Here is a 144,179-nt window from a genome sequence, read left to right as displayed (position 1 = left end):
AAAAAAGAGAGAGAGACAAACCAAGAAACAGTTGCTTAACTATAGAAAACAGACCGATGATTATCAGAGGGGAGAGGGGAGGAGGAATGGGTGAAATAGTTCATGGGGGTTAAGGAGTACACTTGTCATGATGAGCACAGTGTGATGTATTTAAGTGTTGAATCATTACATTGTGTACCTGAAACTAATATTACACTGTATGTTAAGTAACTGGAATTTGAATAAAATCTTAAAAAAGGAAATAAAGAACTTACGACCCAATAAAAAAAGATGAAAACATGCCCCCAAACAGGACATTATCTACAAAACCAGCACATTAGTAGTCAGTTCATGATCATGTGCTGAGTGTAGTATGTACCCAGCTCATTGGTAGCAATGGTGAAGAAGTACAGGGACAATTTCTGCATTTAAGAAGTTCAGTTTCTTGTGTAAGAGATGAGAATAATCTGAGAAGATATTGTGTCATCTTACAATATATTTTAAGCTTGGGCTGTATGTTAATTTGTATGGCACAACCCTACATTTAAAAGAGTTTAGGAGATGGAGAAAGAAACAGAGTAAGAGCCAATAGCTTTATTAGGAAGGGAATGCGATGACTTGAGCTTTGAAAGATGGCTAGAATTTGAATAGATTACAGAGCAGTGAGTACATTTCCTGAAATTAGGTAAATTTGTTATTTTGCAGCTCTTCTTAAGAGAGATTGCATATATAGTAGATCTGGATTCAATTCTGTTTGAATAGATAGATGGCTTCTTTCTGACAAGCTGATGCCAAGTTTGTGTGTCCTGTGGTAATTGTGTTTGTATTTTATTTTCCTTCTAATCGTAATAGATGATGCTAATTGCCTGTTTGAACCTTGTGATAAGGGTATTTCTAAAATGTAAGGCTTACTTGTATTGTTGAACTCAGCCTGAGAGAAATCATTGACTATAATAGACACGGGTCCTTTTTCTCATATGTAAATATTAAAACTTTTTAAGTTAAAAGAAAACTTAAGATAATTTGTTTTGCTATTTTTTATTATTATTATTATTATTATTATTGTCATCACCATCATCATTATAACCTTAAAATGTATTTTCTGAGCTTAGGTAAGGGGAGATTTGGGACTCTAAATAGTCTTTAACTAGGTATTTAGTTGGTCCTTCTGTTTTTATCTTTACCTTCATACCCGTTTTCAGAAATACTACCAATTCTTAAATGTTTAGCGTCTTCTCTAGGATAACTAGGCTGCTTCTTATCTAGTTCTTGTAGATAATAACAATTTTCCTCAGAATTTATCTTTTTTCTTAAAAATTTTGTTTATTTGAGAAAGTGAAACAGAGAGAACAAGAGAAAGCATGAGCAGGGTAGAGAGGGAGAAGCAGGCACTCGGATGAGCAAGGAGCCCAATGCAGAGCTCAATCCCAGGACCTAGGATCATGACATGAGCCGAAGGCAGATGCCTAACTGAGTTCAGGCATGCTAGAACTCATCTTTCATATGCAATGCAAGCAACCCCAAGTCTGTAGCTCCACCCACCTTCTTATCAAATGCTCACACACCAAGACCAGTATTTGCCTGGCCCAAAATCAACCCAGGGCCTCTGAGAAAGTAGGAAAGGTTAAATGAAGCCACAATGGTAGAGACCTGATCCAGTAGAATTTGTGTCCTTATAAGAAGAAACCTCAGAGTGTTTAATCCCTCTCTCTCCATGCACAAGAATGAAGCAAGCCATGTGAGAATATGGAACGCAGTTGTCTGTGCAAACCCGGGAAGAGATCTCCTACCAGGAAGTGTACTGGCTGATATCTTTGCAGCCTCATAATTGTGAGAAATAAATTCCTAATCTTTAAGCTAAAAAAAAGAAAGTATTTTCAGTAAAATTTGACTGCAAGACTTAGGCACTATGAATAGAAATTAATGAATATTTTCAACAATATCTGAAAAACAAATGCCTTTATTCAATTTCAAAAGCATGGAATACCTTCTTGTGCTCACAGCACCCCAGGAGATGCTCTTTGAGAGAAAGTGGGATTGGGGTCACTGAAACCATAGATGATAAAGCTACTGACTCATGACTAAACTAACATTTCATTCCTAAGAAATTCTCCGATCCTGGGAAGTATTTGGTTTTCTAGCACAAGGGAGTGAAAAAAAAAAAAAATACATTACATTTGGATATCCTGTAACATATCCTGAGGCACCTCTGATTTCATTCGTTCTAGGGCAAAATGGACATATTTCATGACCAGGGTTAAAATTACTTGTGCTAGATTAAACATTATGGAAAGAAATTATGACATTTACCTCCAACCCTGGTAGGGCTGGGGCAGGGGGCCAGGGTGTGAGGTGGCTGGGTTTATGAATGATGGTGAAAGGCTGTTTCTCTCTCCAGCACCACTTGATTGGCTAGGAGTGCTGGACAATGACTGAATGTCTTTCTGACTTGGACTTGAAAAGTGCTATGATCCTTTGTTCTCCCAGCGGTTGACAAACTGCTAAATATTATGGGGCACTGATAAAATGTTGTATAAATACCCATACCATTACTTTAAATATAGTCAGTCACAAAGCCTCCAGGAAGCTTCATATTCTATTTATGGATATATTTAGGATCCATAATTGAAAAAAAATGACAGGCTTTGGGATTGGAATGATCAAGAGCCAAACTCCCAATTCAGCACTTTTGATCTTGAGTTGGTGGTTTAGCGTCTCTTAGTCTGAAACTTCTGGACCATTAGTTGATATGAATAAGCCTCATCTCAATAGGCTTGTTTAGAGAATTATATCAGATAACCAATGTGATAGTCCATCTACCTTGGTGAATGCTGAAGTAATTATTAGTTCCCTTCCCTTACTCAACAAAGTATAGGCCATCAAAAATTGGGGTTGTCACCAGAAACCAGAGGTTACTGCCAACAAAATCTAGGCTAAGAATATTATATAATAAGAATGACATGTGAAAGAGATTGTATTTAACTACTTTTGCCACTCGTTTTGATAAATCACACACTTCCACCAAAACCTTTCGATACCTCAATGGAAGGTGAAATGTTGTAATTAAATGGGAGGAGTTGTACTTGTGGAATTAAGCATGGGTAAGCCTGTGAGAGCACAGATGGATAAGTGTTAGGAAGCCTATTTTGAAAGTGGCTCACGACGTGAGCTTTGGGGAGACAGCTCTTTCATAATTTTAAACAGTTTGTGATTTCCCCTTCAAAGCAGGATCTTCAAGGGGAACTGAATATAACCTCTGTCTAATTCTACTCTGTATTTCATTTCTCTTTTGTTTGCAAGGTATTAATTATTAAATGTGGCTCATATTGATAATTATACCACATCTTATTTATTAATGACTCACTATTAAGCTTAAACTTAATATCTCCAGAGGTTCTCAGGTCTCTATTTTTGCAGGTCATTGCTCTTTTTCTCTTTGCAGGACTGAGTACTGGGAAGGTTTCAAGCTTTGGGGTTTAAGGTAAATGGGTCTTGATGGTGTGATTACCCACGACACAGTTCATTACCACTAATAGAGTCACCCATGCAGCCAAAGAGAGAAAAGAGGGCCTGCAAAATAGTGAACTAATAGGCAATAAATTATTACACCAGGGGAAGGCAATCATACGTAAGGGCAATAAGTAACCAGAGCCCAGTAAAAGGGTACTTGCTTTCTATTTTGCTTGAAGCATGTGTCTCCCTGAAAAAGAACCTTCTTTTTCAGGACAGACCTCATTTTCAAACCAAAAAAATTATTTTCATTTCTTCTTTGATCAGGGTAGATATGGCAAGAGATGCAAGATAATCAAGGCAAAAATTGAATTTACTCTTTGTAAATTTACTCCTTTACTGCCTCCCATTGTCTTTGTGGGGCTTCTTTTAAGTTGAGGATTATACTTGATTTCTTACATTCAAGATTTCAATGACACAGATTGAAATTTACATTATGAGATGATGCGAATTTCCAGGCTTGTTCCACATGAGAAAAAATATATATCCTAACTTGCATATCTTCTTAATATGGGTTTGAGAGAGCAATCTAATTAGTAACAATAAATCCCCATAAACTATAATGTGTTGGAGACCTTGGTCTCTCTCAATCAGGAATCTCTCCCTCAGAGCACTCAGAGCCACATTCCCTTGAGCAGACAAGATTTTCTGCCCCTAGATCCGGAGAGCTCTCTAGCAATTGTCTTCTGGGTCCCAGAGCTACCCCCTTTTGGATTCTATTCCCAACAACTCCAAAGTAACCCCTTCTTGATTTTTACCTCAAGTAAAATAATTCTTAATGGCCTTTTTCTGATTCATAAGAAGAGAGCTTCCCTATTGCTCCAGAGCTAAGCTGAGAGGCTGAGGCTCCTATCCATCCCTGAAATTAGATAAACCAGTATCTTTCATCCAGGTAATTATATTTTCCAACTTCTCACTTACGTTCAGCCAAGAGTCATCTGCACTCATCCAAAGCAAACCACAATTCATGATGGTTCCAGTTTGAATATCTTGGGCTACATACATATCACTTTGTTGTTGTTGTTGGGGGATAGTAAATGGCTTGGTCAGGAATGGAAGTATATATGTCTTTTTGCATTTTTGTTTGAGATTTTGAATATATATATATATTTTAAAACTTTTTACTTTAGAATACTTTCAGAGTTACAGAAAAGTTGTAAAAATGGTACAGAGAGTTCCTATTTATCTCTTCCCCAGTTTTCCCAACTGTTAACATTTTACATTGCTGTGGCACATTTGTCACAGCTAAGGGGCCAATATTAATGTATTATTGTTATTAACTCAACTCCACACTTTATTTGAATTTGACCACTTTTCCCCTAATGTTTGTTTTCTGTTTCAGGAGGCACTTTATACTTAGTTGTCATGCCTCCCTAGCGTTCTGTGATAGTTTCTCTGACTTTCTCTGCTTGTGAGGACCCTGGACATTTTTGAGGAGTACTTTTCCAATATTCTGTATATGCTCTTTCAATTTAGATTTGTCTGCGGTTTGTCTTATGATTAGATGAAGGTTGTATGTTTTGGGAGGAAGACTGCAGAGGTGAAGTGGCATTATCATCTCATCATATCAAGTATACATGCTATCAGCATGCCTTAGTGGTGGTGTTCACATTGATCACCTCGCTGAGAAAGTGTTGCCAGGTTTCTCCCCTGTAAGGTTACTCTTCCTCCTCTCTGCCTTTTCTATATTCTTTGGAAGAAAGTAAGTGTAGCCCATCTTCAAGGTTAGGGACTTAAGCTCTACATAAGTTATTCAGACTTCTGTAAGAAAGATTTTTCACACCCCCTCCCATTTATTTATTTACTCAATAATTTATTGTTATCAGCATCATTATGTTTTATTCACTCTCGAGTGTCTACGTAATGTCTGCATATAGTGACAGTTCAATTAATATATCTTTTTTTCCTCTTCCTTTTTCCAAGTTTTTATTTAAATTCCAGCTAGGTAACAGTGAAATATTTGTTTCAGGTGTACAATTTAGTGATTCATCACTTACATATAATACCCAGTGCTCATCACAGCAACACAGGGTGGGTAGGAACCCAAATGTTCTCTGACAGCTTCAACATTAAATCAGTGCAAAAATCCTAGTCCCTCTATTTTTTGTTTTGTTTTGTTTGTTTGTTTTTACATCTATAAAAGTGGGAAAGAAAAGTTTACCCTGTGAAACTGTAGGATAGTGGTTAGTGCAAATGAAGGTCTTGAAACATAGAAAATGTTCTGGAAAAAGTGGTTAATCTTATCCTGCAGATATGTTTATTATCACCTTCAGAAGTTAATCTATAAGAACAAAACTCTCAACCACCATTGTGGGCTCCATGTATAATTTAGATGCCATTCTTTTTAAGAAACTGGGAATCAGATTGTTTTTCAGAGAAACAATCTGAGGGTTTTGAAGGGGCAGGGGGTGGGAGGTTGGGGTACCAGGTGGTGGGTATTATAGAGGGCACGGATTTCATGGAGCACTGGGTGTGGTGCAAAAATAATGAATACTGTTATGCTGAAAATAAAAAAACAAATTTAAAAAAAAGAAAATTAAAAAAGAAACTGGGAATCAAACTATAAATTGATGTTCAATTTATACTTGTAAAATACTTGAAGTTTTCTCTAATGGAAAAATAAATTCACTCTTTATAAGGTTCTGTTGATTCATTTAATTTTTCCACTTTATAAAGATTTGACCCATAGAATTTTTTTGTTCTCCTATAGTTTGAATGCTAAAAAGAGCAAAATTGTAAGTAGCTTTCTTTTGGTGATATTTGTAAAGATTCAATAAAAACATTGTGCATAGTATTTACTGTTTAGACTCAAGGTTTTTTGTTTGTTTGCAGGAATTCTAGTTGTAGTTTTACAATGAATTAATGTTGAAGCTATCGGAGAATATTTGGGTTCCTTCTGACCCTATGGTTTTTTCATTTGTTGAAAACTTATTAATTAAGCTATCACTAACACGCGGACATTGTTTTAGGTGCTCAGGATATAACAGTGAGTAAAAGAGATAATGATCCTGTTCTCATGACAATAAACAGAAAATAAAAATGTTAAAACTATGTATATCCCATATTAGGTAATGGTAAGGGCTATGGAGGAAGGCTAAGGGAAGCAAGAAATGTTGGGTAGAGGAGAGGAATGCGATTTGTTCTCTTGTATTGGAAGGGTATGGTCACAGGGTGATATTTAAGCAAAAGCTTGAAAGCAGTGAGGCGCCGAGCCATCCTGATCTCAGGGAGAAAAGCATTCCATATAGAAGAAGCAAATGCAAAGGCTCTGACGTGGAAGAGATAATGAAATATTTCAGGAACAGCCAGAAATCTAGTATACCTTAGAGCAGACCTTTGGCTATGGATATTTAGTATTCATGACCAAACTAAGACAGAGTTAAATTTAAAAACTCATGGTTTAAAAATAAGTCATAGTTAAAAAGAAAATTGAAGTAGACATAGGTCATCCAGTTACTTTAACCTTTAAGACCTTTACTTATTCTGTAAATATGCCTCCTTTCCTAATAATATAGGTGTACTGGAATATTTGAGTTCCCTGTGAGAAGGCATTCTCATTGCCTTTGCTTAGGAATGAGATTTTGTCTAATGTTGCTGCTAAGATTTGATAACAGTCTTAAAGCTTTATGAAGGGTTTATAAGGGCTTTTTCTTTCCTATATTTTATTTATGTGGTATCATTGGCCATGACCTTCTTCCAATATGGCACACAGATCGCCTTACCTTAATCGGATTAACTGAGACCAGGTCAGTTCTCAATATCAGAAACAATTATATGAGTACTGATATGCACTCAAGAAATAGATTCTTCAGTATTTAGGAAAATAATTAAAAAAGACTGAGAGTCATGACTTCTACTTGGAATAAATTTAATGCTTCAAGTATTCTGGTTTAAAAAAATCTTATTTTTTTTCTCAAAACATTCACATACAAAAAGTGTAAGAATCTTAGATAAAATCAGACATGTTATCCTTTATCTCCAATTCAGTATTCACAGACGCCTATGTTTTCATTGGAACAGGCAGTCAGATTTCAACTGTGAGGGAATATTATTTTGTACTTTGTGGAATCTACAGGGAAACAATGTTTAGATGGGTTATGCCTGCTGGGAGCCCTGCTGTTTTCCCTGAGGATTTCAGACACCCAGAGGGGGTCTTCTTTGTGGGATAATCACCTTGTTTGGATTGGAACAGTATGGCCCATGTCAGAATGTGTGTGTGTGTGTGTGTGTGTGTGTGTGTGTGTGTGTGTGTAATTGAATTTTAATTTAGGTCAATAGCTTTTGTTGGCTTTAGGGTAAGACAACTTCTCATGTCTCTGGAAATATTGACAATCAAATAATTTAAAATGACATTGGGTTGTTGAGGGTAGGTGAGAACTAGGTCAATTTGTTTTTTATCTAAAATATTGCTTTTCAAGATAATTCTGTCTCATCAATAGAGTTTCATATGTTTTTCAAATAATTTCTAAAAATGGAAACATAAAAAGCTAATAACTTTTGAAAAAGAGAAACCATTGTCCTAAATCAAATATGTTTTAGTAAAAAAGAGTTTTTACCTTTTCCTAAAATGCAAAAATTCTACTATAGCATGTTTTTGTATGTGCTTTGCAGGCAAATTGGCTCTTTGGGAGAACAAAAATCTCTGACTTGCAGCATTTACTGATTTCCATGCTGGAGATACTCCTACTATGGCCAGTTTCAAACTACCAACAATATAACAACTGGCTCATAAAATTCCTGAAAATTTAAAATTGGCTTTAGGGAATCCATAAGGGTAGGTAGGTTCCAGCACACACATAAAATACTTGTTCTTTCTCCCTGGAAAAATGAATATGGGACCTACCTTGGTTAATTTTAGAACTGCTCAAATTTTCTTCTTTTAACTTGTATGTATTACTTTTTGGTCTTGGTCAGTTTTTGTTAATATAGCAAGGAAGGGCAATATTCTTCTGACTGGGAACTGAATGAAGGAGTGAAACAGTTGTGACCTTTGGATTGTCTAATAACTTGTTAAATTAATTGCCGTAGGCCTAAGTGCACAGGTGATAGCATCTTGACTTTTCCTCTAATTCTTCTCTTGACTTCCAAGAAATTTCTTCTTTCACTAGGCTGAGGTTCATAGCATCAGGAGAGAATAGTTTCAATTAAACAGAAAAAACAAACATTAACCCAATTTGGAACTCAGATACAGTATGTTTTCATTCCTAATATGTCTTCATTTGCAAAAAGCATCTTTGAATTATTAATATTTTTTGTGGAAAATAAACTACATTAAATATACCTATCATTTATAAAATGCATAATCTCTCAGGGGTGGGTGTGTGTGTGTGTGAAAGAGAAAGAGAGAGAGAATTAAAAGTGTGTATCTTGGAATTAAGGAACTGTGGGTGACAATGTTTTATGAATACTTTTGAAAGCTTTGGTGTGGTGTGAATGGAACTATCCATGGACTATGCTTTTTTAATTGGAGGAGATAGACTTTCATGGAAACTCTTATGTCACATTTGGGAGTAACATGTGGACTCTACACTTTTCTGCTATCTCCTGTAGGAAAATGAGCTTTGCAGCAACTTTTCTGTTCTTACCTGTCTTTAAAAATGTCTTGTACTGTTTCGGTTTAAATCACTAAACAAAGCTGATGCTCTAACTTAGAAGCTTATGAAAGCACTGACACCACCTTGATTATATTATCATCTGAACCAGAACCACACAATTATATGCCAGGAATAGGCATTATTACCTTTAAGGTAAAACGGCAGATGAAGAATTTACACTGGAAAATCTGTATTCCTCTCCCTCTTTTTTTGTGGTAATTGGGTTTTTGTGTGACATGTTTTACATTTCAAGGTTTTTTTGTTTGTTTTTTTACTAACTGTCTCAACCTTTATCTTTTAATATCTATCTCTATTGATTGAACAATTCATCAGTTGATCTATTATAATATGTAAGGTTAATGAAAGAACAAAATTATAAACTGAAAGTCCAAGCCTAGAAACAATATTCTCTTTTTTATGTGTGCTGCTTTTATTAATAGCTTGTCCATTAATGACATAGTAAGCAATTACTTATATGGTATTCTTCTTCTTCTTCTTTTTTCTTTTGTTACTGCTGAGAGCCTTATATGGTCATTCTCTAAGTCTCCGTTTATTGGGTGGGAGGAGGAATGTATTAGATATATGTAATACTCACGTAGTGAGGATTTATTTAAAGGAAAACAAGGTAAAAATTAAACTATTTTTATTGATAAAATTCAAATTTATGAAGATACAAGATAGATATTACTTGGTGAACACATCACTAATTAATGCAGTAAGCATGCCAGACCTGGGGTTAGAGAGAGCAATAGGAGGAGAAACTTTCCTCTAAGATCTTAATGTGTTGTGGGAAATGTACTATAAATATAGATTTCATAACTCTACTTAGACCAAGAATATCAGAATCTCCAGAGGGTTAACCTGAGCATATTTTTCAATAAACCCACACTTTTTTTTTTTTGTGATTTTATTGTACAGTCGTGTTTAGAACTCTCTGGTGCATACCATATATAATCCACAGAATAAGTCAAATTAGCATTAGGGCTATCTATCTTCTCTTTATCCAAAAGACAAATGTATTCCCTTCTTTAAAGTATTTTTTCCCCCAGATAGAGGTTTTGCCACAAAAAAAGTTCTTTCCATCCTGAACTCCATTCACAACTACTCTGAACATCCATTCCATAACACACTTCCCATCCTTCCCCAGTCCCAACTGCGGGAAAACTGTTTTCAGTTGGAGAAACACAACTAGACAAAAGTAATATATTTAGCCCTCAGCCAATTCTATATTGCTTCTTATGGTGAAACAAAGATCTTCATTTTTATTCAGTCTTCCTGCTGCTCTGAAATTCTTTTTTTCCTTAATTTAATGAGCCCCTGCTCTACAATACAGTACGCGTAGTATAGGAGAAATATAAAGATGAATGCATGTGCCTACATTCCACTGGGGGAGACCAGTGTGATTTACATAAGTGTGACACGAGGCAAAAATCGGATTTGTCATAAGCTGAATGTTCCCAAATCCCCAAGGCTTCTTAGGTGCCTTTTCTTTTATGTCCAAATAAAAAAATTCAAGACCCTGCCCACACATGATGAGGAGGTCAGTGTCATTTCTAGTGTTTCTAAGGACTCCTGCCTGCTGGCACCTGTACTCTTCTATCTTCTGGCTAATGCCCTCCTGCATCTTCAACAACTCTAATTAGGATCACTTTTGCCTGTTTCTTCCTTATTCTCAGGGCTTTTCTCTAAGAGTGGATATTTTTCCTTTGTTCTTCAAAAGAATTTCTAACATAAGGTTGTTGTGTTGGGTGGCGGAAAATCTAGAAACAGTGGAAGCTCATTATAGTACAAACAGGAGTCTATCTAAAACTGAATACTAGATGTGATTCCAAAATCATTTACTTTGGTCAGACATTTCTGGTGTATGGATATTACTCCCTCATTAGGTATTTCTTTGCCTCCCGACTTCCCACACACTGCTGGATTCACCCTCATACTAACCAAAATCCAACGTCTATCTCTATTTCCTAAACATTAAGGGTTTCCAAGTCACCAGGTAGAATCAGAAGCTGATGATATTTAGTTATAGAGAACAAATTTGCCCCTTTTAATTTCAACCTCTCTCCTCCACATCATCCTGAGAGCCATCCTGGGTACAGCCAATAAGCTCAGAGAAATGTTTTACAAATCAAGCCGTCTTCCTTCAACATCACTTGTGACAGTAGTGACCTTCCTTCCATTTCCACTTTATTATAGAAATATAAACTAAAGATGAAACTAGAGATGTGTAGCTCTTGGAATGATACCTAAAACGTATGTGTGTGTGTGTGTATGTGTGTGTGAGAGAGAAGGGGGGGAGGGAAAGGGAGAAAGGGAGAGAGAAAGCTTTTTGGTGGTTCCTCATCATCTTTGTTCACTATATTCTTAAATGCAAACATACTTCTGGCCCCAAATTGTCATTTGTTATATGCTCATAGAATGAATAGATAATCGAATGATAAAAAATGTGTCTTGTTCTTCCAGACATGAAATGGAATGCCAAATCATTTTTGAAGTCTAGGAGACATGGAACACCTGTGTGGGCTGAGAAAGGATATGTGGTGGGGTGTGGTCATCTACTTAAGTAGGCAATTAATTTTTCAACACAATTAGTTATTTAATTGACCATTCACGCAGTGTTAATGTACTTGAATTCCTAATTAATCTTCATTTTAGTTAAAGCATTTTATATCTGGGCGCCTGGGTGGCTCAGTGGTTAAGCCGCTGCCTTCGGCTCAGGTCATGATCTCAGGGTCCTGGGATCGAGTCCCACATCAGGCTCTCTACTCAGCAGGGAGCCTGCTTCCTCCTCTCTCTCTCTCTCTGCCTGCCTCTCTGCCTACTTGTGATTTCTCTCTGTCAAATAAATAAATAAAATCTTTAAAAAAAAAAAAAAAAAAAAAAAAAAAAAGCATTTTATATCTATACCCCCAGTTCTAATATAACAATAAGTGGTCTTTAATTTTGAAGTGTATTTGCCACTAAACACACACACACACACACACACACACACACGCTCTTACATGAAGGACTAGGGAAATTAGACAAGTGAAGTCAGCCCTGCTGCCTTTTTAGAATACTTAAAAAAAAAATAGGTGGATCTCATTCCACAGCAATTTCTTAAAAAACACGGATTATTCAAATTTTTAACTTCTTTTTCTAGATCAAGGGTCACCAAACTTTTTCTGTAAAGGACCAGAAAGAAATTAATTTATTCTCTGTAGTCCTTACTGTCTCTGTTCCAACAGCTTGATATGTAAATTAAGGGACGATGCTGTGTTCCACTAACAATGTACTTAAGAAAAGTAGGCAGTGGGATAAATTTGTCCTATGGGCTGTAGTTTGCCAGCCCCAGCGCTTGGCCCATTTATATGATTTATATTTGTCTGTTGTCAAATCTTGAGGGCTCTTGCTTTTAACTTTGCCTTCCTGTATGCACATGTTCTTTTCTTCCGTTTTTAAATATGTGTGGTCTTTTGATCTTGAAAGACAATTTTTGTGTTTCTTTTTGGTTTTTTTTTGTTTGTTTTCGTTTTGATTGAGAAAATGTTATTCGAACTAAGAGATCATCTTGCCTATCTCCTTCCATATCTGAAACTTTCCTCTTCTTCCAAAATCTGTCATTCCCTCATTATTTCAGATGTTAGTTACCTAGAATCCACTGGAAGCCAGCAGCCTTGTTTTTTTGTTTTGCTTTTTTTTTTTTTTTTTTTAAGATTTATTTACTTATTTGAGAGAGAGAGTGTGTGTATAAGCAGGGAGGGGGCATAGGAAGAGGGAAAGAGAGAATCTCAAGCAGACTCCCTGCTGAGCACGGAGCCTAATATAGGGCTCAATCCTAGGACCTTGATATCGTGACCTGAGCTGAAACCAAGAATTGGAGGGTTAACCATCTGAGCCACCCAGGAGTCCCAACACCATTGTTTTTATATTCCTCTTGTATCTAACATAATACAAATTCTCATACTTCTTTCTTTAAGTAGATTTTTAAAGTTAATTTTTAAACTGAGGTATAATATACATATAGAAATATGTACAAATCATAAATACACAGCTTGAAGAACTTGCACAGAATTTTTTTGTTTGTTTTTAAGTTTTTGTTTTCCAAATATTCTAGAAGTAGTCATAGTGGTTAGGAGCACAGACTTGGGAGCCAGATAGTTGGGTTCAAAACCCAGACCTGACTACCATTCACTAAGTTGAGGACCTGTGGCAATTTATTTGATCTCTCGGGCGCCTGGATGGCTCCGTGGGTGGAGCCGCTGCCTTCCACTCGGGTCATGATCTTGGGGTCCCGGAATCGAGCCCCGCATCGGGCTCTCTGCTCAGTGGGGAGCCTGCTTCCCCCTCCCTCTCTGCCTGCCTCTCTGCCTGCTTGTGATCTCTCTCTGTCAAATAAATAAATAAATAATCTTAAAAAAAATTATTTGATCTCTCTGTTCCTTGTTTTTCTCATTTGTGTTATCTATTTCAGATGGTTCCCGCCAGCTTTATTGAGATGTAATTGACATATGACATTGTATAAATGTTAGGTGCACAACATGTTGATTTGATACTCCTTTATTGCCAAATGATTATCAGAGTAGCATTAAGTTAATGCATCCATCACCTCACATAATTACCATTTTTATGGTGGGTGTGGTGAGAGTATTTAAGATCTACTCTTTTAACAACTTTCAAACATATTATACAGTATAATTAACTATAGACGCCATGTTGTGTATTAGATCCCCAGAACTTATTTGTCTTATAACTGCAAGTTTTTACCTTTTGATCAACATCTCTTCATTTCCTCTACACCCAAAGCCCCTGGAAAACACCCTTCTACTCTCCGTTTCTAGGAGTTTGGCTTTTTCAGGTTCCACATATAAGTGAGACCACACAATATTTGTCTTTCTCTGTCTGGCTTCTTTCACTTAGCATAATGCCTCCAGGTGTATCAATGTTGTTGAAATGGCAAAATTACCTTTTTTGTCTTGGCTGAATTATATTCCATTGTGTATGTATGTATATATACATACATATATCTACATATACCATATCTTCTTCATCCATCATTCATAGAAGGATACATTGGTTGTTTCTATATCTTGGTTATTATGAATGATACTGTGAAGAACACGGGTATTCAGATATCTCTTTGAGATACTTATTTTATAACATTTGGAATATAGACCCAGAAGTAGAAATGCTGGATTATATGATAGCCCTGTTTTTAATCTTTGGAGGAATCTTAATACTGTTTTCCATCATGGCTGTGCCAGTTCACTTGCTCATCAGCAGTTCAAAAGTAATCCTTTTTTCCCACACCCTTATCAACTTGTTATCTCTTTTATTTATATTACCCATTCTAATAGGTGTGAGGTGATATCTCATTGTAGTTTCAATGTATGTTTCCCTGATAATTAGTAAATTTGAGCACCTTCTCATGTGCCTATTGATCAATTGTGTATTATCTTTAGAAAAACGTCTATTCAGTTCCTCCCCCCTTTTTTTCCCCTTCTGTACCCATTTTTAAAATCAGATTGTTTGGCTTTTTGCTATTGAGTTGTATGAGTTCCTTATATGATTTGGACATTAACCACTTATCAGATAAGTGATTTGAAAATATATTCTACCAGTCTGTTGATTTTCTTTTCATTTTGTTGATTGTTTCTTTTGCTGTGCAAAAGTAGTTTTTCTTTTCTCTTCTCTTTCTTTCTTTCTTTCTTTCTTTCTTTCTTTCCTTTTTTTTAGTTTGATGTAACCCATATACTTACTTTTGTTTTTGTTGCTTATACTTTTGGTATAATATCCAATAATTTATTTCCAAGACTAATGTTAAGGAGTTTTCCTCCTATGTTTTCTCCTAGAAGTTTTATAATTTCAGGTCTTATGTTTAAGTTTTTAATTAATTTCAAGTTAATTTTTTAAAGTAATGTAAGTTAGGGGTCAATTTCATTCTTCTACATGTTATTATCTAGTTTTCCTAACACCATTTATTAAAGACAGCTTTTCCTCAGTGAGTGTTCTTGGCTCCCTTGTCAAATACAAGTTTATCTATATGCGTGGGTTACTCTCTGGGCTCTAAGTTCTGTTCAGTTGGTCTAGGTGCCTATTTTTATGCCAGTACCATATTATTTTGATATATAGGTTTAAAATATAGTTTGAAATCAGGGAAGCATGATGCTTCCATTGTTGTTCTTCTTTTTCAAGATTACTTTGGGTATTTGGGTTTTCTGTGTTCCATACAAAATGTCATTGGAATTTGAATAAGGATTGTATTGAATTTGTAGATTGCTTTGGGTCGTAAGGACATTTTAACAATGTTAATTCTTCAAATCCATGAGTATGGAATATCTTTCCGTTTATTTGTTCTTCAATTTCCTTCATCAAAATCTTCTAGTTTTCAGTATGCACAACTTCCACCTCATTGATTAAATTTATTCCTAATTATTTTATTTTATTTTTCTATGCTATTATATGTGGGTTTGTTTTCTTTATTTCTTTTCCAGATATTTCACTGTTAGTGTATATAAATAAAACTGTTTTTTTTTTGTATGTTGATTTTGTTTCCAGCAACTTTACTGAATTTGTTGCTTAGTTCCAATAGGTTAAGTGGAATCTGTGGGATTTTTCTGAATATGTAATCATATCATCTGCAATCAGAGATAATTTTACTTCCTTCTTTCTAATTTGGGATGCTTATTATTTATTTTTCTTGTCTACTGGCTCTGGCTAAGACGTAAGGTACTATGTTGAATAGAAGTGGTGAAAGTGGACATTCTTGTCTCATTACTGAGCCTAGAGAAAAAGCGTTCAGTCTTTCACTGTTGAGTATGTTGTTAGCTGTGGCCTTGTCATGAAATCACTTTTATTATGTTGAGGTACATTTCTTCTATACCCAATTTGTTGAAAGTTTTTACCATGAAAGGATGTTATATTTTGTCAACTGCTTCTTCTGCATATATTGAGATAATCATGATCACTATCTTCATTCTGTTAAATGTGGCATATCACGATTACTGACTTGCCTATGTTGAAACATCCTTGCATCCTAGGGATAAATTCCACTTGACCTTTTCCATTTGTTGTTTAATGTGGTTGCTAATATTTTGTTGGGAATTTTTGAATCTATATTTTTCAAGAATATTGTCCTGTGGTTGTCTTTTCTTGTAGTGAGTTTATCTTCAAGTATCAGGGTAATGCTGTCGTCTTAAAATGAGTTGGGAGTGTTCCTTCCTCTCCAGCCTTTGGAAGAGTTTAATTGGATTGGTCCTGAGCTTTTCTTTGTTAGGATTTTTTTTTTTTTTTTTAGACAGAGTGTGAGCATGGGGAGTGAGTGTGGGGAGGGGCAGAAGGAGAGGGAGAGAGAGACTCTTAAGCAGATCCCATGGCCAGTATGGAGCTTAATGCAGCTCTTGATTTCATGACCCTGTGATCATGACCTAAGCAGAAATCAAGAGGTGGATGCTTAACTGACTAAGCCACCCAGGCACACTCTTTGTTAGGAAAGTTTTAATATCTGTATCTGTAACAGTCTCTTTTATGCTAATGTCAACCTAAATTTGATCACATATAAAAACTCTACACTTTGACTCCTTCCTTTCTTTTCTTTTCTTTCTTCTTTCTTGAATTATTGCCTTAGTTTTAATTTTCTATTTTTTTGAAATATAATTAACATACAATGGGTTATGTTTTTGATATCACAATTTACTTCTTTTAATATTATGTATTCATTAACAAATTATTGTAGCTGTAGTTACAATAGCTTGTCCTTTTATTCTTATACTGTAGTTAGCTGATTAATGTATTACCACATTGTGGTGTTAGAGTATTCAGAATTTGACAATATATTTACTTTTATCATGTATGTTTCATATTTTATTTTTTAAAGTTTGTTTTCTTTATGTTTCATATATTTTTTTTAAATATTCTATTTATTTGACAGACAGAGCTCACAAGTAGGCAGAGGGGCAGGCAGAGAGAGAGGAGGAAGCAGGCTCCCTGCTGAGCAGAGAGCCCAATGTGGGGCTCGATCCCAGGACCCTGGGATCATGACCTGAGCCGAAGGCTGAGGCTTTAACCCACTGAGCCACCCAGGTGCCCCTATGTTTCATATTTTAATATATAATTTATTCACTTACCTTCTCTTTTTGAAGGCACTCATTGCCTGAATGACTATGCTCACATGACCATACTAAGCTGTAAGGGAGGCAGAAAAATGTCTCTTTATTGAGTGGTAAATGCACAACTAAAAAATTGGATTTTTATTCATTAAACAGAGTTAATGAATTTTGAGAAGCAGATAGCAGTCTCTGTCAATAGGCTTTATTTCTCTGCTCCCTATTTTATTTTCTTTAAAAATTTTTTGGATTAATAAGTAATTATAATTATTATTATTTTTATTTAAATTCAGTTAACCAACATATAGTATGTCATTAGTTTCAGATATAGAGTTCAATAATTCATCAGTTGTTTATAACACCCAGTACTCATCACATCACATGCCCTCCTTAATGTCTATCACTCAATTACCCCTCCCCCAATCTACCTTCCCTCCAGTAACCCTCAATTTGTTTCCTATAGTTAAGAGATTCCCATGGTTTTTCTCCTTCTCTGATGATTTCCCACTCAGTTTTCCCTCATGATCCTCTCCACTGTTTCTTATATTCCACATATGAGTGAAACCATGTGATAATTGTCTTCTCTGATTGACTTATTTCGCTCAACATAATACCTTCCACTTCCAACCACTTCAATGTAAATGGTAAGTGTTCATCCTTTCTGATGTCTGAGTTAATATTCCATTGTATAAATATATACCACATCTTCTTTATCCATTCATCTGTTGATGGACATCTCAGCTCTTTCCACAGTTTTGTTATTGTGGACATTGCTGCTATAAATTTTGGTGAGCAGCTGCCCCTTTTTATCAAGACACTTGTACCTTTGGAAAATACCTAGTAGTGCAATTGGGTTGTAGGGTAGCTCAATTTTAACTCTGCTTTTTATTTTAAAAAACACAATGGGACACTAGTGTTAATTTTTCTTATTATAATTTTTGGGGGGAGATTTTAGAAATAAGACTACTTTTTGAGGCTCAGTTTAGTACAAGTGTTTATTGAGTATCATATTGTAGACATGATATTGTCTCCTACCTATGGGGTGCACTGGGGGAATAAATAAATTTACAGTTTTAGGATGATGTGTTAAATGCAATGTTAAATGCAACAAATAGATCTCTATGTACCTGCTGATTCATGGATTGACTTATACAAAAAATTTTCAGTAACCTACATTTAAATTTTGTTACTCTTTTGTAAGTTGACCTCTTAAAAGGATAAAGCTACATGAAGTTTGAAAAAGGATGCAGAGGTATATAGATTAGTTCTTGTAACATTTCTCTTGACATTTCAACATTTGTTTATTACTGAAGTTGATAGCTATTGCTTTTCTTACACTTAATTGAAGAAATGTCTTTTCACATGTCTCTTGGCAAGTCTCAGAGTAATTCATGTTTTAGATTACCAACAGTAATCATTGTAAATGATTAAGTTTCCTCTACCTAGGAATTTGTGAAACAATGAAATGACCTCTCAATTTTAGCATTAACACCTAATAATGAGAAGATTTCTCACATTTGTTTTCTGTTTGGCATATTGATTGATGTTTTCTTGTTAAAATCACTAAATAGTTTCAACTATTGATGATTATATATACTTTCTTCAAGTCTCATTAAAATATGATTTAAGGTCACAGATTTCATCAGAAAAATTTTTCTACGGCAGTGATTCTGTATCAAGTAAGCAATCAAGATTTGCTTGGTCAACTTAATCAGATAATTTAACAAGGACACCTCTTCTTACTTGCTGTCTTAGATCCAAACCAGAATGGATATTATGCCCAGCAAGTTCTTTGTGCATATCTTACTTGGTATATAGAAGAAAGTCATGATTCTGAAGAAAGAAAGACATTTACATGCAGCTTTCAGTATTAACATATTCTATGTGACCATTATGGAAGTCAGAAAAATGACAAACACAGGAAAAATTATATAAGTACCATTATAAGGTTTCTTTTTGCTAGAATGAGATGTACTATACCTTTTTTTCATCATAGGAGCACTAAATTACAGAAACTGTGGAATAATCTATACTCTTATTAGTCATATTTAAAATGTAAATATTAAAATGTAATTCTTAATTTAAGAGCCATATTAAAATAGTACAATTCTTTCTGTTTTTGGAATTAATAGTTTTCTCCACCATTATAGCACATTATAATTATTAATTTGTTTTATTTTAAAACTTTTATATGAAACATTACAATTATATACTAGTATAGTATATATAATTTATTAAAGTGAATATGCCTGGATAATCAGCACCAAGTCCAAGAAATAGAACATGGTCAGCTTTCAGAAGCCTGCCTTATGACCCCTTGATCAGTATTCTCGCCCTCTGCCCAAAAGTTATCCTGACTTCTGACATTGTAATAAAATTTTGTCTGTTTTTGAACTTTATATGTATAAATAATATCTGTTTGGTTTCTTCAGCTTAATATTATGTGTATAAGATTAATCTATACTGTTCTGGTGTAACGGGAAGTCATACATTTTTATTGTTTTATAGTATCCCAATACATCACTGTAACAACTGGAGACTGTAGAAATGTATGACTGTAACAATTCTTAGCTATTATCTTTTCAAATATTACCTCTGCCCCATTACCTCTCTCTTCTCCAATTACACATATAATAGACCATATAGCTTTTGACCATGTCTCTTTTGTCTTTTATATTCTCTTCTACGTATTCCATTATTTTATCTTTCCATGCTTTCTGATGCTTATTTTCTTTTTTACTTGCCTTGTAGATCACTAATTCTTTCTTCAGTTGTGTCTAATTTACTGCTAAATCTATCCAGTGACTTCTACATTTTGGTTATTATACTCTTCAGTTAGAGGTTCTACTGGTTTTTTTTTTTTATTCTTCCTAGTTTTCTGCCAAAATTCTTAGTCATATAATTAAGTTTCTCAAAGTTAAGCAACATATTTATTTTATTTTATTTTGTTATTTATTTTTAATTTATTTTTGTAACATATTTGTTTTAAAAGTCTCTTGCTTATCTGGATCTCTGAAGATCTGTTTCTACTGTTTATTGTTTGTTTATTTGTTTGTTTTTTATCAGTTTAATCCATCTCTTCCTGTGCTTATTTGTTATTGAGAGTTGGACATTGGCATGAAAATTGATAAAAATTATTTGATGCTTAAGATACAGTAATCTTTACTCAGAGGTGATTTACTTTGTCTTCTGTCAGGTAGATAAGAATTCTATTAATACTAGATTATTTTAACATATTTATTTCATTTGAAGGTAAAGTGCAGCCCCTACAAGGGCTGGTGTATTTCCTATTTACTCTTCTAAACTATAGCATTTAGGTTCCCAATCTAAAGCTTGAGAAATTTACCAGGATCTTTAATACTAAAACTTTCCCCCTTTGCCTCACATAGATGTCAAAAGCTCTGCTCAGCTTCTAGACCCGACAAATACTAATTCTGAAATCGGTGGATTTTCCTGGGAGAAAAAAGAATTTGAATGACATGTTGACCTTTCACATTCTATTCAACTGAGTGAGATACAATGGTATAGTGGTTTTACAGAATGATGCTAATTCCAAATCTGTCATATAAGGGTGTTCACATATAGCCAGACTAGGTTTTATTTCCATCTCCCCACAAGATATTAACCCTGAAATCTATGACTGCTTTATGAAAATCTTTGGGATCTTGAAAGAGATATTTTTTAAGTTTAGCCTAAATTTTCTAGCTGTTTTTAGCAGAAGAGTTGATCCAAGTTGATCTGATTTTACTGGAATCAGAACCTATAAATACATTTTTGTAATATGTAATGAGTAATGGTAGTTTTAATTGGATAACAATAATATCTTCAAATGAAACAGATGTTTTAATACCGAGAAAAATACTCTAATAGATTGATGCTATAGCTATTAAATTAAGCACTGGTTATTTTTTGGAAAAGGTTAATATTTTCACTTTTGTCTATATACCCACATGAGACACACTATAGCAAAATATTGAAGAGTATAAAGTCTAGATCCATATTTCCTAGATTTAAATCCCACATCCACAACAGGGTAGTTTTGTGATCTCAGCATGTAATTTAACCTCGTGAGGGCTCAGTTCTTCCATCTGTAGAATGAGGACAATAAATGTCCTTCAAGCCTTGTGAAGGGTAAATGAAATAATTCATTCAAAGTATAAAAATGGTTTCTCCTCCATAGTATACATGAAGCATTGGCTATTATGATTTTGACAAGAGGTAATTTTGTAATCCATTGTTTTCTTATTGGCTCTTCTGTATAATTATTATTAATTAAGGAACAGGTAGTAGTTATAAGTAGAGAAAAACTGGATACTCAATGGTGATGTTCAATCGAGTAGGACAGAATGGTGTAATTGTTTTTGGCAATTACAGCATTTTTATATCTCTTATGTAAGCCATTCAAATCTTCAAAAACTCCCTTAGCCACTTGATTAAATCAGAGTGGTTTGTAACTGCATGTGTCCTATACCTGCTGTATGTCAAAATTTGACAATCTTTAGGGATTTGCTGTCAATTTGCTTGTAAAGTTTTCTCCTTATAAATAATGAGGGTCTTCTTGTGAGATTTAATTTTACAGTCATTTTGGATTTTCATGTAGAAAAAATGTTTTCTTTATTTATTATTAAAGATAATTATTATTAAATTAATAATATTATTAATTTAATAATATTATTAAAAATGTTTTCTTTATTTATTATTACCATAAAAGAGGAAGATAGATTTAGGAAGATTCAAATAAAAATATGGCAAAATTTTACACTGAACTGAATTTTTCTCACATATGAAATTACAGGTGGTATTATATAACCCTGCCATCCCAGCTAGTAATTTATGTCTACACTTATTCAGTTGTTTGTAGACAAACACATGGACACATTTATTTATTTCCTCTTAATTTCCAGGTGCAACATTCCAGGTACACTTGTCTCCAGGTGCAACAGAATATTACAAATATTCTAGGAGCAATTTAGGCAGTGACGTTGCTATTACATTACCACATATCAATGACCAACAATCAAATAAAAATATATTTTCTAAATTCAAATTCTATAGATGCATATAATTCAAAAAGTTATTTAGAGATGTTTAAACAGAACTACTTTATTTTGAAAATAATATTCAGTAAACTATAATGTTAGAGAATTTGCTACTTAAGCAAGTTTCATGATAGCTTTTTAAAGATTTTACTTATTTATTCAACAGAGAAAGAGAGAGAGAGAGAGCACAAGCAGGGGGAGAAGCAGGCAGAGCAGGTAGAGGGAGAAACAGACTCCCTGCTGAGCCTGATGCAGGACTTGATCACAAGACTCTGAGATCATGACCTGAACCAAAGGCAGACACTTAACCGACTGAGCCACCCAGGTATCCCTCAGGATATGGAGATCTATATATCTATATACCTATCTTTAAATACCTATATATGTATTTAAAGATTTTATTTATTTATTTGACAGAGAGAGGCAAAGCAAGAGGGAACACAAGAAGGGGGAATGAGAGAGGGAGAAGCAGGCTTCCCGCTTAGCAGGGAGCCCGGGATCATGACCTGAGCCAAATGCAGACACTTAACAACTGAGCTACCCAAGCACCCCCTCACGATATTTTTAATACTTAGTGAGTTAAGAAAGGAATGGAAAACTAGTAGGACAAATGCAGAGTGTTTAATCAGTACTTTCCTCTCGATAAAAAATTACAGTGGTACCTCAGAAATAGAAAATGACAAATTTGAGTATCCCCAAAGTAAAATTTTCTACATGGCAAATGACACCATAAAACATTAAAATATAAAAATTATTTGTGAGAAAATATTTGCAACACATATTGTAGAATAAATATAAATATCTCTAAATATCAAAATCTCCTGCCAATTAAATAGGAAATAAAAGAAAAAGCTACTCAGTATGAAAACTAGAACAAAAGACGAAAACAGACCTCCACATAAAAAGAAATGCAAATAGAAAACAAATGTATGAAAAGATGCTTAATCTGAGTGAAATTCAATGAAAAGATCACTGATATTTATTTTCAACTGTGAGTTTGTTGAAAATCAGAAGACTGAAAAATCCAGTTATTCAGAGAGTTAAAAAAAAATGTGTTTTCATGTATTGCTCTGTGAGTTAAATTGCCCCAACTTTTGGAAAGGAATCTGACAATATCTATTAAAATCAAGAGTATACATTTCGTTTAACATAGCAGTGTACTTTTGGGAATCTATCTTAAGAATGTAGGCCATAAATATGTAAGGGTACATACGAAAAAATATGTGAATCATCACTTTGTTCTGTGATAAAAACTGAAAACAATCTAAATTAATTCACTAATAGAGAAATGTTGAAAAAATAATGCTGTAGTTTCTGTCCAAACTGCAGAATATTACATAACTCATCATAATACTGGTATCTATGAGATATTAGTAAGAAGAAAATAGACTCAAGAAAAAGGTTAATTTGTAGAACTAAAGTTCATACTTTCATAAAAACAACAATAACACATTCTAATATTTAGGAATCCACTTTTATTAGTTTGTGTTAACATAGAAAGAAGTTCGGAAGAACATAGCCAACCTATCCAAGCTATTGATATTGGAATCTTAATGGAGACAGTGATAAGAGAAGACAAGATATGTCATTTTTTTCTTTACTTGTATTTGTTATTCTCTATTTAAAATAAACACGTGCTGCTTTTGTGGCTGGAAAATAAATTCTAATAAAGCATAGTCATGATATACACAACATATGTGAAGGCTCAAATTCCCCAGTAATCAGAGATTTTGTAATATGTAGTGAGTAGTGATGTTAGTAAAAGACTATTCAAATAGAGCCACATTTGTTTATTAATAATGATTGACATTCATTAGTTTATAATACAAGTGTGTATGAAACTATTTTTCTAAATTTAAGTTCTTATATTTGTATCACATGTCTGAAGGAGCTCTTGTTGTATTTCTGGTTTTTGAAAAGTTTGCAAATATATCAGCTAAACTTAATACAATTCCTTAAAGTCTTGGATAAAAATTTCTCTTTGTTAACATTTCCATGACTACTTATTAGAATATTCTCAGATCACTCCAGATTTACTTATGCAATTCCTACTTTTTATTATACCATTCTTTTTATGATAAAAAATAAAAACTAGTCTCTTAACATAAACAGTAATCTGAGAAGAGCTGGGCAGATAGAACACAACAAATACTGAGTGATTGATTAGAATACTTTATTAAAATGGTACAGATTTCTTTTATTTTTAAATTTATAATGGATGATGCAGAAGTTTAGAAAGAATAATCATTCTGAAGATAGAGAATGTGGTTAGTGTAAAATAACATTAAATGAGTTGTGTATTCTGTGCATACAACACTGTTTCCTTTCATGTTCTTTAGGAAGCTCCATTTGTTAATTTCTTTTTAGAAAGGGTAGCGTGAAATTGTGGAGAAGTTAATTTCCAAATTCAATTATTTTTCTTAACTCTAATTTATTTAGTATTGTTTGCAAACCTGGATGATTTTATATTTTCCTGTCATGTATATGAGTTTTCTCTGACTGCTGTTGACAAATTACCATACTTTCTAGCTTGAAACAATACAAATCTATCATCCTACCATCTAATTGTTTGGACTTGTGGAGGTCAAAAGTCCAACATAGGTCTCCCTGGGCTAAAACCAAGATGAGGTCAGGGTTGCATTCCTTTCTGGAGGCTCTAGGACAGAATGTATTTTCTTGCCTTCTCCAACTTCTAAAGGTTGCCCCACATCACTTGGCTCAGGCCCGCTTCCCTCTCAAAGCTGGCAATGGCTATTCAAGTCTTTTTCACATTGTGTAATTCTGACACTGCCTCTTCTGCCTCCTTCTTTAAGGACCCCTGTGATTAAATGGGCCCATCTGGATAATCCAGGATAATCTCTCTATTTTAAAGTCAGCTGATCAACAAGCTTCATTCCATCTGCACAGTTAATTCCCCTTTGCCATGTAAAGCAATACATTCACAGGTTCTGAGGGTTAGGATGTAGACCTCTCTTGGGGACCCATTATTCTGCTTACCACATCATTTTGTTGGAACCATAGACTTACACGGAATAGAGAGAATCAGAGAGATGATCAAATTTTTAAAAGATCACACTCTAAATTGTCAGTTCTTATATTATTTGTTTAAATTTTGCTTTCAAGGGAGAAAACTATGTTCCTGATTACGAAATAAAAACAATTAAAATAAAAACAAGAGCTGGTTATTTATAAAGATACTAAATATTCTTTGAGATATACAATTTATAAAATTTACTTTGAGATGTTGACATCAGAAATATGCATAATCCCAAACTCTATAATTATTCATATTGGTGATTATCCCTGAATTATTGCCCCCTTTTAACCAACTTATATTTTAGAGATTTCTTTTACTATATATACTTAAAAAGTAGATATATTTGCCCTTCAGATAAAAGGGTGATTTAATGCAAAATGAATAATTACTTTCTCTGAAGTACATTCTGTTGGCAAAGAATTGTTACAAACCCGTCCAGAGTCTTACTTATCTTCTCCTCTCATCACTGGTTACTTCTGCTGCGGATACACTGAGATAGCTATAGTACACTCCCTTAGGCAACATCTACACAGTTCAGTGTACTCTCAAAAAAAAAAAAAAAAAAAAAAAGATGTTAAGCACCCCCTGCCCCAGTTTTTCTGTTGCAAGAAATAAATGGATGAAATGGAAGGCTGTGCTTGGACACCATTTGTGCTCCTCAGAGGTCTCAGGAGTCTTGTTTATACTACTCTTGGGAGCAGGAAGAACTAAGGGAAGAGTGCACAAAACTTGTGGTGCTTGCACCTGTTATAGATGTCCTTAAATCACCTACTTCATCTCTGTTTCATTTTCCTAATTTGAAAAATAGAGAGATTGATGGCCTGTACTTCAAGTTATCTTCCAGTTCTAAAATCCTATTATTTAAAGATTTTTTTTTTTTGAAGACTAAATTCTACTTAGTCTAGAAATTGACAGTTATGGTCATAGTTATATAAATTCTTCTCACTATGACTATTAATTCTTCTCACTATGACTATATCATCCTTACTAATTGTCAGTGGGAAGGACTACTGTCTTCTCAAAAGCGAGTGCTCTAGGAGGTATTTTTTTCCAGGTAAGAAAATCCCAAGCATACAGAGTATCCCTTAACAGGTTTTGAACAATGGTTTTCTTGCAATTTCGTAGACACTATTCCATGCCTTTGCTTCCCTAAGCTGGCCCCTACCTCTGTCAGCCTAGGGAGCGACAACACCTACCACTCATAGAAGGATCTCTGCCCTGCAGGTCTTTAAGGACAAAATCTCTCAGTGAAGCTTACTGCCTGTGTGTGCTTTTCCAAAAAGGAAAGCTAGCACGTCCTGCCTTGAGGGTAATACCAGTCTCTGTGTGAGAAGATAAACAAGGAAAAGTTTTCAGCTTGTTTTTGGAGTTATTTGGTCAGTGTCAATAAATACATTTATCTCACTACACACACAAAACACAAAAACCAAAACAGAAAAAAAAACTTTCCATTATTCATGGGAAGAGACAAGGGGGCTTTTCTATATACTGGTGCTTTCCCAGTGTGGGAGCCATGGGTGTGTGGGGGGTGGGGAATCTCTGTTCATCAGCTTTCTGGGAACCTAGGGAGAAGTAGGTCTTTGTTACTTCTCACATTCATGTTGCCTTTCTCCAAGATTTTAAATTCTTTCCTTTCTGCATGTTCCAGGGATTCATTTTGCTTTTCCTTCCTGTCAGGAAAACAGCCACTACTCACTTTGTACTTAGAGGATTCCTTTCTTCACAAATTTGACTGATACTTGGAATGCAAATATCCTTTATAGTAAACACACATTTATTCACTCATTTATTCATTTGCTTGTTCAGCTTATAACTTAACTCCCTAACTCCTTTGAGCCATTTGCTCTCTCACTACATTTTCCCTAAATGGATTTCTATTCATACCTCAAATATGCCAAGCTCCTTTTCACCTCGAATCATATCTTGTGCTATTTCAACTGTCTGGATTGCTCTTCCCTTTTGCTGTTTGCAAGGCTGACTTCTTATCCTAAATGCTACATTCTTGGGAAGGGCTTCTCTGACAACCTTGCACAGTACAATTTATCTTTATCCCTACAAGTTAGGCCTTCTATATTATCTTTCACTTTCAGGTAGAATCCTATCGATTTATAAGATCTACCAGGTTGGCATCTCATACCTGAACACTCACTCAAGGAAGCAGGGTCGGCCTGTCTGATTTACCGAGTCTCAAGCCTTTGAAATCATCACTGAATAATGTTCCGAGAAGTACTCATCTGTTCCACTTAAAGCCCGGCCAGGGATTTGTGTGACCGTAAACTCTCTTATTTTTTCCCTCTTTCCATCTTCAGTGGCTTTGACCTCCTTCTCCTCTTTCCAGATTAGCTTCATTAATTTCAGGAATATAGTGGGGTTGCATCTCAACAAACTGTTCTAACTAGGGCTCCAAAATTTCTTCCTCTGGGACAAGTTCAGAATTACCTATAATTTTATGTCTTCCTGGTTTTCACAAAAGACTGGACAGCACACTCTTCTGACCCTTCTACGAGACAAGCCTGTTTTTCTGGTGGTGTGCCCTTAACACTTTAAGGAGTTTTGCCAGGCTGTAAGAGGTAGACCATTCTTACAGTTTTTCCTTTCTTTCTTTCTTTTTTTTAATATTTTATTTATTTATTTGACAGACAAAGATCACGAATAGGCAGAGAGGCAGGCAGAGAGAGAGGAGGAATCAGGTTCCTTGCTGAGCAGAGAGCCCAATGCGGGGCTCGATCCCAGGACCCTGGGATCATGACCTGAGCCGAAGGCAGAGGCTTTAACCCACTGAGCCACCCAGGCGCCCCAGTTTTTCCTTTCTTTAAGAAGAGGTTCAGTCTTTAAGAAAAAAAACAAAAAACAAAAAAACAAAAAACAAAAAAAACAGAAAAAAAAACCCTGAGTGTCTGAGGTGGTGTTTAAAAATCACTTTCTATACATTCTTCTTTACAAGAGCTCCTTGGAGACTACAGAGGTATCAGGATGGTCAGAAGCTCTATCATAACTGTGTTCATGTTATTCCCACTTGATCCTCTAGTCAAGTGCTTTATGTCTGCATAACAGCTTAAAGAAGAGACTGGAAAGTCCCCATATTCGTCACCATCTCAACTGTCTGGTATTTCCCAAGCTTGGACTAATGTTTGAGAACCTATGTCACAACTCTTGTCTCTGTTCTCAAAGAATGGCATAGCCATTATTTCAAAAACTCATTGTAGCTATTTCTAGAGATGTCAGTCATTAGTCCCTGTGTAGATAGATATGCTTCACATTAGAATTAAGGACTGCTCAGGGTTGAATTTGGACGTTTTATCAAGCTCTGGGATTTAATTGTCTTGTTCAACAAACCTGAAATTGATGGGGCACAAAAACATGAATATGTTTTACTTTTTCTCTTTATCACCATTTAAAGAGATTTATGTAGACTCTAGAACTTTCCCAATTTGATAGAAAGGTCTAGTCTGATCTAGAAGAGTTTAGCATTTTAATCTCCTTTCTCATCTAACGCACTCTTTTCTCCTCCCCTTACTGATCAGCCTAAAACAATGGTATGTGAGGGTAGGGCTGGGGAAAGCTCTAATCAGAGACACTATCTCCTTCCTATTAGGTTGGGATGACAGAGTTACCAAAAACAAAACTAAAATAAACTAAAAAAAAGCAAAACATCTAGTAAGATTTGAGTTTAGTACTTCCTAGTACATAGTTACGCTAATTGTTTTGTTACTGTTGATCCGAAATTCAAATTTAACTGAGTATTTTGTGTTTTATCTGGTGACCCTACTTTTATAACCTCTGGATCCTCCAGAGTATTGGCGCTTGGAAAAATGGAAAGAAAGAGAAAAATATCTTTTGTGTAATTGAGCATATGTTAGGCGATTTCTTCTTGATAGGTTCCTTAGTTTCTTCTTTGCTTACCTGAGTGGCAGAAGCTCAATATCGAGGTCCTTTCATGGGGCGCATGCAGAGTCTTGGAGGCTCTGCAGGTGATGTCCCATTGTTCAGTTCCTTGACCCAGGGAGTGAGTTCTTGTTTGACACCTACTGAGTTCCCTCAGGTCCATCCTCTGACAGGAGACCCCACAGCATAGAGAGAAGACAGAAAGTCCACTGAAAAATCAGAAGTCCAAAGTTGTTCAGAAACCCATTTCCCCTATTGACTAAATCTAATCTCTTTGAGTGGTTTTCTTAAAGTCCCCCTCACATGGTTTTTGGTAGACATTAGTTTAAGTGACAATAAGAAATAGATATCACATTCAAAATGGTCAAATGAGCAGAAGTTTACAAAATTTAAAAAGGGACAAAATAACTATTTACTTTATATTTAAGGTTGATGATATTCCATTGTGTGTGTGTGTGTGTGTGTGTTTGTATATACATATATATATATATATATATATATATAACATTTCATAGTATTTAGCTGTGATGGGCATGGGTTATTTCTATGTTTGTCTTAGCTATTATAAACAATGTATTAGAAACATGGGTATACGAATATTTCTTTGAGGCCTTGTTTTCAATTCTTGTGGGTGTATACTTAGAATTAGAATGGGTAGATCATATAGTAATTGTATTTTTGTTTTTTTAGGAACTGTCATATGTTTTCCACAATGGCTGCATCATTTTAGATTTCTACCAATAGTGCACAGCATTCCAATTTCTTCACATCTTCACCTGTACTTTTTTTCTTTTTTTTTTTTAATAGCCATTTTAATGGGTTGTAAGGTGATATCTCATTGTGGCTTTTCATGTGTGTGTTTCCTTATTTGTATATGTTCTTGGGAGAAATGTCTATATAAGCCTTTTGCTTTTTTTTTTAATTGAATTGTCTGTATTTTTGGTAGTGAGTTTTTATAGTTCTACATATATTCTGGATATTAATTCCTTATCAGATATATGATTTATAAATATTTTATCCCACCCCATGATTGCTTTTTTAAAAAAATTTATTTATTTGACAGAGACCACAAGTAGGCAGAGAGGCAGGCAGAGGCAAAGGAAAGGAAGCAGGCTCGCCTCTGAGGATAGAGCCGGCTGTGGAACTTGATCCCAGGACCCTGGAATCAAGACTCCAGCTGAAGGCAGAGGCTTTAACTCACTGAGCCATCCAGGCGCCCCCTATGATTGCTTTTTTAGAGACAGGAAGTAAACTGGTGGTTGCCAGGGTGGGTGGGAGGAGGGAAAAGGGACAGTTATTGTTTAATGTATAGAGGGTTTCAGTTTTGCCAGATTTTATGTAAAGAATTCTGGAACTGTATGATGGTGATGGTTGCACAATGATACAAATGTATTTGAAACCACTGAAATGTACACCTAAAAGTGATTAAGATAGCCAAGGCTGTGCATTTTATCACTCACAAAAAATTAGAAAACAAAAACTTTCCTGGGAAAACCTAAGGATGAGAAAGTAAAAATTTAACTTGTTATAAAATGATCAAAGTAAAATAATAAATTTCATTTACTCATTTAAACATGACTATTTAAAAAAATGTGAAAGGGACATGAGAAAATCAAAAAGAAAAATTCAGTACCTTTAAATTCTTACAGTCACTATCCCTGAGACTAAAATACTACGGGGAAAGTGTTTGCTGAAGCTGGTCATCCAACATGAGCTGTGTCCTTCACCTGCTAGGTACAGTCAGCTTTTGGTAACACAATACTTGCTCTTGTCAGTTTCAAGCTCTTTGTTCTCAAGACTGGCACCCACAATAGTCAGAGGGCATGAGAACCCGTTAATATAGTCCACACTGGTCAACCTCTCCAGGGTAGGGGTTCTGGGTGGAGAGGAGGGGCTTGGTGATTTGGGGGTAGGGTGAAGAAGGGTTGGAAGGTGGACCTGCTGGGGAGGAGAAAAGCACATTATATTCTCTCCTTAGGCAAATGAGTCTTGATTCTTACTCATTCTGTTTGAATTTTTTAGTCTGCTTTTATGTAAGGCTGTACGGGTGTGTAATGTTTGGAAAAGCAGACAGAACCTTTAGTGGGCACATGGAGATGTGTATGTGGGCAGTCTCTACAACATGTGATCTTAGTACTGATAGTCCTCAGCTTTGGGACATTAGCAGAAATCTCAAACTATTGGAAGATCCTTATTCAGGTAAGTAATTAGGTAAATCATCCTGATTCAGGTAAAAATTAAAAAAATATATATTATTAATATACCACTTGGAGCAAGATAGTTTTGTGGAGCCTGAAGTTTATCTAATTTTGTAGAAACTCTTTATGATAAGGTTATAAAAGTGTGAATACAAATGTAGCTATGAAAGAAACTACTGATACAGAATTCAAAAACCACAACACATTTTAAATAGCTGACTGATGCTGAGGACATCACAAAATCCCCACACCACTGAGGTCTTGTTTTCTATCCCTTTGGGATGAATACTCTGAACACTTTTTTATTTAAGAAATATTATATAGTATTTTCTATAAAATACAGAAAGATAATTCAGCCCTTCCTCTGAGATGGTTGATTAAAATTTGTTTTATTGATATTTCACCACTTACCATTGATACTATCATGCCAGTTTTTAGAATTTAAGAAAACCACTATATTGTATTTATAATTGTATGCACTTACCCATCAAGCATATTCTTGACATAAGACAATTCTTTTTGACTAGATTCAGTCCTTCCTCTGAGATAGTTGATTAAAATTTGTTTTATTGATATTTCACCACTTACCATTGATACTATCATGCCAGTTTTTAGAATTTAAGAAAACCACTATATTGTATTTATAATTGTATCCACTTACCCATCAAGCATATGCTTGATGTAAGTCAATTATTTTTGACTAGATGTCAAAGTGAATTAAATTCTTTGCCTACAATTTTAACTTATGATTAGAAAATATTCCCACAGTCCACCTTCTGGTTGTGTATACTTCACATCTTGCTTCTTTTCTGCTCAAATACTCTGGTTCCAGGTGCTATAGAACTTGCTCACATTGTGATTTGACTTTTGGACCTGTATGTTTGTGTTATGAAACTAGGTGTGTCTATATAATAGTGTGTTCCTAAAGGCCTCTCCCAGCTGTCAATAACCTAATCACACACATGAATGACTGAGAACCACAGAAATATATCTCATTAAACTCAATGTACCTGACTCAACTTCTACTTCATTGTATCTTAAACATGCCTGTAGCCACCCCAACTCCAGAGAAGGCTGGGATGTAAGGAAGTGGTAGTCTATAGTTGTTGAGGTTAAATATCTTATTTGTATTAAATTTCCCAAAATTCATGACATGTGAACACTTCTTTAGACTCTTTCAGCATATTGAGGGCCCTTGAAACTTAAATCTCATTTGCTTCATGGTAAACCCATCTCTGTTTCCCAACCTTTTCATCTTGGAGCACGCAATTGCTTCCTGTATGGTTGAATGTGGTGAGTTCTCCTGCCAGGCTCAGGTCATCTTATTAAATCCAGCATCCTTTGGTGTCTTCTTCAGCCTTTATAAAGTCAGCTCTCTCAGGGAAATAGCATCTGTGAATATTGGGTCCCTTGGCTCCCCTGCTCCCAGCCCCATAGTCTTTAGAAGTTATTTAGAAGGACAAAGTTGTAAGTTTCATTTATCCTCCAGAAGGCTTCAGCTCTCAGGTAAACCTACAGGCATAACTTGATACTTGGGGGTGAAGTCACCTGTGTAATGCAGAGATTTGAGTCCCAGTCTTCTGTTGGCCAGGAAACCCAGACACACGATTGACATAGGAAACCTCAGGATGACTGGGATGAGGATGCCTCAGACTGTCTATCTGCTCAGGTGACAACCATCAGGAGGGCTCTTAGAATAATATTGGCCAATATTGCTTATATATTGCACATCTTTATATTAATCTCATTTTTAGTCATCTGGATGAAGACTTAAATCTTGAAATCGCTTTGGACTACTGATGATTTTACTGTTAAGTCGTTTGAATGATCTGATAATGTTTGTAATTTTAAGAGAGACCAGCATCTAAGGAATCTCAGATTAGAATTGTTGTTTCTTTATTCTGCCAAATTATGGGAAGAATATCAAAGTCCAGAAGTCTTTGATTCTGAAAATAATATGTTCCTCATCATATGAAAATCTGCTGTTGCTTATTTTGCACTTTTAAATTTGTGATTTAAATCATGATGTCATACAAATATGCAGATGTGTGCTGCATATATGACATGCATATAAAGGATTTCTGTTTTTTCAGCCTTTTAAACAAAACCAATATTATGTTCTTACTAGCAGTGAATGGTCTTCCCATACAACTAGCCATACTAGTGTTCAGATGTTTAAGATAGAGATTAAGGTGAGACCACTAATACTTCAACTATAACTTGAGACACATATACATATAAAGTGAATTCTTTATGACTTCCCTACCAGATTAAGTTCAGACTTTTTTCTTTCATTGTCCAGAGAAAAGAACAAGCAAAACGCTAGATGATAGCAAAAAGAAAAATTAGAATACAGGGGATGCTTAAGATGTATAATAATTACTAGCTTACCTATAATATATGGGTGTTGTGACAGTCTAATAAGGTAGAGTACATTAAAACATTTTGGAAAATGTTAAAATGCTATAGCCAAACATAATTATGCTTGCGTTTTACAATTATGTCTCACTCTATATAAATATAAATATTGACCCAATAATCTGTGCATAGCAGGAGTTCTTGTTTTAAAAATTCACAAAGATTTAAATGGATTAAAAAAAATTTCTTGGAAACCTCATGGTTCTAACTATTCCCATTAAGTTGAATGTGGTTTTCTAAAAATACTTCACTTTAGAACTATGCAGATTTTAGCAAATATTATGTTTGAAGATCGTTTTTACTGGGAAAAAAATTAAGACCAATAAAGACATACTTTTGAACAGGCTTGAATAAATCCAATGGAATAAAATGCAAGGTAAAGATTTACTTCAATACAGTGTTAGCTTATGTTTTACCTTTTCCCCCATTCTTATCTGCCTGCTTGTTAACAATATTGACAGTGTTAATTTCCCATAAATTTTATCAAAACATTCTTCTCTGTAATGGAAGACAGTGATCACAGATGTTGATAGCTCCTGGTTATATTTTTCCCCAAACTTTATTTTGATATTCTGAATGAATTCCACAGGATTAATATCCAGAAAAAATAAAAAAGAAAAAACTCCAATTCTGATCATTGTATATGCCTATATGTGGTTCATATGTCTAAAAACTGTCGAACTTTGGATTTAGCTTACAAATTGTATAATATACACACTATTGTTAACTTTAAGTGTGCAACATAATTAATATATATTTAAATGTGGATGGAGATATATATATATGTATAAACAATAAATGTCTACCTATATTTGTGTAAATAAATTTGTAAACATTGGACCATAAAGGACGAGACCTCTATTTTGCTATCTTAGGATGATGTCCCAGTATTAAGAGTAAAGTATACTTTATAAATAAAGCATTTTATTTATCAGATAACTTGAACTGTGGAAAAAAATAATCGCTTTGCTTAAAAATTATTGAGGTCTGACACCTGTAAATACTTTTTAAACCATAAATATAACAGAGTTGCTCTCACAGCTGAAGATCAAGGGAATGTATCAAACTAAAAAACAGACATCACATCTGATTTTTAATTCTAGCAAGACGCAGTCCGTATTTTGGTTTACGTCTATTCTGATTGATCCAGCAGGCCTGACGCCGAGCAGCATATAATATCACCAGTTTGATGAGGTGTGACCTGTCCTAAGGTCACTGAATAACTAAAGAAAACCTCTGCACATACTTTCTCAAGTCTTGGGCTTCAAAATTGGATGGTATTATTTGAAAATATATTAAAAAATGATGTTGCCAATTGCTATGCACTTTTAAGGTTTCCTTTGCTAAAAAGAATATTCTTTGGAGTAAATAGCAATATTAGAGATGGAACCAGGGAACATTCATAATAGGAAATATTGAATTACTGTAGGCAGCAATGATTTTTGCATTTCATTAATGAAACAAAAATTCCTTTGCTCTAAAATAGACAGTTGAGTTAGAGAATTATGTCATTTTCTTTCTAGCTCTTAAAGTCTATAAGTAAACAATAAAGATCAATACTGTAGAAAGAAAAGCAGCAGAGCCCAATGGAGACTTCCTTCTCATACATTGTAACTTGGATCTTTGTTCTAGTTTTCCCTTTCAAATCATGTTTTCTGTCAGTGTATTAAGTCCTAAATAAGAATCATCAAGCTTAAATCAAGCAAAAACGTGGTAATGAGATAAACCAGGAGATATTCAGGAAGGTAGCTGATGTGTTTATAGTCATATCATTTTTGTTCATTCTCCTTTGAAAATGGAGTTATTTGTATGTCACTAGCAAAATCCTTAGCAAAATAACCTCCGAATCTGTTTTAAAGTGTTGAAAGGGAAAAGCAAAAAATGATTTGATTTCCACTCTCTCTGATATTTTCCCTTCCATTAAAAAAATCCATTAAAAAATGTTTAAAAGCTCTTGTTTTTGACAGCATTGCCAAGGCAGGTCCTACAGCTGCACTCGCACAACTGTTAGAGAACAGGACCCGGGAGCATCTGGTTAATAAATCTCCAGAATGATCTAAGATGATTATTTGCAACAAGTCATTTTTCCACCCTAGCATCCTGGTCTGTAGTGTAGAATGACTTTCCTTTCTGAAGATGTTTTCTAAAATCATTGATAAGCAGAGGTGATGTGGGCAGAGATCATTATAAAAGAAGCATCTTTTATAATCTTCATAAAACTGTGCTAATATCCATGCTTGGAAATGGATACGATTTACTCTGATATACTTGTGTTTGCTCTCTGGTATGTCTCTCAGTTTATGCAACATTTCTAAGTTGAGTATAGAAAATAGAGCCCTAGAAGCAAAGGAGAGGAGAATTGGTAGGAAAATTTGCATCCTAATAATAGAATAAAACACTCCTGCCTCTCTGAAATATATTTAAGCTTTGTAACCACTTCTAAGAAATAGTTAATTTAAAAAATGCCCAGTAGAAAGTTATGTGCAACATTCGCACATTATCAGTTTCTTCCCTAAAGTTTTCTTAATAGAGAGATTATTTTTCTATAAGGATCAAGGAAATTTGTATTATAAAAACATTTCAAGCTGGATAAATTATAAAACTGCTTAGAGTAGCATAGCCTAAAATATAATTTTATCAAGAGCATAGCACTGTAGCACTAATTTTCAATTATGAAAGTTTCAGTTATGAACATCATAGATATTAAATATACAATCTGGTCACTAAATTAAGTCATCCTTAGGAATATTATTTTACCAATCTTTTGAAAATTATACAGAATATTTAGGGATTTTTGATAGGGTTTAGAAACGAGTCGGGATTGTGTCAACCCACCCACTTTGTAGATAGAAAATTGAGATGGTGACAAGATAAATCATCTGCCTCATATCCTAACAGGACTTGTTGTAGAATGGGCAACAAGACCGTTGTTCATGGATTACACTCACTCTCTACAGCAGGAATCCTTCTAGGATGTAAGACTGACATAGTAATATGTATCAAATGTAAATCCAGTGCCAGGAAATTTTTACCTAACTTCATATTGAAAACGCGTGTAATGTTTCACAGTCACTCTGATGTAACATAAGTAAAATATTTTATGATTCTAATGAGGGTTTTGATTCATAGCACAATACTTTCTAAATACTGAGGTGATTTGTTATTTGAACGTTGCACACTCCTCATGTCATCGCACATTCTATTTCAGTTATCAGATGCACAGCTCAAATGTGTTAGCGGATAGAAGGTATGCTTTTGCTTTTGAACTTACATCTCTTCAATGGAGAGAAAAGAAATGATTTCACAGTTATACAATATTTAGTATATTTAGGAATTCAAATATTGTAATCAAATTTTTAAAAATCGTTTTGTTTGGTAAGAGTATCATTTTGGGGACATGTTGGCCAAATTGTAGCTTCCTGATGCAGGTGTCCTCAGAAACTTACAATCTATTATAAATTGGAGCGTTGCAGAGAACAACTGAGATTTCAGATACAGTAGCTACTTCCTAAAAATCCAATAGGGAGAATAACAGGCATGTTTCCAAGCATACTTCTCTATCCAAAGGGGGGAAAAATGAAGAATATTAAGAGGTCAGGGATTATCCAGGTAGGTTAGATATTGAAAAGAGGTGAAGTAATCTTCAGAAAGCTTCAGAAAATGGGTGGATGTTGAAACACACAATTAGACATAAGATGGGACATGCATTCCTGGAAGTTGTTCTAGAAGTAAGGAAGAGCTTGTGAATGGACTCAAAGGTGTTAGAAGCAAGAAAACATACTGTCAGAGAGGATATGAAATGGAGGTTAGTGAGAAAAAGTATCATGGGAATAGAACAGTATGGGAAGGGAATTGGATGTTAGAGAGATGGGCGTCCTCTCTTATGCTCATGATTTCTAATTTCATACAGTTTACACTAAACACAGAATTATGGACAAGAGCAGATTCTGGGAACTTCATAACTTAAGTGCTCTCTCTAACTTTAGAATGTGGAGAATAATTCCACTTACCAAATAGTACTTTTTGAAATCTTATTATGAACCAAGATATAAACACTTTTCATATATCAACTTGTTAGACCTCAGGATAACTGCCCGAGGAAACTTCTAATGCTCTTGTTATGAAGATTAAAGGGACAATTAAATTTCCTGCATTTAAGTGAACTTAAAAAATTGCCAAAAGGTTAGCAGTTAGGGTCATCTTAGTGAGATGATCTTGAAATTATAAAAGACATACATTTAATCCAAATCTAGTAAGTCATTGTTAGTCGTGATATTGCCAATGTCAAGAAAGTAAATGAACAGTTACAGCTAGAATTATTTGTGAAAGTTTTCAATTAGCAATAATCGCGCCTCGGATAAACCTCATTGGCTACGATACTGCCACTGCGCAAAGCTTAGAATTATTTGTGAATTTGAACTTCATTATAGTATCTGAAGATCAAAATAAATCATCCCATCAATGTGGTGATGCTTCACATTTGTAGGTCAACTATTTTTATTTGTTCCTCGTTTTTCAGGAAGTGTCTATTTTTACTGTACACAGATATGCCTTGAGGATAGGTTTTCTAATGAATACATTTTTGTTCTTGGCTAGTTGGTTCTGTTTAAAATAAAAGTAATTTGTAATAAAATGTGTTAATCTTATGGTGGAATTTAGTTGATTCCTTAAGGATTTACACTCTTTGTCCACAGTTGTTTTGATGATCTTTTCTCACTGTGTCAAGGCCTATCAGAAAATCTCAATCTTCATACCAGAACTTTGCGAAATAATTTGGGCCAACATTCTCCAACATGTTGGAACAGGTGCTGATTCTAAGGGACTGAAAGTTAATGAGTTTAGATGAAGCTGAGATTTGTTTCCACATCTCCCTGGTCTGTGACATAGAGCAGCTAGGGTTAAGTAAGGTAAATATACTAATCTACTATAACATACATGAACTGGTGCCTATATCAATTGCAAATGAAGAAAAAGGCAAAGGTAAATTCCTCCTGAAGAATTACCTTAGATAAGAAAGAAATAGATTTGGGCGCCTGGGTGGCTCAGTGGGTTAAAGCCTCTGCTTTCGGCTCAGGTCATGATCCCAGGGTCCTGGTATCGAGCCCCACATCGGGCTCTCTGCTCAGCAGGAAGCCTGCTTCCTCCTCTCTCTCTGTCTGCCTCTCTGCCTACTTGTGATCTCTGTCTGTCAAATAAATAAATAAATCTTTAAAAAAAAAAAAGAAAGAAAGAAATAGATTTGTCTTTCATATTAGATTTTGTGGTTTTTTTGATTGAGGTGTAATTGTCACTTTAAAATCTTTAGCTTTTTTTTTGTTTTGAGATATTGGTATATTATAATTTAGTCAGCTGAATAGCTATTAATCAGTAAATGCAATATGAAGTACAAGATAAAGTGATTTGCCTATTTGCCAATAGGCACATGATTACTCTCTTGGAAAGAACTATAATTGTGCAAATATTAGGGATTTATTTTATTTTATTTTATTTTATTTTATTTTAGAAGAATGTACCTTTTTTTATTTAGTTGAGAGAGAGCACTAGAGAGAGAGCCAGCATGAGTTGGGTACAAAGGGAAAGGGAGAAGCAGACTCCCTGCTGAGCAAGGGAGCCCAACACGGGGCTCCATCCCTGGATCCTGAGATCATGACCTAAGCTAAAGGCAGACACTTAACTGACTGAGCCCCCCAGGCAACACAAGTATATATTTTAGATTCCTTTTCTAAGTAGGGGAATAGTATGAATCCCTGGCTACAAAATATCCTTGAAGACTGTTGGGGGTTAATTTATACAATAGGTTCAACACAACATGACAGTCTATTTCTGTTATGATTACGTTGCAACTTTTGGGGGCTTAACTATTAGAGATAATATGCTAACCTGAAGAACATATTATAAAAGAGGAGAAATTAAGCTTTGATACTTTTCAGAAACCCAAAAAATGTAGAAGAGGAAATAAATTTTGAAAGATGTTTGGCTGAAATAATGATCTGAGTAAAAATACAGGAATAAAATATAGGTTGTGCTCCTATAAACTAGTTACCTCCTTGGCTGGGCTTCAAGTAATGCTCTTTCTGATTGAGCATTTTTTCTTTAACAAGATGTAATATACATGTTGACTTGTCGGACTAATAAATCCCTCTAGAATCCATTGATGCTGATTCAACTCTTAACTCTGAGAGCATTATATGAGATCTGATATGCTCATCCTGAAGGCTTCTTTTTCATACAGAGGATGTTATCTCCATTCTTATTTTAATTTCTTTCTTGGAACAGAGAATCAATTTTGACTCAAGTGGGTTTTTTTCTAGCCTTCTTTTCAGTGTGATCTATATTCTTTTGAGAGTGGCTCTTTCAGTTGTTGACTCACTAACTTAGTCAACTTTATAAGTCAGTTTCTACTTGGAGCCAACTTGAATTTTAAGTGGATATACTGATGATTTTTATGCCATCCCTTTAACAGCAGAACGGATGACCGCCTTCTCCAGTGATACAGAGAATGTTTTGCTGCAAAGCTATATTTGAAGTTTGTACATTTTATAAGAAACAAAAACAAAACCTTTGTCTTTATGAGCAATTGTACAGAATAACAATACTTTCACACATATTTCAAATACTAATTTGTCTCTAAGGATTTAAGAAATAATGCGGTTCTAGACTTCAAGATTCTTTGAAAATAATGTTCAGTCTTCTACAGTTGAAGAGGCCATATAGCAGAGTACCGAGAATAGACCCTGGAGAGAGCTCAAAGTTCAAATCGCTCCTAATGAGGCTTTCTAACCGTCTGTCAGGATCCTTAAGCTCTCTGAGACTCTACTTCCTCGTCTGTAAAACAGGGATTGTAGTATATCTCCCAAAAAGTCATTGGGAGCATCATATGGGATATGTGTGATTAAGCAGAATAAAACATTATAATGACAAGATATGACAGTTCTGAGAGAGAAGAAAAATTTATCAAATTACAATGACAAGTTTGCAGCTTTTTTCATTATAAAAGATATTCCATTCATACTTGGTCTTGCTCTGTGAGAATTGAGAAGTAAAGTATATAATCTAGCTATGTGTAAACATATGTGGAAGGCCCACAAACTACCTGTTTCTGCTTGTGGAGTATAGTAGAGGGGAGCATTCTGTTCATATGGCTGTAGAAGTTTGTAATGAATGACTGGGCCCTGGTGTGGCTCTCAACAGAACAAAAGTGAAAACATCAATTTAAATAGGGTACCTGAATACCTTTGACATTGTTCTAGGCAAAGGGATAGAGCAATGAATAAAAGAGACAAAATTTCCTGATTTCTCAGAATTTATATACAGATGAAGAGGACAGACAGGAGATATGATAAATAGGTAATTTTAAATTTATAATAGAAATGGAAGAAGTTCTTTGAAGAAAAAACTGAAGGTGGTAAGGAATGCTCATTGGGTAAAGAGGGAAGGCCTTTTGCTTAAGATGTGAAAGAGGGAAGGCACTGGCAAACCTCTGGGGCTAAGTGTTCCAGACAGAAGAGCACAGGTAAATGCTCTGAGGCATGAAGGAACTGGCATTCCCATCAATAGCAGGAAGAGCAACAGGGGATGAGGAGTAAATGCCCTCAGAGAGACTGCAGAACTTCTAGGCCATTGTAAGGACTTCTGCTTTCACTTGGCATGAGTTAGAAACCAGAGGAGAGACCTGATAGGACTTAACATTTTAACTTAACCACACACTCTAGCTTCTGTGTTTCAGATTCTCAGTGATCTACGAAGATGATAGGGAAAATGATTTATTCAAAATCTTAAAATTTGTGTGGCGCCTGGGTGGCTCAGTCGATTAAACATCTGACTCATGGTTTTGGCTCTGGTCATGATTTCAGGGTCATGAGATCGAGCACTGAATTGAACTATATGCTCATTGCAGAGTCTGTTTGAGATCCTCTCCCTCTCCCTCTGCCCCTTCACCTACTCACACACTCTCTCTCTCTCAAATAGATAAATAAAATAAATCTTAAAAATCTTAAAATTTAAACCTGAAGATTAAATGATAAAAGTAAAAAAAAATGATGAAAGTAGTAGCATATATTTTTTGAAAGATTTTCCCTATGGTTAAATCTTGCATAGATTTCATGTTACATAAACTCATTTAATCCTCACTAATGTAAGAGGTGGTGCCTATATTAACCCCATTTCACAGATGGGAAAATGAGTTTATAACTCATTACAGCTAAGATCATAGTGCTAATGAGTCACATGGAGAAGATTTGATTCTAGAGTCAGGACTTGAATATGCCTCTCTTTGTAGGACATTAGGTGAGATTTTGAAATCTTATGTGTGTATACAGATTTATGTGTATATGTATTTAAATTTTTTCTTTTTTTTTTAAGGTTTTATTTATTTATATGACAGAGATCACAAGTAAGCAAAGAGGCAGGCAAAGAGAGAGGGGGAAGCAGGCTCCCTCCTGAGCAGAAAGCCTGATTCAGGGCTACATCTTAGGACCTTGACATAATGACCTGAGCTGAAGGCAGAGGCTTAACCCACTGAGCCACCCAGGTGCCCCTATATTTTTTTAAAAAATTCTATCTTCTTTCTTCTATGAGGTCTAGTTATTAGTTTTTAATAAAATACATTGTCTTTCATATTGATAACCATGAGTACATGAAAATATTTTCACATTTCCACCTCCTATCTTTTGTCACAAGGACTGAAGGTTAGCATTTTTCTGTAAATCATATGAGATATTACTTAAATTAACATACAAATGCTAAACAACAGGAAGATATGTAAAACATTGATTCATAAATGTATGCTCTTTATGTCTTGACAGTTGTTAGCTAGTATAGGTGAAACAGACATGCTGGGTTTTGATGTAAAATGTATTCCTTTTTCATTTTGACACACAATTTGGCATCCTAATTAAGCTTTTGCAGGAAAACAGCAGATTTTGAAATGGCTTGAAGTGAATAGATATTTGCCTTTAATCTAAACCTCGTCTCATCTTTCAAATGTCTTCTGCCCAGGTTCTAGTGTTACAGTTAAATTCCAAAGTGCAGTAATTGTTTTTCAAAACACGAAAGGTTTTTTGAGAGCCCTGAGGAAGTGGTTTAGTTTATGTCCTAGTGAAATTATGAACATAATAATCCATCATAGCTTTAAGCAAGTGGAAGGTGTATCTTACTTTGGCCTTCATACAAAAAAGTTACTCTTTGCGTGCTCCATGTGGTAGGCTGAATAATACCCACCCCCCCACCCCCAAAGATGTCCAAATCCTAGTCTGAACTTTGTAAATATGTTACCTTACACTGCAAAAAGGACTTTGAAGATGTGGCTGAGGATTTTAAGATGGGAGGTTTATCTGGGAGTATATAGATGGAACTAATGCAATCACAATGATCCTTAGAGGAGGGAGGCTGGAGATCAGAGAGGAGTCGTAGCTGTGAGGACCAAAGCAACAGTTAGAGGGAGCAGAGAGTAGCGAGGAGCCAAGAGAAGAAGGTGGCCTCTGGAAGCTGAATGAGGCAAGGGAAATGGATTGTCCCTTGCAGCCTACAGAAAGAACCAGCCCTGCTGACAGCTTGAGTTTAGCCCAGTGAGGCTGTTGAATTCACTCCTGACTTCCAGAAATGTGAGAGGATAAATTTGTGTCACTTGAAGCTAGTAAGTTGTAGCAATTTACTATAGCAGTCTTAGGAAACTACCACACTCTTGTATTTCCCTCCAGTCTCTGTTCAGTGTTCTCTCACCGCCGAAGCTTTTCCTGAACTCTATACATAGAATAAGCATGCTCTTCCTACCAACCCACCACCTCCATAGCACCTTTTCCTCTTCATGTGGACTCTGCTGTGGAGTCTCTCTTTAGTGCAGTGTAGTCTTGGAAGGCAGCTTTGTTTGGTTGCTTTCAGGAGTCCATGGGGTGAGGCTAGCTCAGGACAGTCAAAACTTCTTGTGACCCCGTTGCTGTCATCCGTAGAGTGAAGCCTGCAGAGCCCACTTGAAGTTTTGTGTCTGTTTATAGTTGGCCTTAGGAAGCTTTCCAATGAGTATTTCTTGGCAATATTTGTTTTCTCAAGTTCTCAAGGCCTTCAGAAATCCCCTGGGCCTTACCTCTATTTTCTCCTCAACAGTTTCAGATGCCATGTGGTTCTTCCCACTTTGGTGGTCTGGGGGCCACTGACTCATATTTTGGGATGTGTAATGATACTCTGTCACTTAGTTTTGTTGTAGATATTGTCTGAGGGTTTTGAGTGTTTGCTTGTTGTTTGTCGGGGATTCAGGGAGATTCCAAATCTATGCCTCCGCTACCATCTCTTCCCAGAATCTTCCAATATCATTTTAAATACTCAGAAATCTGGGAATGGAGCTTTGTATGGTTGTTTTGATTTTTTTGTTTTGTTTTGTTTTTTTAAAACAAGTTTTGGAGAAACACAGAAAAAAAGAATATGTATTACTTAGAGATTTTGCACCTAGAATTTTAAATTGACATTTACTGAATAAACTATTGGCCCAGTACAAACTTCTATTTAACATTTTCTTACGACAGACCACTCTTATTTAGAAGGGAAGTCAAAGCTATTTCATTTACTATATGTTAGGTGCTGTGTGGAGTAATTGGTGTACATTCGGTCACGTATTCTACATAGCTTTATGAGAGTATGTTAGCCACACGAGACAGATACAGAGACTTGGGCTGAGTATGTTTGGTTTGCTCAAGGTGGTCAGTGGGGATGTTTAGAGAACCCTGGCTTCTGAGTGGTGCAAAGACAAGGGCTCCCCGGAGAGATGTAGTCAGGGTAGGGCTCTAATTATAGCAGAAGAGAACATGTGGAGCAACAGGCAGAAAATTATTTGCATGGGCTGGGCTAGCATGTTACAGGTTTGGAACTTCAGTAACAGGATGGGCATGTGGATGAGCAGGAACCACTCTTGCTGGCCTACAGGGAAAATGGGTCAAGACTTTCTCATTCTAACTCCTGAGTGAGTGAGGCTGAAAATTCACAACTTGTCTTCTGTAGTGCCTGGAGTGATTAAGAGAGGGACAAGTGCTGTGGAAACAAAACAAGACCAGTGTGCTACAAACAGAGTGATGTATTATTGGTTTTTAGCAAGAATTAACAACCTGTTAGAAAAATCTATTGAATTAAAAAAAAACCCTATTGAATTATTGTGTAATTACTCTTAAAATACACGGAGTGAGACTACTCTGTCAGAGTAAGCAAGAAGTGTTTTGGAAGTTTCCAGGCTAAACAACAAGCAAAACAAAAGCAAAAACAAAGCAAAATGAGACAAATAGACAAAAAGACCTTCCTACACATACCAAACCATCAATTGATTTTAGTTAGAAAATATGCCTTTAATGTGTGGACTTGTATCAGCCCCATCTGTACTTAGTACGAATGTCTTCAGTCAGATTGCTTTTTTGATTGTTATATATAAAAGAATGGGAGCTTATTTTCTGTTATGGGACACTTTAGTAAAAAGTGAATTTAGCTGGGGGATTTCAACAGACCAAAAATGTAACAAAATATTCAGCTAAAGAGGGAAAAGGATGACCAAAGGATGTCAGCAGTAAGTTTTCTCCTCATCTACCATTTTCCTACGTGCGCCGCGGGGAATCTTCTCTTGGGAAGACTCTGGATGCCACAGATTGCCTGTACTTCATCTTTGAAACCAGCAAAAATATTTTGATTCTGTCAAAATGATAAATATGGTTGCTTATAGTTTCTTTCTCTCTTATATTTAAAAAGTGTTGGAGATGAATGAGTTATTATAATTAGACACTTTCCTCATATGGCATTCTCAATGAAAATGACCACAAAACATGCAGTCATGTGTATATTTTCAAAGAATGAGCTTCTTCCTTCTTTCTTTCCTCTTTCCCTCCCTTTCCTTCCTCCCTCCCTTCTCTCCTTCTTTTCGTCCTTCTTTTCTTCCTTCCTCCCCTACTGTTCTTCCTTTCTTCTTTCTTAAAATACAAACTAGCATTGACTGTTTGCTAGAAAATGATATATGGCACTAACAGGTACAGTTTGAATCCTTAATTCTTTGGCATGTAGAATACCAAAACTTTGAAGTTATCATTGGTCAAATTTCATATCATTCTTATTGAGAAATCCATGACACCAAAATGTGAAAATAATTAGTTATGACAAATGCACTGAATGTTGCAGCTGGATACATGCATTTTGACTCGACATTAGCGGAGGGAAAAGGTTTCTTTGCCAAATTAAAAACTTACTTCCAATTTACAGGTATGTAAATTTAAGTTATTGTCAATCATGTTGCATTTGAGTATATAATCCCTAAGCATAGGATAACTATGGTTATTAATTCAATACTTTTAACATACTCTGAGTCTGAAGTCAGCTTTACTTCTCATCTTCCCTTTTTCAACATTCTCATGAACACCTGTCAGGTCTTGATACTTTTTGCTATAACATTTTTCAAAAAGGGTTGGTTCCAGATTCATTGACACTTTCCTAGGCCATGATACATGTTTTGGTTAGCTCCAGCCTCGCTTTCTTTCTTGGTTCTTTCCCAAGACATTGTGCATTGGATCACTGTAGGGTTGGATGGAACAGACTGCTAGGTTGTGGTTTGCTCATTAAGTTGGGCGATTAACCACTTCAGAGTTTCCGTGGAAGGCGGAACAAATGTACCACACTGATATTTCATGTGGTTGTCATTTCAGTGGTTAATTTAGCTATTCTCACGTTTACTACCCTCATCTTTTCAACCAACACCTCTCCTCCTGCCCACACCCCCGCCCCCACTCACTCACCCAGCCAACAGACTTGGACAATGTACTTAACTTCCAGGAGTCATTATGCTTGCATTTCTGAGGTTTCTGACATGGCTTGTCTGTTAGCTAAAGTCTTAACATTCTTTTTATTTTTTCCTCATATTGTATTTTTGCCATATATTAGACGTTTTATTACTATTTTAGAAAATGATGGGTATACACAACACATATGTAGTGTTAGATAAGCTGTATTAGTTGGAGGGAATTCCATTATAATTATTTTAATAAAGCACTTTTACTACAAGGCACTAGCCAGAACTTTTAGACATATTTATTATAGCACATTTTCCCTTTCAGTATTATTCCTTTGAGATTGATTTGTTTGCTTTTGCTTTATTTTTATGTACAATTATGCTTTCAAAATTGTAACAAGGAGGAAAAAAGAACCTGTTAGCTTAAGGGCGAGGAAGGAAGTCCTCTGCAGTGAAACAAATGAATTTCTTAAGTGTTGTTCAGGACCATTTGGATGTAGAATGCTGTCTTTCAGTATAAATATAGTCTGATCAAGGCGTACGTGGGTGACTTAGTCGGTTAAGTGACTGACACTTGATTTCAGCTCAGATTGTGATCTTGTGGTTGCGGGATCAAGCCCCATGTCAGGCTCTGTGCTCAGTGTTGAGTCTGCTTCAGACTCCCTCTCCCCTGACCCTCCCTGCTTGAACTCTCTCTCTCAAGTAAATAGATGAAATCTTAAAAAGGAATAGTCTGGGCTAGGATTGAGGCAAAGGCAAACTGGTTCCTCTGAATGACAAAATAAGAAGTTAGAGTTTCTGCATCCTGAAAATGAGACAGAAGATGAAACTAGGTGAGGAAAGACAGGACAGTTAGCAATTTTCTATGTGGAAGAAGGGTGGCCAGGCAAATTTTCCAGTGCCAGGAGTAGCTAAGAGATTTGAAAAGCATCTGTGTCTAAAGTTTAATTTCAAGTTGTTCTCTCTATTGCTCGGGTCGGTAACCCCCACCTCCAACTGTGAGTGCACCAAAATTTCACTCTAGTCTTCTAGATGCATGTAAGTAGATAACTTTGGGTGGTTGCTATTTGGGTATGTGTGTGAAAGGGTTAGGGCAGTCCAAATAGGATGGGGTGAAGAGAGGAGGAAAATCAAAGTAATAAGCAAAGGCTGAAAGGTGATGTAAAATTCAGTGGAAGTAACCAGTGCCAATGCCAGTTGGCAGAAATATAGGTGCTGCCCTCTTTTCATTCCAAATCTGTATGTGAAACACCTGATATGAGAGCTTTGGTAGGCCTTACTTAAGGGACAAGGGACCTCAAAACTATCAAGCACTTTTTGCATCCAGGGGCTGATGTTTGCATTGCTGTGCAATCTGTATGGCGGAAGATCTCTGCTTCTAGTAATATCATGATACAAGTTTTAAACTGCGCATGTATGTGTCCTGAGGCCACAGAAGATAAAAAGGGACACAAGGAGAAAGGTGAAAGAGAGAAGGGAAAAAACAACAGGAGGGAGGAAAAGGCATGTCAAAGTTCACCTGTGCTTTTAAAATTGATCATGAACTTGCCGGTGATGCTCTTCTCTCCTCCTTTTATTCCCTTTTAACTTTCTCTTCTTTTTTCTCTTCTTTCATTCCCTCCTCCTCCATAGGCTTCCGCTCTCATTTTCTTCTTTGCAATAAAAGGGAACAGACTGAGGGGTAGGAGTGATATGTAAGAATTTGGAAAGAAGATAACCTTCCATTGGCAATCGCTGCTTCTCTTGGCTTTTTACTTACCCGACGCAAGGAAATAACTGTGTCGAGGGCCCACAGGAGTCTCTGCATATTAAATGGATGAAGTATATTTGGAAAATTTGAAGATGGAGGCCAGACACGGGCTCATTATGAAAGAATAGATCAGGATGTGGGGAAGAAAGGGGTAAGAGGGAGGAAAGGGCTGAGTAAAGCCTATAGGGGTATGGCCTTGGCTTCCTGAGAAAAGCTGTATGGGGCGACTGGAGCAAGGTAAAACAATGGCTGGAAACCAAGAGTGTTCTTGTGCCTTCTTGGGGACCTCATGCCTGACTCTTAGATCTCTCCCCTGTCATTTTGACTCCCAGAAGATTCCTTTTTGGTATGTATTATAATTGTAATTAATTTTTTGGTTGTTCCTTCTCTACTAGCTTGTAATCTTCATGAAAGTAGGAATTATGGAGTGCTTACACAGTCTCTGGACATAACATCACCATCATCCACTAAATATTCCCACCTGTGGGAATAATGTGTATGTGTGTATGTGTATAATGTGGATCACATGGAGATATTTATTGAATATTTGCTGAAGGAAGAAATGAATGGACAGAGGCTCGGGAGGAAAGCACAGATTGAAGAGGTCAATGAATGGGTCTGGGTCTTCCAAAGAGGATATTCTCTTCTAAGGGCTGTATATAGTCAGGTATGTGACTGTATGGTATTTATATGCCTTTAAAGGATGTTCAAAGTGGAAGAAGGATTTATTTAGCAAAATTAATTCAAATGTTTACTAACATAAACGTATTTGAAAAGTAATTCAGTTTTAGCAAATGAATTTTATATTTTTTGATCTTACAATTTATTTATGGATCTTTGTGACACCTGCGATGGTGAGTCAGCCATTTTATAGAAATTGTTTAGGCGAATTCTGACTCTGAATTTTACATGGAGATTTTCATATAACTTCATGACTGAATTAGCTACGCTTGATTTCACAATTCATTAGTTGTTTTTGCTTAATAGATGAATATGTAAATTTATTTATGTTCTAGGCAGGATTCCACTCTTCCCTCCCTTCAGGAATGCTTTCATTTTATTTGCAATTATTCTCTTGCAAATTCCTTTAATAAGCTTTTTTTCCCAGTACAGAATATGAAGTATAGCATCTCTAAAAAATTATTCCGGCTCAGTGGGTTAAGCCGCTGCCTTCGGCTCAGGTCATGATCTCAGGGTCCTGGGATCGAGTCCCGCATCGGGCTTTCTGCTCAGCAGGGAGCCTGCTTCCTCCTCTCTCTCTGCCCGCCTCTCTGCCTACTTGTGATCTCTGTCTGTCAAATAAATAAATCTTAAAAAAAAAAAATTAAAAAAAAATTATTCCAATGAATGCTGGCATAAACCATATTGTAGAGATGCCATCAGTAGTAATGAAGGGTGTATCCTTTTCAGAGATTATAAGATTTCCTGCGTCTTGAAAGAGGAAGGAGTAGAAATCCAAGTTGAGACTTGCCCGTAGCTATTGTGATGACTCTATATCATGGTTGAAATCAAAGTACATACCTTTTTTATAGTATCAATTATTGAAATGGAAATACCATGAGAATCATGGTAGTTCAGTTGTACCCATGACCCATATTTAAATGTATAAGTTACATTTGTAATTTCCCCTTCATTGCTTCTGAAATTTTCTCTGGAGCTCACACGTTTTCCAAAAAATTGCAATAGAAAAATTGAAGATTTTAATTACTTTAAGTGTTTTGAAATTGCTCATCTATGAATGATTTTAGTTCGTTTAGTTTTAATATAACCTCAACCATCTGTTATAAAAAAGTACTTTCTGCTATTCCCTGATGACTGATAAAAATTTATATTATAGGAGGACAAATAATATTACCAAAATCTCTTTCATGTCACAGTTTAGGCTAAGTTGAGTCAAATAATTACTAACAAAACTGGACGTATCTTACCATTCCAAGGATTCCAGTGATTCCCTTCTATGTGTGCTACAAATTCTCACTAGAGGTAATCATGGTTATGGGACTTTAGGTAAAGGTTGAGATGTCAAATTATTTTGTTACAGAATTCAATGAAATTTTATTGTTGAAATAATTCAGACCTATAGAAAAATTTAAAAAATAATGTAACAAACACAGGGTACACAATTTGGATTGAACAGGTATTATTTTATCATGTTTCCTTTTCACACCTTATTTTTATTTGAAAGAAATGAAACATTAAAGATCCCTACAAAACCTCATCCTTGTAACCCTTTCCTCTTTTGCCTCCTCAAAAGTAAATGGGAAACCACTCTTCTGGAGTTAGTTGTACCCCTCTATGTGTTTTTGGTTTTTTATTACACATGGACTAGATTCATAAACAATATGCAAAATTGTATTGTGTACTTAAAAAAATTATTTATTTGAGAGAGTGTGTGAGCTGGGGGAGGGTCAGAAGGAGAAGGTAGGATTCTTGCCCTGGTGAGCACTAGCCCAATGTGGGGCTTGATCTCATGACACTGAGATCATTGCCTGAGATGAAACCAAGAATTGATCACTCAACTGACAGGCCCCCAGTTGTACTTTCAAACTTTACAGAAATGGCTTATACTGTGCCATTATGCACTTTCAAACTTTACATAAATGGCATATACTATGTGAATCCTAGTGCAACTTTGTTTTATGTTTTGGAGATATTAATGCATGCAAACTTAGTTCACACATCTTATCAGTTGTATAGAATAAACTGCACCTTATCCTTCTCCTTGTGATGAATATATGGGCATTTCCACATTTTTGCAGTTGTAAGCAGTAGTGCAGGGAATGGCCCCTTGTACTTGTCTCCTTTGAGCAGTTGTATGGGAATTATGAAATGAAATTTGTAACTCATAGGGCAAGTGCGACTTTAACTTTTTTAGGTATTTCTACATAGTTCTCTAAAGTTGTATAAATTTTATGCTCTCAGATTAACATTAAGGTTTATTTTTCCCCATATCTACACCAACATGTGGAAGTTATCCATCTTAAATATTCGTCAGCCTGGGAGGGGTGAAACAGCCCCTCTTTATTTCATTTCCCTGCATAAAATATCTGGGTAAGATTTGTTACTAGGAGGGGCGCCTGGGTGGCTCAGTGGGTTAAAGCCTCTGTCTTCAGCTCAGGTCATGATCCCAGGGTCCTGGGATCGAGCCCCGCATCGGGCTCTCTGCTCGGCAGGGAGCCTGCTTTCTCCTCTCTCTCTGCCTGCCTCTCTGCCTACTTGCGATCTCTGTCTGTCAAATAAATAAATAAATAAATCTTAAAAAAAAAAAAAGATTTGTTACTAGGAGAGGAGAAGATAGAGCTACTCCCCTTTATTTCCTAGGATCTCTAAAAGAATTGCAGATAATGTTATGGACACCACTGAACTTTTAAACCTCTGTCTCCTATAACCCTGAATTTTAAGGTGTTTATCATTTCCTTGTTTTCTAGGAAATGTGCATTTGTGTGTGTGTTTGCTTTAGCTTTTTTGAACATCATGAAAAGAGTATCATATTGAACGATTTTGGAGACTTAGTTTTACTTACCATTATATGAGATTCATCCATGTTGTTGCAAGCAGTTATAGTTTCTACTTTCTCACATTCCACTGAGTGAATAAAACACAATTTTATTTTTTTTATAAAATGTAATTTTAAAAATATTCTCCAGCAGGGGGAATTTACATTTTTTGTAATATTTTGCTTTTTGCTTTTTTTGGTGAACATCTCATAGTGCACATGTGTGAGCAATGCTCTTAGCTAAACTGCTATGAGTAGAATTGACCAGTTGTATGGTATGCAAGTTACCAACTGTACTAATCTTTGGGAGTTTAGTAAGACTCACCTGTGAAACCATCTTGATCTATGTTACTCTCTTTAGCTTTTGCAACTCTCAGGTTTCCTTAATAGTTACAGTACCGTTCAGACATTTCATGTCATCACAGGTTAGTTTCGTTAGGCTAGTTTTCCTTAATATTTGTCACCTAGGTTTTGATTACATTTGAATAGGCTGTTGATAATAGTCATATATTACCTTTTTAATTTCAATTGCATTATTAGTATTCTGTCTCCTTTATCATTCATATTGTTTATGTACTCCCTTTCTCTTCTTATCCCTCAGCATTATAAGAGGTTTTACTTCTATGTTGTCACCTTTCAGAGATCTGACTTACACGTGTATGGAGTGTTCCTATTTCATCTTTCTAATGATTTCCTTTACTTTCCATGAGCTTGTTATTTGTTTTTAATTTTTTGTTAGATGTTTACTCTAATTCTTTAGTCTTCTTTTCTAACATGAACAGTTAAGGCTGTGTATTCTCTTCAGTGAGACCTTAACCAATGTCCCTAAATTTAAATATAGCATTTTTATTTTTATTAATTAATTTCATTTTTATTAATCTCTCAAATTTTTAAATTTCTTACCATTTATGTTGTGACCAATGAGTTCTTAATGGGTCTTTATATTTCCTATGCAGAACTTATAACTTAATTGTGTTGTGGTCAGAGAACATGACCTGTATAATACCTTTCATCTGAAAAATTGTGGGATTTGTTTTATGGCCTAGTGTGTGGTCAGCTGTGGTAATCATTGCATATGTATTTATGAAGAATGTGTTTTTTTCCTCTGATTCTAGTTTGGATGAAACTATGTTAGCCTAGGGTGGGTGAGGAAGCTGGATGAAGTTAGTTCATGTCTAGGCGTAACACAGGGTAACTTGCAATCATATTGTAGATTGTATACTTCTGAGATTGATGAGATAAACCTGGCCCAGATGAGGTGGTTTTGGCACTTACCCAGATTAGTTCACATGTAGAAGTAGTCCAGGATTATTTATGTCAGGCGAGGTCTGGAGAGTGGATGTCATGCAAACAGAAAGCCAGGGGGGACCTCTCTCATTCACATGTTCTGTTCTGCCCCTGGTAAGCTGGACCCTCCATCGCTGTTGAAGAATGTAGCTGACATCTCTGAGGTAGGTCTTGGGTGCACTCGCTTCCTTCTCTGTGTTTTAGGTAGGTAAGCCTCACTTGATTTTTTGAAGCAGTGCTGGAAGTGGCATATTTACTATTACCATTTGTCAGTAAAGTGGTTGTGTACCTAACGTGGTACACATTTTCATGTTACTTGCCTGGTAGATCTTCTTTTCTGTGACTAGTCTAATTAAATCTTATCTTTCATCATTCTTCTTTTCTTATAGATTTGCACATATCTTTATATATTTTGGACTTTAAGTCCTTCTCTTAGGGGGAATGTAAATATCTTTCAGATATAGCTTATTTCTATGTTGATGAAGATTTTTATACAAAAATTTGAGCTCACTGTGGTAAATTTATTAATACTTTTTAAAGCTTTTTTGCATTTTTATAATTCTACAAATGTTATTAAGAGAATACTATGTATGAGCTACTAGATCTTGGGAACAGAGGACTGAACACTATAAAGTTCCTACTCCCATCTCAATAGTGGTACCAGTTTCTGTGATGACAACTAAAACAGGATAATAATATAGAGAATATCAAGCTTCAAGAATGGGGGCCAGTATTCTATATCTGGTGGTCAAAGAAGGCCTTTATTATAAGGTAACATTAGAGCAGAGAACTCATCAAATGCGGAAGTAAGCCATGTACGTATCTTTCTCTTGTAAGAAATCTTTCACAATGTGGTGACATAAAATTTACTCCTATATATTCTTGTAAAATATTTTTTAAATTTGATTTCTATTGTTTAAAGCTTTATCTGTCAAAAATATTTGTGTGTGTATGTGTGTGCGTGTGAGTATGCGTGCGCGTGTGTGTGTGTGTGTGTGCGTGTGCGTGGTGTGAGGTAGGGGTATAATTTCAACCTTTTCTGCATAGATATCTTTTCCTATATTGTGCATTAAACAGACCACTCTGTCTCCACTGTGCTGTAGTGCTACCTGTCAAATACCAATACTCTGTATATAATTAAGTCTTTTTAATAACCTATCTGTTCTCTTCCACTGGTCTATTTGTTTTTGTACCAGTATCTTATGAATTTAGTGACCATGTGTTTTTAATAAGTCATGACTTCCAGTTGGTTGAATCCTCTTCATACTAGTGTTTTTGTTTTTTTTTTTTAATGTGTCCTGGATATTTCTGGCTTTTCACTGTAACATAAATTTGAGGATGAGCTATCTAGTTTCATAAAATGCTAAGTTTTGATTTTAGTTTGATATAGCAGTTCTCATTTAGTGAGAACTGACATCTTTAAAATAAAGAGTTTGTCATTCAAGAAGAGGGTATAGGTCTGCTCAATAAATCTTGTAAGTCAGTAAATACTACAGTTTTTTTACTAAAATTTGAACTTACTTTTAGGTATTCTGCATTTTTTAAAAATCATTAATGACACATTTTTTTTAGAAGGGGTAACTTGACATTTCACTTTTGATTGCTTGCTAGGTGGAAATAATATATATTTCCATATATTGGCATATTTAATTCTCTGCCACAGACCCATCATTTAGCAAATTTCAATTAATGATACTTTCTAAAGGATTATATTTTATAGTTATTTGTTTTATGTTTAGAAATGTAATTTTTTATGTAATAATCTTATATCCAGCAACTGTACTGAAAATTCTTCTTACTTTTAATATTCTGATTTGTGGGTTATCTTGGGCTTTTGTTTAGACAGTAATATCACCTGTGAATAACCAGGATATTTTAAAAATAATTTTTATACTTTCAATTTCCTTTTCTGTCCTTTTTGTGTTGGTTATGAATTTCAATAAAATACCGAATAGAATATGTATGTGTATATTTTACTATATAAGCATATATAAAATAACATACATAAAAATGTGAAATTTATAATTATTAGCATCCACTAATTACATAATTTAAAATTTGCACTGATTTTTCTGTTGTTAAACTTACTTTATATTATTGAGATCACATGATTTGATTATTGTGAATTGTTTAACACATTATTGATTATAGTTAACTAATATTTAATGATTTATGTTAATACTTCAGCATGCATTTATCTGTGTTTCAAGTAAAACTGGACCCTCATTTTCCTTGTTTTTACTGTCTTTTTTTTTTGGAGATTACTTTTTCTCTTTCTACTTTGGGTAACAATTTGCTTAAGACAGAAAGTATTTTTTTTTTAAGATTTTATTTATTTATTTGACAGAGATCACAAGTAGGCAGGGATGGGGGGAAGCAAGCTCTTTGCTGAGCAGAGAGCCTGATGCGGGGCTCAATCCCATGACCCTGGGATCATGACCAGAGCCAAAGGCAAAAGCTTAACCCACTGAGCCACCCAGGCGCCACCACAAATTATGTTTTATTTGAATGTAGATTTTCCTATATTTACTTGTATATTTTTTGTTCATTCATTATATATGATTGTTAAACTGCTGATTAGTTTCTAACTATTAAAGAATTCAAAATTTCTATTCTTGAGTCATTTTGGTGATGGTGATTTTTCTAGAAAGTTGTGTTTAATGTGATTTTTTCAAATGAATTAGCTTGAATTTGGACCACTTTATTAGTTTTTAAGCCTGTATTTTGTTGGTGGTTAAGACCCCTATATTTCTTTCATGAAGATTTGCTTTTACCTTGTTTGTTTATACCTTAATCCATCCTGTCAAAAGTATGCTTAGCTTGTCAGTTTTTCATAGAATCATATAATGTTTCTTTTGTTTGTTATTATCATCATTTATGTCAATTTCTGTTATTGCCTTATTATCTTCTTTCTTTCTACATTTTTTGAGCTTTCTCTATTATTGTACTTTGTTAAAACTGCTGTTGTTGCTACAATAAGTATTCATTCACAGTGATTAAATATCAAATTAAATTTCAAATGGCACTGGAAAAAGTATATAGTGAGAATTTCTTTCCTACTCTGACCCCATCTACTCAATTTCCATGTGGAGATTTTATGTAGTCATATTTATACACACACCCACACAATGATTGTTCTTCCTTTGTTACTTATTAGCATATATAATTTAGAAATCTATGTATCTTGACATTAAGAAATTTGAAGGTTGGGGTTTTTAAAAATAGCTGGCTAGTATTATGTTGTATATTTGGATAATTATTTGACCATTCCAGTTCTGATGGGCTTTGATGTTTTGAAACATTGGCTACCACAAACTATAACACAATGTTAATATTATTCTGCATTTCACTTATCTCTCTTTACACATTTTGCTGAACCACTTAGAAATACATTAGATACATCGTGATACCTTACCCATATATATTATATATTCAGTTGTAAAGAAAAATTGTATTTTCCATGTAATCACAATTTTATTGTTATACTTAAGAAAATTAACAAAATTCCATATATTATCCAAAACATAATTGTTATTCAAACTTCCTCAGTTGCTGCAAATATATTTAGTATATCCTTTTTTAAAAATCTGAGGATCAGTCAAGTTTCACAGACTGCCTTAGGTTGTAATATCTCCTTAATTTCTTCTAATATAGAATAGTCCCCCGCCTCCCTTGTCTTGTATCACCTTGAATTTTTTTTAAAAAATCATAGGCTACTTGTTAAATAAATGTTCTCTGATTATGGATGTTTCTAATTTTTCCCCCATCATTGAATTCAAGTTAAATATTTTGGGCAAGAATTCTACATAGGTAGTATTGGATAATCAGTATTGGTTACATCTATAGGCCCTATTGATGGTATTTATGTTGAACACTTAATTAAGGTAGTGACAGTCATATCTCTGTGTTGTAAAAGGTCTGTTTCCTTCTTTGAAGATTATAAATATTTTTTGGAGAGATAATTCAGGCTTATTAAATATTCTGTCTTTCAACAAGGTTTCACCTGGTGGTTTTTGCACTAATAGTGATTGTTATATGAATCAATTATTGCATTGAATTGCAAAATAACTGATTTTCTAATTCTTCACTCCTTTTACGTATATTAGCTGTGATTCTTTAAAGAACAAATTTCCTTTTTTTCCCTTCTTTCCCTTCCCTCTTTCTCTCCTAGGAAAACTACACTTAATCATTTTTTAAAATGATTTAAAAATTATTTTAAAAATTATTTTTCTTTGCAATCATTATCTTTCATGATGCTCAAATTATTCCAAGTTTGAACAATAAGAGCTGCTTCAAGAAAGCTTCTCTTCTTGACCAGCTCTACTTATTATTAAGCACATCCTTGATTTATGGAATTGCATTTCTCTCAATATGAGTAAGCTTGAGCGTCTTTTCATATGTATGAAAACATTTGTATTTTCTTTTCTGTGAAGAATTTATTAATATCCTTTGCTAATTTCTATTAGTTTTGGTATCTTTTTTCCTATTGATTTGTATAAAGTTGTTAAATTTAAAGAGACCAGATCTTTGGCTGTAACAATATAATATATAATAATATAATATAAAATATTATCCCATTTTCATTTTTTACTATTTTTTTTGCAACATGGATTTTAAAATTTGTATTCTCCTAATATTATGATTTTTTTAATGGCTTCTGGATTTTGTGTCATTTAGATAAACCTTCTCCACTCTTAGATTTTACAGGAATTCTACTATGTTTTGTTATAGGACTTGTGTAATTTCCTTTTTACATTGACACCCGGGATCTATTGGGATTTTATTTCTGTTGTAAGATATGTAGGACTGATTCAACTTTATGTTTTTCTAAATGATTATCTAGCTTTCTTCACTTCATTATTGAATAGTTCATATTTTCCTTTCTAGTTTGAGATGTTGCTTTCATCACTTGATAAAGTTCTGAATGTATTTAGGTCAATTCCTGGGTTTTGTATTCTATTCTATAACTGTTTTTAAAAATACTGATGCCTCAGAGTTTTAACTACTAAAGAGTTATAATACATCTTGATAGTCTAGAATTCCCTCAATGCTCTTATTTTTCAGGATTAAGAGACAGCATTCTCATATAACTGCAGAATCACTTTTTCTAGTTAAATATTTGGCATTTTCACTTGGATTGTATTCTATTTTCAAATTAATTATAAAAATTGGCAGCTATTTGGATAGTCTTTCAATCCAAGAGCATAACATACCTTTTCATTTGTTCAAGCTGGTTTTTTAAGTGTATGCTTTACCAATTTCTTGTTAATTTCATTTTAGTTTTCAATTCATCATTGTTATTTTAAATGACATAAGTGCTTTCATTATTTCATATAATTGTTTTTATATATAAACACACATATATACAATGTATGAAATTTACTGCTTTTCCGTTCATTTATTTTTATTCATTACCTTACAATACTTTGATTATGGTAGTAATTTTTCATTGCTGTTGTTAAATGTCTTATTTTTTTCCGGCTAATTAAAAAATAATGAGAATTTTTGCCTTCATTTTTCATTTTTTTAATGCCTAAGTTCTTTTTCTTATCTAATTGAGGTGGCTAGTACCAAATAGATATTAAATGATAACAGTGACAGTGAATTTGTCTTATTCCTAACATTAAGAGGAATGTTTCTACTGTTCCCAAATACCAAAGAGTTTGTGCAAGGCAGTGCATCCCTTTCCAACTGTGTTTTATCCCAGTTCACCTCAGGGGAAAGTCTTAGCAATTGCAATACAATAGCCTGACAGTTGATGTAAGTATTCTACTTGCCTCTAATGTTGGGGTCCTTACTGCTATTTGACAGGTGAGCGAGTAAACTACAAATCTCTTTCCTAGAGTTTGGATTCTAGACTACTTTCAATATCAACCATCTTAGATCAGATTCTCCAGACAAATACTGTGAGATGAAGAATCACATACAAGTGATCTACTAAAGAATGTTTTAATGAGTACTCGTAAGAACATACAGAAAGCAGGTCAGGGAGGATACATAAAATAAAGATACAATTTCAGATAAAGTCCTTGCCTGTTCCTACAGTAAAAATTTTAAGTCTCTTAAATAACTTCTCTAAGAAAGGAATTATTTAGTTCATGAAAATTTGGTAGGTTTTCATGTAAAACAAATAGGGCTTAACTTTTATTTGTTGTTGTTGTTTGGTTTTTTGAGTCAAGCTTGTCTTTGATTATCACTTTAAATTGTTATTCAATTTTTCTTATTTATTCAATGTTTCTATTTCAGTGCCATTTCAAATTCTAATATTTGTTTTCCAGAATATGTCCATTTATACTAGGTTTTCTTATTATTTGCCATATAGTTGTTCATTATACCCCTTTGTTATTTAAAAACTGTCTAGCTCTCCATGGTATTTTCTCTTTTTCATTCCAGATATAATTAACTTCCTAATTTTTCTTTGTTTACTTTTGTCAGACTTTTATCTATATTGGTCTTTACAAATAATTAAAATTTGCTTGTGGGAATAGTTTCTTTCATCTTTTCATTCTTAATTTCTTGATTCCTTGAATTATCTTTTTTTCTTCTTTAAATATAGTCTTTTTCTCCCAAATTCTGTGTTAGATATTCGGCTTATTTGATCTAAATTTTTCCCATTTTTAATTTTTTAAATTAAAAAAATAATTCCAGCATAGTTAACAAACAGTGTTGCATTAGTTGCAGGTATACAACATAGCGATCTAAACATTACCCAGTGCTCATCCTGATAAGTGTACTTTTAATCTCTGCACCTATTTCACCTATCCGCCCTTCCACTTCCCCTCTAGTAATCAACAGTTTGTTCTCTATAATTAGAAGTCTGATTTTTAGTTAATATATATTTTTAGTTTTGTTCATTTGTTTTATTTCTTAAATCCTGCATATGAATGAAATCATGGAGTATTTGTATTTCTGGGGGATTTATTTCACTTAGCATTATACCCTCTAGATCTATCCATGTTGTACAAATGGCATAATTCCATTCTTTTTTATGGCTGAATAATATTCTATTATATGTATGTATATATGTCTCCTATACATATATATATATGTATATATATAAACTTATATATTAATATATCCCTTCTTTATCCATAGACATTTAGGCTGCTTCCATAATTTGGCTATTGGAAATAATGCTGCAGTAAACATAGAGGAGCATATATCTTTTTGAATTAGTGTTTTCATATTCTTTCAGCAAGTAATCAGTAGTTGAACTACTGGATCCTTTGGTAATTCTATTTTTAATTTTTAGAGGAAACTCCATATTGTTTCCCACAGTGTTTGCACAAATTTGCACTCCTCCCAACAGTGCTTAAGTGTTTCTTATTTTTTGATTAGTAACTTATAGCTTTGAATTTTTTTCTTTCTTTATTTTTTACTGAGTCTCACAAATTTGAACATATACTTTCTTATTTACTTTTAAGTAATTTGTATATTTTTCTCATGTTTCTTCTTCAATGTAAAGATACATTGATAATATATTTTTAAATTAAATTAAAATTAAAATTAAATTAAATTACTATAAATTAATGTAAATTTTTTTACTTTAACAGTTGTTATTTTTAATTTTGTTGCATTGTGATAAGAATGTAGTGTTGGTGTTAATTCTTTGGAATGTATTAGAGTTTCCTTTTATCATAGATCTACACAGTTTCTTCTGTGAAAGCTTTATATACACTTTAAAATAATCTGTGTTTTCTATTTGGTGGATAGGAAGTTTTCTATAGAGCTACTATCCTAAGCTTATTAATTATATTCTTCAGATTTTTCTCATGTTTTGCTTAATTAATCTGCTTCATCTGCTTTTGAGAGGCTATTATAAATTTTCAACTGAAATGCTTATTTTTTTTTAAATCGAATTTTGACATAGATACAATAAAGTACAAAAATGCAAGTGTACAGCCCAGTGAATTATCACAAAGTTGAAAGACTACTGTAATTACTACCAAAGTTGTTGAATAGTACATTACTAGGACCCTGGAACTGCCTTTGTGTCGTTCCAATCACTAGAATCCAGTTATCTCCAAAGACAACCATCAGAGTTTTTACCCTATAGAGTCATTTGCTTGTTTTTTTATATGTTAATTAAATTATATAGTATTTTATTTTGTATACGTTGTCTAATATTATGTGAGAGTTATCCATATTATTGTACATAGCTGTTGTTCCTTTTTTATTGTCTTGTTGTATTTCACTGAAAATATACAACAATACATTTGTGTTATTTTTATTATTTGGCATTTATAAATAAAGCTACTATGAATATTTTTCATCCATATCTTTTGGCATGTGAATGTCCTGCATTTTTTGGTTTATATTCCTAGAAATGGAATTTATTAGTCAAAGCATACGTGTACATTTAACTTTAGTAGGTTTTACTAGTTGTGCCACACTCTTACTGTTCCAGGTGTTGTCATCTTTCTCATGTGGGCCGCTATGATCATGGGAATTAATACCACATTGTAGTTTTAGTTTTAATTCCCCTAATGACCTATTTGGTTTTGCAGTTTTTAAAAAAATTCATTGGCCATTTATCAAGTGTCTGTTCAGATTTCTTGTGGATTTTCTATTAGGTTGCCCATCTTATTCCTATTGATTTGTAAGAATTTATTATTTATTCTGGATATGAGATCTTTGCCAGTTGGAAATACTCTCTCTTATTTTATGGTTCACTTTTACAATCTCTCAATCATGTCTTTTGATGAACTGAAATTCTTAATTTTAATATATTACAATATATTTTGTTTTTGTGATTAGTACTTTGTATGTCCTTTTTAAGAAATCCCTTTTTATACCTGTTGAGAACACGTTTTATGTTTTTTTTAGATCAGCACTGTCTATTAGAGTTATAATGGGAGCCAGATATTTGTACAACATATATAATTTTATCTATCTATCTATTTATTTGAGAGAGGGAAAGAGAGAGAGGGCGTGGGGGTGGGAGGGGCAGAGGGAGAGAGAGAAAATCTTAAGCGGACTCCATGCCTACTGTAGAGCCCAACATGGGGCTCGATTTCATAACTCTGAGACTGTGACCAGAGGTACAATCAAGAGTTGGACGTTTAACAGACTGAGCCACTCAGGTGCCCCATGTACCACATGTATAATTTTAATTTTAAGTAGCCCCTTTAAAAAAATAGGAACAGGTGAAATTAATATGAATGATACAATTATCAACTGAAGTTTTTTCTTTTTCTAAAAATAAAATTTCAAATTCTAGTGACTATTTTACACGTATCTCAGTTGGCCTAGCCATGCTTCAGTTGCTGATGATCCTATGTGCTAATAATCCCATGTGCTAATAATCCCATGTGCTAATGAGCATCATAAATCAACCCATTTGATAAGCTTTAATGATACGTCATTTACCTTTAGGTCTACCACTCATGTCACTGTTTTGTGTGTGCAGGACCTCGAGCCAACCTGGGTCCCTTTGGAATGAAATCAGGCCTTGATGATTCCGGACTTTAAAAGTGTCTCTCATCTCTGCATACTCTCTTTTGTTTCATGAGGACTTACTCAACATGGCAGGGCACATGGTCACCATTTGTTCTGAGTCACATCTTTACAACTTTCACTGGTTGAGAAAAGATAAATCTCATTCTGTTTAGTAATGTCTTGGCTCAGGTTACATTCCTATACCTGGCAGCCAGAAAGAGGATTACTTTTGGCCACATCATTACATGCACATATTTATTTTTATTTTTATTTTTTTGAGATCTTTTTTCTTAATTTTAATTTATTTGTTAGAGAGAGAGAGCAAGCACGGGCAGACAGAGTGGTAGGCAGAGGCAGAAGGAGAAGCAGGCTCCCTGCTGAGTAAGGAGCCCAATGTGGTACTCGATCCCTGGATGCTGGGATCATGGCCTGAGCCAAAGGCAGCCACTTAACCAACTGAGCCACCCAGGCGTCCCTACATGCACATATTTATAATCATGAGACAGAAATTATTACCAGAAAAGGGAACCAACCACAGTATATCACATTTGTTTTTTTCCTAAGATACTTTTAGAGAGCTGGGGGTATCCATTGTGCATAGAGAGCACTAGCTAAATATTTGTGAATAGCACTAATTTGACAGGAATGCTTAAAATGAAGCCTGAATTAGGAGGAATATAAATGTACTGGCTTAGGACTCATTTTTATGATACACACGTATTTGAAGACTATAAATTCTTAGTTTACAAAGTTTAAGACTGTAGATTAGAAGAGTTCGTTAATGTTGATGTTTACTCAACATTTTCCTTAGAACCTGAAATTTCTGCAAATATGTGGGTGGTTGGAAGAGGTATGTTGTGTCTTTGATGATTACCTGCAGCTTTGCAAAATTTTTGAATATGGCTCTCTTATATGATAGTAGAGTCTTTTTGGTCATTAGTCAAACTTCAAGTTTTTCATAATACTACAAAAGAGGAGAAAGTTATTTGATATTAAAAGAACATTTTTTTTCTTCTTTTAGAATTTACCTGACTTCCTGTCTGAATGGGGTTGTAGTCTCAATTTATTAGTTCAGTCATTTAGCACAAAATTTAAAATCAAAGTGTCATTCCATGTGAGGTAAAGATAAAAAGTTATTCCCTGGGATTTCTAGTGTTCTAATTTTAACTTATATTTCTTCAGCACTAATCAGTTCTCTTTTTGGGGGAAACAGAAAGCTCACTCCTCACTTGTGTGAGGGGAAGGACAGGTAGGGAGAGGAGAAGTGAAGAAGAATCTTCCCTTAGCTTCCTTTTTTATAGAAGTGTCCACAGATTGAATGAGGGAAACTACCCATTTTTACTTTATGAAAAGTGTAACAGCTGGGAAAAACTTTTTATTTTGGCTGTATAAAAACCCTGACTTGAAATACCCAAAGCAAATTAGATAGGATTTAGGTGTGATAATATACAAAGGAAGTGATAAAGGCTCAATTATTTGGATGGAGGAGCTTGGAGGTGGTAGAATTTTCTCAGGTGCCAAAATAACAGAAATGATTCTGACCTTCTCTGTGCTACTTTCCTAGTGGCTGTTTCTTTCCTGCACCCTCCTGAACCTCCCACCCACCTCATCTCCACCTCTCTCTCACACTTTTTGTTTGTTATTCCTGTTCAGACATTTAGAAGTGTATTTAATGGTGTTTGTAAATGTAGCTTCAGGGTAATGATAATGTTAAATTCTCACTGAATCCGAAACCGTGTATAACCACAACCAAAAGGAATCTAGGATTTTTTTTTTTTTTTTTTTTTTTGGTGTTTGTTTTATGGACACTAAATTAGGAGAGTTAGTGGGGTTTAAAATGTTTTGTCTTTCTTACTGTTTTAAGAATTTTAACAGTACATTTTAACATTAACTTATACTTCCAATTCATTTTAAATTTATAATCATGATATAACAAAGTTTATACACTTTAGAAAAAAAAAATCATACATATCACACTTTCCAAAACTATTATTCTATGTGTTCCTTTTCAGGTTTTTGCTATATGCATAGTTTTATGTCATTGTAATCATTGCTTAATTTTGAAATTGATTTTTTTGGAAATTCAATGAAACAACATGCAAATGAAGAATGTGTATCTTTGACTTAGTTTTGGGGATCACCTAGAGTTTAGGAGAATCAGAAAATGGCTATTTTCTGGAGTCACTATGATTTTTAAATCTCTTACACTCAGGTGGTGGTTTTAAATACACATGTATTACAGGTAGCAAGAAATCATTTTTATCTTTTTAATGTTGAGTAAGTCTCACAACTGCTCTGTGCATGACAGCAGCTATGCAGAATCATCCTAGCTTCGTAAAAACTAGATTTGACTGTATTACTCAGATACCCTCCCCCCACCAAAAAAAAAAAAAAACCTCAGCAGGAAATGTTATGAAATCTAAAAACTTTTTGTCACAAACAATGCAGCTTTGGGTTGTGTTCTATTATCAAAGCAGTTGTATGTGATATGTTTCACCCGTAAGTTAAAAAAGAAACTCCTCACAAAGCAGTGATCATTTCCTGTTTCATTTTTCATTTTCTTTTCGCATGAAGAGCTTTTGTCCCTCACTAGGAGTTGCTTTAAATCTCTGAGAAGGTCTGTTCCGAATTTACTACTTCTGGATTGGTTAAGATCCCTTTAAAGTGTGTGCTTTGTTCTCTGAAAAGCTTAGGTCAGTTGAGCAACATGCTGTTGTGTTTTTTTTTTTTTTTTTTTTTTAAAGAGCTGAGTAATGCTGGAGCCTTCTCATGTGGCTGATGCAAACCTGGAGAATTTGCATCATCATTAAGCTGGAATAAGTTGGTGTGACAGGCAGGAGCTTAAATACCAGCCCCTGAGGAAGCTGAGCTGGTCTGTAATCATAGGGCGGTAGCAGCAGCCGCAGCAGCAGAGGTAGTCTGAGGTGGTGGAGGAGCGGGAGCACCATGAACACACAGGTGTTTTCTGAGGAGTAATTAGATAGCTGTGAAGGAGAAAATACACCTTTGAGTTCCTACCTGTGAACACAATAGCGCTGAAAGAGACAGTCTGAAAGCAGAGAGGAAGAGGTTTGGTCAGTCCCACCAAGAGACACAAAGTTGAAAGTTTGGGGTTTTTATTTTTATTTTTTTTTCCTCCATTTCATTTTTCCTGTGTGTCACTACAATGGTCAGAAAGCCTGTCGTGTCCACCATCTCCAGTGGAGGTTACCTGCAGGGGAATGTTAATGGGAAGCTGCCTTCCTTGGGTGGCAAGGAGCCCCCTGGGCAGGAGAAAGTGGTGCTGAAGAAGAAAATCACTTTGCTGAGGGGCATCTCCATCATCATTGGCACCATCATTGGAGCAGGAATCTTCATCTCTCCCAAGGGCGTGCTCCAGAACACGGGCAGCGTGGGCATGTCTCTGATTATCTGGACAGTCTGTGGGGTCCTGTCACTATTTGGTGAGTGCAGCTTCTTCTCCCGGGGGGGGGAGGGGGTATGTCTGTGGTGCTGGGCAGTTTACTTTCTGAGAAAGCAAAGAGTCATTTTTAAGGAGTGGATGAATGGCACAGACTACGTCAAACTTTCTGATTTTTGTTTAAGTGTGCGAACTGCCCAAACACAGTGTTCACTGTTGGCAGGACCCTGAATTGCACCACCTTCCTTCCTGCAGCCCGGAGTCCCTTTTCCTGACTAAGACAGACTGTTTCTGACTTCCCTGTGGCGGTGAGAGCGAATGCGAACTGATGACCCACTAAAATCTACCAGGCAGTATGCTTCCTTACGTATGTTTGAGGCGTCTTGGAAGCCGGCACGCTGAATGAAACACCTGTGAAGTGAAACCCAGCGTGGCCTATTTAGACACAGAACTGAGCATTCAGCAGAAGTGTTATCGTGTTTTTATTGCCAAAACAAACCAAGGGGGATGGGGTGCAGTCTTTTTAACTTTTTAACCTCGCGTGCTTGTCAGTTCCTAATGTTTTCTCAACAGTCCTTGCCATGATATAGTGTGTGTTGGCACACAACTTGATTCCTGTGATAGGTGGGAATATTGCAAGGGTCTGAGCATATTTCAATTTTTTTTTCAATCTTTCATCTCTCCCTAACACTTGTAAACTTTTAAAGTATGAAGAGTAAAATTGGAATTGGGTGTTAGCTTGCTGTGCTCTGTTTCCTTCATTTATAGTTCACTGGGTCTTCAGGGACATGGATAACCTGTTGACCTGTCTACCTGTCTGCCGAGTCAGTCTGAACAGAACTACTACTAGAAGTATGATGATCAATTTTGCTTCCAAATCTAGATCTCTTTTATTGATTGATGTTAATAGCAAATAATAAATCTCTTTTATGGGGTCGGCAAATTACTAGAAACCTACCTGAGGTAGTTATAGAGGTGACAAAAACTGGTGGACGGTCAAAAATATTTAAGTTTTGCTTACACTGTGCAGTAAATGTCTAAGATATATTTGCTCTTTTGTGGCAACTAGTGTGTTTTAATTCTAAAAGGCTCTACTCTGTAAAGGTATTAACCCAAAGCTTTGCCCTACTCTAGGGCTGAGTCCTATCTCTTGGTCCTATGTGTACCCATCCTTCCATTCTTAAGGCCTTGTCATGTTTTAATTGTTACTTTGGGTGTTCATCTAGAGAACCTAAATATCCATTATTAGGAAGAAAGTATTTCAAGGAAAACTTGTCAAAACAGAGCCTTAGTATAGAAAGATCTGTAGAAGAATTGTTTTTCAGTTTTTAGAAAGTTTGTGGTATTCTGTGTGGGTCTAGCATGCCCATCAATAGACAAACAGAAACCTAACTCTTGTGCTTTTTAAATGACTTTGTGCACCTTTAGCCTTTAATTGTCTACAAATACTTGGTAAATTGAGAATAAATCGATGTCTAATAGGAAAAAACATAACCAATTTCCTGGACTTTTCATACTTCTATACATGCAGCTCCTACTCTGTGATTGGATGTGTGTACAAAATAAAGTTATTCAGGTATAATAAAATGGATTGGGCTGAGGATTGAACTAGTTAAAATGCTGTTATGCTATGAAAATATGGTTCTGTGTAAGTATACCAACTCAAGCAGATGCTCAGGGGAAAAAAAAAGTTAAAAGGACTAGCTTGGTGACACTTGAGCTGATATTCTTTGGTTACTAATCACAGGGCGCATGCTCCTGGATTAATCTACTTATCTGTATTTACATTTTGTCATTTAAGTTCCTAGGAGTTTTTGACAGGAGTGCCTTTCTAACAGGAAGCAAAGTAAACTGTAAGGAAAACAAATCTTTTTCTTAAAACTCTAGAACTCTGGGACTAATAGTAAAGAATCTGTGTATTTGGTTTACAATTTTTTTAAAGCCAGGGACAGTACATGGATCTTTACATCCTGTTCTGCACTTTTTTCATCTGGGTAAAATGGTTATGGAGCTTGAGACTTTTCAGTGAAAATCCCATTCCTCCAGAACTCTATTTAAACCTAGGGCAACTATCCTGGAGTTTCAGCAAAGCATACACAGGTTAGGTATTGATTCTCTGGCAATAAATTTTGAGGTACTTAAGACTTCCCAATAACATTTTGTATTGGAAGCTTTTTTTGTACAGACTACCAACATGGCGACTAACAGAGTAAATTGCAGGTAGTTACAATTAGTTACAAATAAACAAGCTATATTAGTGATCCTCAATATCAAACTGTAGATTAGTTACCTTTAAAATCATCTGTACAAATTTTAAAATAATAGATTTCTCTGGATCCCTCTATTGGAGATATGGACTCACTTGGTAGAGAATAGGTGTGGGGCCTTATTCCTTATGTGTATTTAAATAAAAATTTACTTCCAGGTGATTCTGATACAGAGCTAAGTTCAAGAATAGGATAAATGATAGTAAGATTTCACTGAATATCCAAATTTTGCTCCTTTTGGACAGTTCTGCCTAAAGCTTTTCTGATCAATAATAATTTCCCACACTTTCAGACTCTGAAGTAGCTCAGCCAAAAATTTTGCTACATTTGAGTACTTTGCAATATGAAGAGAATTTTTTACATAGTATCAAGATGTATTTTTCATTTTCTTGATAGTTAGTTACTCAAATTAATAAGTATATTTCATGAGGTGTCCTCAATGTATCAGGCCCAGTACTGTCTTTGGAGCCCATTATCACATATATACACACAACTCTCTTATGAGGTGAGAACTGAGATTTTCCTTTTACCAAGGAAGAAATATAGTTTTGGGGAGGCTACATAACTTGCTCAGGTCCATGTAAATTGTATTGATAAATGCTGAAATTGCTAGCTGTTTATAATTAATTTTACCTAATATACATAAGTTATAGCATCTCTTTTAAGCAGTATGTTATTTCAACAACCCAGAAGTGTGCACTTCAAAAAAGTCCAATAAAACCTTTTCTAGAAATAGAATATGGGAGTCAAAATTCATTTTGTTGATGAACCATATCCTACAAATTAAGTGAGGTCTTGCAAGGCCTAGAGTCTATATTTTTATTAAGAACAAATTAATCTTGTTAATTTTGATGTGCAACAAAAATATCATTAAAAGGATTCTTAATATAATGAGGTCAATTTGAGACACTTCCTTGTCTTGGTGTGAGTTACTTTAAAAATAGGTTAGTGTTACTGGCATCTATCTTCTCTTTTCCTCAGGTTTGAGATTAAAAATTCTTAATAATATGGTACTATTTTAGAAGTTTATCTTTACCATTGCAAACAAAATTATACTGTTTGAATACAATGAACTGGATCCCAAATATGAGGAAGATATAAAAAGATTTTGGTGGCTTCTAACAATCAAATGACTATTTCTTCTTTTGAAATAAGGATCTCATTCAGACCAAATGATGTCAGAACATCTCATATAACATAAACATTATTATATAAATTCTACTACTGGATGACTTGGTACTATTTTAACTTTGTACCTTTTTATTATGTACATTTCACAGGAGCCTTGTCCTATGCTGAGTTGGGAACAAGTATAAAGAAATCTGGTGGTCATTATACATACATCCTGGAGGTCTTTGGCCCATTACCAGCTTTTGTACGAGTCTGGGTAGAACTGCTCATAATACGGTAAGAGCATAAATAAGAAAAAAAAATTAAGGAAAAGTAAATCCATTTATTACACCCTTTCTAAATCATCTTAATTATTTTTAACTGATTAGGAATCTGCATGTCATGTGACTATGTTGTAGACATGTCTGTTTCAGGGTTTGAAATGTGTATGAAATACCTCTGTCAATTATTGTGTTTATGCAGTTTTGTCACTGGCAGTAGTTCTCGAACCATGCCAGACTTTTAAGGTAACTAATTTTCTTTAATGTTCAATTATTCTCTGACATTTCTAGAAAATATGTTGACCTGAAAGGATATGAAGCATGAAAATCTGACTTGATAAATCATACCTTTTGGCTGGCCAGACAAAATTGAATGCTATGCTAATAGTTTTCTTCTTGTAGATTACGTCGTTCTTTAACTTCACTGTATCGTGACCAGGAAACTTCTGTGCCTAACAACTTAATGTGTCACTGAGTTTACTACTTTATAAAAAACAAAACAAAACAAAGCTTGAGTGACTCACTTCCTCTTGTTAGGCAAATCAGTGAACTATAGTTGCGAAAAAAAATTTTTATTGTTGTAAGATACATTCTCCTTTCTAATTATCTTGGCTTAAATTCAAACCAAATAGTGCTAAGTCACTCTGAATAGCAAATTTCTTTTACCTTTGTGGGAAATCTTTGATGTCATCTGAGAAGTGTAGAGTATCATAGTTTCTTAAGGCTGACTGCTACCATAAAATGTGACTTGGACATTCTGATTGCAGAGTTTAACAGAAATAGCTGGAGAAACTTGCTCTTACTGTAAACTTATCAGACATATGCAGCTGAGAGCTCCTGTGAGCTTTTATCCTAACACCTGGGGCAGAAGGGGCAAATGCGGAGCTAATAAGTATCGATTTGACACTAAGCATGATTTTTATAGTCGTAGGTATCTCTTTTCTAACAAAGAGCTTAGAATAGTATTTACTCCTATAAGTCTGTTCTCATTTTAGACAATTCAGCATTATTTTAAACTCATTATAATGGAATAATGATATAGAAGTATTTTTGTCCTTTTCTAAAATCTGGGATTTGCCTGGGATATATACCTTCAGCTCTTTTTTGATTTATTTGAATACTACTCTTCAAAGGCTAACTTAAATCCTGTCTTTTCCACAGTTCATTTCCTGTTCACCGTAGTTTATATTTCTTTTCTCTCTTAATTCTTCTGAAAAAATGCAGTGTCTCCTTCTTTGACATTCAGCATATCTTGTATTCTTACTTAGTATTTCCAGGTGTCTATGTTCTGTTTCTCCCATCAGAACTGCAGGCATTTGAAGTACATAGAACCAACTCTCACACTTTTTGAAACCATTATAGTTCTTAATCAGTGTCTTGAGTATCACAGTAAATTCTTTTTGAGCGGCAATATTAAATTATTTTCAAGTAATTTAGTTCTTTTTGACCAAAAGTTTAAGTTTAAATATTTTGAAGACAACATTCTCAGTATTCAAATGAGGACACTACTTATTCTGAGCACTGGCCTATCAGGATGGTGGGCTTTGTCGCCTGATATAGCTGCACTTGAATTCCTCTTCAGCTATGTATTTGTTGCATGGCTTTGGCTCATTGCTTAGCATCATAATGAACACAATCTCTCTGTTCACAGTAGTACAGATACAGTGCTCATTCACTTATTTATTCATTCCTTAAACAGCTACTGAGTTTGCTTAGTGGTATGTTAAAGAGATCTTAAAGTGGAATGAACCACAATTCCTGTTCCCAAGTAGCACATAATTAAACCTTAGTTTAACTGCAAAAGATCTGCTTCTGGTGTGTGTGTGTGTGTGTGTGTGTGTGTGTGTGTGTGTGTGTACTGACAGAGGAAATAACCTAGATATATTCTAGAAGCTTATTATGAAGGGTTCATCTATTGCTTTGTAATAAGGGACTCACAGTGCTTGGTTGGTCTTCCAAATAAGCAGAATAATGAATGACTGGAGGATTGACAAGATGCCTAGGTACTTTAATATTTCTCATCTGTTGACAGCACCCATGGTGTCTAAATCTTAAAATGATGATTCAGATTTTCCAGGAATAACCTGTAGAACATAGATTTCAAGAAAAAAAAAATCATACATCAGTACATAGCAGAGGTCATTAGATTGAACTCAAGCATTAACCATATATTTAAATATTTATTGGTTTTCTACTTAGGATAGATACTGTACTAAACACTGGGAATAAAACAGTGATTAAAATGGACAGAATCTTAGAGGCGCCTGGGTGGCTCAGTCGTTAAGCATCTGTCTTCAGCTCCGGTCATGATCCTGGGGTCCTGGGATCGAGTCCCATGTTGGGCTCCTTGCTCGGCTGGAAGCTTGCTTCTCAGTCTCCCACTTCCCCCTGCTTGTGATCCCTCTCCCACAGTGTCTCTCTCTGTCAAATAAATAAATAAAGGCTTAAAAAAAAAAAAAAAAAGATGGACAGAGTCTGGAATTCATTTAGCTCAGGGTCACATGAGGGAAATAGTTATCAATCAAGAATCACATACTGAGGATAAAGTTGCTACTGTGATCAGGACCATGAAAGGGAAACCATGAGACTCGGTAAGAGGGTGTACTCATGGAACTCTCACCCAATCGGAAGATTAAAGGAACTTCCTTGAGCATAAAAAGATTGAACAAAGATATGAGGTATAAAAAAATTGTCAATAAGTCTCCTGGCAAAGAGTATTCAGCTCCTTCTAGTGGGAAGAAGCAAACCAAGAGGAAGGGAAAGCTTAGACCAGATGGAGCCGTAACTAAAGGATTTTGCATATCCTGAGCATGTTTTGAAAGCACTAAAATGATGTGATCAGATTTTAATTTATACATTAAAAATTTGCAAATGATGAAGAATAAGAAAAATCATCTTTTGAGGGTGGAAGAGGAGAGGGTCTTTAGGAAAAGAAGAAAATCAAAAAATATATGATGCTGTCTAGTACAAGCAGGCTGACCTTGGAACATAATGGTGGTTGGTTTTTCTGACAATCTAGGGATTGAGCATGGGTGCTGAGTAACTATGAGAAGAGAAGCTGAAAGTGAAGATTGGTATGAGAAATTAGATAATTCCATGAATTTGCCTGTGTATCTAAAGAGCATGCATTCTTATAGAAGTGAATGTAAAGGCACATGCAATTTTCTCTTAGAAATATTTGAAGAATTAAAGTAGAGTGGTTTGTTACCTCTTTTATTATAGACCTGAACTTATTTAATTTCCTTATCTCTGGGTATTTATTCAGTTGTGTAAAATCATAACAGCATTTCTATTTTTTAACTTATACTTTGCATCTGAATATTTCTATGAAATTAAGAATAATCACTTGGCTCTTCAAGTTTTTGTCTGTACTGGAAAAAATAGGAAGAATACAATGTCAAGATCAAAAGCATATATTTTCAATGAGCACTTATGAATAATAATTTCTGAAGTTGGGTTTTGTATTCATTCTCCTGACCATGCTCCATTCATTAGCACTGTACCCTTACCCCATTTGTGCTTGCGGCTGGAGTTTAGTTGTTGACTTATTGAGAGGACTGCTTCTTGTAAAGCCCAGCTCCATCAGGATCTCAAATAATAAACTAGATTTTTAAGGGGGAAAAAAAGTCAGATCTAGGAAAGCAGGGACAAAATTGATAGGACCCAGTCTTGCTTTCATACATTTGAGAAGTTTAAACTAACCACCGATGTTATAGGCCATATTTTACTTGGAATGTCTGTGACAACCTAATCAAATATGAAGTTTGGAAAATTACAGGATTTTATATTTAACATGTTCTTTATGTTGAATAACATTACCTCAAGGTAGAAAAAGTTTAATGAGGATGCTATTTGTTTTTTCCTTTGTTAACCTATTTTTTTGTTTGTTTGTTTGTTTTTTCCCAGCCCTGCAGCCACTGCTGTGATTTCTCTGGCCTTTGGACGCTACATTCTGGAACCCTTTTTTATTCAATGTGAAATTCCTGAACTTGCAATCAAGCTCATTACAGCTGTGGGCATAAGTGAGTATCATAGATATAAATAAGGAAAGGAGAAAAAAAAAAGCACAAGTGATTAATGACAAAGTTTCTGTAAACTTTTTGCATGATGGGACTGCTCTCCACATCCTGCTCCTTTGGCTTCAGTTCCTTGCCAAATTCATGTTGGAAAATAAAGAAAAAAAATAAGTATTCAGAGTGATCCCTGGTATTACATTACATGCTAGTTTTGCAGTGGATCAATAGATATGATGGGTAACCTTCTGAGATGGTCAAACAAAAACCATCTTATTCGTAGAAATTTAAAGATGAAAACCCAACGATTTTATGGATTTTTGAATTAGAAATTCCTCACTGATAATATGTTGAATGATAACTCCCTTATCTTCCTGGAGTGCTGTTCATGTGTAGGTTGTGTATGTTGTATTTGTGCATTTTATGGTGTTAGCAGACTGTCAACCTCAGTGTTGTAGTTTTAGCTGTCCATTGATGGTCATGAAAAAATTCTACTTTTAATATGTGATTATTAGTACCACTTCTTAGATTAGGTCTCCAGATTGGGAATTTATTCATTTTTATCAATGTGCCCAAATATTAGGCAATTTTTGAAAGAAATAAAAGAGGAAAATACATAGCATTACATAAGTGATATGAAGCCACGCCTTTCAATATTATGGGAAACAATAAATTAAGACCAGGTGCTAATTAAATCAGTTTTAAGAATCAGTATGGTCATGTTTGAATAAGAACTATCTGGAAATAGTAAACAACACAAGAATAACTGAATTGCGTACTCTTGAAGAAAATTTCAGTTATGCATGGCTAAAGTGTTTCAATAGAACAATGAAGAGAACAATGCGCATTTGCCAGTAGAGAGGTGAGTGTTTTGTTTACAGGAAAGAGTTAATTACATATAAAAATATCTTATGTGTAGATACATATGTTTTTGAACTTAGGCTCATTCTGGATTTGCTACTTTATCCACTAAACATGCACACACTATTATTCTGTGAAATCTTTGAAGAAAGACAAAGAAAAATACTCGAGATAGACATTTCTGAGTTCTGGAGAGGTAATGGCAAACTTAGCTCATCATGCCCTTAACATACACTACAGATGTGAGACTCAGGGTCAAATCGTTGAACCATTCCACACCTCAGTATTCTTACCTGTAAATCCTCCGGAGTCTTCATAGGGTGTTTTGTGAGGATTAAATGATATTAACCAAGACAACATATGTATAGTGGTTTGGGTAATGCCTGCAATTTCTTAAGAACAAATTGCAAAATGGTAACTATTGATACTCTTGTGAGAAAACACCATTGGCAGTTTCATAAGACCAAGGGCCCTTTCACTGCTTTATTTCTAGCCCTTCACATGGCTCTGTGTGTGGTATTTGTGTTTAATAAATATTTGTTGACTGACTGATTCTATGAGAAGAGGTCGAAGAATTTTTCTCTAGCAGAAAAATCTACTTGTTAAACCTGGAGGATTACATATCTTCAGTTTTCTCAGGCAGTAGGACAATGGGGGTAAATTAAACAGAATTTGTTCAATGTGATCTTCGGATCTAATACCATGAGCTTTTGTACGATGAACTGTCTTAGCATAGTAGTTACAGCTTTGGCTCTGAAGGCAAACAGGCTGGAATTGAAATTTATTTGTGACAGTTTCTTAGTTTTGTGATTTGGAGCTAAATATTAAAACTTCTTAAGCATTACTTTTATTTATTGGTAAAATATCTGTGAAAAGATAATCTGTCTTAGATGAGTGCAGAAAGATGAAATTACGTCAGATTTTTAAGGCCTTTTGCAAAGTGCCTTATCTGTATAAAGTTCTTGATAAATCTGGTCTACCACTTGGACTAACAGGCATTATTATAACCATTATATTCTTGTCCCTCAAATGACTGAGGCAGAATCATACCGTGATCATTCTATTTGAAAAGAAGATAGAGATAATGTTTTGGGGAGGTTTGTATATTTACAATAGAAGTTTTAAAAACTATATCTATTTTAGGCCCATGTATTTATGTATTTATCAACTTAAATAAAAGAATTAGCAAACTTTCAGTAGATTTTATGTAAACACTTACAAGTCTGCAAATATTACCTGCTTCGGACTTCAAATGAGACGGATAGTCACGACATACTACTACATTAAAGAGTCTGGATGATTCTTTTTGTTTATCCCAGTGCTATTAACTTTTTGAAGGGAAAATTTGTATTTTGGAGGAGAAAATGGAAACTGTTCAAAACAAAATTTTAATGCAATTATAGGTGAGGTTAACTAAGCAAGTTGTGGTTTACCAAACTCTTGTAGTAGAGATTTGTGATGAAAGAGTTCACAAAGCCTGAGTAAATCTTGAATGAACCTGAACATTTTCTTCATTTTTGCCATTAGTTATAACATTAGCTTATAAATTTTGATGTTCTGTAAGTTTGCAAGCTTGAGATGCTGAGGAAATATATTCCTATAATTAGAAGCACTGAAAGAGAAAACAAGGAATTGGTATGACCCAGTGGTAGGTAATGTAAGTCAGTGGCCTCACTGGGAGAGTGAGACCTTCTATAAGAAGAATTTAGCTTTAATGGAGCAACAGGGTGGATATGGAGATGGAGAAGGAGAAATTTACCTGGGGCAAATCTCTCCTATTCTGTATTCCTGAAAGTGAGTATCAGTGATTTTCTGCCTGTGAAGGATGGAAGGTTAGTCAGGTATGGAAACAGAGTTTAATTTCCTGGATTGCTTCCTTGTATTTCTTAGGGGAAGAAAGGGTTTGTGGTAGTTTGCAATCTCTAGTTCAAGTGTAGAAGAAGTGTAAACCTGAAGGATCTTGTTAGAATCAAGTTACAGGACAAAAAGGGGATTTCAGGTTTTGTGAAATGTTAACCAGCCATTTGAGAAATGATAGTGGGGTAGGAGTGGGTAGTTACTAAATACTCATTTATCTGCCCTTTGTTGAAAGTACTCGAAAGTACTCTGTCAGTTTAATAAGGATGGAAAGTTTTTGCTTATCCGAACTCCTATCCATTTGGGTAAAGATGTCAGGCACAGGGAAGTCTAGCTGGGACATCTTACACATTCACATAAGGTGCTCTCCTCTAGCCCAGTCTGAACATCACACCCGTGCAACACCAGCAAGTTTCCCTGCCCATGGAGCTTTGGCAAGCACTGGAGGATGTTCGATATGTAAAATGATATCCAATCTTCTGTTCTGGTCTTCTAAAACTCTTCCCTATATAGTATACACTTGAATGGCAGAATATTATAACGAAAGTACTTTCTTTAAAATATGAAATCTCATCCCAGATCCATTCCTAACCGTCTCCGAGCACCATTTCCTTCCTCACTGACTGTGGGTATAGGTGAGTAAAGAGCTCTACCCTGCTTCTCACGCCTGGCGGGAATAATTAGAAGAAGCAAAGAAAATAACACTTGTGGCTGCATTATAAGAAAAAAAAAAAAAAGCCAGTTCTATTCTATATCACTGTACTTGCTTTTTCCATACCATTTTCCTGGCATCATTGAATTACATGAAAGAAAATGAAGGATCCGTTCTGGGCCAGCATTTCAAATACAGCATGTGCAGTGGTTTTGCTTAAATATTCTGAAGTCTGGCTCTACCCACCCCTTTTCTACCATACCTAGGTAGGTATACTTGGTATTGAAATATATAAGCACTGAAAATCAATAACCATGTCCTTCAGGAGGATGACAAATAAAATGTAGGATCAAAGTATCTTGAAATCCTAGCCAAGATAATCATGTATCTTAGCAGGGAGGCAGGGCCACTAGGAGTTTGAAGGAACTAGGTATACTAGTGAGATCATGTGTGTCTTTTGAGCTACTTCCTTATTGTTACTTGTGACTCGGAATAAAAGTGTGGACTCTGATGTCAGTTTACCTAGGCTCCAGTCCTATCTTTATGCTTACCTGTGTGAATGTAAGCCTGTTAAATACTAACCCAAGTTTCAGCTGCCCATCTGGAAGCTAAAGCCAATGATGGTGTCCCCATCATAGGGAGATGAGGACTAGATAACATTTTCCATGTAAAGTCCTTGTACAATTCCCGCCATATAATAACAGTTTACAATTATGTAATGCTTACCAATTTTATTTTTAATATCAAGATCCTCGACATAGACTGTCTGTCCTTTATAAAGATGTTTATGGCTAGAGGTGTTTATCTTCTCTGAGATCAATACATCCAGGAAATGACTGCTAACAAAGAGAAAGGTAACCCAGGCAGCTGTTATAAAAAACCATGGAATGATCACTTTAACCCACCACATGGCTTACCTATGGTATCCATATATTTTGTCAATTTAGCATGAAGGAGTCAGAAGTAAGAAGCCAGAGAGAACCTGAATCTGGGAGAAAAACCCGTATATTCAGGCTCAGTAATCTTACTCAACAAATCCAAAGATGGACTTGAATTATAGAAGCACAAAAGGAAACACTTGCCAGTCCAGTCCTTCACATTTCCTTAAGGATCCTCTTCAGAAACAGCTCTCTTCCAATATGTATTTCTTGTCTCCAGTATTTATACATATAGCTTTCATGGCTGGGTTTCAGTCTTAGAAAACTGCACTATAAATAAGTAATTAAAAATTATATCTCCCTGTATTTTTATTCTGGTAAGAAAAAAGAGGCCAAAATTAATATAAATATAGTTTTTAATGTGTGAATTTTGCATTTATTATTCAAAGGAAGTAAAGCTAGGGGGGACCACAGAACCTTCTCAAATTTCTTTTATTACAATGTGGGTAGATAATCTATAAAAAACAAAATAGATATTATTCGTTGCAGAAACCCAGAAAGCTCTTGCATTTTGTGAATCCCAAAGCCCCTTTTCAATATTGTTGGATACGCGACATATGTAGACTTAAGTTTCTGTGTAAAGACACATGATGAAACAGCATTTCTAGTCACTTGAGGACCTTCATGGTCCCCCTGTACTGGCTGCCTTGTTACTTGTTAAGCCATGTACTTTAGGGTCATAGAGGTACATCGCAGCTGTACCTCTATGGTACATCGCAGGATATGGGTGTACCAAATAATTAGCATTCCACTCATTATAAGTGTCCACCTTCACTTCCTCCTAACTTTCCTCCCTCCCCTCCTCTCCCCTCTCCTGCCTCTCTTTTCCTTTCCATTCCTTTTTTTCCCTTTCCTTTCCTGTCCTGTCCTTTCCTTTCCTTTCTTTTCCTTTCTCTCTTTCTCTTTCCTTTGTCCTTTTTTTCTCTCTATACAACAGCTCTTTTCTATAGTGAAGTACTTTCAGAAATAGTGTTTTAGGTTTTAGGAGCTCTATTTAAAAGGAAACAGTGCTCTTTTGTTGGTGGTGGGAACATGAGTCCAATGTTTCTCAGGCCAATGCTGCATCTCCTTAACTAAAAAAAAAAATGCTTTTCATATGATGACTCATTTATCACAGAGTCATTTGCATAGAAAAAAGAAAAAAAAAGAATAACTGGATGATGAAGTGGGGAGCAGGGTTGCATTAAATTATTTTCAGCACGTAAGTATTTTATGTTGGAGAAAGAAAAGTAATTTTATTTTTTATCCTTCTTCTGATAAAGTAAAGCACTCTGCTATTAACAATAGACCTGTCTTTATGTGTTTAGCTTCAAACATAGGTAAAATATTTCTGTTAGCCTTCCATGGAGATCATTTGAGGTTCCAGCTTTTCTGATCATTCTCTTCATTACTTCTTTGAAACACTTCATCATTAGTAAACCCTTATTTAACTTTATATGAGATCTTCTGATTTCTTATTTTCCCATCCTTGAATTTTTCAAAAGTTAAAGTTGTTTTACTGATTTTCACTTAAAATGCTGCATGTTCATTATAAAAATTATTAAATACAGAAAAAATAAATAAAAAGAAAACAAAAGGCAACATTCTGTCATCTATAGATACCTTCTGTTAGTGTTTTGGTAAAGACTCTTTCAGATTTCTTTCCTTTCATTTCTCTCTGTCTTTGCGTCCTTTATCTCTCTCTCTCTGTCCATCCATCCATCCATCCATCCATCCATTCATCCTTCTCTCTGTAACTTGCTATACTGATCAGTAATATATCATGAACATCCTTTCATGCAATACATATTTAGCAGCACCATGATTTTTAAATGGCTGCATAATAAATCATTAAAAGCCTTCCTTTAGGGCCCGAGGTTATTTTAAAATTTTTGCCATTACTGTATATGTTATGTGTTGGTAACATTTGCACTGATTCTAAAGTTCTGAAATGAGCTAGTGATTGTATAAACCAATGGAGACTATGAAGATAATCGATGACTGTATAATAGGAAAACTTCCTATTGCACCTGGAATTATAAAAGTCTTGTGTGTTATTTTGTCCCCTGAGAAATATGTTCATACATTTGTGTTATTTGTTTAAGAGGGATACACCTTTTTAAAAAATAAAGCTTATAGATGATAACTGCAAACATCAGGTAGTTTGCAGGAAGTAGCTTTGGCAGGGGTGGGAGAGCTAACAATGAATAAAAACTTCTGGAAAGAGCATTAAGTTGAAACCTGTGGTCTAGAAGAACCTCTGGAAGTCATTCCAGCTGAGTATAGAAGTCCGGTCTTAGAATATCATCATTCATTTCATGCCTTCTTAGCTGAAAGACAGTTTTTTTTTAAGCTGAAGATCCACCTCATTCATTCATTCAACAAAATTGTGTTGATTATCTTCTTGGGCCAAGCATGGAGATGGACACTAGCAATACAGAGATAGAAAATGCTTGTTCTATCCTCTGGGTTATCATGGGCTACTATGTGGGGAAAGTGGATAGCTGAATGTTAGGAAACTGTAGATGGCATCATTTAGAAAGTCTGCTGGCTTCACACTCAAGGTGTGTCCTAGTCCGGGAACACTTTAGGACTCATTACCTATAACTCTTTTTGTCTAAGTCCCTAAACACATCTTGGAAGCCTATATTTTTTAGGGTAGGTTGAAAGTCTCTCCTTCATGTGCTGATTGGAAGGTGGAGTGGAAAACCAGAGTGCTCACTAGGGCTAGTTCTGAGAGTAAAGAATAAGGTCCTAACCAAATTCTTGACATCTTTCTTGAGTCTCTCCATTCCTTTCCATTCTGGCAGGTGCATATGTGTAACATCATTACAGTAGGAAAGAGTTACCTGACTTACCAAGCTGCAGAGTCATGTTCAGCAATTTGATTGCATATTATGATGACTTCAGGATTTGGTTAGAAGATTTTTTATATGATTTTTAGGAAACTATAGTATATGCCCACTCTTATTGACATATACAAAGACCAAGAAATGAAATTTTACTGTCTGATAGTTTTGTCCAAGCTTCTCAAACTTCAATGTGCATTAAAAATCACCTAGACATCTTGTTGAAAAGTATCTATTAGGTCTAGGGCAGTGCCTGAAATTCTGCATTCCAGAATGCCCCCAGGTAATGCCAACTTTGCTGGTTAATGGGTGGCATGTGAATAGCAAGGACTTAAGATGTCTTCATGCCAATGAGAATTCACCTTCTGTACCTTCATCTGTTTGTTTGCAGCTGTAGTGATGGTCCTAAACAGCATGAGTGTCAGCTGGAGTGCCCGGATTCAGATTTTCCTAACCTTTTGCAAGCTCACAGCAATTCTGATAATTATAGTCCCTGGAGTTATGCAGCTAATTAAAGGTACGGACTGGAAAGTAAATGCTTTTTAAAACACGTATCTGCTTTTGATCTTTCCTAGCACTAACTTTCACTTGTACTAGCAGAATCTCTTAATTAGTCTCTGTTTGTGGAACTTAGACTCTATACTGTCATCTAATTGATTTGAAAGACTGCCGCATTGGGGGTGCATTGGTATTTACAGCTGAATGGCAACAAGAGAATTAAGACTGGGCCAAGCAACAAAATAAGGCATCAGTGAATTCTCTCCAAATAAATGCTTTGGAGTGAAAACTCCAAGTGGAAAAACAAATCTGCCATTAGTTTTAATGACAGATAACCATATCCCCTTGTATTTACTTTAAAATCATTCACTAATAGTAATAAAGACTAAAGAAAAAAGGATAACTGGAAAATAAGATGGCCAAAAATTCTTTTACTCTATAGATATTGTAACTTTTACCTTGAGAATAGTCTTGAATGAAGGAGAGGCAGATACGGGAGTAACATTCCTAAAAATCAAATATCTGACCAAAAAAAACCTTGTAAAAACTTAATTTTTATTGTTACATTATTTTTATTTCTTTTCTTTTTTTTCATTTTATTTTATTTTCAGTGTTCCAAAATTCATTGTTTATGCACCAGACCCAGTGCTCCATGTAATACATGCCCTCCTTAATACCCACCACCAGGCTCACCCAATCTCCCATTCCCCTCCCCTCCAAAACCCTCGGTTTGTTTCTTAGAGTCCACAGTCTCTCATGGTTTGTCTCCCAGTCTGATTTCCCCCAACTCAGTTCTCCTCCCCATCTCCTAATATCCTCTGTGTTATTCCTTATGCTCCTCAAGTAAGTGAAACCATATGATAATTAACTCTCTCTGCTAGACTTATTTTACTCAGCATAATCTCTTCCATTCCCATCTATGCTGATACAAAAGTTGGGTATTCATCCTTTCTGATGGAGGCATAATACTCCGTTGTATATATGGACCATATCTTCTTTATCCATTCGTCCATTGAAGGGCATCTTGGTTACATTATTTTTAAAGTAAAATATGCATTTCTATGGGAAATGTAATATCATCTTGGGAGAGTATTTGTAGAGTTGAAATAGGAAAAGATGAGATGGTTGAGCAGGTGATGTTATTTAGAGTTATAGGGAAGAAGGAACATGTGATTGCTTGGATTCAGTGGAAGTTGTTGGAAGAATAGGAGGTCCAGGTGAATTGTTTAGTTAACAATGGGTTTGATAGTAGGAATTAAAAAAGTGAGATGAAATTATGAAAGAGTGACATATAACTTGGGCATGTTAAGTATGTAATGTTTACATTGATATGATCTGTTCCAGGAAAGGGAATTTAGGGAGAAATTTTGTGAAGTTGCAGGAGAAGAATTACACAAGACAAAAGGAAACACCAAAATTTAGCAAAATCATGGCTGATGGTAGAGACATCAAACAATAACACTGAAAGAGCTGTCATTCTGCAGTTACGGAAAGGGAGCAGCTATGGTCCATTTACTAATGGAAGATCTTAGAACTCTCTGGGCTAAATGGTCGTATCAAATCCAGCAACTTCAGCCAACTCAGAGTAAACACAATAAAGATTTTAATGCTATGGCATACACTAAAGAGAAGACGTGAGCTTGCTCTTCTAATTCACATTGGCTGCCACAGAGCTGGCCTGCTCATTTTATCTGATCCCTTAGAAATGTAGAGAACATTATTAGTGCTTCCTTTTTACGGGCTAACTCTTTAGTCTTTTCTTCCATTTTTGTAAGGCATTTTTTCCATTTTTAGAAAATACAGAGATCCTGACTCATTGACCCTACTTAAGTTCTAGTTTAGGTTCCAAAAGATGATATAATATCCTTTAAAGCTAAGATTTTTTTTTTTTGTCTAATGTAAGACTGTAGTCATTTTTTACCACCTATTTATATATGAATGTGAGATGAGGTGAGGTTCAAATGTTATTTTATTGCAAATTCCTTAAGAGCAAAGATTATAATGTATCTTTTGGATCTTTTTCAACACTAAAAATAGAATGATCCTTTAATTAATACTTACGATACTTATCAGTGTTTAATGTGAACAGGCTTCCTTTTATAGCCCACCTAACAGGGAACGGCTGTAAGAATATTACTACATTTAAAGTAAATTTTAATATTTTGGAGAATATTCTTAGCAATCATATTTACTCTATTAATACAAAATGTTGATTTTTCTTTCTGTCTAACTCAATCACAAATTACTCACATTAATTTGTAACTCTAGGAAGAGAAAAACTTTACTAGTACAGAGAGTACATTTATTTCCACTCTAATCAGATCCTGAAAACAGTTGTATGTTCTGCATTTACTTATGAGGATTTGTTAAACTTTCCTTTGAATATTATTACTCTCATATTTTTGAGACCCCTATTATTCATCCAAAATATTCCTGAAGTCTAGAAAAGCCTCTCTTTTGTAATACTCTCAAAATGACATTTTTTTAGGATTTATGCTTTAGGACCTGATCTTTAATAAAGTTTGGTTTTTCTTATTGCTTATTCAGTACTCTACTCTTAGAATATTATCTCTTTAGGCCAAGGAGACCATATATCATGATAAAAGAATATTCAACAGATGTTTTTATCTGAGCTCCAGTATTTGTATTTCCCCTGTATGAGGATACAGAGATGTTTTAGTAAAATAGGCATTTTTTAATTCACTGTGTCATTTTTCTTAAATGAACTATACTTTGGAATTGGATACTTTGAGGCAAAGTTATTTATTGTACAACTCAACCTTCTCCATTTTTGGTCCCAAAGCTCATACATATTGTATTAATATAAATTGCTGTCTGTACAACCCAGGCAACAACTGAGGTTTCAGTGAAGAGAGAGCATCATAATCAGATACGTTATCTACCTTCCAACCCTTTTTTCCCCCCCAGATAAACAATGGATTTTATTTTATATAAGTGTATCTCAAATATTACAAGGGACACAGTTAAACTAAAAAAAAATGATTTCTACAGAAAAATAACATAGTGATAAATATTCTGAATCTTTCATATACTCACCCCTCTTTTATTTACTTGAGTGAAGACCAATTTTGAAGCAAAGTCACATTTCCCATTTGGGTGATCTCATTTGCTATTTTCTTCGAGAAAGAGACTTTTTATGCTGATCTTTGAATATTGTCTAAGTCTGAATTTTTTTAATCATCCAAAGGATATATAAGAAAAGGCCCAGTATGATTCACAAAATAGGGAAAAATGTTATGAATTAAAGCATTCAATCTACATGTTGATGTAAAATTTGCTAAGATCTATCTGTTTCAAAATTCAGCATAATTTCTTTTCAGTGTTTCTAGAAGGAAACCATGACATTCTCTAAGAGTCAGTGGACTTTTAAAGGGCCAGTCAGTAAATATTTTCAACTTTGCTTGCCATACAGTTTCTGTCACAACTACCCAACTCTGCCATTTCAGAGTGAAATCAGCCATAGACTGATAATATCAATCCTAAAACACAACTAAGTGGGCCTGGCTGTGTGCCAATGAAACTTATTTTTCAAAAGAAGCTTTGGAAGGCAGATTTGGTCCACAGGGTTTTGTACCACTAGACGTACTTAATAGACTATAGGGGAAAACAGAAAACAGAATGAAAGTTAAATGATATGAGAAGGTGGTTCTTGGGTTTTTTGCTTCCTTCTCATTGAGAGTAGACCTGTTGATATTTCTTTCCAAGTGTAGATGCCAAAGACAGTCTGCCCCAAGATGGGCCACTTTGATATGAACATTATTTTGAGTTAAAAGCAATCAAAACCTAGCAGATTCAGGAAAAGCTCTTTACCTCCCCCTCAACTACCTGCTTATACTAGGAAGAGAGCTAATAGCAGAGATTCCTCTTTACTTAAGAGACTCATCTTACATAGTAGGGCAACTTTTGTTTTCCCAAACTCTCCTTCTACCTTCCCGCTAATGTTCTTTCTCCTCTTTATACCCTCAGAACACTACCCCACTTCTTAGTTCATGTAACTATCATATTGCTTCCCTGTCTTTGGAATTTCCATCTCTCTGGGGGTTCCCCTTATGTACAGTATTAAATTTGATTTTCTCCAGTTAATCTGTCTTATGTTAGTTTGATTCTTAGTCTGGCTAGAAGGATCATGGAGGGCAGAGAAAATTCTTTTTTCACAACACAAGCATTATATTACCTTTAGTTAAAAGAATTCTATCATACTCCTATCAACTATAGCTTACAGAGTATTCTTTAGTCTCCTTTCATGCTCAAACTCTGTAAGAGTAGAGGCACGCTCAGACAGGAACCATTTTGCTCTTTGCTATAATTTGATTAAAAGAGAAATATGAAATAGCATTAATGGTGAGCAATATGCTTTGGGGACTCCTCCTCTAGAATGGACAGTTTTAATAGATGCATCTGACAATGATCAGGGAATGAGAAATATGAATCTGAAACTGTATAGTTCATCACCAATCCTTATATTTCTTTCTCCATGTTTATGGTTAAAATATGAATAATAAACAATTCTTTGAAAAGTCCTAAAATCTTTCTGTTCTCATTGCAGGGCAAACACATCACTTTAAAGATGCCTTCTCAGGAAGAGACGCGAGTATTATGGGGTTGCCACTGGCTTTTTATTATGGGATGTATGCATATGCTGGCTGGTAAGTTGATATCTCTAGATCTGGTGGTTTGCATGTTTCATTGATTCCTTCATTTACTTTGGTTAAGTGCCAGGCAAGGTGCTTGATGACTGTGAATAGTCACAATCCAGCACAATCTGCCTTTCTTGAAGTGGGAAGGATGGTGCTGCTTCCTCCCCCTGGCCTAAAGTTACTGTGCGTATGGCTTAATGTAAGCATAACTGAGTTTTTCAGTCAAGTTGACCATTAAATTTAGCCTGATATAAAAAACAAACACATCTAGGTCTTAATGTTGCCAAAAAATCTGTTATGGACACTAACTCAGGAAACAAATGGGGAGCCCTGGTGCACATTGCCAGGGCCAATTGCTCCATCTTGGGGAATCCTGAGGGGACTGGGCAAATCAGAAGCTCCTAGCTGCGCTTGCCAATATCGTTGCTCAACAAACTCTGATGAACCTGTTGCTAGAGAAACCAACAACTCAAGCAATGAGGGTTTGGAAAAGAGAAAGAGAGAAATTTATTTCAGATGCTGGCACCTGGGGGGTAGAGCAGGCTCAAGCCTTAACAGCTGACCTCTCTGCCTATAAGATGGACACCTAGAGTTTTACAGGGAGAGGTTCGGGGTTAGGGGGTAAGTGTGAGAGCAGACAGGGTACACATAATCATGGGTGGGGTGGGAATGTGTTCAGCCTATGATCATGGGTAGGGAAGGAGTCGTGTGGGTTTGTGGTCTTCTAGCATTCTGTTACTATCAGGACTTTTCTGGTCCAGTGGTTAGAATGTTCTGGTCATTGCAAAATGTCTTTGTGCCTCAAGAAAGTACAAGAAATAAGCAAAATAAGTTTCAGTTAGAGCATGAGTTAAATGGTTTTATTTCCGGTTTTAACTGTTAGGGTCTACAACTGAGCAAGGGAACTCATTGACATTAAGAACCGAAACAAATCACTTATAAGTCTGTATCAGTGAAGATATAATAGTGCCATGAGAAATTAAAGATTAATTTTTTGTTTGTCAAAAGGCCTTTCAGTTGAAGCTACAAGGGTATTTGTGAATAGTGATTAATTGATTTTTCTCTACTTTCCTATGAGAATGAAATAATTCAGATATAGAAATAAGTGAGATGTTCCCAGGAGGTAAAATGATACTCTAAAAGCAGGGTAGGAAGAACTAAGATAGTGAAATCAGGTATACTAGATAATGTTACATTAAAGGTTCTTACAAATTCTTTAAAATTTCCTCAACATTTGAAAAACAAAATACGCAGCAAAGATGATTAAAATCACTATACCCTGGGTTCATTTCCTTTGTGCATGTTCAACTGTGATAGTCATTCTAGTTGATGCATTAGAACTTTGTATTTATGATTTATTTTATTCAGGAATTTGAATAACAATAATCATGGAGAAGAGTGATTTTTTTTTTTACTAATTAAATTTTATTGACTTAAGAGTCAGTGGGAATGACTGTTACAAGAAAGCCCACAAGGTAGAAGAGTGTTGCTTAAACATCAAAATCATTGTAGTAAAATTATATTTCACTCTTTTGGAGTAATTAGTCGCCAAATCTCTTTTTAAAAATGATTTATAGAGCTAATACTTGTAGAGCTTTAGCTGTGAAAATGTTCTATGAACATAAAAATAGTACCAAAACCACAATAACTCAAAAATTATACAAATGCATTTAATATAAAATCTATTTACTTCTGTTTCTTTAATTTTTTGATTCGTACCTTCCAGCTAGTGCATGGAATATAAATATATGCTTCAAAATAAATAGGGTATTTACCCTATTAATCTCACTGAATTGTGAAAATATAGCATTAGAGGAAAATTAAGAGGGTATAGGATTTTAAAACTTTAACCTAGCTTTTGAAACAAAGTACGTTTGAAAGGTGTTAGAAGATTGTAGCTCTAAATGATATAGTGTAAAATATTTGTATATTCAAGAAATATTCTTACAGCCATTGTGGGTAAGTATTAATCTTGAATCACACAGTACATTTGAAGTCTTTTTATTTTTGTCCAAAGCACAATGTGGTGCTGGGCAGGGAAGAACAGAGTTGTGATCACAGGGTTAGTAGCAGAATCAACTATTCTATGGCTATTCAGCCTGGATCAAAGCTCTGGTGCCCTGGGGCAGCAGCCAAGCTACTGGGAGGGTAACCCAGAGACCAGAGTGAAGTGGGGAGGTGGTAAAAGCTTTCCGCTAGAGCCAAGTGTTGGGAGCCCAGCAATATTCAATCAGGAATGTGGAATGTGCAGATAGTCACAAGGGAGATCTGATTAATTCTATTGAATGAAGTTTCTTTAGCCTGTGAGTGTCGTGCGTCTGTTCCCACGGAATCTTAAAATATTCTTCTATCCAGCTCACTCTCCTGCTCCCAGCACCAGATATTCAGGTCAGCAGCTTCACGTTGAGAAAACCTTCTCTACTTCTGTCAGCTTTGGAGGGCTGAGAGAGTTTTCCATTTTTCTCACTCTTTTCACTTTGAATTATTTTATTATCTTAATATTCCATTTTATTGATGCTGAACCTAAAGTGCTACTCGTGTTAAAATAATTTAAAAAATAATTTAGGTGATATAGGCAGACTTTATTTAACAATTCATGAAGTGGGCAGTCTCTACTTTAAAGAATCTCCAAAACCACAGAATGGGGTGGAAGACAGGAAGCTTTTATAGGCTAGGCTTTTATAGAATTCTTTCAAAGAATAAGGGACAGGAAGAGAAAAATAGAAAATGAATAAGAAACAAGGAAATAAGTATAGATCCCAGAGTTGGCGTTTGGGGACTAAGTGGCCCCGTTTTGGGCCTAGAAATGTATTTCAGCACTCTCTTTACAGGGAACGCGGGTGTTACGTGAACTTTTGTTTATACTTTTACCCATGTGATCTTTCTCTCCACTCCCTATTTTAAAGAAGAGAAAACTGTTGATTTCTCATCGTTTCCTCATCCCTCTCTAAGGGAGGTTCAATTACAGTGCTGGTAATGAAGGCTGGGATTTTAAATGAAATGTTACCTGATACAAGTGCCTCCTGCAGAGACAGAAAAGTAACTGCTTTTCTCTATCCGGGGAGGTTATGCTACCCAGATGCTGCTTTGTGGATAGGTAGAAATAATCTGATTGTTAATCTACGGCCATCAGTTTTAGAAAAAAGGAAGCCATGTCTAGAAGAAATAGTCTGTGGGTTCAGAGTTTCCGAGGAAAAACTAATGTCTGCTTGTAAATGGAGCAAGATGGAGACGAAAGGAGTTCACAGAGAGGGTTATTCATTCCCTCCCCAAATGTGATCCTGCCTGTCTGACCTCTCTCTGTCTTTCACAGTATAATGACAAGACTAGATGGTGGAATTATAAATGGGGCACCGTAAATGAGTCTTCACTCCCGGTGCTGCTGCCCTGACAACGTTTGATGCAAATAAAACGTGTGGGGGGCATTGCAAATAAGTCAGACAGAAGCAGCTACTGTCATCAGAACTTAACCACCTAGGGTGTAAGTAAAAGCAGGGAGACCTTTGTTTTCCAGGAGGCCTTGCACTGTTAGCAATTCAACTTCTACATGGTGAATTCAGGAAAAAGACCCTGCCAACACTTGGGTCTGAATAGAGCAGGCTTTTGGCTATGAGGAGTGCAGAACCTTTTTAGAATGATGAAAACTCCTTCACAGAAACATGATTAGGGGGAAAGAAATCATTAACCCAGCCAGGTCACAGAGTTGGGTCAGAGCAACTTTAATATTATTGCCAATGTCTGCATTCAGAGAGATAGGTCTGCTAGTCTTTCTCGTGGCCCAAGGGAACTCAACCAATTTCAGTCCCATATCCTGATCCAAAGCTAAATATTGCTTCGTGGGGTTTTTTAAAACTGTGTAATAGAAAGTTTTTCAGTGTCTTTTTTCCTCCCTTTTAAATCCTATCCTCGGTAGATTTAGTCTTTCTAAAGCACCTGCTGGGATTATTTTGTACCATTGTGTCAAATCTAATCTAAAGAATAAGCTTCTTTTTAAAAATAATTCACATAGTTGGGTACTGGAATGCATTGCCAGCTTTGTGGTACTTTTTATACACCATTATGGAAAAGCTGAAACAATAGATCTTGTGAACGTTCTCTAGAGGCCTTGAGGAGATGTAAAGCAAGGAGAATGCTATGGACTCATTGCTGGAGACTAGGAAAGCATAAAGGTGTATTTCCCACAGGATGTGAATGTTTGGACCAAAATAAGAAGCTTTCTCCTTCACACCCCCACCCTGCCCCAAGCCCTTTCCTTTTCTCTATTCTCTGGAGCTATGGCAAGTATTTGAAATTGTGTTCCTTTTTTCACAAATATTTCCTTTCTTGCTATAAACATTGTTGGAAAACACCAGTTTTTAAAACAACTATTAAGAAGGAACTGGATTATTTTTGACATGAGAAGCCTGGAAACATTTCTGTGTGTGCACGTGTTTATTTTATGTTTTTTTTTTCTTTCTTTTTTTGCCTACATGTCCTTCCTGTACTTCCCATTGCTTAAGCCTTATAACAAACACATGAAATCCCTCAGAGTGCATATCCCAGACATAAGTATTGATTGTTGCTTGCCTTCCTGGTATAACTATAGCCTCTATCTTTAGAAAACTTACTTTCTAGTCATTAAAAAATACCCTTGATTGCTAACTTGTTAGATCACCTTACTCCTCCTGTTCTGTCAGCTATTCAAATATTTCTATTTAAGACATAGTCCTTAAAATATTAGATGCCTTAACCTTGTTAAAAGATAAACTGAAGCCTATTAAAATGTTTAAGAGTTTATTTGAGCAAAAGTTGATTTGAATCAGGCAGCATTTCATCTCGCAGATAGAAAGGAGCTCTGAGGAACTGTACAAAATGAAAGTTTTATAGGCAGGAGGGAGCAGGAACAAAGAAGTTTGTGTAGGCAAGAAAGCAGGTTGGTTTTTGCAAGGTTATTTTCATGTAAGCAATGGTGGGGATCTGTCAGGCAGATTACCTAACTAGTACCAATCAAGTGATTCTGATTGGTTTAAAATTCCTTTACTGGGAGAGCAGAAACTGGAATTGTCTTGGTTTGGTGCTGCAGGGCTAAGCATAAGCACTCCATTTTGGACTTATTGTCTAGTTTTTGACAACCATGAACGTCAACTTCCTAGTTGTGAATTTAGATGGGTTTTTATAAAAAATGAGATAAAACAGATTTTCTATTTCTTATTTTAAATCACGAGATACTTTAAATATATTTAAGTCTGTTGGGCTAATATTCTAGCCATTTGGTTTTAGGTAGAAGAAAATTCATACTTACAGACCCAAGCTTCTGTGTACATATATAATGGCTGTTTTACCTTCTGCAGAATGGTAAGAGAACAGAAGAATGTTTTTGAAAATATGACTCTTTTTCTTTTGTGGAAATGGCCTAAACCTATCAAATGAAGAGGTAGAAATGTGTTTGTCTTTATATGTTTAGCTTTCCCAGTATGAGCCCTTGGTTTTCCCATCTTCATAATTCAGTCATCTATGAATGCTTATTTGAGGATGGAATCTGCCTCAACTGTACATCTTGGAACCTTGAAAAAGAACTATATGTTGGCTAACTGAAAATAATAATAATAACAATAAAGAACTCTAAAGGCTTCAGAGAATCTCCAGCCATCCCTTTTGATTGGAAAAATAAGGGTGAAAGGTGGTAGACATTTTCTGGGTGGGACAAGTAGAGTCACAAAGTGAAAGAAAGGAATCTGAATTTCTCTAGGGTCATAACTTTAGGGTAATAGTTGTAATCTTATGAAACTTGAAAGTGAAATATTGTATGTCTAGAATACCTTTTGTCATATAAGGGGCCCATAAGAGTCTTCAGAACTTGGCAGAAGTGTCCAAAACTTTTTGTTCTTTACTTATCCACTAATAATGTAACGACTAACAATGTGTCAAAAAACAGCTTCATAATCTTGTGACTTGAGGTTATTTGGATGAGCATATACCAGAAAACAGTGCATGGAAAGGAAAAAGTGCACCTTGAGAATCTAATATCTTTGATACCATTGTTGGTTCCTACTTGCCTTTTGTGCTTATATAACACCAACTCCCTAAAACTGAGAAATGCTATTGTGTTGTAATACTTCTCTTGCCCTACAAGCTTCGACTGACTTGCCAACACCACTAAAACCTGGATTCCTGGAAGCCAAAGGCCATTTGGTACTTAAATTCTGTTCCTACTGCTTCTGCCACACTTTGCACTGCAAAATATTGTACATTGTTGCTCCTACCCCTGTGCTCATGCAGTGTACTGAGTCTCGACAGTCCTTACACCACTTCACCAGGGCTAGATTTTAGGCATCTTTGGAGATTCTACTAGGGTGATGCCTTCTCTAGAAAACCTTCCCAACTTGCCAGTCTGGGTTAGGCCTTGTCCCTGGCTCCTATTGTGCCCTGTGCTGGTCCAGCACTGACACCTGTGCTGTGTCCCACTATTCTATAGGCTATTCTATAAACTGTGAGCTCCTTGAGGAGAAATACTGTGGATACCCAGCTTTGTCTTCCACTGAAACATAATAATCTCCTATATTGCTGGGAGTGCAAAAATGGGAAAAAAAAATAGCTTTGTAGTAAACATACATCTACCCCGTAACCCAGTGAATGTATTCTGTGTATATGTTGAAGAGAAATGATTACATGGTCCCCCCAAAACATGTACAGGCATATTTATGGTATCTATTTATAATAGCTCTAAGTTGGAAGTAATCCAAAACTATCAACAGTAGAATGGATGGTGTAATAAAATGTGCAATGTCAATAAAAATAATGAATTATTGCTACATAAAACAGCGTGGATAAGACTCCCAAAGAAAAGTCCAGAAAAAAAGCCAGACACACACAAGTAATTATTGTGTAGTAGTAATACAAGCAAATGTTTAGTCTACTTTTTTTTTTTTTAAGATTGTATTTATTTATTCAACAGAGAGAGAGAGAGCACAAGTAGGCAGAGAGGCAGGCAGAGAGAGGGGGAGAAGCAGACTAAGCAGGGAGCCTGATGGGGGACTTGATCTCAGGACCCTGGGATCATGACTTGAGCTGAAGGCAGACACTTAACTGACTGAGCCACCCAGGTGCCCCAATATTAGTCTGTTGTGATGAAAGAAGTAAAACTAATTAAAAGTGATAAAAGTCAAAATAATGGTTGCCTTGACAACAGAATGGTATTGGCTAGAAAGGGCCATAAGGGAAACTTCCAGGGTTCTAGGAATGTTTCATCTCTTGATCTTTTTGTTGGTTCTATAAGTGTATAAATATGTGAAGATTCATCAAGTTGTAGATTTGTGCACTTTACTGTTCATGTAATACCTCTATAAAAATGCTAAAAAATAAAAAACAACTCCATACATATGGTTTAATAGAAAAATGATTTGTGGGAGCTTTGATTGTTAGATATTTTTATCTTATAATAAGTATTGGTTTTTAAATGTTTAATAATTCTGAATTGGAAGGTTCATATTTAAAATTTGACACTTTGGGTTATAATTGTAAAATATATTGATGATTTATAATTCATTTATATCTTTTTAGGTTTTATCTCAATTTTGTTACTGAAGAAGTGGAAAATCCTGAAAAGTAAGTGACCATATTTACTCTGAAATATTTATGAGGAATAAAATATAAGTTTAGACAGTTGAAAAAACAGAGCTAAAGAATGTCCTCAGTGTGGGCTATTTAACTTTATCCTTTTCCTCCTCATCATCATCATTTTCTTAGGTAGATAAATTTTATTTGACTGCATTATAAATGAGATATAAAAAACTTTATTGTATATTCCACATTAAAAACTAAATTATCTGATAACCTGAAAGTATAAAATAATAAAGTTATATTTTAGGTAATCCATCTGATAAAAACTTGCATACAACTTAACATGGACTTTCAGTTGCCCACAAATGTTCCATGAAACGTGAAGTCTAAAAATTATTTTTAATAATTCATGTGAATTTTTTCATAACTGTTCAATTAAAGAGAATAATGCAATTAATGAATAGCTGGTTATTTGAAAGCTGCAAAGTAAGTGCAGAATACTGTAAGAACTTGTAAATTTTGTAGCTGGATGATTGTTTTGACTTTTTGTTTGTAGGTAATCCTTTTGATGATGAGGTAATTTAATGATTATTTATATATTGCTCCTAAATTGAATTATTTTTTAACTCAGAACTTAGATAAGTGAATTTTGTGATTTGTATAAAAACATTTGACTCTATACAGGAAAGCAACATAATCTATGGGCAGAAGAGGGAAATTTTTAAGAAGTGCCGCATAAGATATGGACTGAATTATAAAGTAATTTAACTCATCTGGCATTCATTAAACATCTACCATGTTTCAACCATTGTGCTAGGATCTTCTTACCTTACCTAAGACTTGTGTTTATGATTTCATGGTCTAGTCAGTTAGTCGAATGTGAAAAAAAATGAAAGTAACATCATATGATGCCATAATAGATTTTTAACTTCGTTTGACAGAGTAAAGGGGTAAATATTTAACTCTGTCTAAGGAGATGTGCTTATTATGTAGAGTATCAAATGATGAACAGGTGTTTTTTGGTTAGAATAGAGTGAGGAAGGGTGAGGGTGAGAGAGAAAGAAAGAAAAAGGGAGAAAGACATTCAAGAAATAAAACAAGTACAAAGGTGAGTCAGTGTGAAATTGCTTAAGTATCAGAGAATAAATTCAAGTGTTCACAGTTCACATTAAGGTAGACAAAGAAATTTTGGCACTAAGTATATCAGGAGGGAGATGGTAAGCCGGTTAGACCAGGCCACATACAGGGTTGTCAGAATTTTGAACTTGCAAACCAGCAATTGAGGTTAAAATGATGTTTCATACTATCTGATTCAACTGTTATGCAAATCAATATGTAATTTAAACATGTGAAAAAGTTATTTTATTGAGAAACATGAGAAATTTATGACAGTACTTTCATATTTATAACTGAGATTGTAGTAGAGAACACACATTTACCAGGAACTAGTTTCTTTTAGCATTACTTTGAAATAATAAGCCAATTGATGATTCTAAATCTATTAATTATGGAGATAAGTAGGTTGTCCCATTTTTACTGTTTTTGAGAATAGTGGTAACACAGAGAACATACTACTCATACTAGATTTTATATATGTATATGTAAAATGTGCATTGAGTTTTCATTTTATAAAAGAGATTACTATGGTTTATGTCTTTTAAGTCTAAAGATTCTTTAAAGAGCCCAGTTACTAAAATCTAGTATCAGAGAATATTTCTTGGGGGAAAAAATGGCAAGTTGTAGATTTGGGGATGGGACCTATAGTGTGATATTTGCTATATGGTACATCAGTGGCATAGATATAGTTCAGATTTTCTTGTAATGATATTTAACAGTTGTTTTTTTTTTTTAAGGATTTTATTTATTTATTTGACAAACAGAGATCACAAGCAGGCAGAGAGGCAGGCAGAGAGAGAAGGGGAAGCAGGCTCCCCGCTGAGCAGAGAGCCCCATGCAGGCCTCCATCCCAGGACCCTGGGATCATGACCTGAGTGGAAGGCAGAGGTTTTAACCCACTGAGCCACCCAGGCACCCCGATATTTAACAGTTTAAGTCCAGTTTTTACTTGCTGTACATATAATAGTATTGTATATATTAAACATATTTTAAAATTATTTATGCCATGATTACCTTGATCTGAATTTCTGATGCATTCTACTGGAAATGTATGCCATTCAAGAATTTCTCTCTCTCTCTTTTTTTTCTTAATTTAAGGGTCTTAGTTTCACATATTGATGATGTCTCTGATTGAATATGTACAACTACTAGAGAAGAGTTTCTTATTGATTCAGTGTTTTGTCATTGTTGTTGCAAAGAAGTTTCCTCATCTCAAAAAAGTGAGAATAATTACAGCACTTACCTCATTGGGTTATGGTAATGAGTTAATGTGTACAAAGTACCTAGATTAGTGACAGTACTTTTTAACCTCTACATAATTGGTGGTTGTTACTGTAATTATATTATGATTTTAAGAACAACATGAAGTATTACTCATATAAGAGTATTTCCTTGGGGGGCACCTGGGTGGCTCAGTGGGTTAAAGCCTCTGCCTTCGGCTCAGGTCATGAGCTCAGGGTCCTGTGATTGAGCCCCGCATTGGGCTCTCTGCTCAGCAGGGATCCTGCTTCCCCTTCTCTCTGTCTGCCTCTCTGCCTGCTTATGATCTCTGTCTGTAAAATGAATAAATAAAATCTTTAAAAAAAAGAGTATTTCCTTGGTTACAATATCCTAAGCAATTCTCATTTTTCAGTATTTTTGAAGGAAATATGAAAAATTATTTCATACCATATTGAAGCCTACCCCATACACTTTCAGGACTGAAATTGAATATGCATTTTATGATCTCTTGTGTACAGATTTTGTTTAATTTTTTTATATTTAGGGAAAAAATACATTTTTAAAGGAATAAATAAGATATGAGTGTCATAATAATTTAAAAGTCACTATCAAAGCTGATTTAGACTGATTATCAGTGGTTATGCCAGATGAAATATTTTCATTTTCTGAAAATCATGATTCTGCAAATGTCATGAAATATTTCTGGAACACTTTTAATTTGATTATTTTAAGGTCTTAAACTAAGGATAGATTAAGTAAGAATCTACGGAATTTTAGGTCAAGATAATTAGTAATTGCTAAGACTTATGCAGAAAAAAGAAACCTCTGGTACTTTTTGTTCTGCTATCCTAGGTTCTTGAGTATTCAGTTTTTGCCCAAAAGATTCTGTGTAAAACTTAGCTAATATGTTTATTTTCTTAAAATAAGAACGTGAGAAATACACAAAATCTCCTTAATGGGAAGCAAAGATTAAATTTGTACTGTGTACTTATCAACCAAAGAAATTCAGGGTTTTAAGCAATTTATTCAGTGTCTTAATTTTAAAAGTAACATTTCTCTATAACGTTGACAATCAGTCCAGGTCTTTAAAAACTAAATCTTATTTTTTAGACACAATGAAAAATTTGGAAAATATTTATGGTTGAACATAGAGAACAGATGGTAAAATTACGTGAACCTTGTCCAGATGTGTAATTTGTATTATTTTGTATGTAGATACAGCTCCAAAATATCTTTAGTTACAAGGGAGAATAATTATAATTCCATCTCCTTTGTGATATGCCAAGATAAATGTGTTTTCCAATCAGTCACGAATGCATGTGTCCAGGTGTGCTGCAACGTGTAACTTTCTGGCAGCTGGTGAAATGTATCATCCCTGAACATACAACACCTTTTACTCTCCTCCTCCAACTAGGCAATACAATATTGCTAAAATTGTGACCTAATAGGAAAAGTGATCATTAATTTATATCACTGAATAGAACAATGTGATTTTAAATATAAAGAATGTAGAATAAGTTTCCATGATCGCAATTGACTACCCTTTACATATAATTTAATTTCAGTGGAAATCTTTCAGATTACCTAACGCCACTCCATGGAGTAATTCCAGAACCGCTATTACAAGCATGACTTATAGAACAGTTCCCTAAGTGTTAGAACAAGTGAGAGATAAACTGGGAGATTAATAGAATCAAAATAACTAGCTCATGACTTCTTTCTTGTATTATGTCTCACTTTCTCTTTAAAGCTTGTAAAGCACTAATCTTAAAAATAGGGGCAAAATTCCTACTAAATGTTTACATTTATAAGGCTATAAATATTCCCAGTGCCTTTTTATAATGTTTTCTTCTCTAAGAGTAGTTTTGGGTCAATGGAAGTAACAATTCTTTAAGAGGCATTTAACATATTTATGTAAAATGACAGTAATTATCATGGAAATTTTTGTAACAATTTGTAATTATCTATAACATGGTGGCTGACTCCATAAGAGTAAAAATAGTATTTTGAGGAGCAAGTATGTTCAAAGCTTGGACCAGGAAGGTGATAGGATCCCAAAGAATATCTGAATTTTGAAATTTCCCCCATCAAATGAAATGCCCAGTAGTAGTAAGGATAGCTAGTGTGTACCTCTGTTTTTAAAGAGTAAAGTGTTTTTCTTTGTAAATATAATGAGGTTTGCCTTATGATATTACTTGCATGGCGACTGTGCAATCTATCATTGTTCCCAAAGTTACACAGTGCAAAGAACATATCATTGAGATGTATAATGTTTGTAATCCTGCTCTTTGATTGATCAATCATGTCTTGTGTTGATGAAAGCCAAGAAATGAATTGCTTTACTTTGACCTTGGGCGTCTGAGATTAGTCGGTTTGTCTATTAGACTTCTGCCATTGTTCTTCTCACTTCATTTATTCCCTCTGTCTTCAAGAGTTGGAAACAGTCGACTTGGTGGAAGTCAGTAAAGCTTGATATCATCAGTCATTTTTAAAGAACAGGCTATCAACATGGACTGAATAATCAACTTTAATAGAGGTTTTAAATAATCAGAGTGTCATGTTTAATTAATACTTTGCCTGCTTCCAATTTATATTAATTGATGCCTGAAAGTCATCACACCTTGTACCAATGATAACTTAGAAGAAGAGAAACTTGGCTTGGGGAAGATGTCCAAAGACCTATATTTAGGGCAGTGTGATTAATCAGACTGGATCATAAAGGGTCCATAATCATGTTATTTGCATTCAATTCAGATATAGCCATTTTAAATTCTTAGTATATGTGTTTCTATCCTTATTGATTTGTATTAAGTCAGTGTAAAGGCATTTCTTAATAACAGTATACTGTTTTATAAGGCCTATTGTTTATAGGACATGTAAAACTGTTAAACTGATTAAAGACACAGCAAAATAAACCAATCTAAAAATCTTACCCAAATGCACTATAGCTAGGTTGCAGGACAGAACATTAAAGGCTGATTTGAGGTCTTTTTTTTTTTTTTTTTTTTTGCATTTTGTCATTTTAGGGATTCAGTTTTCTATGAGAGACAAATCTTCATCTTTATATACATTGTAGCTTTCTACCTTAACAGTTGCTAGAAAATAGCATATAATGTTTTGACTATATATGTGTAGATTACAGAAGTATTATATGTTGTGATTTTTTAAAATTACAAAACAATGTAATCTGCATTCTTAGAATATTTCTAAAGTTTATTTTACAAATACTCAAGTGATATATGTTCTTAAGGAATGTAAACTAATTTTCACAGAAAATTAGCTCACTGCAAATAAATGCATATAGAAAAATCTGAATTATTAAACAGAATTAATTTGTAAAAGTATTTGCTGAATGTATTTCTTAAAAGTGATGTCTCCTAATTGAGTTAATTTATAAACATTTTTAAGTATGAGCAGGGGGAAGTGGGAGAAGCACGGTTCCCGCTGAGCAGAAAGCCCGATGTGGGACTTGATCCTAGGGTTCTGAGATCATGACCCAATCTGAAAGCAGATACCCAACCAAATGAGCCACCCAGGTACTCCTAAATTGAATTTATACTCAAGTTACAAAGATTTCTTTGGCAAAATGAGGTATCTCTTTATTAATAACAATAAGGAACTTTTAGAATTATCTTAATATGTGACAATGGTTCTCTTCAATTATTGAAATAATTGATGTCTAAATTAAAATAATTATATTTTGTGCATTTCTTCTGGAAATATGTTTTAAAATTTGGCATATCCATTTTTAAGCATGTTTCAAAATACATATATAATTACAGTGGTTGAGCCGCTGATGTCACAGAGAGGAGATGGTTCTATGTTCAGAGAACAAGGTCACTAAGTTACTCTTCCTGCCTTTGCTTAGTCTAAAAATTTGTCAGTGATGGAACATGTGGTTGATGAAACCTAGGATCAAAATTCTTGCATTTCTTAGCTTCACATATGCATAAAAAGTACATTTGGCTAAAAAATAGTTTGTTCATATAAAGCTGAAGTGTCAAATAAGTGGTGCAGAAATTATAGGATTATATTATAATATTTTATCAAGCAGTAATTAAGGAAAACAGATATTAGTCCTTCAAGTGCTTTGTGGAAGCTTTTAGTTGTTTAGGTTTTGTTTTTTGTTGTTGTTTTCTTTTGGTTTTTAAGGATAATCCCATTATGTGGCAAAAATTTGAAGGTCAGTGCTTTTGACGGTTTTACATCCTTTCATATTACTTGTTTCTTTTTTTTTTTTTTAAGATTTTATTTATTTATTTGACAGAGAGAGATCACAAGTAGGCAGAGAGGCAGGCAGAGAGAGAGAGAGGAGGAAGCAGGCTCCCTGCTGAGCAGAGAGCCCGATGCGGGACTTGATCCCGGGACCCCGAGATCATGACCTGAGCCGAAGGCAGCGGCTTAACCCACTGAGCCACCCAGGTGCCCTCATATTACTTGTTTCTAAATTTTAATTTTAATTTTAATTTTATTGAAGTTTATATTTTGAGTTTAGAATCATGAGCTAATGTTTTAGGTGAAGTAATCGTGGCTGATTTAAATTTACCCTATGTTTCTGTTTCCTTTAGTTATTCATAAAATAAGAGAACAGAAATGGTATAATGAGTAGAATAATGAAATTTCAGAATGAGGAGGGCTCCTGGACACTATGTAATCTAGCTTTCCACTGGAGGCATGAATCTCCTCTATAATATCTTTATACAGCTGTAACTTATATAAAGTAAAATGAGAAACTGGCTATCCTTCCGTACACTGGGCTACCAATATTTTTTGCTTTGACATGTTGATTAGCAACCTGTTCATTTCTGTGACCATTTTAAGCTTTGATAAGTTGTAGGCTGGGTGGCACAGAGAGGGTAGGGCAGATGTTTTGACTGTAATAGGTACAACGCGAAGGAAAAATTAAATGACACACATCAGAGGTTACAGAGTTAGAATCCTTTTATCTGAAAGGAAATACGTTTTACAATCAGAAGTAAATGTCAGTCATTAGATTGTCTCCTGCTTTTGAGTTCACAGTTTAGTGATTCCCTTATCCATATTCTCATTTATGCAAATAAACTACTTTTCTCTGTGCCTGGATTTGAATGTTAATGATTGTACCCAAAAAGTAGTGCACAAATATGTTTTACATGCTGGGTTATACTTGGTGAACAATTTCTTTAGACCACTAATAGCTAGTGTGTGGGCTGCTGCTGGCATTCATTCAGATTCAGTGTTGTGTCAGATTCTCTCAAAAGTAGAATAATAGCCCATGTTGTTCTTTATGCACAGAGCCAAGATGTATCCAGGCCATTATATTTACACTGGTCATGCACTGGCATAATTTTGATAATTTTGTTCTAGTCATAATCAAACATTGACTCAGCTTATCGATCTACTCAGGAAAATGAGTAACTTTTGAATTTGTATGGGCACAAGCTAAAACTGTATTACCAATGTAAACATCTAAAATGAAGCAAATGAAGTTGAGACTTTCCAGTGAAGAAAGACTTCCTTCAGTTTTATGAACTGTGAAAATATTTACTTACTGGGTCTTTGAAAATAGCACTAGTTTAGAAAATCAAAATGCTAAGACCGTCTCCTCTTAACTAGTTATTTGACCTTGGGCAGGCCTCTAAGTTGCCTCCGAATCTTTGTTTGCCAGTTTTAAATAGAGGGTGTTAATCCCCATATTAGAGTTCTCATGGGGTTACAAGGATAAAATATATGAAATTCAAAAATGTTAATGAGCTTGACAAGTAATATGCAAACGCCATCTGCAACTCAAACCTATATTCTTGAAAGATTAGAATATTTTATAATTTTTGAAAAAAGAGGATTAGCATAATTGTTTTATGAACAGGGGTGCCTTTTCTACACAAATGACCTATTAATCAGCTTGAAAAGTTGTTCTGCATCATCAGCAAAGTACCCAATTATTAGTAGTTAAAAGGTTCAAAAGATGATGAGAACTGCTTTTTATTTAGTAGTCTCTAATCTCCCTTAGGTGGCAATATGCTCACGCATCATAATCAGGATAAATTTCTTGGCAGATTTTTTTTTTCCTTCTAAACCAAATATTTGTGTGCCCACACCCACACTGTCACCAGCATACTGTGGGCTGATGGTGCTGATATAATGGATGGACTGTTTGTACTTCCACTGCAGTCACTTATTTTTAGGTTCAGTGCCTTACCAAGAAACTCCTTTATGAAATCTCACAAACAAGGGTTGATCTGAGTGACTGGTGTCATGTATTTAAATTTTTATTCTTATTTCCAGAAAAGAAGTTATTGAGTTGGTATAAGACAGGAGGACACAAGTGTTAGTTTACCCCTCCCCATGTTTTTTTTTCTTTTCTTTAATGGATTTTCGTCTAACTGAAAATGGATAGCCTTTATTAAAAATATAAATAGTATTTTTTATCTGAGTAATAGATGGATTACAAAGTAGCACTTCAGATTATTTTCAGTAATATGATGTATATTGTTTCATTCTTTTTTTTTTTTTTTTAACATGAGGCCCAAACTCATTACCCCAAAATCAAGAGTCAGATCCTCTATCCACTGAACCAGTCAGGTGCCCCTATTTCCATTCTTCAGTTGAGAAAATTAAAGTGAAGTGAAGTAATTTTTCACAGTTGTGTAATTAGTGAGAAGATTAGGATTATAATCTGTGGTTAATATAGTGCATGGACTGTTTGGCTTTATAGCTCGTACTCTACAGCATGCTTGCTGGTGTCTTTAAGAGGCAAAGCAGAAGTGACTCATGTGTGTACAAGGTGTTGTAATGGCTTAGAAAGTAACTTTGCTGTAGAAGAGGAAGTTGGAAGAGAAGTAGGATTTACAAAGGCAGAATAGAGAAGTAAAGCCATCTCAGTTGGGGATGGGCATACACAAATCCATAATTTCAAGGAATAATGTGTAGACTTCTCTAGGTTTAGCAAACGACTGTAAAAAAGAGTAGATGGCAAAATGGTAGTAAGATGTGGATGCTGATATGGGGTGAGCCTCCACTGTAAAAATTTTAGACCTGATCCAGTAGCCAATGGGATGGGGTGAGTGGGGGTATGTTGTAAGTTTGGGGTATATACGAAATGTTGTTTAGGGAGGATGAAACTGTGGGTAGTTTCAGTGGATTTTCTTTTTGCAACATATGTACAGTTTAAAGAGAGTTAAAATCCACAAAGTCACATTTCAGTCTTCTTTTATACATTTATTTTCAATAAAAGCAAATATTTTTGAAAAGTTAATTGCCTTCTGTACCTGAACATTACTATAGTCAGACGTGGTGACAAATAATGTGCCAGAAAATTCTAGCAAATAGCATCATAATGGCCACATTGTCCCAGCTCAAATATATGAACCAAACTGCTTAGAGAAAATGAATGAGTCAACATGATGTTTACATACTCTCTTAAAAAATAGATTGGTCCTTTTTTTTTTTAATGAAAAAAAAATGGGATCATTTTTTCTCTATGCCAGAAGAGCAAATGAGATCAAGTTAAATGAGAAGAAAGTTCATTTTAAGATAAAATTATATTCAAAAGTAATGAAACAAGAGAATTTGTTTAGGCATTGGAAATTGCAAAAGAGAGATCAAAGAAATGATCATTTAGCTATGGTTTTTTAGATACTCAGGTGGAAAAATGAGGGAGACCATTGCTTAAGCTTGCTTCTAATTCTATAATATTTTGGTTCTATTTTTATATTGTGAGTATATGGGAGCCAATGTGGGGAATGACGTACTACCCTACAGGTCTATGTTACCAGAGAGAGGTGTTGTATGCTAGGAAGATAAAGGAAATCCTTACTTAAAATTTAAGGCCATATAGAATCCTCAGCCAAAGTTTGGAAATATTTCAAATAAGATGTGTCAAAGCTCTGGCTTTCAAACATTTAGTATTCGAGGAAAGGGTAGGTTAAGGAGGAGAAGGAAATAGCAATGCCAGTACAGGGAAAGATTTGGGCTGGAAAGCAGCTGGCACTACCAAGCACAGTGAGATTCACATTGGTGTTGTGGAAAGAGCTCTGTACCTGGAGTCAAGTGACGAAGGTTCTACTTCCAGTTCTGAAGATACATAATTTTGTGACCACAGCTATGTTCTTTATCCTCTCTGGGCCTCTGATTTCTCAGCTGTGGAAATGGAATGGTAGAGTATCAAATTCTGAGTTTCCTTCCAACTCTAGTATGTTCTATGCTTCTTGTAGATGACTTGGAATTACCTACCTTGACATGAAGATATCATTTGGGGATATGACCAATGAAGAGAAACTCAGACGAGAGACCTGTCTCAGGAAGAAAAACACACACAGAGAAAGGGATTTTGCAGCCAGTTTCTAGAGTTCATGATGATTGGGAGATTAGGTAGGACTATAACTTTCTAAGTTATTTCAGGAAATGATAAATTGAATGGATAAATGGTGGGGGAGGGGAGGGAGAACAAAGCCAGAGTGATACTCTACCACATCAGAGCTTAATTTTTAGATCTGAAGATCAAGGATTAGAACCAATCTGTGGAATCTAATTCAGTGGGATCACATGAAGTACAAAATCTTGTGATGTGTAGAGTGCAACAAGAGGGACATTGGTAGGTGCTAATATACTTGTTAATATACAGTAACATGTGTGATGGTGAATCCAAGATTCTGCTTGCCATTTTTATCCTATGTGCCTGTAGAAGGTATAAAATGGTCTATAACCTTCTGTGGTACATGCACAATGTTGTTCATACTAGTCTTTTTCTATGCATTTCATATTTTCTCAAGAAAAATTAAACAGATTGGTGAGAGAATTGCCTATGCAGAGAGGTATCATCTCTGATAGGTCTAATACTTTAAACATTAGACATTTCTAATAGTCTGGTTAGTATTTAATTAATTAATCTATAATAATAAATATTTTATGTTGCCTACCTAAGGAGAGAAAGAAAGGGTAAGGAAGAGTGAGAGCGAGATTTGTAATAACTTGTAAAAATGTTTATTAATTCCTGTAGTCATCTGTTAAGTGGACATTCTAATGTTTATGTTGCAGAATTTTTGTGAGAATTAGAAATTATATACTGATGTCTCTGACAATACTTTGCTCATAGTAGACAAGTTGACATAGTAGACATAGTAGACATAGTTTGCTCATGACAGACCATTTACTTTTTATTTTTATTATGAAAAGTGTCATTAGCTCATTTGCAATCCAAGAGGGATTATCAGATCAGGGTTTGGTGAAACTGTTTCTTTTTTTCTGCACTGCTTAAATGTTGGATTTGAAATTCATTATGACAAGGGAAAAGACACCCTTGTTTGAAACACCTTGCCAAGGAAAGCAGAAAAATTATCTCAGTCTCAGAAGTAGGCATTTTTAATCTCTTATATTGAAGGTTCCTTTTCCAAAACATATAGAACTTGTTGATTTTCTAAAGAGATGACCTCATGGCTTTTAATAGTCAGATGGTTTTCCCAACTAATTGTTTACTACTGCGTCATTTTCTCATTTGTCCCTTATCTCATTCTCTCTCTTTTAAATTTTATTTTTTTAAGATTTACTTATTTTAGAGAGAGAGAGAGAGTGCAAGCAGGAGGATGGGCAGAAAGAGAGGGAGACAACTAGACTCCATGCTGAGTGGGGAGCCAGACAGGGGGCTCAATCCCATGACCCAGAGATCATGACCTGAGCAGAAACCAAGAGTCAGCTGTTTAATCGACTGAGCCATTAAGGCACCCCCCCACACCTTTCTATCTTTTAAAGTTAGATATGTGGAACAGATAGGGAGATCTATCTGTGACAAAAGCTTAATAACAATCAATACTAATGCATATTAATTGAGAATGCAGTGATAAAACATCATGGCTACTGTTTTATATGGTAAGATGTTGAATGGACCAGGGTTTATGAAATTAACTCTATGGCATAACACTCAAATATTTCATAATATGTAGAACTAAAGTTTATAATATATAGTCATACAACACAAAATAAGAGATTAAAAACTATCGTGTTTGACTTTGTAAGCAGAGTTATTTTTAGAGCCTGGTTGGTTGGCTGTCACAGAGCTTTTTATAGACATTTCATGTCCCACCTCCTCCAAAGTGTCTCTCCTGTTGGCCTTTCATGAGGTCATTTTTTTTTTTTTTTCCCTCTCTTCCCAACATTCTACTGTCATGGTCATTCTCTTAGGGATAGATAGCAAAGGATGTGATAATGTCTCTAAATTTCTAAATTGTTTCAGTTGTTCATGTCACCTGTGTGGACAAATAGTTCTCCACACATTCACCTTCCACCTGTCACACATTAGTATGGTTGGCCTAGTTTATTAGACTACCTACCTATTATGATTAAAAACACAATGGACTTGACCTTGAGAAAATATCACAAAGCCTGAGATTTTTGAGTTGGGAGAGAAGTAGCCATCCAATTTTCTATCCCTTACATTGTAAAGATAAAGAACCGAAGCCAGAGAGAGGGGTTAATTTGTCTATGTTTATGTTTGTTTATATTTAAAATACTGATCCCGGTCTCATCCTCTTTTCAAACACTTAGTGTTGTTGAATACAAATCTAAGAGTGATGGATATGGCAAGATTTTAGCCTCGAAATTAGCTGAGGGAAGAATGTAATCATTAAGAGTGACCTGAATGTTATTTGAGAATGGAACAAAACTGCTTTTAAAAATGTATAAAAGCATTAACATTTGCCTGCATTCGACTTTCTAAAGCTGTTTTTCAAACACATAATGAAAGGGGTCCTAGGCTAGCTGAATTAAATAATCTATTCCAGGTTGTTTATTGAAGGTCATTTGGTTAAATGATTAAAACAGAAACTTTATGATGAGGAAATGCTGAAATTCTAGGATATTGTAAGGAAATAGTTGCTTTTTATTTTCTTTAAGATTTTTACTGACATGCTGATTCTCAAAATAGTTCTGATATTACTTTGGGGGGGCAATATTTAATTTTCCTATATTGATATTATCAAACAATCAAGATATCACTTGCAGGGGCACCTGAGTGGTTCAGTGGGTTAAGCCGCTGCCTTCGGCTCAGGTCATGGTCTCGGGGTCCTGGGATCGAGTCCCACGTCGGGCTCTCTGCTCAGCAGGGAGCCTGCTTCTCTCTCTCTCTCTCTCTCTCTCTCTCTCTGCCAGCCTCTCTACCTACCTGTGATCTCTCTCTGTCAAATAAATAAATAAAATATTAAAAAAAAAAGATATCACTTGCATATTCTGGCCTGAGGCAAGCAAAAGAGAAACTGGTATAGAAGACATGATTAATTTTGTTTTGAGCCAGGAAATGACAAAATAAATGAGTGAGATAGATCGTAAGAGGAGTTTATGCTTCTAAACTACTGATTTGTAACTGCTCAGGTTGTGGTGGAGGAAAGGTTAAATGTATTTTAAATGTATGTAAGTATTTTGCTATTTGATCCTCTTCTTGCCTGGCCTCTGGCCAAGGAGAGGTGATCAGTGGCAAATGCTCGGAGAAGACAACTGCAAATTGAACTCTGCGATGTCCCTCTCTGGTAACACGGAGCCCTTTGTCTTTTTGTGGAGCCACAACCTGAACTCTGAACTGCGGTGAGGGAGACAGTGTCAGCCTGGGCATGGAGGTGTTTTCCAACTGTCAAGTTTCTGATGCAAGTCTGACGAGGCAGAACCACAGGTTCCTGTTCTCCAAAAGACAGGGCTGCTTCTGCTCCTTTAGTTACTATTTTGAAGGCATCTCCCTGCAGGCTTCCCTTCACCTCTTGAGCCTGGCCTCCCCCGCTCCACAGCTCAGATCCTGGGGCTCCTGGGAGCACAAGACAACCTAATGATCTCCTTCTCCTATTTCTCCTAACAGACACCTCTTGTTGGAGCCGTTTTTAAACGGCTAGGGTGCAAATTTCCACCTAGCAATTATGGTCAAACGATCTATTTAATCAAGTTATAGAAATGAAAACTTCTTTCTGTGTTTTCTATACCCTGTTTGAGAAAGTAAAACTTTATGATTTTCATACTATTTTCATAAACAGTATGGGGTCTTTATCCCTTTTATTTTTATTATTTTTTTTAAAGATTTTATTTATTCATTTGACACAGAGAGATCACAAGTAGGCAGAGAGGCAGGCAGAGAGAGAGAGAGGAGGAAGCAGGCTCCCCGCGGAGCAGAGAACCCGATGCGGGACTCGATCCCAGGACCCTGAGATCATGACCTGAGCCGAAGGCAGCGGCCTAACCCACTGAGCCACCCAGGCGCCCTCCCTTTTATTTTAATAACAGTTGATAATCAGATTTTAAAATACCAAAAACTATGTAGAAGAAAATGAAAATCACCTGTTATCTCATAATCACATCGCATAGAAGTCCTTCTTCTATCTTGATGTTTTGCTTTTCTCCCCTCTGCATGTAATGTGCTTTGCATGTATGTATTGCATTATATTACTTGAGATAATGTACATATGCACTTTTCTTCGTCATTCTGGCATTACATTATGAGTTTACTCGTTTATGTATTATCTGTTTCCCCTGCGAGGGCCGGGCCTCCATCTGTGTCATTCATTGCTCTATGCCCCAAAACTTGAAGGCCCTGGGAAGTCTGTCCCGCCGTCCCAATTTGTTGGATCTCAAGCTCAGCTCTAGCGCTTTTGAGTCATCTGGATCTATGCTGCTTTTTTCATTTAATAATTTCATTAGATTTTGTAGATCTTGTGAATTTTAGCAAACACCATTATAATGGTGGGTAGGTGTACCAGCATTTACTCATTTTTCTGTTACTCTTGGCTTTTCTTTTAGTGTAATAATGCTGTGTTATACATTTAATAGATAAATCTTTGTACATATTCAATTATTTTCTTAGGAAAATTGCTGGATCGAAATTACTACGTCAAATGCAATAAACTTTTAGAAAGTATCCCTTTGTATTACCAAGATGCTTTCCAAAGCATGTACATTGGTTTCCTCACTCAATAGCAATAATTAAGAGTACTTAATCAACATTGAGTGTCATTATTTACAAAAATCTTTGTTAATTGAAAAGCAAAGCTCATACCTCATTGTTTTAAATTGTATTTTTAAAAATCACATATGAAGCTTAATATTTCCCCCATGTTTAATAGCTGGATGTGGTTGACATTTTGGGGCATGAATATTTGTGATTCAAGAGAATTCTTTGTATAGTATGGGTACTAATTATTATATTGGTTGCCAAATTCTGTCACAGTTTTTCATGCAACTAAGTTTTCTTAATGATTCAGTTCATAAAACTTTGAATTTATTATATATCATAATTTAATTAGTTAACTATTTAAGTTTACTACATTTAAATGTAAGTTTTTAAACTATTTCTGTGTATTGGCTTTCTATTATAAATATTTTTGCAACATCACTCATATTTTTTGTTTATTTGTTTGTTCCTGATTTCTTTTTGACATTAAGCTTTTTCACTTATCTGGAATGGATTTCTTTTAGCGTGATATAATGTAGGCTTTTGATTCCCCCTTCAATTTTTCAATATCTCTGCATTTACTGAACAGTCATATTATCCCTTAGTTTATTATATTTACTTACTTAGCTTATAATGCTAACTCATAAATTACAACAATTGTCATATATTGTTTTTATGTTATATACTAAGCTGTATTTCGAGGTAATTTATTCTACTTGACTTATCTTTCGATTGATATGTCAGCCAATTACTATACAATTTTTTATTGAAAGTTTTAATACTCTTTCTTATCTGGACAGAAAGATGGCCTTACTTACTATTTTTTCTCTCTGAATAAATCAATATTCAGTATAACATATTTGTACAAACGCAGTTTCTACTCTTGGCTTTTCATGAATAGGAAGAAAACTTGTATAATGCTTTGAAATTTAAGACTCAGTTTTTCAAATTATCTTGGTAGTATTATCTTATAGTATAATCTGCCCTGTATATAAAGATATATTCTACATGTATGACTAAATCCTTTATAGTCCAAACATTTCTTTTCTTGTATCCTACAGTTAATTATTAACTTGTTTTCTTCTTTTTCTTCTTCCACATTTTGAAAATACTAATTAAAGTAACCTACAAGATAACTGTCAGGGATATTAGTCTCACTCTTTTCCCCTTTTCGCCTTTCTTTTTTAATCCCTGAACTCTACTAATGGAGCTCCTTTTATAATGATTTTTTATTTCCCAGAATATTTTTTTAACAAAACAGCAAATGTCAAAATATTAATGGAAATAGCAATGGAAACATGCAAAAAAATTACCTCATGATCCTTATAATTGTTGAAACTGCCCTGTAAGGGATTAAACATAAATGAAGTTAATTATTTTATATATGTATTTATGTATTATGTATATTATATTGTATTATATTTGAACCAGTTGAATTTATATTCCTGAGAAAAAATCCTTTACCACATAGGTTATAAATATGGTAATAAACACAGTTCCTAAGCAAAAATACATTAGAAAGAAAAAGATACATTTTTTTTCTTGAAATCTTTCTTATCTCTGAACCAAGTATCTGTTAGAAAATATTGGAGTCACATTTTTAGACATCTTTTAGCAGTTTACTCCTTTTTTTTTTACAGAACAAGAATGGCAATGTTGGAATATTTTATTACCAGCCTCTGTTTTCTTATGGTGGTTCCCATTCACTTGGTATATTCTAAATTTATGCATCAAATTCAACACAAAAGCACAATTGCGTTGCTCTCTGAAGTCCAGCAGCCAACCAGGAAGCTCGGTGTTTTGACCAGGACTGTGAGTTGGCTGCTGTAGTAGATTTAGAAATGAGTCTTCCTTGAGCCCCTTTGACTTCCTCATTGACATCAGCTCAGTCTGTCCATTTCCATTGGCTGCTTCATTTTGATTGCGAGGCCTATTCCCTCCCATGGTTCCAACACCCTGTTTGTTCTGCTGACACCCCACTGATGGCTGCCAGCCCATTGTGCCGTGCTGTGTTTGTGTTTTATGGAGAAATGTTCATGTGTGGCTGCTGTGTTTGATATTAAATCTGAGATGAACTTCAGGAGGTTTCCTGCTTTTTATTAAAAATGATTTTGGCTAGGGGCTGTGTTATCCTGTTCGTAAATCAGGTGTTCTCTGAGATTTGATAATTTAGAATTCTTATGAGGTTTTGGTGGAATAAACATTTCATTTTTCTCTGTTAAACCTGCCTCTTAACCTTTTTATTTCCTTTTCCTCTTCACTTCCATTTATTTATTCTGTTTATTTCCGTTTATTTATTTCCATTCATTTCCATTCATTTCATTTCATTCCATTCATTTCATTCACTTCCATTTTTTTTTTTTAAGTCTTCTTTTGGAAGATTTGTGCAGTTCTATCTCATGACTGTGAACATAGTGTAAAAGAAAGTCAAATGATAGCTTCGTTTGGTTGAAGTAATTTAAATTTGGTAACTTTCATGAGTCCTCCCATCCCTATTGTAAACAAGTTTCTATTTTAAAAATTTCTTAAATCCTATGTTGTATCTTCCAAAATAGTTCTCTTCTCTCCCTATTTTAATGAACCACATGTCCTAGAAATAAAAGATTGATTAGGAAAAAAAAAAAAAAAAGAAGAAGAAGAAGCCAAGGAAGCTGGGAACTCTTTCCATATGTGGTTACAAGCTAAATGAAAAGCAGAGGTATCTTTGAGGGTAATAAGGAGTCCTGTCAATTCCTCTCCAAAATGTTTGCACTACAGATTTAAAGGAAACACTTTGAGGGCACTTTACAATGCTCAGTGAATGGCCTTAAATTCTTTGTAAAATTAGGCGGGTATGAATAGATGGAGATTACAAGTGATAATAGTACTTCAAATGTCCTCCTAAAATTCAGATGATTTGTAAAAATGTGTTTACAATAAAGTTTTCATAAAAGTTGAGGCATAAAATATAGTGACTTGCAAAGACATTTCACGAGAGTCTGTGATAAAATGGTCTTATAAGGTGGCCTTCCAGAGCTCTGACTTGATCTACAGATATCATTTTAGAATCTGGAAGAAAGGACAAACCACTTTTCCTTTAAGTGGTCTTTAGTAATGATCAATATTTGCAGCCAGGGTGACACTTTGAAGTTGCAATGATAGAAGGTGCTTTGATGTGCTGGTATTCCTGGCTGAGGATAGAATCATCATCTCCAGAGCCCAGGAAAAGAGATTGTAAAGTCGGCGGCATCCTATTCCTTCCTCCAAACAACAGAACAAGGCAATGGCAGGCATATCTTTAGAATGCTCTGGCACATGAACAAGTGCTCCATTGAGTTTTTAAAATGTTCTGTTGAACAATCTTCACAGATTAGCTTTATTTGCTAAAGTGGTTGAATAATAAACTTTCAGGTAAAATAGACTTTAGACTCTATTCACTCAATACCTTTAAAAAAAAATAAAGATTTACTTACTTATTCGAGAGAGACAGAGAGAGTGCACACATGTGCAAGTTTGTGTGTTCATGAGTCAAGGGAGGGCAGAGGGAGACAATCTCAAACAGATTCCCTGCTGAGCATGGAGCCTGACTTGGAGCTCAGTCTCAGGACCCATGAGATCATGACCTGAACCAAAACCAAGAGTCTGAGGCGTGCCTCAATTCAATACTCTTTTTAGCTGATACAGAATTTTAAACCTAGAGCGATCCAGGTATCTCCTTGAGTCCCTGCAAGTGATCGGAATGTGATTAGACCTAGTCTTCGGATTGGGGTACAGAACATTTTTCAAAACTCTATGAGCTGAGGGCAAAATCAAAGGCAAAACTCCAGAGAAAAGATGTTATGAAAGGTAATTTGCAACTGGGATGATATATATATATACACACACACACACACACACACACACACACAGTATATATATATTGGTTGTAGGATTTGGCGAAATGGAGCTGAAAATATAAAGGAAAGGGGAGATTATAAAGTGGGCAAATGTGAGGACTGCTGCTATTTTCCTAGTCCCTCAGCCACTACACAATATAGTTGACTTAAGAAAACTATTCCTAGAGAGAGGTTTGCCTAAGAATCCTTGTAGTCTAAAAAAGGACATTAGTAAATATAAACTACAACACAAAAGCTTATTGTTCAGAGGGTTTAACTTCTGAGCCGAAGATAAAAGATTACAAAATTTCCATTTCTGCTGAGAGTAGGAATCTCAAGTGAACTGACAGCCGGCAGAGGAGAGGGACGGCTTGCAGGAAATTCTGCCAATCTCTGGGCCTTCGTGACCTTTTCGGGGAGCTGTGAACTGTTCCAATCAGGAGTCTTCATCATCACTTTCTTGACAATGACCTATTACCTCTCTCAACTGGCAGGGTACTTGGCCCATCAATTCTATGTCTTCTCATCATTGCCTTCCTCTACTGCTTCCTCAGCCTGCTGTGTCACGTTCTCATGTGGATCTACCACTGACTGAAGCCAGGCCAAAGTTCTTGGCTCATCTGTCAACCTTGTACCCTTCCTACTAAGAATGACCCTATGAGTAAGGAGTATAAATAGGAACAGTTGTGTGGCAGAATATCAACGCATAAAACAAATAAGAGGGGATGGATGTGGTTGGAGTGAGTGAAAACAGGGTGGTCTGTAATCTTTCCAGGTGTCCCGTTTCTGTTCTGATTCCCAGAGCACCCAACTGGAAAGTCACTTATCTATAAGACCACCTGATACAGATGTGAAATTATTACTAAGGACTAGATTGGTCCTTGTTGGTTGGAAATGTCGAAGACAATTTTTGGTGGTAGGAGCAGTAGTTTATTCGTCATGGCTGAATGTCTCCATGTTTATCTGTTCCATTTCTTATCACGTAGCTGATCAGAAATGCGCCTGGACCTGATTTATGCATGTATAGTAGGAGAAATGTTGTCTGTTCCTTCCAAGATAGTGCTTCTGGCCTGAGGGAATTTTGACTCTAATTCTTATTTGCTATGCCAAAGTGGGTATATTTATTTATGTGGCCTTTTCCTGGCATAAAAGTATATTTATTTAACATTGCATTGTGTTATTGTATGTCCTTGGTCAAAACAAGAAGCGGTTGTGCTTTGATCTTTGTTGGATTGGTGGCAATTGTTATAAGTGCAGGAGATTTTATATTTTAAAGTGGCAAACAAGGCAATCTATCTTTGCTCTGTATCTGGGAAGTTTGAATAATGACTAATTTTTACTATTCTCAGATATAAATGTTTTCATTTGGCTTTTGTAATTTGGGACATTGTTTGAAGAATTTTATATTAGATACTGATCCCTTATAAAACAATGTAATATAGGAGACGATTTAATGAGGACCCATTTCAACTCTTATACAAAAGAATTAATTAAAATCTTGATATAATGAGGACTTCCATTCTTTTATTAGTTAGAATAATGCCGACTTCAACAGTAGACACACTGCAAGTTTTTAATGGCTTTAAACAATCAAAAATTTAATTTTTATATCATGTAACAGTCCAATGTTGGTGTCTCTGGCTAACTGATGGGCCTTCATCCACATGTTAGTTTTGTGACCTAGATTCCTCTCATAGTGTGGCTTTTTTGCCTCTCTAGAGATCCTTTGCGATTAGCAGTCAGTTAGTCAAAGTGGGTAACGAGGTAGCCCACTTCTTATGCAGCTGGACCTTTAACTGCCACATCAATTGACATCAAGGTTAAGGCAACATCTCACCTAAATACAAGAGCATCTGGCAAATGTGGTTTATGTGGGTAGGTCTTCTCAAGAACAATTTGTACTGTGGAGGTACAGAATTGTGTGGTAGGTAGTTAATGTTTCAGCCATACATCTGAATGTCAGGGACTCTGTTACAAAGAATGGTTCATTTAGATGTTGTGTTATTATAGTGTACATCAGTTCAAATCCTGAGGAAAATAATGAAATTTTAAAAGGCGTATTGTAAAAACAGTTTTACAAACATAAGAATTGAATGAACATTGGTGTGAAATGTAATTTCTTGTTATTAAAAGATTTTTATCTTTTCAGTTATTTAATTGCTAACATTGTATTGGAAACCAATCATGGTTCTATACGTTCAAACTTGCCTTCTAATATCTTTATCGTTACCCATGGTAAACATGAATAATTGTAATGTATCTGAAAGACATACTCTAAATCTCTGGAAAATGAGAAAAAGTGTTACATATTACTTTTTTTGAATGAAATTCAAGCAAATGAAAATTCACTCTCAAGCTTAATTTTATTTAGTGATGAATTTAAATAGGATAAAAATTTAAGTGTGCTTAGGGATTGAATGGTTATACTAATGCTTCTAATTGCTTCTCACCCTCTGTGTCTGAATTGTACGTTTCCATCTTAGTTCTTTGCTCTTGGTGCTGCTGTACCTACTTCCCTCCTTACATTCTCCCACAAGCCCCCTTCAGTCCTGCAGTCTTGTAATCTGTGTCTGTTCGTTTCTTACATCTCTCTACAGGTCTCTCTGTCTTCTCTTTCTGTTTATGGACTTCTTCATCTGTGGACAATGGAGAATGGTGAGATTTAGATTAGACATCAGTGGTATTGAAATTTAAAATGTTTCATTGAAAACATCCATAGCCTTACTGTGATCCTGTAAGGAGCAGAGGGCAGGTATTTAATGCCTGAAATCAGTGGGATGACTGTGTATCTTTATGAGACAATCTGCTTGTCATATCTCTGCATTCATTCTTGGCCCAGAAATTGTCCTTAAGTTAGATGCTTCCTCTGCTACATTTTTTTTTTTCTTTCAGTGACAGCCCACACATTTCCCTCAACTACTTGCTATGTCTCCTTAAGTGCATTTCTTTTATGTTACTAACAGTCCAATTCCCACTCACCATGGATAACTAGAGATACAGTGATAGCTAAATGACAATGAGGCAAAATCACTGAAAACACACAAAGGAATTTGTGATTCCAGCCATCTGTAATCTAATTGTTTCAATTCTGGAAAGCTATCAAAAACACTTATTTGTAATTCAATCCCTGCTAGAAATGTCAGAAATCACATAGCCGGGGGCGCCTGGGTGGATCAGTTGGTTAAGCATCTGCCCTTTGCTCAGGTAATGATGGAATCCTGCATCGGGATCCCTGTTCAGAGGGGAGACTGCTTCTCCCTCCCCCACTCTCTCTGCTTGCGTTCCCTTTCTCGCTGTGTCTCTGTCAAATAAATAAATAAAACCTAAAAAGAAGAAAAAAGAAAAAAGAAAGAAATCACATGGCCAGATAGGATGATTCTGTGCCCAGAGCTCTCTGGGGGATTTGGTATAAGCGACAGTCAGGGAAAGTATACAAAAATGTATGGGGGAAAAATCATGTGAATGAAAAATATGGATTGATTTTTCTTTAAGATACACTATTACTTATCTTTTTGTCTATAACACATGACTGAAGTTTGAGGAGTGAGATAAAATTAATACCAGTGTATAAACAGAGTGATTCAGCAAAAATTAATTAATTTATTGTTGGATACAAAAGAGAAATAAAAGAGGTGCTTGAGTCATTTCTGTGTCAGAGCTATAGAAAAACTTTCAAGGTCTTTATAGTGTAATTATAAAGAAAATGTGAAACAAGTAATGATTCTAAAAAACTTGGAATCAAGAGGTACTTAATATAATTTTAAAATACTTTGTGTTAGGATGAATCACACTTACATTTCAATTTTATATGAATAAATAGTGTCTAGTTTATTAATAGAAATGAAAAATATTTTGAAAGTTGTCTTACTTTTCTTTTTGTCTCTCACATATTAAGTTTATCATTTTCTTACACTTCTGAATCCCTCCATCCCCTGATCCTTTCTCCTGAATGTCACATACATGTGTTAAAATATTAATGATTATTAAATAGAAAGTGTGAAGCATCAGTCACTTCCCTTAGAAGATTCTTGAACGTAAAAGAATAAGCTTTAACAGAACTGACTGTCCTCACACCCAGTCCCCCGTCTCAAAGACAACTTTAGATGCTCCAGGATGAGTGAGTTCTGTGGTCCTCATTGTATGTGTGCAACACTGGGGAGTGTGTGGAACTTATTTTCGTTCACACGAATCTTAGAAAATTTTGATCAAGTTATAAAACAATCTTAGGAATATTCTAAATTCAAGTAATGACTACATGACACATATAGGTTTGAAAATCAGAAATCCCTGAAACCTTCAGATGTCCTCAAATCTCTTCTGGAGAATCAAGCTAGCTTATGACGTGTTCTGTGTTTGCAGCAAGGAGTCTTTCTAGCCAATATAAAGCATTGGAAACAATGGTCATTTCTGATGCTCTATTGTATAGTTGCAAAGCATATTAAGAAATTCATCCCATTACTTGTAAGTTTATTTGCTGCATTACTTGTAAGTTTATTTGCAATGGCTATTCCATGCATGGAGAAATACACTTGGCATAAAACGTGTCACATTGTTACATTCAGCCATCAGGTATTTATATTACTTATACAAAATAAAACACATGTTTGTCAGCTCATGAGAATCCTAGGGACCGGGCGCCTGGGTGGCTCAGTGGGTTAAGCCGCTGCCTTCGGCTCAGGTCATGATCTCGGGGTCCTGGGATCAAGTCCCGCATAGGGCTCTCTGCTCAGCAGGGAGCCTGTTTCCCTCTCTCTCTCTCTCTGCCTGCCTCTCCATCTACTTGTGATTTCTCTCTGTCAAAATAAATACATAAAATCTTTAAAAAAAAAAAAAAAAAAAAAAAGAATCCTAGGGACCTTGTCCACGGAGTTAAAGCAGGCACAAAGCAGCCATGATATCACGACAGGATATACAGTGAATGTGGAACTTAGAGCTGGAAGACCAGGCTCAAGTTTCAGCCCTCCCACTTAACTGTTTTTATGACCTTGGCCACATCATTTAACTTTTGGAGTCTTGGTTCCCTTATTTGAAAATGGCATGAACAGCTTCAGCAACCTCTTGTTTCATTCAGTTGATGTGAATTTTGTTTGTTATTCGTTCATACTCTCTCTCATTCCACAAAGGATTTGGAATGGCATGTGTATATTTGAAGATAAAGTGTATTTGTCAGTGCTTTGTAGATTATACAAATAGAAGCTACCAGCCATTACTTTGGGGACCATTTGGATTCCTGGGAAGGTCTATTCCTTAGAATGAAATGCTTTTAAGCAGATGTTGCAGAGACCTCCATTTAATAATTTCAAAGAAAACAAATATTTATCCACGTGTGACATAGATGGGTTATGGGTACCAATTTAAAGTAAGCCCACAGGAAAAGAGGACTATCCAAGACCTTTTGATTGAAACTAAGTGCAGCTAATAATGTGATTGGATTCTCACATACTTAATGGCCTTTAATTGAAAAGACTTTGTATAATGACTAGAGGTCTTAAGGATTAAGTAACCCTTTTAATACATATGTATTTTGTTAATATAACAAATGTGCACAAACATTCAAAAAAGAGTAGAATTCATCGTTGTGGGTCATTTTTATTCCGACAGTGCTTTTGTTGCACTTAGAATTGGAGGATACCTCACAATAACACAGAGGCTTTGAAATATCAGTGGTCTACTAGTCCCTTTAATTCATTTTATTATCCTGTGCCATTTGCCTTAATCTTGAGTTACTAACCGTGCTTATCTGCCCTCTGCATCTAAAGCCTCCAGAAAGATTGCTCTGGCATGGCCTAATAGCTTTTATCAGCTCACCCAGTGGCTCTTAAGCTTTGATGCTTGAAACCCAGGAGTTAACCACAAGGTGCCAAGCCCTTCTGAACAGTCAGCTGCTTTCCTTGGTAATTGATTGCTGTTTATGCCAAGGCAGCCACAAACTCTGCTCCTCCTTCCTTTGTCGGAGTGAAATGGGACCTGGGGACAGAAGATAGTGGCTCTTTTGCCACACCCCTTCCAATTCTCATGGCTTAATTTACTTAGAGAGGAATTACTGGGCATGTTATAAATTGCAACAAGGTTGGACCCTTTCTCAATTTTGTCTTGCATTTTAAGCTCCTTTGATTTTTTTCCCTCTGGTATCTGTATAGTATATCTGGCTGATAATAAAATTGTTAATAACCTGTACATTTCAGCTTCTCTGACGAGCGTACCTGCTCTTCCTCCTTTCCTGCAAAAACTGTCCAGGGAAATTTATTAAGTGAGCTTCTGTTGTCTTCTAAATCTAAAAAAAAAAAATAAAAAATAAAAAACAAAACAAAACAAAACAAAAAACCCTTTTCTAAAAATTGAAACTTTTGAAAACATTCACTTGACATTACAGTTCGTGTCATGCAGAAAAATGATAAAAATCATGGAATAACTCTTTGTCCTCCTTTATGGTAAATAAAACTGCATTTTCAGTGACTACATGAGAAATACTGTCTTGCTAGGAGATTTGCAGTAAGCATATTCAACAGTTATGATTTCTCTGAAAATTAAGAGTGGAGAGATTGAGGATCCACACGCATGAGAGGGAGAGAGAGAGAGTATGCTTTCATGGTTAAAATGCTGTGACTTCCACGAGGATCGATCAGCTGACTTCTGGGTTCCCGTTTGCCAGTTGTATATCCTTAAACAGCTATTTAGACTCTCTAAGACTTCATTTCCTCACATATTAAGATGGTGATGATGCTCCTAACTCACAGCATTTTCCAAAGATTAAATGAGGCAAATATGGAAAGTACCTAATAAAATATCCGGCACATAACGGCCACCAAGTAAAAGGCAGCAGCTATTTGCTATAGTTTTTGTCATTGACAAACGGAGAAAAAAAAAAGTTGGATTTTTTTTAGGATTCCTTCTGCTAAAATCAATTTAGAAAACTTCCCTCAGATGTACCATAATCTTGAAGCAGGAAGCAGGGAGGTTTCTTTGGAAGAGCTGAGCGGAGGCTAGAGTTTGCTGGGAGGGCCACAGCCCACGTTTCAGACTGACTTGTCCCTGCTAATTTGCAGCACCGTACGATGTGACAGGACTGCCTGTCCCGGACAGGTTAGTTGCTTCACTGCACTTAACAATGTCACCTCAGTTTTTATTAACAGAAACTTTACACTTCTTAATCCCGAATCCTTGCAAGGAATAGAGATTCTCTCTCTCCCCCTCTCCCTCTCTGCTTCTCTCCTCCAGAGAAGGAGCTTAACACACCATTTGGGATGTTATAAAAACAGAAAAGATTCAAGTTTAAAATAATACTGCGAGTGGTTGAAAAGCTGCACATATACCTTCATGTTTGCCTTCTTAGCCCTTTGCATTTACATCTTGTCTTTCTTTCAGAGAAACAGAATTCATCTTTAATATGCCTTATGCCACTTACTCCTTTGTATTTAATTGGCCTGGTGATTTCCTCTCCTTAAATTTAGCATTTATCAATCACAACTAGCAATGCATGTTATAGTGTTAACAGAAAATTCCACAGGACCCTCTTCACACTGGGGAAGGGGAACATCTGCTACTTTTATATTAGGATGCCAGGATTTAGAGGTCGATGTGTTTCCCCATCAAGGCTTAAGGCTTTGGGGATCAGGGGAAGTGTCAGGCTCCAAGCAGCATAATGAATGGCAGTTGCTGACTGGCTAGGTTTGCCCGTTCTCAACAGGGGATAGTGCTGTTCAGCATAATGAGCTGGGACTTCGTGTCCTAAACATACCCAGCTTGGGGAGTGAGGCAGGCTGTGCCTCTCCCCCCCCTCCGCCCCCCAGTTCTGAACTATATTTTCATCTTGGAAGAAATGATATTGAGGTCTTCATTAGTGGCACCCAGCAGGGTTAAGGCTCCATGAGGGCCGATAAGCTGTATGGCTAAAAAACCCATCAGCCTTTGTGCAGGGAGCTGAAGGTTTAAGTTGCTTGAACTGGAAAGAGTCTGAAGAGGTGATTATGTTAAGCAAGTAATGTGTATCGGTAACATGGAATCAAATTATTAGGGTCAGTAACTTCTGGCTTTCCCGGTGCATTAAATGAAGACATAACATTGCATTTGTGCCCGGTACTTGTGGCTGCCACAGAGTGTCAGCACGGTCCGGTCATATGTACTTCACAGCATGTCACCTCTAATTTCATGGGATTATCTGCACTGGTGCTTTAATAGATACTCATGATCTTGAGCTTCCTTTGAACTCACAGCAGGGCAGTGCAAAGTCATTATTGCGAGCCCTTCTGTGCTTTTTGTGTTATATATAAAATTATCATTACTATCATTTGGAATGGTAGATACATCTTGCTCTCATACATTCAGAAATGTACAACTTATTTGCTGATAAGGAAGTTACTGAAGGGGAAAAGCTGAATGTGAAAGACTTTCCTGGGGTCTAGGATTAGAAAGGTGTCAAGACAGTAAATTAGTATTCGAAAGGTATATGGGCCCATGGTTCTCAAAGTTTGGGTCCCTGGCCAACAGCAGCTCAATTGCAGAGGAACTTGTTAGAAATGCAAATCCCACTGAGTCAGAAACTCTGAGATGGGATCAGCAAACTGTGTTTCAACAAGCCCTCTAGGTGATGCATGATCAAGTGTGAGAAACACTGTAGCATTTATGGAGCACAAGAATGGGACGGACCCATGTGTTCTGGGGGTAGAGCAGCAGACAAGACAAATGAAGTACCTGGTCCCATGACCTTATTAAGTTACAAAGCACTCTGTAGTACTTCACCCTGATAAAATATGCATACCCAACAGAGCCTGTAATTATCATACATACTATTTTATTCTTTATTTGAATTAGACTGTTATCAGATCATCTTTGCTGTCAGAGAATGACTAACAAAAGATGACTAATAAACAATTCCTTTGTGCATTTCAGAAACATCCCCCTTGCCATATGTATATCCATGGCCATCGTCACCGTTGGCTATGTGCTAACAAATGTGGCCTACTTTACGACCATTAGTGCCGAGGAGCTGTTGCTTTCCAATGCAGTGGCGGTGGTAAGTCCAAGTTGGAAAAATGCCAGTTTGAATTTAGGCTAATGAATTGATGCAATTTCATAGTAGTTCCCTCCAGCAGCAAGTGTTTTGAAATTCAGTAATCTTTTCTTGACCTGAATGATCATGAGCATTTAAGACATTTAGGGCATACCTTGGCATACTCCATTTAACTGATACAGCCCAAATCCTATATGATTTCTCTGCATTGTCCATTTCGTGTAAAATGTTTCCCCATATTCATGCTTGAAAACACATTTTTATGTGTGCATGTTGAATGGAAGATAGTGTTCTTCCGACATGACTTTCAGGATAGGTGGGCATTTGGGTAGTGCCTGACTTTAAATGAAGGTATTTTTCGGTATGAAAATTGTAATTTATTCTGTACCCTTTCCTGTTTGTAAACTTTTCAAAGGCTAACTTAAAGTCTTTTTTTTCCCAACGTACCACTTAAGGATTTCCAAGGGATTGACCGTATATATTTGTTTGTTCTAGTATATTTTTCGAATACCAGTAATGGGATATTATTAATTTTGGGAAATATTGAGTTATTCAAAGTTAAACAGATGTCATTGCTATAGCACTTATCAGAATACTTAGGATACTAATGTGCAATTTAGCTCTGTAAGAAGTGGATACTCATAATTTTATAGCATTTTCCAAAATTTATTTGACTTCAGGACCGTCTTTGCTTTCAAAGTTCATGTTATCGGACTGTTATTCTGTGACACATACTTTTTTTTTTTTTTGTATAAAAACTTAGCTGGTAAGGGGGCATTTATTCATGACCTCATAACAATGAAGGGTGAAAAAATAACTTCCCATCACTAGATGTCAGTTCTTTTTAAAATAGTCACTATTACCTCACATTGGCAATACCCATAGGGAACAAATTATCTCATTTCATGTGAACCTATGTACGTGTCCACTGTATTAAAAAAAAAAAAAAAAAGACTTTGCCACTGCTATAATTCCTACCAGAAACCCAGTGTCCAGAGCTTGCTGATGTCAGGTCAGTCATCTCAGCTTAGTAGAAAGGGCAGTATTTACTCTGTGAGCATAACGTGGTCGATTAATTACACGGATGCATCAAGGACAACTCAAAGAATCCCATGTAGTTTTTGTGTGTGTGTATGGTTTTTTTTTTTTAATACATCCTTTATGGAAATTTGCAGTGTTGCTTATGTCGTGGCATAAAAGGAAATTCCAGAAGTTTTGTTGTTTATCTTTCGTATTTTCTGTGGCTTGATTTTCCCAGACTTGTATTTATATCCTAGTCTTTTTATAGGAAGCCACAGAAGGAACTGGCAAGTACCTGAGAGGGAGGAAGGTACTCAATAAACAGACATTCAGCTACTGTGATTATTTGGAGCAAAAGATTTTCAGAACTGCTCGTGTATGCAGTATAAATGATTGAGTCATCAGTCATGTCTCACTGGTACTTCTGTGTCATAACAGGAGGGCTGGTGTAAGAAACAAGTATCTGTGATACTTCTCAGTGGACATTTGTATTTCACTATCAAAATGTGGCTTTCCAGGCTACAGAGAAGGCATTTTGCAGAAGGATTTCTGTCTCCAATAGGAGAACTTCTGAACTGAGCTTTTTCTACTTACCAGAATCAGAGAATGTGGATACCACAGTTGATAAAGATTCAATAAATGGATCGTTGCTTTTTGAAAGTGGAGAGAAGGTGCTTGTTTAGACCTTTGCCCATAGTTTTGCAAGAAGCAATGCCATGGTACTTGCTTTTGATTATTGTCTAAGAAGTTAGTCTGACCCTAACCAAAAAGAAGAACTATAAAACATACACGTATCAGCAGGCTAAAAGAAAGTCATAGAGCGAGTTTGGCCTAAATTGCTTCATTTTATTCCACTTTCTGGCAGAGCATTAATTTGCTTCGTTCTGTCTTTCACTAGACCTTTTCTGAGCGGCTACTGGGAAATTTCTCATTAGCAGTTCCGATCTTTGTTGCCCTCTCCTGCTTTGGCTCCATGAATGGTGGTGTGTTTGCTGTCTCCAGGTGAGTGAGTTCAAGCATTTCCAGAAATGCATTTCTGTTTTTGAGATTGGATGTGATAAGGGTAGGTTTTAAAAGAAAAGAAATAGTGCCTCCAAACCTGTTGTTTTTAAAGAGACATGTAAGATCGAAGTCTTGGTCCAAGTAGCAACAGCACATCCCATTCTGCCCATTAGAGGGCACTGCTTGTCTACTCATAGCCCATGCTGAAGCCAGGCGTGGAGCTTTTCTTTTTCTTTTCTTTCTTTCTTTCTTTCTTTCTTTCTTTCTTTCTTTCTTCCTTCCTTCCTTCCTTCCTTCCTTCCTTCCTTCCTTCCTTCCTTTCTTTCTCTCTCTCTCTCTCTCTCTCTCTTTCTTTCTTTTTTTCTTTCTTTCTTTCTTTTTTAAACAGTATGTCTACAGAGTCTAACAACAGCATTTTATTTCTGGTGATAAAATCTTTCGTTTCTCTAAAGGTGACAAGAAAAAAAGTAGAGTAAGAGACACCAGAAATCACCACCCCATCATCCGTATACCTTTTGTTTTGATGCCAAAGCCCCTTTTATTTTAACATAAGATTAAGATCCAATCAGAAAAATGTAAATGGTGTGTGCATATGGGCATGTCTGTGTTTGTACGTGTGTGTATGTGTGCATGTGTTTGTATATTGTGCTGGATTGGATTGATAGGGCACATACAATCCTAGGAATCCAGAGCTATTTATATGTAGCGAGAGCCATGCTGAGTCGGATGTTGCTATTGTTTCTCCTCAAAGAATAAGAGAATACGTTGGCAGATTTTATACAATTTGAAGTCAGATTTCTCTTGATGATTCTCTGCCTTACCTGAACAATGAAACGGAAGTAATCACCTCAGAAATGCCAAACCATTTGGTATCAAATTAGATGCAAGTTTTCTCATAGATTTCTAGATTTTTCCCTTTGAAATGATCAATTATACAGTCAATTCCACCCACATTTTTCTCCCATCAGGTTATTCTATGTTGCGTCTCGAGAGGGTCACCTTCCAGAAATCCTCTCCATGATTCATGTCCGCAAGCACACTCCTCTGCCAGCTGTTATTGTTTTGGTAATGCATATTAAAAAGTATACCTAGATATAAGCTTGAATAACAGGTTAGCAAGGAGGATTTCAAAGCAGACGTTAGATCGTGCTTTACTTTCTCATTCATTGCTGAACTGGCTCTGTGTGTACCTTGGTGGAGTTTGGGACGCAGGATATTTTCCATCGCTTCCCTTTATTCAGTATTTGTGATGCATATCTGATGCTATGGGGCAATAACCACACCACTTCTTTTTCGCCTTTGTCCAAATTTGCGAGATCTAAGGGAAGTGATTGCCTAGGCTCCTGTCAGTGACCCAGAGCCACTCAGGAAACGATATAGAGCAACAAGTCCCAATTCTGTGTACTGAAAGTGGAGCTAAAAGTCACAGTCCCCAAACACCTAGATGTACCTCACAGTATCATAGGCCCCTTATAAGGAAATGCATGCAAAATTAACAGAAAAAAATTGCTTGAAGTACTAGACAGTGCAGGAATTCCATGATTAAAAGTGAGGTATTTGAGACCAGCTCTTAAAGAGAAGAAATGAAAGCACCCAAACTGAAATTTGTAGAATTGTGAAAGATTGTAGAGTTTTAGAATTCTTAAAGCAAAGTCTTTGTGAAGCGTGGGATACAAAAAAACTGCATAAGGTATAAAAATCCGATCTAATACCCATTGGCAATGTTATATTCATTTTCACCTACTATTTTTGTAACATTTTTGTCAAATGGACTCTGCTGTCAGGAACACCATAGAATACATTGGACATTTTGTTTCATGCATTTAATCTGTTTCAGAATGTTTCCTTGAAATCTCTTTGTAAAGTCTGCAGACTCTCTGCATGGAATCTGGAAGTTAACGTCACTTGTGGGAACAGAATGTATTATTCGGTGGAGAGGGCTTTCATTTTAAGCCTCTCCTATCAGTCGTGCTGTCCTTGGCGTGTGCAGCTGCAGAGACTTGCTATGCTGATCTCTGAGCTCCATTCTTTTCTGCGGTCTTGAGGGTCACACATGGCCAGCACACGGGGAGAGTAAGTGTGGAGGAAGGAAAGGTCACTATTTTGCATTCAGGGGATGACAGAGTCACCTCGAAGTGGCTGTGTTTCATGCGTGTGCTTAGCCAAGGCCTTGTCAGTAACCATTTACAGAGGGCTCGGCAAATTTTCTAATTGGGTACCCTTTTGATTCTTAGTATTAGCTATTTGCTAATCATCTCAATCTCTGGGCCTTTAAATTTAAGTCATGGAATATCCTGTGTTTCACTCTTTGAAAACATGTTCTCTTCTGTCAAATGAAAAACAACTAAGAACTAAACATCCATGTGACATTCCATCTGATTAAGTGGTAATGATGATGACCTTCTCATGCCGTCACTGGTGCATACTAGGGTATAAGAGCAGAATATAGATAGGAAGTTAGTTGAATATAGGCTTTAATCTCTACGGTAGTTTATCAGTATAAATACCATATGAAAAAGATGATCATAATGTTTAGTGATTTGATTGTTTTATCAGCTGTGCTCTCTTTGAACTCACCCAGTCTGGTCTCTCGCCCCCTTGCTTCCCCCTAGCACCCTTTGACGATGATAATGCTCTTCTCTGGGGACCTCTACAGTCTTCTGAATTTCCTCAGTTTTGCCAGGTGGCTTTTTATTGGGCTGGCGGTTGCTGGGCTGATTTATCTTCGATACAAACGCCCAGATATGCATCGTCCTTTCAAGGTAACCTCAGTAATCTTGATGGGTTTACATAAATCTTTCTTCTAATACCTAGTCCTTCCTTTGTCATAACTTGATGATGAGGAGCTTGGGGGGGGGGCAGCATCCTCTGGAACAAAATGTTTAACTCTTGCAGGTAGTGCCTTCATGTTGAATTTATTTGAGCTTGGAAAAATAATTCATCCTGGCGTTTATGTGACGAACTCAACTCTTATGTCATAGCTCTGAAAAGGGGTAGATACACTGGACATTTGTTATGTTGCTTTTTCTTGGATGTGTTGAATGACCTGATGTGTTCAAAGTGTGGGATATTTTTATCTTTATGCTAAGTAATTGTGGGTAGCCATGCTGAGAAAGAGGGAGGCAGACCCGTGTGGAATTGTCACTAACTGAAACTCTAAAAAGGATGCTGCTTTACAAAACGGGTGTTTTAAGTATTCTTAAATGTTATGACTTGGGACATTGCTCTTTTTTACATTCTATATTCTAGAAGGAATAAAAGTGTAACTACATAGGAAAGTGATGGTGTATGAACGTACCACTTAATAGAATAAATACCCTTTACTATAACTAAGCATTTCCTTTCGGGAGAGTTGACGAATATATTTCTAATCTCCTTTAGCCGTGAACGTTCATGGATTGATTTGACCTCACTGTTTATTTGCTTTTAAGAAATAACACAGATAACGTTGTCAGTCATGTTGTCAGAATTTGTTTCTAATTACATCCATTGTCTAATGTGAGCAACATCTTTATTAGCGGTTGAATAGGAGTTGGTCTGTTTTATTCCTGTCAGTTCTTATTGTGAGTCCCCAACAGAAAATCAATATGCACTGTAAGGCTTTAACATGTAACAAGCAGCCCGTGCTCTTGACTCTACATTAAAGCAGATTCTAATCATAATTATCAAAGAGCCAACCTTTTAAAATCAGAAACATAAATCATAATTGTACTTCTCTAGTCAAACCATTTAAACAAAACATCTCTAATGAAACACACTTGTTTATCCTCAGGTTTTATTCTATTTAAAGATTTATAAAAAATTTAAGGGAGTATGTTTGCTACATTCTCTGTGCCCTATCAAAAGCTGTTGCTGTTAAGGTAAGCTGGGATGGTGCCCGTTACCTGCTCACGTGACCAGTGGGGGATCATCCGATCCTTTGACTGATGTCCTTCTCTTGAATCCATCTTCTGTCTCTGGAACTGTTTGAAGTGATGTTTTTTCTCCCCCTGTGCTGTGTTCCAGGTGCCGCTGTTCATCCCAGCTTTGTTTTCCTTCACGTGTCTCTTCATGGTTGCCCTTTCCCTGTATTCGGACCCATTTAGTACAGGAATTGGCTTCATCATTACTCTGACTGGGGTTCCTGCATACTATCTCTTTATTATATGGGACAAGAAACCCAAGTGGTTTAGAAGAATGTCAGGTAAGACTTTTATACAGTTTCAGGACCTCTTGAGGGACCGTGTTGTAGGAAACGCATCTGTGTGTACATCCCCTCCCCTCCTTAAAGTTTAAGAATAGAAGTAAGGCAACTGTTAGTTCAAATACATTATTGCCTTTTAATTAGAACTAGGAGATGGAAAGTGGGAAAGATGTTTAGGGTACAGCCACTCAGTCCTTTCAGGATATTTAGTTTGAGCTGCTCTGATCACGTCTGAAGAGAACAGCTTTTTTAGATAGAATTTTATCAGCAGTTCTATAAATGACCTAATTGCTTTCCTAAATCCCTTACTAACCTATTTATTTTTTGTTTTGGGTTGAACTCAGTTTATTGATTCTATATCATAACATGCTATTTGCTGAGTGATTATGAGGCTTGGCACGGAGTGAGACAGAGACCCACAGGGGTCCTAAATATTAGCATTATGACACAACCCTATTTAATAGGCATGTAAATCACAGAAAGGTCATAAGAATAGCAAGAACGATGAAGAGAAGAATAACAATTCACAATTTATTGTGTGGTTTCCGTGTGTTAGCACACAATATGACCTTATTTCTTCATTATAATAACCTTCTGAGGTAGCAAAAGTTCTCATCCCCATTTTAGAGATTTTTGAGTTATACCATGGAAGAATTCATGTGAGTTGTTCCAAGTCATGCAGATACTAAGTAGACCAACTAGAATTCAAACTCAGGTAGTGTTTTATTTTATAAAAATCATGCTGGGTACAGTGAGGATGGATTAGAGAGGATCAAGACTGAAAAGACTCAGGATTGGTAGTAATCACAGTGACCCTACACAAGGATGAAGAAGGGTCTGAACAGGGACGGTGTTGGCAGGGTCCAAGAGAAAGTGAAAGCTGTTAAAGAAGAAAAACCCAAAGGGCTTGGTGACCAGGTAAGTTGGGGAAAGAGGAAATACAGGATATGAGTAGGTAGAAAGGGTGCCTAGGAGCAGTCTCTGTGGAAAGCCTGTCTCTCTGTCAGGGGCTGTGCTGAGTGAGGCCTTTCACTCACATCAGCTCATCCCATCTGCCACAGTTCCCTGTGTGAGATACTGTTTGTTCTTTCTATACCTGGTGGAAACCAGGACTCAGAGAGATATAGAATTTATTTTTAAGTGTACAGATTTTAAACCATTGAGCTAGGATTTGAGCCCACATCTGCTGGACTTCAAAGTCCATGCTCTTTCTAAAGTGGGTGCCTGGGGGACAAGAAAGAAGTAAAAAAAAAAAAAAAAAAAAAAAAAAAGTAGCCAGAAGAACATCTATGTTCTTGCTGGTCAGTTTGGTGAGTTTAGTGAGTTTAGAAAACAAATATTGTTCTTATCTTTCATTTTAATTTACTTCTTTAAACAGAATTAATTTTTAAAAGCCCAGTATGGAGTTCAGGGAGATTTCTGATATTTCTGGTAAAACTGCTAATAAATAATGTCAGTGTTTATTATTATTTAGTAAAACTAAAAAACAAAAAAACCCCGAAATATGAATATGTATCTCTTGACCCTCCAGTGTGTTACCCAAACTCATTTAGAAGTCAGCCATTTAAAATAGACTTTTGCTACTACTCTTCATTAGCTTTTAATTGGTATTTGGTATCTTTAGACCTTATGCTACTATTTATATCTGAATTTTGTTTTCTAGCCAACAACACTGACTCCCTGAAGAGGTATTACTCTCCTTAGTTGGGCTCCTTAAGGTTAACCTGGGCACACTGCTTGTCTGGCAGGGTATTTAATCTCTGTTTCCTTTTAGATCACACTAGTTATCTGTGGAATATTTTTAGTTACATCTTCTCTGTTGCAGGCAATAGATATAGAGGCTTTCCTAAAAAAAAAAAAAAAAAAAAAAAGAGAGAATCTAGTTTAACAATAACTATCCTGAGAATTGCTGTCCTCATTACCAATGTTGGGAACAGATTGGCATTCATCATTTCGAGGTCTGTGTCTGTGTCCTATTTTGGCTAGAGACATTTGAAACCCCTGAGCGCCATGGAGAGCAGGTGAATTGATGAAGAGAGAGCTAGTAGCCTTAGAATTGGATGAGGAGGAGGCAGAGGGTGATGAGAGAGCAGGTTCTGTGCTTTCTCCCTCGTAGTAGGCATTGTGCTCCTCCCACTGGGAGGCCGCCAACTCTAAACATCCTTTCCCATCACTACCATGTACATATTTTTCACCCTTTCTTTGTCAGTGCCTACCAGCTGCCAGTTTTCATACTTGATCCTTCTTTGATGGTTTTCCATGCTTGTGTGATTTTGAAGGTTTTTGTTGTTTTTCCATCTTTAATGATGTTTCAAACATCTCCAAGGACTCCAAATTTAGTGTGGCCGTTTGTGAAAGCAGCCGCGATGCAGTAGTCCCATAATGGTTATTTGGATCTCAAAATGCCATTAAGTCTTACCAGGGAGCATGGCAATTCTGCCTTTAAATTGCGAGCCTTGTAACCCTTTATCTTTATAGCCGCCTTGAAAGTGAGTAGCAAAAAACAACAATCCTCCATAATTTTGTTTGATTTTCCTCTTAGGCAGCATTCTTGTAGGAAAATAAAGAAAATTCGTAATATTTATTGCTGCAATAGCAAGTAGTTTCCTCGCCTTTGGCCAAAACAAAACACTCATACATAGACACACGGAACAGCGGAGTCCTGCCCACCACCTTGCCTCTTTTCCCAACTGCTTCCTTGTTAGGAAAAAGCTCAGTGTGAACTTGGAGAGCTTCTGCGATTTCATATTAGATTTTTGTTGGTGTTGTTGGGTAACAGTCTCTAGAATTTTTATTATCTTTTTTTTTTTTTTCCCCCTGATGTATATGAATGCATTAGCCTTCTAAAATGAGAATTGATCAAAACATAACTCACCTAAGGGGCTTTCACAAACAATGTGAAGCAGATGAACAGCCTTCAGGAAATGGTGAAGAGCTGCTTGGTACAGATAGCCAGGCATGTTCAGAACCAAGGATCTGAGATTTTCCTAGATTTGATGAATTTCTCTGGCCACAGGATGCCAGTATTGAACCACAGTTTGTTTGATAGCATTCCTAGGGTGAGGAGAAAATGTGCTCTTAAGGGAATAGTCAGATACACAGAACACAGTTCTCTGCCATCTGTGACAGAGTAGTGAATTTTTCTAGGTATTTATTTATTTACAGAAGCATGAGTTTCTCACCCAAGGAAAATTGGGGCGGACACCCCACTGACATACTCACATGCATGGAGGTAGCTAGACCTGGCAAACTCTGGTGAGGGCTTGCAGTAGGTGTTGGCTTGGCTGTCTCCCTTTACCAGCCAGACCTTGTCACAGCTGAGATGAGTGGGATGACTGGAAGTCGGTCCCTCTTGCTAAAGCAAGATATGGGGGACAGCTGTGTTTAGGCAACATCTGTGATGACGAAGAATCATACTGGGGAGCACCAGCAAAATGGTCATAGTCCATTCTTGTAGACAATGACTTTGCAATTCCAGGGTTCTGAAAGCATATGATGCTAATGGTGTATCATGGGTAACTTAGCTTATGAGAGATTCCACACTGGAAGCTCCTGAGTGCATTCGACTGGCTCTTCACGAAGTCTGCAGTGCAGTATTTTAAATTAGTTAAGCTTGCTTACATCTCTTGGGGGCCTAAACCATCTTCATTGTAAAGATCAAAGGAGACCATACACGTGAAAAGGTTTGGAAGCCTTTTTTAAAAAATAGAAAAACAACATACCTACTATTATTTTAATTATGACCTGTGGGGAAGATTGGTTTTGTGCTAATACTTCATAGAGTTACTCAGTTTGGCTGTAGGTCCTGTGCTTGTACCATGTGGTTGGGTAAATCCGATTTTGCAAGGTCAGTTGTTTGAGCTGATTTCAAAAACTACTTTACTACTGAAAAGTAAAGCTAAAAGTACTGCAATTACTATTTGTTCTTGTAACTTGCAGTTACTGAAAACATCGAGTGTAGACTCATTGGCTCATTTTTGTTTAAAAGAATAGTATCATAGAGGGATGCCTAGGAAGCTCAGTCAATTAAGCGTCTGCCTTCGGCTCAGGTCATGATCCCAGGGTCCTGGGATTGAGCCCTGAGTGGGTTTCCTGCTCAGCAGGAAGTCTGCTTCCCCCTCTCTCTGCCCCTCCTCCTGCTTGTGCTCTCTCTCTTGCTTTCTCTCTCAAGTAAATAAAAAGTAAATAAAATAGTGTTTATATATATATATATATATATATATATAAATAAAATATATTATATATATTATGTAGTATCATGGAGGTGATTATTCCCAGTCAAGACGTTTATATGAGCATGGATGCAGTTGAATAACACATGCACCACATTTCTCCTGGGCAAGCAGGAAGCTTCCACAGAGGATTATTTGTGTCGGCTGAGTACCACTATCTGACCCCATCACTGTAGATGACCTGGAAGAAAAAGCTGGTATAGTTCCAACAGCTTACTCAGGGCCAAAATCTGTCACTGTGGCCAAACCTCCATCACAATGAGAATTTTTCAAATCTTGAGATCCCAAGAGAGAACATAGGAAAGTCATAGGAGAGAATGTAATAGGACTGATTGAACATGGAAGAAGAGAAAGGGTGTGGAGAACCAGAAGACAGAGTCTTTGGTCCCTTATGTGCTGCTGAATAGAAGATCTAAATCAAGCTCGCAAAGAAGAATGTCACACAAGCAAAGCTTCAAGATCTCTAAGTTGCTAAACGTTTCCCTGGAGCTGATGTAGTGTTGTGACATGGGTAAGGAAGATATCTAAGAAAGCAAAGGACAGGGGCTCAGAACACAGAAACAGACTTTCAGAAAAGGCTTTTGTTCAGTAGATACATGCATGAATAGTCTCTCTCACACACACACACTACACACACACACACAAATACTCAAATGTCAGTCATTTTAGAGATTAGTTCAGGGAGGAAGAGATGGAGAGAATATAAACTTAACCCCAATGCTTTGCAGTCCAGCATTGCAGATGCCTAAAATCTCCTACTGTTTCAACCTATCAGATAGCCCTGGCTCCTTCTCGTATTACAAGATTCACATATTCCGTACTATTGGTTGATACTTACTTTTCCACCATCTCTTCATCTCAGATAATTTTACCTCTTCCCTTTTCTGTAAGCATGGACTTTTATTACTCTTGAGCACTCCCTTGTGTTCCACCTGTATCTCATTGTAGGGTACACTGTAATAAATATTCAAGAAAGATTTACATGGAGTTTATCACTTGCTGAGCTCTTGATAATTAATGTGCATTATAAAAATTAGTGTGTGGAGAAAAACAACTTTGGGTAACACTGTTATAAAGCAACAGATGAAAAATACATCTTCTAGTGATGTGAAATACTGCTTGAAAGGGACCATTACAGGTGACAAGTCATGAAAGAGGAGAAACACTGCATGTCTGGATGAGAGACGATATGGGTCTGAAACTGTTAAGAAGATAGGCTCCAGAGGTTCCAGGATCAGTAACATTTTAAGAGGATTCTGTAAGGATTGATTACAAAGATTAGAGATGAACAAGAATGAACTCTGGGAAACTAGCATCACAGAGTTCTAGGACTGCCAAGATAAAATGACCTTAGAAATGATCCAGCCCACTGGTTTCTATATTTTAGTGTCTAGCAGAATCACAGATTTCTGAGCCCTGCCTTCAGTTTCCAATTATTAGGTCTGGGATAGCACTTTGAACAGTTGCATTTCTGATAACTCAGGCTATGCTTATATTCCTAGTCCAGGGATTACACTTCGAGAACTACTTTCTAGTTCAAGCCCCTTCTTCTTCTCTCAGTTATCTTTTTCATTGAGATATGATTTCCATTATGACATTATATAAGTTTAAGGTGTATTATGTGTTGATTTGATATAGTTGTATATTGCAATATGATTACTACACTAGCATTAGTTAATAACTTTTATAATGTCATTTATTTATAATTTCTTTTTTAGTGTTGAGAATGGTTCAGATTTAGTCCCTTAGCAATTTTTATAATTTATTATATAGTATAGTCACTATGTTGTGCATTATATCTCCATACCTAAGTTTGTACCCTTAAGCAACATCTCCCCAATTTCCTAACCCTCTAGTCCTTGGTAATCATCATTCTACTCTCTATTTTAACAAGTTCATTTTTTGGATTCCATAATATAAGTGGTATTATGCAATATTTGTCTTTGTCCGAGGCATCTCACTTAGCATAATGTTGTTGCAAATGGCAGGATTTCCTTCTTTCCTATGGCTGAATATATTGCATAATCACATCTTCTTCATCCATTTGTCTGTTGATGAACACTTAGCTTGTTTCCATATCTTGGCTATTGTGAATAATGTTGCGGTTAACCTAGGTGTGAAGATATTCCTTTGAGATACTGACTTCAGCTTCTTAGCACACATAACCAGGAATAGAATTGCTGAATCCTAGGTAGTTCAATGTTTACTTTTTTGAGGAACTGCCATTATGTTTTCCGTAATGGTTATAGCAATTCATATTCCCACCAATAGTGTTCACATCCCCACCACTATTTGTTATCTCTTGTCTTTTTGATAAAAGCCATCCTGCCAGGTGTAATACCACATTATGGTTTTGATTTGTATTTCCCTGGTGATTACTAATGCTAAACATCTTTTCATATACCTGTTGGTCATTTGTATATAATCTTTGAAAAAATGTCTATTCAAGTTTTTGCTCATTTTTCGTTGGGTTATTTTATTTTTTTGCTATTAAGTTGTGTGAGTTCTTTATGTATTTTGGATAACAGCCCCTTATCAGACATGATTCGTGAATATTTTCTCTCATTCAGTAGGTTTTTTTTTTCAATTTGTTGATTGTCTCTTTTGCTGTGCAGAGCTGTCTAGTTTAATATAGTCACACTTGTTTATTTTAGTTTTTATTGACTGTGCTCTTGGTGACTTATCCAAGAAATCATTGCCTAGATCAACGTCAAGGATCTTTTCTCCTATGTTTTTTCTAGGAATTTTATGATCTCTTACATTTTAATCTTTGATCCATTTTGAGTTCATTTTGTGAATGACTTAAGGTACAGGTACAAGTTAAGGTTTCTTTTGCATGTGGAGATACATATATATATATATATATATATATATATTCCATTCCTCTATGTGCTTCTTTTTATGCCAGTACCATACTGTTTTGATTATCGTAGCTCTGTAATATGGCTTGAAATCAAGTATTGTGATGCCTCCAGCTTAGTTCTTCTTTCTCAAGATTGCTTTGGTTATTCAAGGTCTTTTGGGGTTCCAAACTAATTTTAGGATAGCTTTTTCTATATCTGTGAAAAACATCATTGGGATTTTGATTGGAATTGCGCTGAATCTGTAGATCATTTGGATATGACCCCATTAGATCTGTGGGTCATGTGGACATTTTCACAATATTAATTCTTCAAGTTTAGGAACATGAGATATCTTTCCATTTATTTTTATCTTTTCAATCTCTTTTATCAATGTCTTACAACTGTTAGAATACATATCTTTCAACTCCTTGGTTAAATTTATTCCTAAGTATTTGATTGTTTTCAATGCTATTGTAAATGGAATTGCTTTCGTACTTTCTCTTTCAGATAATTTGTTGTTACTCTATAGAAATACAATTGATTTGTATATGTTGATTTTGTATCCTGCAATTTTACTGAATTCATGTTAATAGTTAAAGTAGTTTTTATCTAGTTGAGTTTTTAGGGTTTTCTGTATATGAGATCACCCATCTGTAGGGTTTTCTGTATTTGAGATCATTTTACTTCCTTCCTTCTGATATGAGTGCCATTTATTTCTTTTTCTTGTTTAATTGGTCTGGCTAGGACTTCCAGTAATGTTTAATGCATCCTTACATCCCAGAGATAAATCCCACTTGACTATAAGTATTTGATTCTTTTATTGTGTTGCTGAATTTTACTTGTTAATATTTTTGAGAATTTTTACATCTATATTCATTAGGAATATTGGTCTATGATTTTTTTTTTTTATAATGTCTTTGTCTGACTTTGGTGTCAGCATAATGCCGACCTCATAAAATGAGTTTGGGAGTTTTTCTTCATTTAGAATTTTTTGGAACAGTTTGAGAAGGATTAGTGTTAATATTTCCTTGCAGGTTTGCTAGAATTACCAGCAAACTATTTATTCCTAGGCTTTTCTGTGTTGGGAGGTTTTTTTTATTACTGATTGAATCTCCTTACTTGATATTGGTTTATTTAGATTTTCTATTTCTTCTTGATTTAATCTTGGGAGAGCATATGTTTCTAGGATTTAGCTAGTTATTCTAGGTTATTCAGTTTGTTGGTATATAAGTGTTCATAGAAGTCTCTCATAATCCTTTGTATTTCTGTGGTATCAATTGTAATGTTTTCTTTCTTTCTTTCTTTCTTTCTTTCTTTCTTTCTTTCTTTCTCTCCTTTTCTTTCTTTCTGAGAGGGGGACAGATGGAGAGAAAGGGGTAGTGAAGGGGCAGAAGGAGAAGGAGAAAGAGAATCTTAAGTAGGCTACATGCCCAGTGTGAAGTCCAATGCAGGGTTCCATCTCATGACCGTGAGATCAAGACCCTAGCTGAAATCGGGTCAGATGCTTAACTACCACCCAAACACCCCTCCTCTTTCTTTTGATTTTATTTTTTGAATCCTCTTCTTAGTTAATCTAGATAAAGTTTTATCTTTTCAAATAATCAGTTCTTAATTTCCTTGATTTTTTTTGTTGTTTTTCTGTCTCTATTTCATTTATTTCTTCTCTGATCAACACGAGAGTATTTTGAATTTGACTATAGATTCATCCTCACCAGTGAATTTTCTACTTTCGTATATTTTCATTTACTATATATATGGTTGAAGAACTCTCTTTAGCATTTCTTATAGGTGGGTCCATTGGCTATAAATTCCCTCAGCTTTTGTTTGTCTGGGAAAGTATTTACCTCTCCTTTGTTTCCGAATGACAGCCTTTCTGGTTGAAGTATTCTTGATTGATGCAGCTTTTTTTTTTTTTTTTTTTTTTTTTTCCTTTGAGTCCTTTAACTATATAATCCCATTCTCTCCTGGCCTGTATGTTTTCTTCTGAGAAATCTGCTGATAGCCTTACTGGGATATTTATGCCCATGGGAGGAAGCTCTAGTTAAGTAGTCCCTCCTTGGCCCCTGGTCAGTCATGCTGACCCTCAGAGCCCTCAGAGCAGTATTGGAGCTGCCATCCTAGGATCAGATTTATATGAAACCATCACAGTGCCTGGATCCTGGGGCATAGGTGTGCTTTCTGTGGCTCTGACACTAATGTCTGGAGTGTGAGAATATGCAGATATCCCATGTAACTGGTACCTGGGTCTCAAAGACTCACCACTATGACTCATCCTGGTAGGAAGGAATGCAGCAGTGGTAAGTGTCCTGGAATAACAAGATGTGATGGTAGCATAGCCTAAGGATGTGGGTGAAAGCCTCAATTCTGGCACCAGGACACTTACAAAATAGCAACAGCACAACTCTGGTAGTGGTCTTTTTAAGGTACATGTGGGGACCCAGGGATCTGGGCACAAAACAGTAGCAGCACTGACTTGGCAATGACATTTCAGAGCTGCAACCCAGGACCTGGAGGGTAGGGTCTAGGGCAGTAGTAGCCTTGTCCCAGCAATCATGGGTCAGAACCCCAACTTGAAACTTGAGAGGTGGGGCCCAGGGTACTGTCAGTGCCCATAGCAATGAAGAACCAGAACTGTGACCTAGAACCCACAGGAAAGAAATCAGGGCAGCAAGAGTCCATTTCAGGAATGACAGCTCAGAGTCTTGAGCTGAGATGGGGGTTCTTAGAGCAGCACAGTTCTGATAATAGTAGGCAAAGTATGACTCAGGACATACTAAGTGAGTGACATTTAGGGTAGTGGCAATGCCCCTGGCAATGATAAGTCTGAGCGGGGACCTAGAACCTAGGGGAGGATTCAGGACAGTAACAGACTGTCTCAGTAATTATAGGTCAGAGTCTTGTTGGAGGAGGGCTCAGGGTGACAGTAGCACAGTCCCAAAAATGACAGCCAAAGAGTAACTTGGGATCCTGAGGGCAGGGCTCAAGTGAGGAGAGGTTGCCTCAGTAATTATGGGACAAAGCCCCAGTCTGGGGCTGGAGTGGGCAAAGAATAGTAGTATCTCCAGTCTTGTATAAGTGATGTGTTGTGGCACCCAGTCCTTGAGAATGGTCACATCAACAACCAAGACCCAGCAACAGCCCCAGCCTCTGGGACCAGATGCAGAGTGGGGGCACTCCAGGCTACTCCATCGTCTGGGACCAGTGTCATTGAGGAGGACTGTGGAAGACCTTTGTAGCAAAAGCTGCATACATCCACAACACTGAGGCTTGCTGGAGTTCTCCAGCTTCTGACTGAGGGATGGAGTGGTGCAGGCAAAATTCTTTCTTTACTTTTCTGGGCAGACATCCTCAATGTTTTAGCTCTGTCAGACTTTTGCCCCCTTTTCTTTGTTGTTTAGAATTTCCCTGATCTGTTATCTTCAGTTTATATCTGTTTATTTATTGTTCTTGGTGTATTTTTTGGTTCCCTTGTCTTTTTGGGTTTTTTTGTTTTCTTTTGTTTTGTTTTGTTTTGTGGGGAGGCAAGTGTTGGGACCTCCTAGCTCTCTATCTTGCTGATGGCACTCCCAAGTCCCTCATTCTGCAGATGAGGAAATAAGGCCTTGGGACATAATGTGTTTTACTCAGTAATATGTAACAAGTTTAAGGCCAGACATTATAGTATGAGTCTTTTGATTTTTCTGAGGAATTGTTTATAATCTCATAGGTACTAAAATAATAAACTAATTTCAAAGGGAATAAGAAGTGTATTTTTAAAATTTATTTATCTTGGTTCTATTGCCTTGAAATATTTTCAGCCTCCTGGTTTATGAATAGAAGTTCTTATTTGAATACAAAATATTAATGTATTCTTGCTGAGAAGCCATCATGGAAAGTTACAGAAGTGACAAATAATTAATTGAGCATGATGAGATTCTAATGAAGTAAACAGTTCTTGAAAGTGCTCTATGAAATAGACGGTTATGTGTTTTCAGTATTCAACCCCCAATAATTCACATTTTGCTGTTTTTACGCATTTCTTAGTTCTGTGCATGTTTAATTTCTTTTTTATTTCTTTGTAGATGGAATAACAAGAACATTGCAAATAATACTGGAAGTTGTACCAGAAGAAGATTGTCGTAAATTATGAATTAATGTATCTGAAATCTTGGCAATCTATTCTTGGCCTTGTGTCTGCCCAGAGGGCTGAAACAAAATGTGCATCTTCAGGCATTTTATGAAAATCCAGAGGATTGCAACTTTGGTGATGGACTAAAGGAATCAGTTGTTGCTATTCATATCTTTTAATGTGTTTAAGCTGGTTTCTAAGAAATTTAGCTATAACTCCAGGTAGTTACTGAAAGCAGATGTGTTATGCAAGTATTCAATGAGTTCACATGATTTTGGAAGTTCTGATACCTACATGAAGTGAGAGGAAAAAGACTACCAAGTGAACAATTCCTTTAGTGATCTTTATAACATATCTCATCATGAACACTGAGATGTTTTCTGTGTATATGGCTTTTATAGAAATAATTTCTATATACTGTAGATGACTATACTGTGAAAAGTGTTTTCTGCTCTTCTGGGGGGAAAATTGTACGTCATCATTCTGAACTGAGGAAAGAAAGAAATACATTTTATGTTGGCATTGCATTGCTTCCTCTTGACACCAACTTAGATATCACTCATCTTTTACTGCATTACACCTAGAGCATTCTGAACAAATGACAGAGAGAAAATGCCTAATTTTAATGAATACATTAAAGAAGAGCTTCCAGGGGCTATTGTTTATGAGAAAAATCCAGGAATTTTGTCTAAAAATTCCGATAATTGATTATGTTAAGATTTTTTTTTCTCTTTATCAGGAAAACCCACTTTGTTTTCATGGGAGCCCACTTGATCATGAAAGGATGTAACATCTTTCTTAGAGAAAGCAATAGTCAATTTGTTATTAAAGCCTCTTAAGCACAATCATTTGTTTCCCTAATAACTTACCCCTTGATAATATAGCTAAATATATGCATTTTTAAATCTTCAAATGACAATTTCCTTATAAGACAGAAATCAACAAGAAAGAGAATACCCAAAATATTATGCCCAACCCTATAATCATATCTATTTGCAGTGTTAGTGATTATGAACAGTTTTTAATCTCATAGCTATTTTTACATGGTAATAAATTTTGACAGTTTGTATATTTCCTTTATATATTTTATATTCTGTTAAAATAGCTCTTCGGATGAAACTGTCCAGATTAATTAGGAAAAGGCATATATTTACATAAAAATTGAGGAAGAAATGTCACTGCTAAATAAGATTTACAATTGATGTTTCTAAAAATTTTCCACTTCTTTATCTTAGCTTTGTCAGTTATTTCCTCACCTTAATTATCATTCAGCTTGCAAAAGAGATAACTGATAACAAATTCACTAAAAGTAGGAGAAATGTGTGTGTGTATTCGACAGGTGTTTTTATGCTACGTTTAGAAAATATTGTGGAATTTTCAAATAGGGTAATATAATGATGGAATGTGTAAACCATTATTTACATACATCTAAGATCAAATAGTCATACCAGAGTATGTTTCATCCTCTAATTTTAAAAGTAACAATTTTTGAAAGAACTACACTGATTAAAATCATTGAGCTGATACAGAGTTCATAGAAAATTGACCAAAGCAGAAATGATGATTTATAATTTGAGGCAATTCCAAGTCACTAATTTCAGTTTTTGCTCTTGATAACATTTAATACACATCCAAGATTAACATTATTTTCAGCCAAACCTGGTGTTTGGGTCTTTAAGTGAGTTCATAAAAATTCCTTCCCTTTCTCTTACCATCTGGTTTTCAAATTTGATCTGTAGCCTCTGCTTCTTATATCCATTTGTCTGTATCTCTTGCCACTCTGTTGCTGAGGTAGAAATTGGTTGTGTTTATATTCCTTTTTTTTTTTTTTAACCGTCTAAGCCCATGTAATATAAACCAGAAAACTCTTCTTAAGGGTTTTTATGGGGTTTGTTTGTTTTTTGGTTGTTTGTTTTGTCTAATGAAAAAAAGAATAGTAAGATCACATGGAGAGGTTTACATAGCTCTTGATTATTCCTAAGAATTATGTGCTTATAACCACAGTGACAGATAGGTCTCATTTTATTTTGTTATTTTTTGTTTTAATTTCTTTTCAAATATAACATCTTAAGAACTAACTAGCATGCATTTCATTATTTTTCCCATCATTTAAAAAATGATTTTTGCATTGTTAAATTTCTAATGCTACTATAATTTTTAACCCGACAGAGAGTAAGTCGGTCAGGAATTTCTTTTGTTTTAAAGATTTTATTTATTTATTTGACAGAGAGAGAGATCACAAGTAGGCAGAGAGACAGGCAAAGAGAGAGAGGCAGGCTCCCCACTGAGCAGAGAGCCCAATGAGGGGCTTGATCCCAGGACCCTGAGATCATGACCTGAGCTGAAGGCAGAGGCTTTAACCCACTGAGCCACCCAGGCGCCCCAGACAGTAATATTTTTAAAAGTAATAAAGACTAAGTTGTACTTCAATTTATTTTTAGGATACACCATGAAAAGGTGCAGGGTTTCAATAATCTGGAAATCGATATTCATAATTTTTGTTCAGATAATATCAAATCAAGACAACTCTATTTGAAAACTCTCCCGAACATAAATATGTATATTTTTATTTATACTAAGTAAAATTTTTTCTCATCTATTTAAAATTATATAGAGAGACAATTATATATAAACCATTACATTATACCCTCACCATTGTGGATATTCAAATGTTTATATACATATTGTGAGTTTATTATAACACAAAAAGTAAAAGTGGCCAATACAGTTTAAGACAACAAATATACTATTTTCAAATGTACTACTTTTTGGGTAACATGGAGTCTCAAGTATTTAATTACAAATTAAACAGATTTAGTAAAGACTTCCAAAGCTAAAACAATTTGATTAAAAATATGGACTGATTCTCCTTATGCAATTACAAATATTTCAGTAAGTGTTTTTTGACTCACTTTTAAAAATGTTAGATTATTTTCCTCATATTTTTCTTTGGTCAGTTGAGGAAAATTGGACTATTATAAATGTTTAGGTCGGCTGGAAATAGATCTTGTTCTTGTCTTTCTTTGAGAGATTAAAGATTTGTCTTAGAAAAGATGGCGGACTCCAGTACCCAACATAAATGTTAGGTGTGTGCACCCACAAATATACATGTGTGCTTATACTGTATTCTTTCCCATATCTGCTGGGACAAAAGTAGGATAGATTATTAGGTTACATTAGCAATGCATAGCAGTTTCTCTAACACTAAAACAGGTATGTCGAAACAAATTTCTGTATTATTTTATGTGTCTGGTGAAAATGTTTCCCCAGTTGCTATTTGGCATATTAACAGACAGTTAACCTGAGTATAATTACTTAACTCAACATAATTTTTATGAACCATAATCAGTCTTCAGGAAACTCATTATTTTACCTCTATTTGTAGATGAATGTAATACCAACCAAGAAAGAGGGCATCTTTGACCTATAGAAGATTTCTTATAATTGAGGTATAGGTTATGAGAATATAGAATACTGAAGGCCTGAGTAGCAGGAAATGAAAGATAGCATGTGACTGGAAGTAATGATATTTCGATGTAACTTATTATGCTGCATGGTCAGAGAAGTATTAAAAATTAATTGTCTGTAGTGCGTAAGTGGATATCCCAAGTAACTAATGGAATGTGGCTTCAGTGCCCCTCACTTAGACATGTCCCTTCCTAATGTTGTATTTGGAAATTTATATGAATTTTTTTGAAGAAGATCAGAAAAATTGTATACATTTCTGGCCCTACAAAATCTGCATCTGTCCCTGTGAGTATAGTAAAATAACTTCCATTACTTTTTTTAGTAGAAATAAACACAGGCCATTTATAGAATATATCTTTAAATAATAAAGTTTTGAGTTAATTGAAGTATCTATGTATAATTTACATGGCTCTCATGTATTTTTATATTTTGCGATATATAAGGAGAGCGTTCACTTTTGATATATTTTATGATTCAGTTCTGAGTGACAGAAAAGCAACAAATAGGGTTTTAATTGTAATTATTTTTCTTAGGAAAGAAACATAGTGAGATTTGGAATTTGAATGCAGATGAGTAAAAGATTGATTTTACTTAAATGTAATCTTGCTTCATTTTACCCAACATGATATGCTGTATGTTGGTGCTGATAATGTTTACAGAGTCACATTTTACTTTGTTAACAATTTTAGCAATTCGAAGTCAGGAATTAAAGTATGACATTGTGTAACGGGCAAGAAACTTGTGGCGGATATATAGGTAATGAGACATCTTGACAGCTTCTGTTTACATAATTTATATGTAAGGTAAAATTATATGTAAGGTAAAAATTTATTACCTATAAGTGTATTTTAGGTTAATTTTCTCATAAACAGTATTTTAAATGTATCTCAATATATATAATACCTCAAAGTAAACTCTAGGTAGTTTTAATACTGTTTTTAAAAAGTTACCTTAACAGCTAAATTTTGAAGATAATCCTTACTTCTTTTTGTTGCATTTTCAAATTAGTTGGTGTCTAAAATGAATGCTTGGTCTATTTTCAGATTCACAAAAAATTCACAAAGGTGTAAATCCCAGTCTCACAGAAAGTTCACCAGGTCTCCATGTTGTGAGATATTGTCTATCTTTACAACCTCCTAAGGATATTAGCTTGATCTATTTGAACCATTTGTTTTTTTCTTTTAAATGAATCCATAATTTCCTTTGTTTTATTTGTCATATTTTGACATGATAGCCTCGAGTTGGGAGTGAGTCTTAATTTGAACTTACACAATGACTCTAGATATCCTTAGTGTGAAACTGCCCCTTGGTTTATTTCCTTGAGAGTCCTCACCTCTCTTGTCTTTGTTACCATTGGCCTTAAAATATCAGTGCGAGATGGTTATCTCAATAGTTATCTATTACATGTGTGTACTTCAAGTACTTGGATCAAGGGTGCATTTATGGTATCAGTAACATCCTTAACAGTTGTACAGAGAAAAATTCTCTCAAGAAAACTGTGGAGTAGTAGGCATCTGAGAGCCATGCAGATGGACACAATGGTTTGAAAATGAATATACTTGTTCTTCCCTCCACCTATACACTACTGACTTTTTTTTTAAGTATGACTTTCAAGCACATTAATTTATTGGTTAGAAGACTTGTTTGCTGAGTTCTTCTTTATTACCTCTTGAAGTCTTTAAAGGTCATGCTAAAGCTACAGAAACAAACAAAAAGACTGAATCACAGTTATGTCTTTTGCAGAAGGGATTGTATTTTGAGCACCTTGGGTGACAGTGTACTTTGCACAAAATCGTATAGGAAAACTTATTAGGCCTTTGGGTGTTACATGTGTATAACTGGTTGGGTTGGGAGGGATT

General features: G+C 35.5%; 1 protein-coding gene and 1 pseudogene across 1 annotated transcript; one reads left to right on the top strand and one right to left on the bottom strand.

Annotated features, from left to right (window-relative positions):
- Window positions 1-37,959: 37,959 nt before the first annotated feature.
- On the bottom strand, window positions 37,960-38,141 carry LOC116585337 (annotated as a pseudogene).
- Window positions 38,142-65,126: 26,985 nt separating this feature from the next.
- On the top strand, window positions 65,127-131,713 carry SLC7A11 (solute carrier family 7 member 11). Its single transcript, XM_032333426.1, has 11 exons — window positions 65,127-65,906; window positions 69,411-69,537; window positions 73,428-73,543; window positions 81,062-81,187; window positions 85,736-85,835; window positions 93,366-93,410; window positions 121,344-121,467; window positions 123,383-123,486; window positions 124,455-124,551; window positions 126,099-126,248; window positions 127,492-131,713. Exons 1-11 carry the CDS (start codon window positions 65,630-65,632, stop codon window positions 127,759-127,761), a joined length of 1,536 nt encoding a protein of 511 aa, XP_032189317.1. The 5' UTR covers window positions 65,127-65,629; the 3' UTR covers window positions 127,762-131,713.
- Window positions 131,714-144,179: the final 12,466 nt, after the last annotated feature.

The sequence above is a fragment of the Mustela erminea genome, chromosome 2 (assembly GCF_009829155.1).
Source record: "Mustela erminea isolate mMusErm1 chromosome 2, mMusErm1.Pri, whole genome shotgun sequence".
Taxonomy (NCBI): Eukaryota; Metazoa; Chordata; class Mammalia; order Carnivora; family Mustelidae; genus Mustela; species Mustela erminea.
Note: the sequence above shows the minus strand (reverse complement) of the source record. Positions and strands in the feature narration are given on the sequence as shown.

What these genes read in the sequence shown, in the direction of transcription:
- SLC7A11 (XM_032333426.1), top strand. Translation starts at nt 65,630, where the DNA reads ATGGTCAGAAAGCCTGTCGTGTCCACCATCTCCAGTGGAGGTTACCTG. An exon ending in TGGGGTCCTGTCACTATTTG is followed by an intron (nt 65,907 to 69,410) that starts GTGAGTGCAGCT and finishes TACATTTCACAG; the next exon opens with GAGCCTTGTCCTATGCTGAG. An exon ending in ATGTATGCATATGCTGGCTG is followed by an intron (nt 85,836 to 93,365) that starts GTAAGTTGATAT and finishes ATATCTTTTTAG; the next exon opens with GTTTTATCTCAATTTTGTTA.